Source organism: Lemur catta, chromosome 8 (assembly GCF_020740605.2).
Source record: "Lemur catta isolate mLemCat1 chromosome 8, mLemCat1.pri, whole genome shotgun sequence".
NCBI classification, from domain to species: domain Eukaryota; kingdom Metazoa; phylum Chordata; class Mammalia; order Primates; family Lemuridae; genus Lemur; species Lemur catta.
In genome coordinates this window covers 19,228,093-19,372,271 of record NC_059135.1, presented here as the reverse complement: position 1 = coordinate 19,372,271, position 144,179 = coordinate 19,228,093, and the positions used below count along the sequence as shown (strand labels likewise).

At 42.2% G+C, this 144,179-nt stretch overlaps 2 protein-coding genes and 2 pseudogenes across 2 annotated transcripts; 1 reads left to right on the top strand and 3 right to left on the bottom strand.

Annotated features, from left to right (window-relative positions):
- Positions 1 to 43,067: 43,067 nt before the first annotated feature.
- MREG (melanoregulin) lies at positions 43,068 to 95,756 on the bottom strand. The gene is made up of 5 exons (XM_045559265.1): positions 95,360 to 95,756; positions 77,746 to 77,905; positions 45,927 to 46,017; positions 44,496 to 44,659; positions 43,068 to 43,743 (listed from the first exon to the last, which is right to left on the bottom strand). The coding sequence occupies exons 1-5, from the start codon at positions 95,452 to 95,454 to the stop codon at positions 43,609 to 43,611; spliced, it is 645 nt and encodes a 214-aa protein (XP_045415221.1). The 5' UTR covers positions 95,455 to 95,756; the 3' UTR covers positions 43,068 to 43,608.
- A 14,494-nt stretch (positions 95,757 to 110,250) lies between these two features.
- Positions 110,251 to 110,360, top strand: LOC123644288 (annotated as a pseudogene).
- A 5,019-nt stretch (positions 110,361 to 115,379) lies between these two features.
- PECR (peroxisomal trans-2-enoyl-CoA reductase) lies at positions 115,380 to 143,877 on the bottom strand. The gene is made up of 8 exons (XM_045559226.1): positions 143,695 to 143,877; positions 138,078 to 138,211; positions 137,000 to 137,165; positions 132,594 to 132,675; positions 126,472 to 126,568; positions 124,490 to 124,600; positions 119,191 to 119,302; positions 115,380 to 115,925 (listed from the first exon to the last, which is right to left on the bottom strand). Exons 1-8 carry the CDS (start codon positions 143,816 to 143,818, stop codon positions 115,840 to 115,842), a joined length of 912 nt encoding a protein of 303 aa, XP_045415182.1. The 5' UTR covers positions 143,819 to 143,877; the 3' UTR covers positions 115,380 to 115,839.
- LOC123643623 lies at positions 134,348 to 135,666 on the bottom strand (annotated as a pseudogene).
- Positions 143,878 to 144,179: the final 302 nt, after the last annotated feature.

Below are 144,179 nucleotides of genomic sequence, written 5' to 3'. Positions count from 1 at the left end.
TGATTGGGAATTACAATATTATCTTGTTTTGATAAGATGATTGGCTTGCTTTGTGATACTGCAGTATCAACATTAAAGAAATTCAATGTTCATCAGCAGTATAATACTCATAAGGACCACAGATATTTTAAATTAGAGAGAGAGGCATAAAAGGTTGTATTACAAAAATTAAAAGATCAAAAGCAAAAGCAAAGACAATTCCTTCAAGAGCAATAAGACCTGGAAATGATGCCAATGAAGCAACTTATAAAGTAGTTTATACACTCGGGGGAAAAGGGAAGCCATTCAGTGATGTAGAAATTGTGAAAGAATGCATTGTCAAAGTTTTAAGAAGCTTAGACCCCGATAACATTTCAAAGTACAAACTGTCTCTTTCAAGGAAAACCATAACTGATTGCCAGCATGAATTAGCCTTCAACTTAACAGAACAACTTCATGCAATACTTCAAAAGGAAAATATATATTATTCAACAGCTTTGGATGAATCAACTGATACTATTGACTTGGCACAGGTTTTATACTTCAGTCAGTCATGATAGATTTTCTTTTCTACAAAGAGTTACTCACTTTGAACACTCTGTGAACAGAACACAGGGAATAGATATCTTCAACAACTTTAAAGATAAATGTTGTAAAGTTGAACTGAATTTGGTAAATTTAGTGGGTGCATGTGTAAATGGTGCACCTTCCATGACAGGAAAACATGAAGGGTTTATTGCACAGATTTAAAAAAAGTATTAACAGATTTCGGTGTTCTCATTTCTTTTCATTGTACCTTGTATCACCAAAATCTCTGTGCTAAAGCTACTATTTTAAGTGACACTTTGCAATAAGTTGTAAGTATTGTTAACTATATTCATGCAAATGCAACATGGCATCCTCAGTTTCGTAACGGGCTAAAGTTGAAGGATGAAGTATTCAGTTTGGATTTGCCATATCATTCTAAATTGTGTTGGCTATTGCAGGGACAGGTGTTAGGCAAAATTTTATCTCAGGGAGAACAGATAGTTAAATTTTATGAAGAAGAGAATCAGCAATGTGAATCATTGAAAGAAGATTTCTATAGAGATTCAGGATTTCTGTGCGATATCATGCCAATTCAAAACAATTTGAATAGTTCTTTGCAAGGTAAAACTTGCAACTATATATAGTCACAAAACTTGCAAACTATATATGATGTATGGCAAAAAATGCAATCATATTGGGAAAAAGGCTATCTTTTTTCGAAACACGTCTTCAAAAGCAAATTTCAGATGAACATTTTCCCCAGTTAGCAAAAGTCATTATGAGCAGGATGATATATGCAAATCATTTGAAGAATAAGCAGCTGTTATAGACCTATTAATTGAAGAATACAATGGAAGCTCCGCCAACTTTGAGAATCATGACATCACACACAAATCAGCATTTCAGCCTCATCTAGTTGATATCACCAAGGCACCTAAAGAGCAACAGATGCAATTGACTGAGCTCTCAGTAGATGACATTTTAAAGTCATTGTTTGATGCTAAGAAAGATCTACTTGAAATATGGAAAAATGCAGTAGAAAACTCATGCCTTTGGCAACATTCCTCAAAAATGCCTTCTTTCTTTTCAACCACTTATTGCTGCAAATCTACATTCTCCTACCTAACCCAAATCAAGACTCCCTTAAGGTCACAAATGACTGATACCCATCTAGAGGATCAACTGAAACTGAAGACCTCCATGTTGCAACCAAATATTCAAATACTTTCCCACAAAAAGCAGATACAACAAAGTCATTAAAAGGTTAGTTAACTTTAAAATTAATGAATTGTTTTCATTTTTTGAAATTATTAAGTACATAGTAGTTAGATATTTATAAAATAATGTACATTTTTAAGTATATCTAATTGAAGTTTCTGGAATGTGGCCTTATTTGAGTATAGTTAAATTAATGTGGCCTTCCAACACGAAAAGTTTCCCCACCCCTGCTGTAGAGAGTATTTAAGCATCTAGGACAGGATACATTCCTGTTCCCCACTAGGTGTGGAAAGAGTATATCTCACTCAGCATAGTGGGAAAGAGCCTGGAGCTGGATTTAAGTTTCCTTGACCAGCTGTGTGACTTCAGACTGTGCACCTAACCTTTCTAATCATGTTCTTCATGTTTAAACTGAGAACCACGATAATATCTACTAGTGTGCTGTGAAGATCAAATGAAGTACCGTGTCTTAAGCCTCTATAATAAAATACCATAGACTAGGTGGTTTATAAACTATAGAAATTTATTTCTTGCAGTTCTGGAGGCTCGGTGGTCCAAGATCAAGGCACTGACAGCTCTGGTGTCTGGTAAGGGCCCACTTCCTCACAGACAGCCTCTTCTCACTTTAACCTCACATGGTGGGAGGGGTGAGGGGTCCCCTTTTAGGAGGCTGCTAATCCCATTCACAAAGGCCTCATGGGGTGAGCATTTCAACATATGACTTTAGGGGGACATAAACATTCAAACCTCAGCATACCATATGTTTAAAAAAAAGCCTTTGAAATATGCTGAACAAAAATTGAGCATAAATTGTTATAATTATTTATTTGCCGAGCAGCATTCAGTCCTGTAACCACTGCTGAGCACCTACTGCATGCAGACACCTTGCAGAGAGGCACTTGGCTAATACCGTTCAAATAGATCAACATCATAGTTACATGACTATGATTGGCAAGGAGGGGTCCTCTCTTTACAAGAGGTCTTTGAAAGGGGGATTGAAGAGAATTCAGCAGGGAGAGAGACAACTAAATATTATTTGTTCTGTGTCTCCCATGGGGAGGATGGTCAATACAGGATCATTGGTCCTCTGAAATCACTTACTTTAGGACACTGAGAATTCGTGGGACATTCTGGGTCAAGGTCTCTACTTGTACAGACTTGTAGGGACCCAGCTCTTAAATCAGCAAGCAGCTAGAAGGAGAGACCATGGAGTGCATTTCCCTCTCTGATTCAGCAATTTAAGAGAAATCAACCACTCCTCATCAGTTCTCAACTGGCAGATTTTGCTTGGCTTTTCAAAAAATGATTGAGATGTATTTCTGTTTATCAGACCCAATCAGTGTCAGTGATGCGACTGTCCCCTTGCTCTCTCCATCAGTAAATGAATGTAAGTCACCTGGAGGACTCAGAGATGCCGGCAAGTTCTGCTGCAGTGCCTGTGTCTCCCCAGGACCCCACATTCCAAGTCTCTCCTAGCAGAGGGAACACTGATAAATCACTAACATAACTTTGATTTTAGATTAATGTGTTACCCCTCATAGTGCTGTGTGCAACTTAAAAGAGGAAACCAAAAGAGTGTATTCCTAATGCTGGTGTTTCAGGAGGGAATTTCTAGAGGCTGGAGAGAGATGATTTGGGGTCTCCTAATCACATCTGTGAGCAACTGTGCTCCTAAGTCCACACTGTCCCCCCGTGTTGCCCATCTCTGTCCCTGGCCACGCTTTGTGCTCAGTCACCCTGAATTGCCACACAGCCATGTGTGGCTGTCATTGTTGGGGTCCCGAGTAACAGCTGTGGTCATTTCTTTCTTTGGGAAGAGCCCAAACTCAGCATCGTCCTTGAGTGCCCCTCACCTCCACACACCAGTCTTTTCCTAATGAAGAACTACTTTTGGTTTCCTAAAATTATTAAGAATGTCATAATAGATTGGGCCTGGCATGGAGGAAGGAAGCACTGAGAATATAAGTCCTTGTCTGGAGACACTGGCCAAAGTCTCTCTCCCCTGGGAATTTCCTCAATTCCCCCACTTCATTCAAAACTTGCTCCAACCTCACCTTCTCAGGGTCTACCCTGAACAACCCTACTGAAAACCACACCTGCTCCTCACCTCTTGCCTACACTTTTAATCTCCCTTTTCTTCTTGCTATAACATTTATCACCATTTAAGACATTATAAAATCTACTTACTTATTTTACCTATTGTTCATGTGTTTTTTTCTCCTACTGGTTGTAAGTTTCATGGGGACAGGAATATTTATTTTGTTCACCAATATATGCCAGTGCCTAGAAGTGTGCCTGGCATATAGCCGGCACTCCATCAATGGTTGTTGAATGAATATATGGCTAATCAGTGTATTCAAAAAGTCCAGTTGTTAACTGAAGGAGAAGTAAAGGGGAAAGGGGGACCCATCCTCTCTGCTGGGTGTCGCATGGGCCTTCATATTTATAATGCCGCCCATTCCTCAGAGTTTGTAGAACAGGGACTTTAACCAACAAGTCCCAACCTGACAGTAGGTTCTAAAGCCCAGCCTGGGTGGAATCCAACAGGAGAGCTAGAGCATACTTCCTTCGCAAGACTCCTGGAAATTCCTACAGGAGAAAAGAAATATTTCCTGATTGGGGACTTACATGCCAAGTGTTTCCCACCACTTCATCCCAGTTCATTACAATACTCTGAAGGGTTTTCAGAAACTAAAAGTAGCTCTCCATCAGAAAGCAACTAGACAGCTGCTGAGCCCTTGCCTAGGACTTTGCAGCAGACCCCAGATGCAGCTCAAGAGTCTATCACCACCTGTGTCTGGGCTATTAAAACTGCATTACAAACAATGCATATGTGAGCAAATGTAGCCCACGAGACAGGAGCCTGGTTGCTGGAAAAATCATTGGCTCAGAACAAGGGACTGGGTTTGGCCCCCACGTCTCACCAAGCCTTAATCAGCCCCAATGGCTCAAATCCTACTTGTCTCCTAAAATCTGAAACAGTAGCATCAGCACTTTCCGTGCTCCTGTCTTCCGAGATGGAAGGTGAGCCTCCCAGGGAAAAAATTCTGGAAGGGCACGCACCAACCCGTTAACAGCAGTCACCTCTGCGGGAGGCAGGGGCAGAGCAGGAGACGCTTTTAAATACGTGTCCTTTTGAATTTTATAACTTTATCAACACAAGCATGTGTTACTTTTGTAATTTAAAAAATCAACAATGAGTCTTTTGTTAAGAATTCTATGGAGGATCAAAGCAGGTTTCTCAGACAGATGACTAAATGGAAATTCTCAGTGACAGGCTGTTCCAAGCGGAAAGCTTGGAAAAACAGGTATCTCATGCAGCTGGCAGACACCAGTGCTGGGTCTCCTCAGGAAGCAGAGTTTTGCCTCTCACATGGGGCTTGACACCTAGGATCCTCTGTGTTCCTTTAGCCTCCATGGAGCAAGCGTTCAGTGCATTAATGTTCTGTTCTGGAACGTGGTCTGCAGTGTCCCCTGCAAGTTTGTCTGCCCACGACCAGGACTACTCCCAGATGATCTGAAATGATCCCTTGTTTGCAGGATGCCCAGAGTCCTGCTGAGCAAACTGGTTTAAACCCTCCAGCCCTGTTCCAATGGGGTATAGCAAAGGGATTTATGAGAAGTCGTGTCTGGGGACAGGAGGAAAATATTGTGTCATCAGAGCAGTGTCTTCCAGAGGCTGGCTGTGGTAACTAGCATCCGCTCTGAGGCCAGGCAGGGAACTGGGTCATGTTACCTGGACTCGACAGAACCACAGTGGGCCCCATTCACAAAACCACACGCTACGGCCCAGAGCTGGGAGGGGCTCCATGCCGAGGGCACCTTTTCCAAAATGTGGCAACACAGATGTGTAATCAGCAAGCGTCTCCCTTGCCCTGCGGTGTCAGTGTCTGCTACTGGAAATGAGGCAAGGCTGGCATTGCACAATGACCTTCAGAGCTGGAAGGGACAGGGACGAAGGCTAAATTCAGAGGGTGATTTCAAACCGGGCTTCCAAGAGCCTCAGGGGTCAGAGTCACCATCTCAGGAGACAAAGTTGAAGCCAGTCGGGTCTCTGGGCTGCCCGTTCTGGATTAATCAAGAATGGTTTACTATTTATCTATTTTATATTTGGTTTCTTCCCTGTGAATGCCAGATAGTTTTGCAGTCCAATCTCTGGGTGGAGTCACATTCAGAGAAACAGCTGTCCATCAAAAAAATATAATCAAAAGCAATTTAAATCTAAACTCAGTCTCTAAAGAAAAAGCCCAAGGGGTGGAGTATACATTAAATGCACACCACGATATCTTTAAAATCCATTACTCCCAATCTCTGCCGTTCTCAATATCCTTCACACAGACGGCAGCTGCTTCCTGAAATCTTGCTCTCCTTCCTACTCTCCCAGCCAGACCAAAAACTTTCCATGACATGCAACCTGTGGGCTCATCCTCCTCTCTCCTCCCTTCTCTGGCTCTCAGTGCTCCACTATGTAGCTCAACTTAGCATTTTTGGCTTCATGAGCTGGGTTTTTCTTTTTTTCCTTGTTTGCTCCAAATGTGCCCCACACGGCAAAGGCCAGGCACCGGTGGAACCAATATGAATCCTTGGCAGGCAGGGAGAACGGAGGAAGCTGTGAACCCTAACACGGTGCTCATTGCTTCCTTGTCCCATGGAGATCCCACAAGAATATTTGTTTTTAAAAGGATGCCCCTGATCTACTCCATCCTGAATGGAGTCTCTGAGAAAATCCTAACTGGTAATCATTCTGTCTGCACATGTCCAGTGACAAGGAGTTCATTACCTTACAAAGCAATATGCATACATTCTGGCCAGGTTTCATTTGTGAGTGTTCTTCCTCAGCCAAATTTGTCCTAGGATTTGAGGTCTGGCCAAGTCCTTCGGCTTAAAAATATTTCTTTCCATCAACCAGCAGAAACATCTCCATGTCTGAAATTCCCACATTGTGTTCCCAAGGACTGGTTAAATATAAATGTGTTTTCTAAAACAGGTAAACCCTTCAGTCATTAACACCAACTTTTTCTTTGAGTTTATTTCCCACATTAGCTGGCCAGGCAACCAGTGATACCTTGAGACATTGGGTTAGGAGTGAAGAAGGAAAAAATTCCAAAGTAGGAGGTGACCAGGAGGCAAGGCTCAGAGAGAACACACAGTGGAGGAGGGGCTGGAGCCACAGGAAAGGACAGATCCAAACACATGCAGCACTGGAGACCCCAGCCCAGCCCACACCCAGAGTAACACACCTTGAACCACTAGACACGGCCATCCCGGAAGCCTCGAGCTGTCACCATCAGTGGATACTGGGGTTCCAGGTGCGTGCTGCATATCTCCCAAGGACATGTCCTCAGCAAATGCTCTCAACACAGCAAACTCAATAACTCTTCTCTCTTCTTTTCTAACAACCCCACCTGGGACTCATCACCTGGTTCCAAATTCCCCACCTATTTTATTACCCTGCCGTCTCCTGCTCCAAACCTCACCCTCTCCGAGCCTCCCCCACTGCTGGCCTCTCATCTCCCAGTGGGAGCGGGGCCTGTTTCCTGCCCCAGCCCAGCCTGCTTCCACGACCTAACAAGCTCTGGCCCTCCAAAGCCTCTCCCCTCAATGAGCCCTCGCCTTCTCCCACTTGCCTCTAATTGTTCATCATCACCTACACCTGGTGTCCCCAGCCTCTGAAGAGCTTAACAGTTTTACCCAGGGACACCATTCCTGCCTGACATCACAGAACCACGCTGCCAAATCCCTTCATTGTCAAGGCTCTGTAAATACTGGTAAATGAGTGAGTGAGTGGACAAATGAATGAATGAATAACCGGAAGCTTTTTATCATCTGTTGTGAGAATTTACAAAATGGAGGTTCCCTTGAGTGCTATGTGTTCAACTGCAACAGCAGCAGCAGTAGCGACAACAAATATATTGTGAGGTTAATGAGCAGCAGGTGTCTGTCCTGGAGCCCTACCTGACCCAGGAGTGGGCATTACTTGTTTTTGTCCAATTCGTACCCACTCTCTTTCTTCTGATTTTCCTCCTGGGATTTTCAATGAAGACACATGGCTCTCTCCTGGCCCGCAGATGTGCTCATGGCCCAAACGGGCCATTCAGGCCTTTCTCCCCCGGAAATTTGCATCTTGAGCTGAGAGACCCAAAAATGGAAATAACTGGAGCAAATTCCCCCAGAAGGCTGTGCCCCACAGAGACTGGCCAGTTGTGTAAGAGGCAGCGCACGGCACCAGTTGGGTACTAGAGACAGCTTGCCCAGGATTGAACATGGCCTTACCATTTCTTATGCATGTGACCATGGATTACTTCACCTACAGTCACTTCTCTCTGCCTCAGGTTTTTTTTTTCTTGCATAAAAGCAATATGCAATGTCCATCGGGGGTCTTCTTAGGTTTCAATAAATACTAAGACTCAGAAGACAGCAATAAGCTCGGCATTTGGCACCAGTTTATAGCACATCAGATGTTCTTCTTTAGCACAGGAGCCCTGCAGTAGTCCACACAGTGGGACTTAAGCATAAGAAGCCAAGACCTACATCAGGTGGGAATTGCTCTGGCTTAAAAACCTCATGACCTCTTCCCCCCACCCCATCCCCTAATGGCTAAGTTCCTACAACAATTCCATAGGCATAGCTTTTAGGTCCCCCATAAAAAGATGTCAGTTGCAAAAGTCAGAGAAGCTCAAAACCATAGCTTCCTAACAGGTATTTGTAGTTCTCTCAGCCTAGGAGCAATTTGCCAGTTGGGTCATTTTTACCATAAGCAATGTTGCTAGAGCATCATGGTTGACAGACACATCATCATACCTGGTTTCCAGAGTAACAGTTAGGCAGTTAACCAGATGTCAAATTGTCATGCTGCAGGGGAATGAGGTTTTGTAAACTCTTCCACCCACAGGATAATAAGGGTTCCCAATTTACAGCACTGTTTCGAGGAGCAGATGAGTTAGTGGATGTCCCAAGCTCAGAACAACGGCTAGAACATAGTAAGTGCTCAGTAAGTGCTAGTTACTGTTATTGTGGACTTCTGGATTGCCTGTATTTTCTCTGCCTTCCAAGACATGATGATTCAGCTATTTCTCTAGTTCTTTTAGCTACCACCAATCCTTCCAGTAAATTGATCCTTTCTTCTGCAACCCTGATCACCCTGGACTAGCCAGAGGAGAAAATTTATCTGAACCAGATAGTCTAATCTGACCTGACTCTCGGGACTTCTCCTAGAGCTCAGATTTCTAAAACTACCACATGAGAACCTGAAACTTCCAGTGTCCTCCTGGCCCAGAAGGACAAAGGACATGGAGCTGATGTGGCTTCCAGCCCAGAGCCTCTGGTGACTGTCGTGAAGGAAGAAGCCATGTTACTCCCGTTACCTTGCTCTGTGATTTTAGCTTGCTGTGTTTTTTGGGGACTTGAGGAAAGAATGTTGTCTGTGTACACAGGTTTAAGTAAAGAGCAGTCTCAGAGAAGTAGCTAATTAGGGAACAGGGCATAAAACCCAGGTAAACAAGGCCAGGATGCTTTTATCCCTGTGTGATCCTTGGCCAGAGCAAAGACCTCAGTCCAGGGAGGAGCAGGTTACAGCAAATCTGTCCCCACAGGAGAATCAGTACAAATGACACATTCATTTCTTTCTTCAGCCACCGGGTGAACAGGAATGATGGTATCAGCAAATTCTGTTCCTCTCCACTTCACTGAGGTAACTGTCTGGTGTCTAAAGACGGTGACTCACTCTAAGGCATTCCTCCTCCGCTCTCCTTTTTATGGTCATGGTGTCTGGGTTTCTGAATGGATCCTTCCTCCTCCTGACCCAGCTCCCCCAAGTCCCTCGCCTCCAGCACCCCGGGTCAGGTCTGGCTTCTACCTTCCTGCTTCCTGCTTCTGACACTCCGATGGCAACGGGCAGAGCGAGAAACCGAGGCTTCTTGCTTGTCCTGGGGTCTCGGGGGCCATTGTGACTGTATTCCCTGCTAAGGTGAGTTTTCATGCCAATGCTCTGGATGTAAGGAACATCGCCTGTGAAGGTGACTTCTTTACAAATGGTGAGAGGATAAAGGGGTACAAAAAACAAACGTCTTGATGCAGGCTGATGACTCTGACTACCAACTCTCAGAAGGAAGGCAGCAGAGTGCAGCGCCTGTCACCTGGGCCTCCCATGGGCTCAGACCTCTCTGTGCCGCTGTCCTGCCTGCTGCAGGCTGGCGCTTCCCCGGAGCCAGTCATTGTCTTCACACGTGACCACCACATATGCCATCACTCACCCATTTTACTTCAAAACTACTCCCATCCCATCCCCCCATTTTTTTTTTTTACCATAAATGCCTATTTTGCCCTCTTTAAATTCAAAATATCCACACAATCATAAGTTTGATGTGCTATTTTTATTATTCCCTTAATAAACACTTAAAGAATTCCTGCACTGTACCAGACCCCACACTAAGTGCTTTATAAATATAACTCATTGAATCCTCACAGCAACCCCTGAAAATAGGGTTGCTATAATACCGTCCTCATTTTACAGATTAGGAAATTGAAGCTTAGATTAATGAGGAAATAATCACATAGTAAGTGGTAGAATTGGAATTGAAATCCAGGTGCTTGAGTTTAACCTGAGTTAACCTCGATGTTATTTTTTCTGTCCCCTTTTAAAATTAAATTAAAATATAAACCTAAATATTAAAATGTTTCCATTTTCATTCATAGACCACCTAAAATCCTCTCCTACCACATGTTGACAAACACCGGCTGTGTAGAAAGAGCTCTAGACTTCGAAAATCTGAAGATGTCATTTTAGTTTATTTTCCACTGTTCACTGGCTGCGTGGCCTTCAGCAAATTTTTTGAGCAGTCTAAGCCTCAGTTTCCCCACATGTTGACTACAGACAATACTCTCTACTGCTCCCACAAGTAGTGAGAGAGACTAATGAAGTCATACCACGGAAAGTGCCTTGGGAAACATTATTGCCACAAGTCAACATCATCCCTTCTGATGATGAATAAGTGCTTACATTCAGGAAGCACTGCCCCTACTTTTTCGTTACAAGCAGCCCTTGCTGGTTGGAAAGTCAAATAAAAAGTAGATCCTTATGTTCCTTTGTGTGAGAGGCTGTTGCTGCTGCCACCAATCCAAAATAAATTACTCCATGAAGTAAGGTCTGTTTATATTATTCCACTACCTGATGACTTCCTGTGTGTAACATTCAAATGTGAGCATCTCAGCCAAAGGCACGTAAAGCCATTTCCCCCACACTTTACACTTAGCTGTGAGAAACATCTGCTTTTCTTGGCCATCTGAGTTGATGAGTTTCACTCTGTACCACGGTGAGGTCCAGGTGTCAAGCGAGGACCCAGACAGTTTCTTCCCTCCATGCCTCAAGAGAGGTCTGGGTTTATAGTCCCATTTCCCCCTGCAAGAGCTGGTGGTGAGCAAACCACTGCAGCTGGGCTTCATTACACTCAATCAATGGCCATGACATCTTTTTTTTTTTTTAAGGTAGCAGGCAGGGCCGAAGGTTGCATTCTCAAATTTGCAGCCAGGTTGAAGCTGTGGCCATCTGGAAAGATGGATATAAATACAAACCTCAATGAGGGATCTTTGCTTTTTCCTTTTTGGGGAGCTTCTGCAACTTGAAAATTCCTTGAGTCCTCACCTGGGGAGTAACATGTTCTCTTGACTGAGCATGTGAGCAGGAGCGAAGACTCTAATCTCAGCTCATTTCTGTTCCTCTTTATTATCAATGTGAAATGAGAATAAATAAAGTAATGCTTATACGGTGTCTTGATATCCTTGCAAGAACAATGATCTATAATTAATTAGTGAAACCCTTCCAACACAAATGCCTTTTGGGGGGCTCCTACCTAATTCCAACACCATTCAGTACCAAATGATTTCTTTGGGGCCCTATACCAATTTGCACCTTGGAGAAGGCATCTTATACAAGAGATAACTTCACCTGACAACTGGCCATTGTAAGAGAAGAGGCAAGGTAAATAAAGGATGGAAACACCTCCTGATACAGAGGAAGCATCTTCTAAATCCCACATGGCTTATCTCTGCACCTCTATGGGCCAAACCCAGGTCTCCTACCATGGAAAGAAAGCAACTCTCTTCCTGAAACAATTCAGGTTGTATTTTGGAGACCAGATCTTAGTAAGGAAATGATTCAAAGCCTGTTGCAGCTGCACCAATGCACTGATATCCCAGGTGCTGCCCCTCACAGCTTGTGTTTAATAACTTGGAGCCTTCCTGCTGCAGTAACACCTCAGAGGATAGTAGTTCAAATGGAAAACGGACCAAAAGCACAAGTTTACATTCTTTTCTGAAAGGGGATTTGCACACGGGGTAGTGTTTGTCTGACGTGTCTCCCTGCTTATGGTTGGGCCTGCTAGAAGTTTCCCTAAGCCTCCTCCACTGCCTATCAAACAAGCACAGATCGCTTTTTAAAACATGGCCCTGGTTGACTATAAATTACCATAGTCATTTAGCTGCTTGAGATTTTCCTTCCCTTCAATCATCCCTTTAATGCAGGGACATATTTAAAAACTGTATTTTAAAGATTGGCTTAAAATTTTGTTTGTTCCTTCCCACGTCTCCCAACACCAGTCACGTTGGATACTGTGTTCTGTTCCCAAGCTTGTGAGACCAGACATCTTCCTGTGTCTCAAACCTTCAGCCTTTAGATTAAGATCTACCACTATTTACTAGAGATGACTGTTCCAGGCCCTGTGTTAGACACTTTCGCATGCATACCCCATTCAATTGCAAAAGCTGTACCAGAACCAGAATACCTCCACTTTATAAACAGGAAAACCTAGATGCATAGAGGTCACAAGCCTAGTGGTGGTCGATCCAGAGGTTTACACCTGGCTCTTCTCCAAGTGCTGTACTGTCTCTGCTAAATGAACTCCTTCAACTCCTCTTTCCTCTGCTCCAAGTGGTCTTGACCAGCATCAGTAATTACCCACCCCTTCTTCTCAGCAGTGTCCTCCCTCCTTTCCACCCCTCCCTGGAAGCCCAGCCTGTCTGGGATCCGTCACAACCTTTTCCCCTGCGTCTTGTGTCTTCTCCTTTCCATCAACTCCCTTGTTCTCCTTTCTTATCACAACCAAACTCCTAAAAAGCCAGCTACACTCTTATTGCTCAATTATAAACTGCTCCTCACTCCCTTGAAATCACCCACCAGAAGGACAGCTTCAATTTACTACTGGTCTGTTCCTTTATTTTTACCATCTTCTGCTTCCATGCAGACCTCAGGCAAACAAGCACATGCTGATGTTCACACAATTGTGTATGCTAAGAAGGGATACATATCCAGATACATGTTTTTATCCACAAATATTTCAAAGCACCTTACTAAAAATGTTTCCAGGCCTTTTTTTTTTTTTTTTTTTTTTAATTGTTAAAACAATTTGAGCTACCTAGAAGGAAAAACTATGTTGTCTTGTTTTCAGTGGTGGGACTTAGGACACTCATACAGTCAAATTAGAATCAAATACGAGATTGAATTCAAGTCCTTCCTACCACATGGAACCAACTGCATTCATTCTCTGAATATTGAAGCTCCCATATCTTCAGGGAACAGGAGCTGTAGGCAAGAAGAGTCACATTATCTAAGCAGCAACAACAACTTCTTTTTTGAAAGTTGGCGAATATTACATAATAGCCTCACTTTTCATAGGTGAAAGAGAGACAGAAAGAAGAAATTGTTAGTGCTGTGAAAAACCTGAGCTAACCATGTTAGCAGGAGTGTAAGGGAAAAATCACTCTTATGCATTGCTGGTATGAGTGTGAAGAATAATGCGACCCCAAAACATGGCATGTTAGCATATGGATTGTTTTGAGCTACAGGTAGTAGAGAACCAGCAGACACAGGAAAAGCTCTTTGCCTCCCTCAAACTGCCTAAAAATAGAGTGTAAATTTCCCCTTGAGTAAAGGAAATTTCTATTTGTAAAGATGGCTCCTTACTAGGGAGAGAGCTACTCCAGAAACAACTTTTACCACCTAAGAGACTCTTATCTCCACGAAACAACACTTATTTACCATAAATCTCCTCCTCTCCTTGTCCCATAATTTGCTGTCCTGCCCAAAAGCCCCAGACCCTTTTTCCTTTGTTTAACCTATGTGGCATATAAGCCACTTCCTTGAGCCACATTTTTCTTTGTGAACTCTCATGCATACATATGTAATTAAAACTTTTTTCTCTTGTTAATCCATCTTTTATTGGTTTGATTCATGGATCCTAGCCATAGAAGCTAGGTGGGGGTAGAGAGAAAACAATTTTTTCCTCCCCAACAAGTGTCAGCTGGTAAGACTTCTTTGGAGGAAATTTTGCCAATATAAATCAAAATTAAAGGTAATATATTCTGACCCAGCAATTCTACTCTTTTGGAACAGATCTCACAGATTTATTTATATGTATGCACAAAGAAATTTGTATTTAAATATTTGTTGTGGCATTAAAAATGAGGCTGTTAAATAATTGAAATGATATGCAAGATATGTAAAAAAGCAAAATGCAGAACAGTATTTATAATGTGCTAATACCTCTTGTATTTTCCTGGACAGAGCTGGAACCCATTCTACTAAGTGAGGTATCCCAAGAATGGAAAAATAAACACCACATGTACTCACCATCAAATTGGTTTCACTGATCATCACCTAAGAGCACATGTAGGAATAACATTAATCAGGTGTCGAGCAGATGTGAGAGCGGGAGGGGATGGGTGTATACATACATAATGAGTGTGATGCACAGTGTCTAGGGGATGGACATGCTTGAAGCTCTGATTTGAGGGGGGCCAAGGGCAATATACGTATAATATGCTAATAGTTTTGAAAGTGAGAAAACACACACATATACACATACTTACATATGTGTGTGTATCAAAAAGGTGATAGACCCATCCACATACACACACATATACATTTGGATTTGAAAAGACTAACTCTGATAGCTTATACCAGAAAATACTCCCAGCTATTGTTACTGAAAGTTCAGCACTTGTCCCTGAGGCCACATCAGAAGAACAAGGACAAGTGGTTTGAGGATAAGGAAAGAGAAGTTTATTGATTTACCAGCAAATGAGGAAGTTGGCAGACTCCCATCCTAAAGTACCAAATTCTTTAAAGTACCTGCCTCTGAGCAGGAATATAGAGCTTTTAATGGGGACGTTTTCAGCTTCAGGCTATCATTGTCCAATTACAGTTGATGGTTCTGATTCATCCCATTGTGGACTAAGACAATCTCATGACCTCCACCCGGACAATTCCCTTAAGCCATCTCATGTGGCACAAAGAACAAAGGACACTCCGCTGCCCCTTCCGACCACTGGCCTGAGGCAGGGATGCAGGTTTTCATTCTCAAAAAGAGTAGGGGAGGTTTTAGAGACAGAAAACATTTTTACCCTTTTTCAGGCCATTCCCCCTGTTACACTATTGTCTTTGGGGAGAAGAATTAGGGATTGGTGTGGAAAGGAAACTTACTTTCCCTCTACATTTTTATGTCCTAACTTAAAAGTTTTGCCCTGTGCAAGTATAAGGGAAGAAAAATAATTTTCTTTCTACCCTCCCTAGTTCTTAGCTGAGACTTCCTGTAATGAAAGACAGATTAACAATAGAAAAGTTGAATAACATATAGTCTCCTGTATACATTGCTGATACCCAGGGAAACCTCAAAGAGTAAAACTCAAGACTAGATTTCAAAGAATTGTCTTAGACTTCAGGTTTGAAAACCATTGTCCCCCAAATTAAAGAAAGAATGGTGTGGGGTAAGACCTGATTACTAGAAGATGGTCAGGAAAAGTACAGTAAATAAAAGCAAGGTTTGTTGTGTAGATTTAAGTCAATGCTTTCTTCACTGATACGGAGAAAGCATCATCCCTAGTGATTTAGTGAGCCCTCTCTTCCTGGTACAGAGAGGGAGACATACTTACACATGAAGGTTTCCTTTGTAGATGTAAATTTCTCTTACAAAAGGGTAACTTAGGTTTTCAAAGTGTTTCCTATGTCTGAAGTTTCTTAAAATAACTGGCTCAAAATAATCCTTATGCCAAAAAGGCATATTTGGGGATGGCATATTCTGTTCTCCTATAGTCATATTTTGGTATGGTATGTCCTAAACCCCATCAAAGTATTTTTTAAAATAATTTTTAAAAGATTGAGTTAATTTGAATACCTTTTTCCCCAGCCCAAAGAGTTGCTGTAAGATTTGAGAGGTATGAGTGGGCCAACTCCTAATTGAGATGTTTTAGCCATGATTTAGGGTAAAATAGTGTTTTCTCTTGCCTCTCACTGGTTTTGAGTTTCACTTCTTTCAGAACTTTAAATGAAATGTTACCATAAAGAAGGTATGAATTACTTAACCCACACATAAAAGGCAGTCTCATTAGTTCACATTCACACCTCTTAGGTCATATCATGCTCATCAATTATACTTAAGCAATATTGCAAGGGACAATCTCATTGCTCTGTGGAATGTTTTTCTGTCTTACAGGATCTTGGTCTCAGAATATAAGCAATGACCTTCACCAACAACAGCCCAGTCCATTCTTTTAGGTGGTTAGAAGGAGACATCTTAAGGTTGGTAACACTAAGTCAATATTATTCAATCATTTCGACTATCCTGTCAACCTCTCTGTTCCCAACACTTCATTTCAAGTTTACAGCACCACCACAAGTCCAGCCTTTCCATTTCCCACTCAGAATATCTTTGTTATCCCCCCTCAGGAGCACTTCTGACCTGGCATCCTCTCAATAGTCAACCTCACACCCCAGGCAAGAAGGGTAAAATTCCAAGACCGACGTCACCCGGCCATCTAGGAAGCACCCAGAAGACAGCCATTAGCTGACACTTTGGACTTCAGGCAGTTCTGCTCCTTGTAACAACTGTCATTGGAGAGGTGGTTTTACAGCAGCCGCTGTTGTCAAGTGGATATAAATTTTTAGTAATAAGAATAACAGCAGTGGACGGATACTTTGGCTCTCCTGGAACAGCCATCCAGGGATATTCCAGCCTTATGGTTCTATCAGTTCAAGAAAAAGTTGATGTTTCCACCTCACTAGGGAGCACTTTAGCCCTTAATCTCTTTTACAAGCAACAGAGGACTTAAGGACCAAATGATCGCCGAGGACCTGGCCATTGCCAGGGAGCCTGTGAATGAGTGACCACCGAGGAATTGAGGCCCTTCTCTGTGTCTCTGTTTTTCTCACTTGTCTTTCTTTCCAACTTTCCTATAGGTGCAGTAAATCCGAATGCATAATTCTCAGAAACCGTTAACTCACACTTTCTCTAGGTGCCAAACAATCTTAGAACGCTAAGATGCTTTCAATAATCCACTCTCTTCTCATCTTCAGCCTCTGGCATTGATCAAGAGAAGCAGAGACTATTTTGTCTGCCCTCCTCAACATTGTTCGTGCGTTATGAAGACTCACCTGTGAGAGGAGAGATTTTTCCAAGCACAGAATGTAAATTTCTATCTTTATACACCTAATATACTGATTATTCCTGAATCCACATGCAATTTGAAAGAGAACACAATGCAAGCGAAAGCTGAATTAATTTTAGCCTGATTTTTTCCATGAAATAGGGACTTATAAATCACTCCATGTGTCAAACTCTGCCCCATTTCCCGTGATTCCATAATCACTCTCTTAGTGACTTGGGAGATCTAAACTAGACACTTGTATCTACCATAGGCCCTGTCTGGGTTACTTATTTAATTCAATTGAGAATTTAGGGTAGTATATTCTCTTAATTCACCAATGACCTATTTTAAATTAATGTTTCAGAGCCAACTTCTTCTTAAGATATTGAACTTGATATAAATACAATGCAGTAAGAAATAATTCTTCATTCTGGCTTAACATTATTGTGCTAACTATTCCTGTAAGAAAAAAAATTCTCAAATGATTGCAAGCTTCACAGACATTATCTGTACGTTTACTTCAAAAGATGATCAAGTCTATAGTTTCATTTTCATAGTTTAAATTAACAGCAAAAAGAAATTCCTAGGCCAATCCAAAAACCCCAGCTAAAAATTTTGAATTAAAGCTTAAATCATGAAAATCAGTTATAATTACAACTTACGTCTGACTTTCAAACCATCTCTAATGCACAGATGTAATGTAGCAATAAATTGTGCATCTCAAAAGATCACTACCTTGCCTCTAAGCAGAAAAACAGGGCTTTTTAAAGGGGTGGGGGGGTTGGCAGTTGGGCAGGTCTATGTGACCAGTGTCACATATCATGGGTTCAGGCTATTGTTGTTTAACTATAGTTGGTTTCAGTAGACCTTATCTCCAGTGATGATGATCTTGTGACCCTTGTCTGGACAATTCTGTTGAGTCATCTCCTGTGGTTTAAGGTACTAGAAAACAAACAGCAAAGAACATTTTTCTGCCCCTTCCATTACTGGTCTCAGGAAGGAATGCAGGTTTTAATTCCCAAGAAAGGTAGGGGGTTTTAAAGAGACAACTTGTAAAACATTTTGCTGCCATTTTTTCAGAACTTCTCTGTCACAATTGTTAAAAAGAGCCTGGCACTACCCCCCTCTTGTTTCCTCTCTCAGCATGTGATCTCTGCACACACCAGCTCCCCTTTACCTTCTGCCACGAGTGGAAGCAGCCTGAGGCTTTCACCAGATGCCTCCGGCATCTTCCAGCCAGCAGAATTATAAACCAAGTAAATTTACTTTCTTTATAAATTACCCAGCCTCAGGCACTCCTTTACAGCAACACTAAATGGACTAAGACACAACCTGCCAATGTTTGATCCTGGCTTGTCGAAGTTGTTTGGAGAGGAGGTTACAGATCGGTTTTGTTTTTCTTTCCCCCTGAAAGTACGGTGTGTTGACTGAAAAAAAGTATTACTACTTGACAATCAAACATATACAGATATAGGAAAAAATTGTAAAAGACTTTGAAATGGACCAACAATATTACAAGTTGTCTTCAATGGAGAACAAAGCATTGTCTAATATATCCTTTCCACGTATTTGATTGTACCACGCCTCTCTGCTTTTCATTGACTTTTTGCTGTCTTACAACTCCAGTAGTTATAGATAACTAATAGTAATGCAAACAATTCTTGTCTATAGACATGCAAATAAATTTTTTTCTCTGAACATATACAATTGCTTTTCCTCCCCAACTGTGAAATGAGCCAGCTTTGCAGCTATTTGTAAATTCATTGCAGCATTACTTGCTGGTTCTTTGAATTCTCCTTTGAACCAGTAGTAACATCTTGCTGGTTCCCTCACTAATTGATGACTTAAATAAAATCTCTAACATGTTCATTTTATATCTGAGAATCATCATTATATTCTATTTTTAAAATTATCCTTTAATGCAAGGAATCCAGAAGCCAGTACAAAACTGTTTTTTTCTTTCCTCCTTGAGGACTCCATGGAGTCCACCTCAGGTGGGCATCAAAGAGCCCCCAGCTCTTGTTTCTGTCCATATTCACTGCCCACCCTCACCCCTAAAGTCTCCTCAGTCCTTTCAGCCATTAATCCTTACTATAGATTCTCATACAGCCAGATTCACCTGAAGGAAGGAGAGAACATTCTAATTCTTCAGTTCCTTCTTCATAGAACAGCACAAGAAAAATAAATCTTTCTGTTGCTAGCATTGATGACCCATCAGACTGAAATCCCAGTGTGTTATACTAACTCCAATAGTCAAAAAAATCCTCCAAGAAAGGTGGAGTGGGTGCTACAACTCTATTCTGCCACTCTGTTTTGCCTTTCTCCTCTTACTAAAGTGGTGTGTTGCTAATTTGTCTTTCCATTGATGAGGATGGTTTCTATCGATCCATTCTGTTCTTTCATTTCATCTCTTTCATGGCTTGAAACGAGTTCAGTTCATTAAATGAGCATTTACTATAATGGAGGCATTGTTTTATTTGCTGGGAATTCATAGAGCTCAAAGAGCTCACAGTTTTGAGTGGGTCACCTTCACATAAATGGATATTTATAATACAATGTAGTCATGAAACACTTAATAAACCTGTACATTTTCTGTCATGAAGGATATGTCCAGCCTGTGGCTAGTTAATATAAGTAAAAGCTCAATAAAGCACTCAAGCCTAGGGTCCTTGACTTCCTTGTCATTAAGTCTGAATAAACTCAATCATCTTCAGACCAGAGCCTATCTGAATACAGAATAGGAGACTGGATATCTCGGGTGGCTAGTTCTCAAGTTACTTCCCACAACACAAAAAATGTCAATGCTCACTTTGGCTTTCAAGTTCACAATTCATGAAATATAGAGTCAAGAAGGCTATCTTGATGAGCATGCAAGCGATTGGGGCACTCTGCATTCAGCTTTGACTTTGGGGAGCTGCTTTGTTTGGGGGTGCCTTTCTGGAGTAAAATAGACAATTCACTTCCCTGACCTCTAAGAGGCATCCAGAATTTGTTGTGTTTTGTAAGTAAGTTTTAAAGTGCATGCTAGACCTCCTTCCCTTTTCAACTGCACAGGCTTCACTAAGCTTTTAAACTTTCTATTTCATTACAGTACAAACAACTCTACAAGCAGGCCTCCTGCCTCTCCCCTCAGGCTATGCAGAATTATTCATACTCAAGGTCTAAAGAGGAACATCAGCATGAAGGAAAAACAGAGTAAGGAGTGAAAACAAATTAGCAATCCAAACAGCCCTCTCCCTGCCTGTCACTGGAAGGCCTTTGGTGTCTCCTTCCAGAGTCAAGGGGTTTTCTGAGTAGAAGATTAAAGGATACATTTTCAGGGCTCAGAGAACAGACACTCTGTGAAATGTATATTCACCCAAGGCAACCAGGACAAGCTATGCATATGAAGAACCAGAGTGTGCCTTATGTCCACTGGAGTTTCCAAAGCCATATCAGCCTGGTTTGGGTGTTTTGGTATTTTGCACCCACTGGGCACAAGTCTTTCATATTTTCCTTCATGCTTGAGTAGTAAAAAAAGGAGAAAAAGAAAGAAAAGAAGGATAAGCCACTAAGCTATCTTTGGGAACGTTGTAAGCCTTACCTTAAAAGCAGTTATTCTCAACCAAGGTGATTTCACCCCCCAAAAAAAGCATTTGACAATGTCTGAAGATATGTTTGATTGTCACAGCTGGGGGTGGGAGGTGCTACCAGCCTCTAGAGGAGGAGGATGCTGAACATCCTACAGCGCCCCCCCAACAAAGAATTATCTGTTCTAAAATGTCAATAGTACTAAGGTTGAGAAACCCTACCTTAAAGAAATTAAGCAGTAAAAATAGATTTTTAAGAAAGCTCTTCTCTCTCTCTCACTCTCTCTTTCTGTATGTATATGTCTCTGTCTCTGTCTCTCTCACCACACACACACACACACACACACACACACACACGCGCGCGCGCATGTACAGCTGGCTTCCTGGGCATGAAACCTGCACAGATAGATGCACAGGGCCCCACACTCAGAACTTGATAGAATCATCTGCTGTCACTATCTTGAAATTCTCAATCATTTTGAATAAGAGTCCCCATATTTTTATTTTGCCCTGGGACTCAAAAGCTCTGTAGCTGGTCCTGTATGCACATGCACGTGCACAACATAGACTCAGCCATTCAGTGGAGCAGAACCATATGTTCTCCATTGCACTCCCTTTTAGCCCCAAATATTCTGCTTCCTCATAGTAGTGCATGTTCTTGCTCTGTTTTTGAAATCCCTTTTTGGGTTATGGCAGAGCTGAAGCTGGAAAGTATACCCATGTCATGGATTGCAAAGTGCCTGGATAGTTTCTTCTTGCCCATCAAACTGTCTAGAAATCCCTACAGGGCACCAAGTGGCAGTCAGTGCTGCATAAACAAACATTTTCTCAAAGACCCTGGAAAGAAGCTGCAGAGGGATTTCTTTCCTGCAAGGGCAACAAGGCTCTGTTCTGATAACCCTTACAGAGATAACAAAAATAATCCAGGACAAGGCTCTTTATGTCTGCAATCAAAATCCACTGTCACATCTATCCTCTTCTTGCAAATCTTTTTCATACAATACTCTGGATTAACAAACCCATGAATATGCTTAAAATCTCCTATTAAAAATCCAGGGAGGTAGGAACCCTCCCGTTGCTTCTTGTGAATCACTTTTAATCTACTACCGTAAGTCCATCAGTAACAATTCATGGAGCAGTTGTGAAGGGGTGTGAGACCCCATCCACAAAGAATCTTGTTCTCTTTTCCGAATGGATCCCTGAAAGTGTCCTGTTCATTGAGAAACACAGACCTCTGGATGCACCAGAAGTGGCACCTAAGTGGATTATCTGTGATGCATATGTGAAAAAAACAAGAACAACAACAAATTCGGTTTTTGAATACTCTACAAGTATGAGAAAACCGTGCCTGAAAGATCCAGGGCCCCGAGACGGGGAACTGTGTGCACATGTCTCTGCTGCCATCTTCTGATGGGCCACCAGCACACACGTCCATCAGCATCCGCCACTTGGGAGTCCCCTGAGCACTTTAGAATTGCACTTACAGAGTAAATGGGCTTTTAAAAAATATATTAAAGCACAAATCATAGTCACTGCCATACTAGTAAACAGTTGAGAACATCAATAATAATTTCCAAGTTTGCAGGCAATCCAACTTAAAAGGGTACACACAGCGCAGAATTCATCCCCACGGTCTGTGAGCCGGTGGCCTTGACTGAGCAGTGGGACTCTCCGGAGACCCGGGCAAGGGCTGTGGGGAAGTCCAAGGGGGAAAGTCAACAGGCTCTGATCCTAACAGCCTGCGTTCTTTAGAAGTTTTTGTTTGTCTGTTTCTATGAGGAAAAAAAGGCCAAATCTCTAAGCCTGCTTTTACAAGAGAAGTAGAAATACCTTTAATGTCCCTTAGGCGTCACCTGAGACACGTCCAGTTCTCCTTTCTCTTTTATTCATGACAACACAGACCAGATTTGCAATAATGACGATGATGGTGATGATGTCGATTCCACAAGGGCAAAGACTTTATTCTACTCACTGCTGTGTTCCCATGACTAGAGCAGTGGTTCACAGCAGGTGCTCAAGAGATGCATGTTTAACAAAGGAACGGTCATAGCTATCATCTATTGATGATATAGTTTATGCCAAATCATTTACAATTCTTATCTCATTTAGTCTTTATAATAACCTGAGAGGTATTTTTTATTATCCATGTGTTACAGATGGAGTGACAGTCTGCAGACTTGGCAAATGGCCAGACCAACCAGAGAGAAAATTCCTGTTGAGTTGAATGACCTATAGTCCAAGGGGAGGTGGCTACAAAATAATATTAATAATAAATATCAGTTCTTGAGAAATTACTATATGCCAGGACACAGCATGATCTTATTCACTCCTCACAAAAGCTCAGTAAGATAAACCTTACTGAGTATTGCCATTTTACAAATGAAGGCCCAAATTTGCCCAAGTTAGGAAGTGGAGAGCTAGGATTTCCAGGACTGCCTCACAGACCCAACATCTCCTATGCTCATATCTGCCTTGCATGATACATGCTGGGCTGTCCTTCTTCCTCTCATGTTGTTACCCATGAGAATAACAACAGTGTGCATTATCTCCCATGTGGAATGCCCACCAATGGACTAAGTGTGAGGCATTTCCTCCCCAAATATTCAGCCGACTGGATACAGAATGGAGAGAGACTTGAGGTGGAGACCTGAAAGATCAGTTTGGATAGTTTACAGGAATGAAATCCCCTAAACACCATGACAAAGGTCTGTAAGAAGAAGGCATGGAACCATAGTCACAAACCTGCCTCTTCCACTTGTCCTGTAAATACTGCAAATGCCCCCATAGTCAAACAAAACTCTTGGATATCCACACAAAAAATTTGTATACAAATGTTCACAGCAGCATTATTCATAATAGCCAAAAAGTGGAAACAACCTTGCTATGAAATGAATGTTTGTGACCTTCCAAAATCCACATGTTGAAGTCCTAATAATCCCCAGTGTGATGATATTTGAAGGTGGGGCCTTTGGGGAGTAATTAGATCAGGAGGGTAGAGCTCTTATGAATGGGATTAGTGCCCTTACAAGAAGAGACAGGAGAAGGATGATCTCTCTCCGCCATGTGAGGATACAGCATGAAGATGGCCCTCTGCAAGAACTTCCTCACCAGGAAGTGAGTCAGTCAGCACCTTGATCTCGGACTTCCAGCCTCCAGACTATGAGAAATAAATGTCTGTTATTTGAGCCACTCAGGCCACAGCATTTGTTATGGCAGCCTAAGCAGACTAAGACAAACGCAAATGCCCATCCACTGATGAATGGACGAATGAAATGTGATGTATCCACACAATGAAATATTACTCCACTATACAAAGGAATGAAATAATGATACATGAACCTGGAAGACATACACTAAGTTGTATGATTCCTATCTACAAATATCCACAAACACAAATCTAGAGAGATAGAAGCTGCATCCGTAGCCACCCAGAATTTGGGGTGTGGAGGGGGACACATGTAAAGAATGAGGGGGGAATGGACTGCTAAAGGGTACAGGGTTTCTTTTCAGGTGACGAAATATTCTAAAATTGATTGTGATGAGAGTTGCGCAATTCTGTGGACATACTGAAAACCATTGAATTATATACTTCAAATAGGTGAATGGCATAGTATATCAATTATACCTCAATAAAGCTGTTATCAGATAAACAACATTCTATACTTGCTTAGAAAGAAAATGAATTGTTTAATTATTGGGGAGGAAACCCATGGTATTTCTTCAAAACTGACCCAGCCTCCTCCCCAGTCATCCTCCTCCCAGCAAATGGCACTACACTCTTCCAAAGCAGGAAAACGGCAAGTCATCCTTGATTTCTCCTCTTCTTGCACCATCCCCCAACCTTCAAATCCATCAGCAACTCTCGTCCATTACATCTCCAAGGCACCGCTGAGACTTTACCTACTTATCTCATCCTCACTGCCCCCACCCTGGTCCAAACCACCACCCTCTCTTACTCCTGAGCGTGCTCCTATTCTTGGCAAACTCCGATCCAGTCCCAATAAATCACAAGAGCTGTTGTCAGCTGGTGGCTCTCCCTGGCACACACGCCTTCCCTGGTTGCCCACTCCAGGGACGAAAGGCCCACCCTCCCCTGTGGCCTCAGGCCCACTGCTGTGACCCTTATAGCTCCCCAGGCACACCATTCTCCCTTATGCCCTCAGTTATGTCAATGCCTTTGTCACCTCCAGGCCTTTGCCCTTGCTGTTCCCTCTGACTGGGCTGCTCTTCCTTCAAATGTTGCATGACCAGCTGTCACTCATCCTTTAGGTCTCAGCTCAGACCTCCCTTCTCAAAGAGGATGCCCCTGACCACCGTACAGAGAGGGGCCCAGCCACTTCCACCATATCTCAGCCATTGCTTATTGTCATAGCACTTACTGTAGATTGTAGTGACCTTGTTTATTTATCTGCTCTGATCTTACCTGTCTTATCCATTAGGAACTAGTTTTTTTATTGTATTGTATATTTTAGAGACAGGGCCTTGCTCTGTCGCCCAGACTGGAGTGCACTGGCGCAACCATAGCTCCCTGCAACCTCAAATTCTTGGGCTTAAGCCATCTTTCTGCCTCAGCCTCCCAAGTAGCTGGGACTACAGGTGCATGCCACCATGCCCAGCCAATTTTTTAAAATTTTTTGTAGGAATAGGGTCTCACTATATTGCCCAGGCTGGTCTCAAACTCCTGGCCTCAAGCAATCCTCCCACTGTGGCCTCCCAAAGCACTGGGATTATAGCAGGATTCTACCTAAGGAACTAGTTTTAATGTTTTCTTTTTTATTCAAACACTTACTATAAACATTCTTGTGAATGAAAGAGTGAATGAAAGTCTATAGAAACTCCTACATTTTGAGATTGCTTAGAGAAGAATCCAGCAAAGGAGATTGAAAAGGAGACATTACTGAACTAAAACAATAACAATAGCATACAAAGGTAATATTTGTAATTTTTTATACATTGTAATATCATAATATTGGATATAGTACAGTTAATTTCTCTAATTTTTATCCTATTTTGAATTCAACATGTTGGGATCTCCCTCACATATCACTCTAAAGAGACGTTTATAAATTTGTTCTGCTTTGCATGCAGATGATATGAATTAATGAGGCAGTTTTCTTCTGGGCATGATTCTCCGTCCAAAAGCTGGATGGTTTTCTAAAATTAAATGTCTCAGAGTCCTTGAGTCACCTTTCCCAAGTCATGACTCAAAGAGGCTAGCGATTCATGTCCATTCTTCTAAAATTTTTACATTTGCAGAAAAAGAATACAGAGTATTGTAGAATCAATTCTTTCCGGATTTCAGTGAGAAAGATTACCCACACTTCAATTAAATGAGGTGCAGGGAGTGAAGGATGGGGGAAATGAAGTCGCTGGGCAGATGTTCTGAGGATTCAGCTCTATAATGGCCCGAGTTCTTGTTTTTCATTCCTCTACCAGGCTGAACTGTGTTGCCTCTAGAGTCTCACTCAGCAGGACTGGAGATCTGTAGGTTTGCAACTCCAAAGGCATCTGACATGAAGTCAGGGTTGAAAAACACCATTGTAGACCGGGTACTATGAAAAGATAGGGTCACGGGGATACAAAGATGACCAGGATTTGGTGCCCCCCTGGAGGAAGTCTTCTCTGGGGGGCAGGGACACAGTAATGTAAACATGTATTTCAATGCAATAGCAGAAACGCTCTGAGCACTTTCCTGTGGGAGCACAGAGATAGTGCTGCCTCCAAGCCTGAGTCGTATTTGTTCTGGAAGTATTAGGGAATTTTGAGGACTAAAATGGAGTAAAATATCTCCAATTTTATTTGCAATTTTCTACATTTCCAAATAACATTTAGTGACCTGCCTTTTGAGAGAGACATCCCCTCTACCACTCCTTACCAGATCACTGAGAGTCTGAAACTGGTCCTAACTGGCCCATGTTCCTTTAGTGCTGGGTTTGCTGAAATGATAATAATGAAAGCAAGCTGAAAGGACCTGAGAAGTTTTATAAAATGACATCCCATACTACATCTTATGAGAAGGAAGACCAACCTCTCGTGCTTTCTGTGGCTCGAGCTGTGGGGTTGCCTGGAGCCACTGCACAAGGGATCAGGGACTTTAATAAAAATGAGGAGCGGTAGATAATGTTGAAGATAGAAGGTGACTAATTATGGAGAACAAGAGTTAGTGCAGCTTTGGTTTTAAAATATTCAGGTTCTGAGAATGTAGTGAGGTGTCCAGGGAAATTCCTAAAGGGGTATTTCCAGGTTGGAAATGCAAGCTGGAGAGGACCTTGTACTGTCTTTGCATTTACAACATCCAATCGTGTGCCAGTTTATAGCTTCTAAGGGATCTCAAATATATTCTGGTAGTTTTTGAGTTCCTTTGTATTAAATAGAATAAAATGCCTAAATAGGCACACATTTACAATATGCACAGCTATTATAAATCTAGCAGTAGCTAAATCTAGCAATAAATTGTTCTTTCTTTAGAAGACCCCCTGCAAATATATTGCAAAAGCTCTTGAAAATGTATATGTAGGCCCAGTCTTCAAAAGAGAATATAGCTTTCAGATATGCACAGCTCTACTAGAAACCTGCCTAAGAGATAGATTAAATGGAAGATTATGTAAACTTCAGTTGTTTTTAAAACCATGGGTATACAGAGCACACTTCACTACTAATTTTTCCACTTTTGTGTTAAAAATTTGCCAAAATGAACTTCTTTTTTAAAGTAAAAAAACCAGTAATGACACTAACAACCTAGAACACAGTAAAGACAGTCATCAAGCATATCTCAAATTATGATTCTCAAATAAATATCTAAGACAAAACCAGTTTGGTATGCCACAGAACTAGAGAAACCAGTCAGTCTGAGACGAACTTGAATTTTTCCTTGGGCAGACACTCAGAGGTCCAAAAAAACGATCTTATTTGCAAACCTCTAGCCTGAGTTAACCTTTCTTCTTTACGAAACATCCACACCTATTCATCTTTCCATTTTCTGCCAATTGTCAAATGTTTTCCAGAAAAAGACAACCCCTGAAATTCATCAAAAAATATTTTAAAACCCTCGAAATCAATTATTAAATACGAGAAAAATAAACAGACCTTTGTATATTAGCTCAGGCTTTTGAAAACTCTCTTGATGGAGACTAGGTGGAAAGCGTGAAGCTGAGACAACAGAGTGGGACAACAGCGGCATCTAGTGTTCAACCAGAATCCCGCAAAGCCCGTGGATGGAGACAAGTGCAGCTGTTTGTTATTGTAAGGTGCAAATCAGTTACATTTACGAACAGACTGAGATCATTGAGCCGCACCCACTTTAGCGATTATAGTGCTGCTTCTCCAAATGTTTACGGGAAAAGGACGCAGGTTGTCCTGCTTCCAGAGAGACCGAACATCAATTGGCGTTGGAGCCCATCTGCGCCCCACCCTCAGCCTCCCCTCCACCCAAGCTCAAAGAGAGCATTATGTGCCTCAGGTGTGTCTGGAGGACACACGTCCGCCCAAGTAAACGAAATAGGTGTTGTTAATCTGGGGAAATTAATCCTGGTTTTGCTTAAACTTTTTCCTAGATGTTCTGAACTCTTCAGTGAATAGTGAATTCGGGGCGGGTGTGGGGTGCTATTTAATCTACTACAATCTATAAATGAGGGGTGATTTGGGATCTCTGTAAGCCAGTGATTTTCACCATTTTTTCCCCAGCAATGGACTCCTTTAGGGGAAAAACATGAAATATTATTTGAACTGACAATGTTACAACGAATAGCTAAATATGGATTAAGATATAGCTGCTTTCTTTAAAGGAGGGCTGGAGTCAAAAAACTAGATTCCCAGCCACTTACCTTGCGGAGCCCTACCCTTCTCTGGCCCCTCCTCACCTGACCTCCCTGCCACTCATGCCCATCACCTGAGCCCCGAGCCCCACCTGCAGCTCCTGAGGCGTCCCTGTAGAGCCCTAGGTCCTAACACAAGCCTTTCAAACTTGGATCTGTTTTCTTTAGGTGAAAACTGACAGATAGTCAGCTGCAAACCTGGGCAAAGGATGTAGGCCCTTTAATATGAAGATGTAACTTAGCTAACATAGAAAGCTACAAAAAGCAGGTTTGGCCGCACTTTTCCAATTGAAAAGTGATGAGCCACACTTGTTTTCTATAATCAGATGGTGCCCTGCCCTTATCCTCACCCCTTTGCAGATGGCACCACATCATTGGATGAGGATGCCATCAGATCCTTTGGGAAACTCTCTTTGATGTTCTTTTGGGAGATTTTATACCCTCCTGGTCCTTCCCGAGGGCTACCCACCTGTCTGCCCATAGGTGCAAGTAACTTGGTGACAATGCCAGCAAAATTCTGAGGTTTGCTGAAAGGGCGTCAATGGTCAGTATCTCAAGGCCAATTTTCCAGGTGCCACATCCCCCTAACAGTCCCATCCTTCAGGCCTGCCTGTGACGTTCTCCTAACACTTTGTACCTTGGAGTTTTCTTCGTAATTATTCATTCATTCACTTCTTCATCCACTAGGAGAGCATAACTGAGCATCTTCCAAACTATTCAAACCCAAAGACCAGCTTTTTATGGTTGGAAACGACTTGTTTCCCTAGATTATAAAAATAACAGCATCTTCTAAATAAAAAAATGGGAAGCTACCCTTTATGGCTAAAAGGTCATTTGCGTGGTTTATCAGACAGTAAAATGAAGAAGATTCCCCTTAGTCTCCTTCGCTTGGTAAACTATGTGACAGAGGTATGATCATTCTCACTCAAAGCTTATTAATGATAGTTAACGCTGAGCAACTGCTGCAAGACAGACTTTCTTCCCAATACTTCATCTTAGGATCTCAACCTCAGCACTGTTGGCATTTTGGGCCAGATAATTCTTTGTTGAGGGGGGCCTGTCCTATGTGTTGCAGGAAGTTTAGCAGCATTGCTGGCCTCTACCCACTAGATACCAATTGCTTCCCCCCAACCCCCAAGCTGTGACAACTAAAAATGTCTCCAGACACAGCCACATGTTCCCTGGGGGGCAAATTGCTCCTATTTCCTGTTGAGAATCACTGCTTTATATAAATTAATTATAAAATTCTTGCAAAAATCCCTATGAATTAGATATTATCATTTCTCCTATTTTACAGTAGAGGAAACCAAAGCACAACAGGTTGTGTAAATTTCCCAGCTTCTTAACTCATTTTAGACCCCAGCAGTCCCACTCCAGACTCTATGTCCTCAACCACTCTCCTACATCCTCCTTAAAATTCCTAGCCCCAGTTTATTAAATGGGATCAACAGAACTCCCAGAAGAGCTGGTCATTTTCCTGGTACTGCCACTGTCTGCTGAGGACTTCCTGCCTCTTTCCAAGGCCTCTACAGTAAACAGAAAAACAAGAGTCAAATTAGATCCCTTTCAACTTTGCCCTTGTGTGTGAAACTGTATGTCTCAGGACATTTCAGCTTGGAGGTTACTATAAAGTTTTAAAAGCAATCACGAAACAAAATTTCTCTAGCTTCATATCCACTCTCTATGGAATTCCACCTCTCCACCTTTAAATTCCTTCCAAAATCTTTGGGTTTCTTATTTACTCAGGAACCATAGCCAGAGCCACTACAAGTGAGATTTTAGTGATTGCTGTCTGCATTGATCACTTTCCATATATTAGTTCATTTGAAGCTCATAACAAGTATTTTACCCATTTAACTATAGAAGAACCCGAGGATTAATGTGGTTAAGTAACTTGCCCAAGGTCACTCACATCCTTAGTGAGAGTTCTCCAGAAAGAGAGAGAGAGGGAGAGGGAGAGAGAGAGAGACTCTGAAGAATTAGTTTATGTGATTGTGGGATGGCAAACCCAAACTCCATAGGGCAAGTCAGCAGGCTGAAGACTTAGGTAAGAACTGATGTTAGGTTCTTGAGTCCAGATTCTGCAGGACAGCAGGCTAGAAATGTAGGCAGGATTGCTATGCTGCAGTCTTGAGGAGAATCCCTTCTTCTTTGGGAAACCTCAATCTTTGCTCATCAGGCCTTCAACTGATTGGATGAGGCCCACCCACATTACGGAGGGTGGTCTGCTTTGCTCAGAAACTACCGATTTAAACAGGAATTACACCTACAAAATATCTTCACAGCAAACGTCTAGACTGGTGTTTGCCCAAACAACTGGACACCAGAGCTTAGCTAAATTGACACATAAAATTAACATTACAGCCACCTTGTTAGCAACAAGGCTGAAATCTGAATGGCAAAGCCTGTGCTTTTAACCACTAAGGTAAACTTTCCCCTTGGCCACCCATGATGTCACCAATCTTTGCAGCAACCAACACGCTAATATCATGGCCCTTGCTGTAGAGGACACCAACAATTCACAGAGGACCCATCCTTCTGCACTATAAAAGCCACTGGTGCCAAGACAGCAGGCATCTTCAGTGTCTGACAGGACACAGGAAATTGCTTGGTTAGTCATTCCCTGTTCTTTTTGTGTGTCCTTACTTTTGGAGTCAAATGTGAGCCCATAGTGGCAAAGGTGAAGGAAAACATCAGTGACAAACCAGTGCCAGGCTCAGAACATCTCCCCTCCATCATTGATCCTTTGTTCTTGAATCAAATTCTGCCTCTTGATTCTCTCTTCCCTCAGGACACGAGCTTTCCCATTCATTCATTCCCCCAGCCAGTATTTACTCAGTATCTTCCATATACCAGCCGCTCCACTGGGCACTGGGAATAACAGAATAATGAGCAAAAATAGACGCAGTGCCTGCCTGCTTCATGGAGCTTGCGGTTTATGGAGCAGATGGCCATTAATCTAACAATCATACGCACAGATGCAAGACGGTGGCTGTGTCGAGAACCATAGAGGAAAACCGGATAATGCTGTAAGATTATGCGTATTATGGGAACAGAGGTGCTGAGCTAATCTGGAGAGCTGGGGAGAAGCTTTGAGGAACTTACGTTGAACTGAAATGTAAAGAGCTAAAGGATGAATAGCAGATAGGAGCAGTAACCTGCTAAGAGGGAGATGGGAGTGCAGGTAGTTGGAGAATGTTCCAAAGAAAGAACAACAGGTGTCCAGGCCATGATGTGTGAAGAAGGAGCAAGGCCTATCAACACAGCTAAGGGAAGGTCATGGTAGCTCGCTGCAGAGTGAGTCTGAGGAGACAAGCAAGGTCCAAATGTTGTAGAAACTCATGGGCATGTTTAGGATTTTGGTCTTTTTATTAAGAGATTGCTTTAAGCAGGAGGGGACATGACCCTATTTGCATTTTTAGAAGATCACTTTTTCTATGAAAAAAAATAGACAGAAAGGATGAAGAGAGGGTATGAAACCCTTGATAAAATATACATACACAGTCAGTGGCAGCACCACTGACACATGCTGCTGGTTGCCTACCCAGTAGCCATTTCCCCCTTGTTTACTTACAGGATTCTGTTTTTGTTCAAGGTAGTTATGTAACCAGTTAAAATTATTCACCTTCCCAGCCTCTGATTTGGTCACCGTCATGGCTGGCCTAGTGACCCAGTTCTAGCCAATCATATTTTACAAGTGGAATTCTTTTTTAAAGTGACAGGCACAATTAGTATGACCTTAGATCCTTTGCTCTTACACCTTTGCCTTCCCTGGATATAGATGCTATGTCTGGAGGTGTAGAAGCCCTTTTGGAGACATGAGGATTTAGGTCACTAGTTGAGGATGAGGAGCAGGAAGTTAGATATTTCCCAGATTACACAGTTGACCCACGGACTTCCTGTTGTATAAAACAAATAAGCCCCCTGTGTGTACGGTCTCTATTACTCACAGTTGAACCCGATCCTTACTTCACCCACGAATCCCTCAGACATCTTCAGACATTCCTGGATCCTCAAGTGGACACAACATCCAGTCTGTCTCCAGATGTGCTCCAGAGATCACCTGCATCAAAACATCCTGGAGCGGGGGATGTGAAAGCTGTGTAGTCTCTCAGCCAGGTTATCAAGGTCAATGTCATCATACTAAGTCATGTTGATAACATGCACCCTTGATATGACGTCATGGAAATGACACTTTACCTCTGTGGTCTTCCGCCCAGCCTAATCACAAGAAAAATATCAGACAAATCCCAATTTACATTTTACAAAATATCTGACCAGTACTCCTCAAAAGCATGGATAGTCCAAGACATATCATGCCCAAGAAGAGCCTAAGGACACATGACAACCAAATGCCATGTGGCATTCTGATGGGATCCTGGAACAGAGAAGGGGTATTAAGAAAAAATTAAGAAAATATGAATAAAGTATGAACTTTAATTAATAATAATGTATCGATATTGGTTCCCTAGATGTGGCAAACACCATACGCATGTGAGACGTTATTAATATGGGAAATTGAGTGTGAGATATATGAAAACTTTCTGTGCCAATTTATCTATAAGTCTAAAACTATTTTAAAATAGGAAGTCTATTAAAATACATATTTTCAGGCTTTATGCTAGTCCTACAGAATCAGATTATCTTGAGTGGGCCCCAGGCACCTGCATCTCTAGCAAGACTCCCCAGGTTTGAAAGTTACTAGTTTAGGCTTAACTGCAACTCCTGTTATCCTTGAAAGGCAAGACCTTCCAGCCACCTGCTCAGCTGCCAAAAAGGAAGGTGCAGAACCTTCAACAGAGAGAGAGGTTCAGGATACCTAAAGTGGATATTCAGCTTCTAGAACAAAGCTGCCAGTTCCTTTGCCATGTGTATTTTATTGAAACAAAATGTCTTTGGATAGAAATCACCAGTTCAATGGTTTACTCCAAAATTGGATTTGAACCTCTTCTAGTCATGATACCAATAAAGTTACCTCTAATATCTGGACTGCATGTTTGTACTTCTGTCATTAACAACATGATATATTTGATGATTTGATTTTTCTTACATCTTGGCTCCTACTATTACCACCTTACCTCCTGGAGTAAAAGAGTGACCAATATTTATAAAAGTTTCCATGGCTCTATAGAAATTTTTCATCAGGCTTGAAAGACCTAAGTAACTATTTTTCTGTAACGGATTTCTGATATGAATATACAGAAATGCTGCCATTCATTACTTGAATTAAGATCTGTCAAGATCAAATTGTATTGCAAAATGTAGCAACAACATGCAGCACCAGAGGAAGAGAACATAGGGAAGTGGAAAGAAAATTGAACTAGAGATCAGAGTCATAAGTGGTAGATCATGTTGAAGTTATTTACTAGCTATGTGACTTTAGAGAAGTAACCTGAATCCAATGTCCACATTAGCAAAATGAGTAGTGTAGAATAGATGACTTTTAAGACCCACTTGGAATTTTGCTCTGGCATTTTGATTATGGAATCTCAAAGTCCCAAGTTAGTCTTGCACCCAATATCACAGTGTTAAGACTTATATTTGTAAACTCTAAAGAATTCATAATGAATATAATTCAGTAACTAATCATAAAATGTAAATGCAAAATTTGAGAAGTCTTAATCCTTGAGAATTATAATCCCACAACGTGAATTAAAGAGACTCAGCCAGTATCAAAGGCTATTTAAAGATGCCTTTCAGTCCATTTGGCCTCTGTTACAGATGCTGCCATGTGAGACAGTGAGGGACCCACGGATAAAAGCTGACAGCTAGTAGAGAAAAGAAAAGCCCCATAAAACAGATGTTTTAAACATGAAGCAGGTGTTGATGTTTATTTATACCTGGCTGCTGCATAGATTAACATTGTTAAAATTTCAAGGTAGGAGTTTTCCCCATAGACAAGGGACAATGAAAACAAACAGACAAGTCACAAAAGAAATAAAAGTGGTAAACAAGCATATGGAATAATGTTCAACCTAACTAATAGATATGCAAATTAAATCAACAAGAAGGTAGCATTTTTTTCTTTGTCAATTTCAATGTTGACAAAGATAGAGTGAAACTATATTCTCATACATCATTGCTAAGTGACAGCATAAATTAGTACAGGCCTTTTGGAAAATATGTAATGATGTGCATAAAGAATGATTTAAATATTCATGGATTTTGAATCTGTAGTTCCACTCAAAACGCAGGACAAAGCAATATGCATAAAGATGTTCACTGTAGAGTAAAATTGGAAGCAACCTCTAAATATCCAAAAACAGATGAAAGATTGTAAAGTTTGTTTCATCTACTTGATTAAATATTATGCAGCTTTGTAAAAATTATATTCTCAGAGGCTACTTAGTAAAACAAAATGTTTATGACCTGTGAAATGTGGTAAACTATCAGTTCATGTACATATCTTTGGCTTTTAATTTAGTAATCAAAATTTTAAAATTGAGAACATTTACATAAAAAATCATATTTGGCTCTACTCAAAAAATCAGAATAACTGGCAAAACTGAGCCCTTTTGCATCACAGCAATTATTTGCAGCTGAGTAATAACTATTCCCTGTAGGACAAGGAACATATAAGCTCCTTTGATCCACAGTCCCAGCCTAGTGGCCCTTGGAGGCATTTGCATTCATAACCCCTGACCTAAATTTAAAAATTAGTACATAAAATTGTACATATAAATTTCCAATATGCACATGAAAAAGACTGAAATCTCCCCACCTGCTATGAATGGTTGTATTAGAGTTCTAGTGGTATAGTTGGGTTTTCTTTTTCCTGTTTTAAAATTTTTTGCTTTACCTTTTTATTTTGAAAATGGGTTAGAAATTGACAAAGCCAATGTGACCTTGCAGCAAATATCTGATCTTTGAGTAAATACCAGTAATCTCCAGCAACAAGAAGAGGAAGGTGAAGGCCATATATTTTCTCCCCCATAATCTTGCGACCAGGTGGTATGTTGCAATGCAAGCAAGGCTTAGCCCAAACTCTTCTAAACATACAACCGTTATGAGCCAGAAATTCTACATTCGCTTCCTGCAATCCCAGATAACTCCCTGCTTTCTGTTCTCAGAAACACAATACTGAAATAAAAGTCTAAATGAAACTTGAGTGAAAGTTTCATTCCTAGGCAGACACAATATTCTGATAACAAGATCAGACAACATATTCACAGGTCCGTGAAGTAGGACATATCGGGTAAAGAACAAACGGGGCTCTAGGCCTCAAGCACTGCTGTGTCTAACAGACTTTTAGCACTTTCTTCCTGAGAAGATGATGGAGACCAGTTTTTCTAGTTAGCCTCTTATCTTGCCTACTACTCATTTCATAAATGGAAAAATATTCTTAACATCTTTTGTGCAACTTAATGAACTTTCTGGTGTAAATTTTGATGAAGATAATTGAATCTGGAAAGTAGATTCCTGATTAGGATACTTCAAATGCTAATGCTAACTACACATCTCTAGAATATATGATAAAGTTGAGTTACACATATACATATTGCACATGACTAATGCTGAAAAATTTTTAAAGTAAATTGCTACCTAAAAACTACAGCCATTGGTTTTTTTTTTTTTTTTAAAGTATGGTCTATAGGTCTATGCTTTCTCTATCTATTATAAATGTCATAATTTTATTTTTGGATTTCTAATTCTGTTTTCCCCAAATTTATTACCCCTGAATACTTAGACTATAGATGAGAGGTGATAACAAATAAATCCCATTTGGCTAACAAGTGATCCACAGGCAAGACCCAAGCTAAAACCTGATTCCCTGACCTAATTCTTCACAACCCCTTGTCTTCTAAACCCATACATTAAGTGACTTGAAAGTTGGGAACCCAAGTGTCCATCTGTAGTGTGTCAAAACAGAAGATGGAAAAATATTCTTCAAGCTAATAACACCTGTTGAAACATTGTAAATAGAAAGTTCAGAGTGCTACCAGCCTCTGAGTCTTACCCCCTGCAGTCCCCATTGATAGGTCCAGCTGTCATTCCCACAGGGTACTGGAGAAGTCAGGCAGCATTTAAGGTGTCCACAAAAGCTTGTGCCTGAGTCCAAATGTGCATTTTTTCTTCTGGGGTGCAACAATGGGAGGGAATTACATTAATATCTCTCCATGTGAGATCAAAGGAAAGAGGTCAGCTCTAAAATTTTTGATTAAACTTTTCAGGATCTTCAAAAAACTGGCCAAGGCTTGCCCAGCACTGTTTAAGATCTGGCACAGGACAAGGAACATATATTCTGGTGGTGGCCCCTTGGCCCATGGTCGCCTCCCGCCAGCTCCCTAGGCTGGTGTCACCCAACATCTGGCAACTGCTTGAATCTGCAGGGCCTGAGTGACCCTCTACCGCCCCAGTTAGGGGTAGCCGCAGTCAGCCACACGGAGGGAGGTTACGCACCTGGAGCTCACCGAGAAACTGCAGAAGCGGCAAGAAACAAGAATGTGCTTTCCCCGAAGTGTGACACAGCCAAGTCAAGGCTTATGCGCAGTGTCCTGCCCTGGTCGCCATAGAGATGTCAGCAGCCTCGGAGTGGAGGTTTTTTAGGTCCTTGGTGATCATTAGAAGAAAAGAATTTTAGGACACACCACACATAATCCAAAAGCAAGAAGATTTTATTGAAAGCAAAAGTGAAAATACATTCTCAAGAGAAGAGGGCAGGCTCGAAAAGAGTAGCTGCCCCCAAAAGAAGGGGTCTTTGGCTTTTTGATGTCTCACTAATTGAGGGGAGGAATATTCAAGGCTAAGTATTATTTTGACTGAGATTTTGGGTAGTGATTTCTAGAATTGGGTTTGCTCCCATTTTTATACTTTGTATAATTGTTTTGGAACTGTCATGGCGATGTTAAGGGAGGAGGACTTTTAAAACCACAATGTATACTGTAATTGGCCAATTGTAATTGTAATTACAATTGTAATCTGCCAGCCCCTGTATCCAGCTCCACTGGCTTTTTATGGCCAGTTCTAGGAGAGTCATCTCCAGGACATTTCTTTTCCCAAGGAAAATTACATGAAGAAGGTGAATAGGACAACCTACAGCCCCACTGTCACAGCTGGTCTCCAGGCAACGCTAATACTCATCACCTCTCTCTTCTAGATTCCTGTCTCGACTCAAAACTATAACGGTCACCGAAAGCAAGAAAAGCCTGAGAAACTATCAGAGCCAAGAGGAGCTCAAAGGAACATGATGACTAAATGCAGTATGGTGTTCTGGATGGGATCCTGGAACAAAAACAACAACAAAAAGATGTTAGGTATAAAGTAAGGATATCGGGATAAACTACAAACTTCAGGCAGCTGCATGGATGAGCCTGGAGGACATTATGTTAAGTGAGATAAGTCAGGCACAGAAAGCTAAATACCGCATGTTCTCACTCACAAGTAGGAGCTAAACAAAAAAGTACATTTGAGCCCATGGAAGTAGAGAGTAGAATTGTGGGTATTAGAGGCTGGGAAGGGTAGGGGAGAGAGGAGGTTGGGGAGAGGTTGGTTAACAGATACAAAATTATAGCGAAATAGGAATGAGTTCTGGTGGTCTGCAGCAAGGTGGGGTGAATATGGTTAACTATAATTTATTGTATATTTTCAAAAAGTTAGAAGAGGGAATTTTGAATGTTAACACAAAGAAATGATAAATGTTTGAAACACTGGATATGTTAATTACCCTGATTTGATCATTATACTTTGTATGCACATATCAAAATATCACTTTGTATCCCATAAATACATACAATTATTATGTGTCAACTAAAAATAAAAGAGGAAAAAATAAACAGCCATATAACCACTTAAAAAAAGACTATGGACTTTAGTTAATAACGTATCAATGTGAGTTCATTAGATGTGATGAATGTACAATGATACCAAGGTAAGATGTTAATAATAGGGGAAACTTGGTGTAAGGTATATGGGAACTCTCTGTGCTATATTTGCAATTTTTCTATAAAACTATTCTGAAATTAAAAGTTAGTTTTTTTAAAAAAAAATAACGGGAAAAGTGCTGTTGCTGTTTAACCTTATGACTTGGTGTGTCTGACAAAATAGAATTCATGATGAGCAGATTTTGCCATGTGATTATTTGATCTTCCATGGTCAGATGCTCCATCTCTACTACAGCCCAGTAGCAACATACATCCTTTACCAAGACCTCCAATGCACTTGCCACTGTACTCATCCAATCTAAAGTCATTGATATGGAGAACCAATATGATATTGTGAAGAATGTCCTGATGGTCCAAGCCCCTTTGGGCTATAACAGAGGGTGGGAGAGTTTACATAGCTCTAGAGCAATGTAAATATATGTATATTTATACTCATCATATGTACTCCTGTCCATCCCAACTGAATAGTTTCTCATTTACTTTTCTGATGGGTATGGAAAGAACACAACACATTTGCCAGATCAATGGCCACATACCATGTAGCTGAGACTGGCTTAATCTATCCTAGCCAAGATCCCACATCTGGTACAGCAGCTGCAATCAGGGTTACTACTTGGTTGAGTTTTCAGTAGTCTACTTTCACCCTCCAGTGTCTGGTTTTTGTAGGGGTCAGAGTGAATTAAGTGGAATCATGATAAGATCAACATCCCTGTGTCCTTCGAGTCTTTAAGGGTAGCACTAATCTCTGCATTCCTCAGGGGTGGAATATTGATTTTGGGTTACTATCTTGGCCAGGGTTTGGGGCAGTTTCAGAGGCTTCCAGTTGGCTTTCTCAGTAAGATAGTTTTTAACACACAGACCAAGAAACAAATAGTACTTCTGCCAACTCCCAAGTATGTTCAGCCCAATTATTTATTCTGAAAGTGGGAAGATGATCATTGAATAGACCCATAAATTCAACAGACCTACTATGAGAAAGACCTGGGGAAGAACTCCGTAAGTATCTGAATCCCATATGCCCTACTCTAAAGATGGCCTATAATGATACTCTCGCCCTGAGTTTCAATGTCAACTTGGACCTTGTGTTCCATGGTCCTCAGAGTGTCTGTGTATTCCCTTCCCCAGTGTCCAGTTATCCAAGTCAGTAACCACAGGGGCATCATTGCCATCTATAGCTGCAGTGGTGTTTCAAAGACCTTGGGGATCCAGCCTTTCCTCCAGTCAGCAGTTTCTGGGTTTGAAAAAGAGCAAAGGTCTGGAAACTTGGCAAAAGATCAGAACCTTTTATTATGGTAGCTATGCCCTCTCTCCCAGTCATCCATCCTTAAGATCTTTTGATGGTATAGCTTGAACAATAACTCACTGTCTGCCTATTTATTTTGCCTCCAGGGATGCCATGTCCTATTAGCCATCCCCAAAGCTCTCTGCAGGTATCCTTCAGAGCCGGCCACTCATGATAATCGAGTCCACTTTGCTCCTGATGGTGAAGCGCTGCCACTGGGTCCGTCTGTTCCTCCGTGCCCATGGTCATCAGGGGGCCGTCTTCGGCAGCAGCACCCGGCCCACAGAGCTACCACTGAGCCTCTCGGTGAAGCTGGTGCCCCTCCCCCATGCATTCCTTATCACTTTGGTCAATGCGTCCTTCCTCGTGCCCCCCTCTCACCTGAAGGAAACACAATTGCTTTATTGTTCTGTGCAAAAATATCTGTGAAATATGAAACCAGGTGTTTGACCTGCTAGTTACAGGGTTTTCCCCCTGGTGCACATTAAAATAAGTAACTATTAAGAACTTCCATCCATCGACCACCTCAAAGCAGCCTGTACACACAGATGAACCTTTGAGAAGCGTTAAAGTAGTCAACGGGGAGATAATCAAAAAGTAGGAAAACCCTCTAGCCTCCTATGCATGTGAGGCCCCTGATCCTGCTGCGCACACTGTGACTTCTGAAGTGGCCACGTCAGTCACCGTGAGCCGCCCTCTCACACACTGTAGCATCCACTGACTGGACTTGAGCACACAGCTCACTCCTGACTGGCTTTAGGATGACGGGAGGTCCTTAACTCCATCGTGCCTCAGCTTCTCTGTCCTTTAAAGGATTATGGAAAAAATATCTATTCCTTCTTGTCAGAAATATTGGTCATTAAATATGAAATGTCCGGTTTCAAATAAAAAGTTTAATTTATATCTCAAACAAGAAGCAGTACAATTAATCAAAGTATGTGCCTAAACTATCCACACAGTTTTGCTGTCTCAGTGGTAGTTTGTTTATGCCAGCAGCAAAGAAGCCTGGAGAGCAAGTGACAATGAAATCATGAAAGCTGTTTTCCACAGCTTGGTGAGAACTGAATATTTTTCCTTACAAGAAGTGTTCCAAAGCCTGGAAGAAGTGGTAGTCAGTTGGTGTAAGGTCTAGTGAATACAGTGGATGACAGAGAGTTTCCAAGTCCAGCTGCTGTAGTTTGAGCAGTGTTGTTTGTGTGACATGTGGTCGAGACAGGCAAGAGGATTGGCCTGTCTCTCTTGACCAGTCTCGGCTACTTAATCGCAAGCATCCTCATCATTTTGTCCAATTGGTTGCAGTAGACATTGGCTGTAATTGACCAGGCTTCATGAAGCTGTAGTGGATAATATCAGTGCTGGACCACCAAACAGACACCATTAGCTTTTTTTGATGAACATTCGGTTTTGGACTATGTCTTGGCACTTCATCTTTATCCAACCATTGTGCCAAATGCTTGTGATGGATTGCTTCCACTATAGCCTTCAGCTCATCATTATCCACCTTGGTCTCAGGTTGCCCACATAGATCATTTTCAAGATTAAAATCACCAGAACAGAACCTTCTCAAACCATCAACATACTGTGAGTTCATTAGCCACATCCTTCCCAAACACTTTGCTGATACTTCAAGCTGTCTGTGCTGCATTGGTTCCACGATGGAGCTCATATTTGAAAATAACACGAATTTTCGACTTATCTATGGTTTCACAAAAATTGCTCTAAAATAATTTGACAGATAATCACAAGCCAAACTGTGCATTTGAAAGAATGAGGATGTACATTCACAATAAAAATAAAACAAAAAGTGTCAAAGTGAAAAGAGATATCAACTGTTAAACTTAAGGAAATAGGACATTTCATACTTAATAACCTAAACCTAACACATGCCAGGCACAGTGGTTCATGCCTATAAGCCTAGCACTTTGGGAGGCCGAGGCAGAAGGATCATCTGAGACCAGGAGTTCAAGACCAGCCTGGGCAACGTGGCAAGACCAGGTATGGTGGTGCACACCTGCTTTCCTAGCTACCTGGGAGGTGAGGCTGGAGGACTACTTGAGCCTAGGAGTTTGAGGTTGCAGTGAGCTATGATGACACCACTGCATGCTAGCCCAGGCAGCAGAGTGAGAGTGAGACCCTGTAAGAAAGAAAGAAAAGAAAGAAAACAAAGAGAGAAAGAAAAATACACACATCCAACTGAAAAGTAAGCACAGAAACCTTTTAATTCCTTCTAAGGAATTCCTGGATAATTCCATGTGTTTTAAGAATCATAGAGACAATCTTATCCTTACTCATTCATTACCAAAAATAAATACTATGGTAACAATTTATATTTCATTGATGCAAACAATTTCATTTATTTTGACATCAAAAAAAGGCAGAAAGACAAAACACAAACTCTGAGGACAAAGATTAAAATAATACAACATTCTAAGATTTTTAATTTTATTGTTTGTTTCACTGTTGTATGTTTATCTTCTAAGAGCCTACAGAGGTGAAGGAAAATATCTGCAGGCTAATTTTAAACAACCTGAGAAAGGGATTAAGCATTAAATATAAAAAATAAAACTTTTAGCTTACTTATTAAACTAGGAAGAATTTTCCTGAAATGTGTCAGTTAAATTGGTCTGTAATGCATTAATAAATGGACAACATGGATCTCTTCTAAGAAATATTTTAAACACTGCATACACTGCCAAAAAATCTAATCAGAACATGAAAATTTTAAAATCACAGTCCCCTGGACAGACTAAATACAAGTTAGTTTTTAACCTGAAGTCAGAAGTGCAAAGTCTATAAAAATAAAAATATTGCCATTGTTCTCAGCAATCTCCTGATAAATCCTATAAATCCTTAAAGCCTTTCCAATAAATAAACCAAAGTCTCTTGACAAGCTCCTTGCTTAGGTGGCAAGTAACTTTTGAAGCTGGACTTCTCAATCCGTGGACAGCAGCAAGCTGCATGGGCATCATTGCTCCACTTTGAAAATCATCTTCAGAGCGGAAGAAAATCCAGCAATGACCTTCTTCGATGCAACACTGCCCACATAGCTGCAAGTCTGCACAAAAGGTCCCCAGGCAGGTGCAACTCTCAGCCAATAAGTCAGAAACAGATTAAAGAAAGGGAAATAGATGTCAAATATTTCAGTTTACAGATGCTATCCCAGATAAAATGTCAAGGGCTTTTGGAATAAAAACGGACAATATGCAAAAATGAGGTAACCAGATATCAATAATGTTAGGAATTTAAGATGCACGTACCGTAAGTGAAAACAGAACTTTTTACGTGTAGCCGCAGGAAGTTCTGCTTGGGCTCATTCTATTTGGAACTGATTTCCGAGCGGCACTCCTAGTTATTTCTGGTATCTTCTGTGTCTACACTTTTGAATAATCATAACTGATGCTTAAAATGATGCCTTGTCACCCTCCAAGGTTCTGCAGGTCTTTCCAAATCAAAGAGAGGCCACATAATGCCTAGTATTATTTGGGGGTTAGCCTATACTTTATAATAATTATTTTTAAATGGGTAATCCATCTTTGGGCTCAATGATAGCTCTTTCTATAAATAGTATTTTTGATTCACTAGAAAATTCCACTCTCTCAATAGAATTAATGTTCAGAGCTTATTGTACAACCAAAACTAAACCTGGGGCAATGGGCTCTTGGAATGTAATCACCATGAAGAACCATCCCACTGACCAACTCTTCAACTTTCTTTCTAGATGTAGGATCACCAGAGTGTTTTGATGCAACCTGAACATTTCAGAGGAGGGTCCTCATGAAGACCTTATATTTTTGTGGGATTCAGAATCATTTTTCACTTGGCAAACCTCCTGTTTGCTCACTCTCTTCTACGTGCAATTGTTCAACTTTGGTTGGCTGTTGAGCCCTGGTGGAAGAATTCCCATCCTGCCGCAGAGCCTCCTTTTAGGGACTTGGAAATGGAAGGTAGCGCAGTTCCTTCCGGCCATCTGCCGGGCATGGGATGCCAGGCTGCTTGGGGTAAGTTCGACTGGCAATTTTAAAGAACTCTTCTGCAGCGTCGAGTGCAATGAGACGGTCCTGCCAAAAAAAATAGAACAAAACAAATAAGTGTTGCCAAGATGGGAATGCAGACATGTCAACGGGAAAATCAGTCTAACAACAACAAAACTCACCTTGGAAATCATTAGGAGCAAGTAAAACATTTATTAACTTTTTCTCAGCAAATTCACAGACACACCTTAATCCTTTATTTACATTATCCAAGAAACACTGCACCTCTCTTAGAGTCCATTCAAATTATTTTTCAGTCTTAGATTATATAAACAATACTTCTCACATCTCTTGGACCTACAAATGGTTCAAAAAGCAGACTATGCAGCAGAATCAGCTGAAAAATACAGTCTCGAGCCAGAACTCAAGCCTCAGTGGGTCTAGGTGCAATCGAGAAATCTGAATCTTTAAAGCTCTTCAGATGGTTCTGATGCACCGGAAACCAGTGCATATAACGCCAGCATCACCTGCCCCCTCATACTGCAGCACTGCTGTTAGTATTGGAACAGGGAGTATAGTAAGTCCTCACTTAGTATCACTGAGAGGTTCTTGGAAACTACAGCTTTAAGCCAAATGACATATAACAAAACCAATTATTTTTTTCCTCATTAATGTTATAACAAAACATTATTCAAGGACCTGCTGTATATTGCTTCACTTAAAGTGGCAGTCTCCAAGAACCTATCGATGACGTTGAGTGAGGACTTACTGTATGTGGACTAATAGAAAAGGCAAATGTAAAGCAAAATTAGGGCAGATGACAAAAGGGATCCACTTACCATAACAAAGAGATATCTCTCTGAGAGCTCCCAACTTGGTGGAAAAATATTGGTCTCTTCAGCCAGTTTTAGCAACATCTCTCGAGCTTTCCTTGTGTTTTTGGAATCACTGATGGTGCTGAGTTTAGTCACTGCCAACAAAGAGTCTGCTTCCTTTTGGAAACCTAAGGTAGAAAAATTTGTCCCTCGTGTAAAGTAGTCCCAAGGTAACGACTGTCCTGCAATATGTCCCTGCAGGAGATTAAGGAGGGACCCCAATGTGGATTCTGTACAAACATCAGAAAACTGAAGCCAGAGGCACTACTCTGTGTACTGCTGCCCAGCTCAATGTGACTCGTGGGGTCTTTAAATTCTGTTGATGCTTTTTCTTATCTAACTTTCTCTGTTACTTTTTCACCTGGAGCCTCAGATACTCATCCACTGGCTGCTTCCTGCCTTTACCTTGGTTTGAAGCCCTCTTTCCAGTCCTCCCTACTCTTCACTTTCTCCCCTGTCCCCAGAACTCCCACCTGCCTCCAACCTGCAAAGTGGTACCCTTCAGGCCCTACTTCTCCAGGCCCAGATTTCCTTGCTCAGGGCAATATGGCCAGCTGCTGAAATTTACTCACCCAAAGGCGTAAAAAACTCAAAGACTTAAACCTGCTTAGAGTAACTTACATTATAAGGAGACTATTAGCTCACAACAGTATTGGGTGAGCAAGGAGGGCAGAGGTCCCATCCCGTCCCATTGCATCCCAACTAAGGCAACAGGGGCTAGCAATGTGGCACCCCACGTTTGAAAAGTTATGATGCCAGGGTGTCATGTTCTCTTTCCAAGCAGAATGATTAAGGACTTCAAAGTAGACCAATTCATTTTCTAAACATTAAAACAAGCTCATTTTATGGCGTGGGAGCCATGTTCACTGCATCACAATCCTGGTAGAATTAGGAAAAACCATTACCATTAACCACTAACCATTAGTGTAGATATCTACTTTAATGCCATATGTATTTTCCCAACTTTGAAGCTTTTCTTCCTTTTACATCTTCTGAAATCTACACTGAGTTTTCCTGTTTATTTCTCCAAACCTGCCTCATCCTATAAAGCTATTACTAATTGGCCAATCACCCTCATCTAATCCAATCAATGTGCAGTGCCAGAAAAGTCAATGGTGATGCCCACATGACTGCACTGCCCTGCGCTGCCCTATACGGGGGACAGATGGAGTAACACATGGCAGAGTGTGTCCCCAAGACATGGGCTGGTGACAACATAAGTATCAGATGTTTATCCCTGAGGATATAAGGGCAAGATTGGGAAAATAATTAGTCCACAGTAGCCTTAATTAGTAAATTACTGACACTCCTTTTCTAAAAACCATGGTGGAGCAAGTGAAGAGTAATGATCACAACTACTTATTTTTACCATTTTACAATTTCTTCCAGACTCACCTAAATCTTCTAAAATGCGTTTCCATCTGTTTCTCACTTCCCTTCGAATCTGCCGCAGGGTATAGATATCATAGTTGAGTTTCTGCCACTCCTGTAGGAAAATAAAAATTTGCTTTTATACCTTCTGGCCTAAACCTCTATCTCATTCCTAAACTTCATGTTGCTTAAACATGTGGTTCCTCTTTCATTAATCTTCAAAGCATGCCTAAAAGAAAAGGAGCTGGATTCGATAAAGTTGATAGGAATACTATTAGCTGCCATTTCTGGAGAATCTTCTGGACCAAGTGATATGGCACTTCACATGAATCATCCTATTGAAACTCTTCACGCTATATATCCTCTCAACTTCGGTGATCTCACCGGTAAAGTGGGGTTAAAAATGGTAAATATTCCATTTAAGACTATTATAAAGATTGAAGGGGCCAGGCACGGTGGTTCACGCCTGTAATCCTAGCACTCTGGGAGGCCGGTGGATCATTTGAGCTCAGGAGTTCAAGACCAGCCTGAGCAAGAGCAAGACCCTGTCTCTACTAAAAATAGAAAGAAATTAGCTAAACAACTAAAAATCTATATAGAAAAAATTAGCCAGGCATGGTGGTGCATGCCTCTAGTCCCAGTTACTTGGGAGGCTGAGGCAGAAGGATTGCTGGAGCCCAGGAGTTTGAAGTTGCTGTGAGCTGGGCTGATGCCACGGCACTCTAGCCTGGGTAACAGAATGAGACTCTGTCTCAAAAAAAAAAAAAAAAAAATGACTGAAGGTATGCAAAAGCACAACACCTGCACACAGTGGGCACTAATACAATCCATGTATTATTAAATCCATCTTATAGATGAAGAAACTGAGACCCAAAGAGTTTCATTGACTAATCCAGTATCACCCATCTAACAGGTATCAGAATTGGCATTTGAACCCAAATCTGGCTCCAAAGTTCATGAGGAAACTGACACACAAAGAATCTCTGCTTTTTTTGTTGTCAGAATAAAGGAGACCTGGGAATCCCAAGGCAGTTGAAACCTAGCCAGTGTTTCCATCACCATATCTCAGCACTGATCTTTTTTATTTATATTCCTTTGATAGGATGAATCTGTCAAGAATTCAGCAAAACTACTAAAAGGTTATCATTCTGGAAAATTCCTTATCAGCCTTATGTGTTTCATGCTGCCCCCAGTAAAGAACTTAAATCTTTTAGGAGCATTAGAATCTTCATGGAGATAAGTGTTCCTTTAAAATGTCATGAAAATTTATTTTTAAGGAGCCTTGTCGATATAAAACAGTCATTTTATAGAGCATACCTTTCGTCTTTCTTAGCAAAGACATTAGCCACACAGCTACCCTAATGCACAGCTTAAAAGAACATCATTCTAAATGCCCAATTTAAGACCCAAATTATATGATACTTTGACTCCTATAACTGAAAATATTTCAGTGATACCATTATTTCCCTACTAAGTTCCTTTCAAGGCTCGCCTTGCTCATGGCTGGTTAAGAAAAATCAGTTTGGCTGCCATTCACAAATGTTCACAGACACCATTTTGAAAAAGAAAAGCTAGCAAAACAAAGTGTGTTTTGTTACGATTGCATTTTAGATCTTGTATCTGAGGATATGCCATCAACAGGGCATGGACTTTCAGCTGTTTTCTAGAAGTCAGGAAGTGGTGAGTTTGAGTACTCTTTCCTAGTCCTCTTTTTCTGACCAAAGCATGTATGCACACGCATGTGCACAAGTGTGTGGTGACTGGAGTCAGGGACAGAAACATGCAACTCTGGCCTCATCTTTAGCATCATGTTAAAGCATCCTTATCTCATCCCCCACAGACTGTATAAGTTGTGGAGGAAAAAACTCAAGTATTGCTGTTTTCACTGGATGAGCATTATTGTACTTAACTGGCATTCAAGATAGCAGATTGGGTCCGGGTTTGGATCCCAGCTCCATTGTTTATTAACAGCCTGACTTTGGGGATGTTCTTAACCTCACTGTGTCTCAACTGCCTCATCTCCAATATGGGGATAATAAAACTACCTCACCTCATTGGTTTATTGTGAGGTTCAAATGAGTTAATACAAGTCCTCAGAATGGAGGTTGCTGAACATTCTTCTCCAAATCAGTGCAGGCACAAGTAAGAAGCAATCCTCCAAGACTCAGAATTATTTCTTCTATGAGGATGGAAGACATGATACACTACATTATGTAGTATCCCATTTGTGAGCAACCTCTAGAAAACAAATTTTTCTACTCTTAGCACTAGATGTGATTTTACTTTTCCTAAAAATTGCTTCATCTTTCTGAATTTTGTGAATTTTGTAAGTCATCAGTTTCCACTCTTAGGTGGAAAACATCCTTTCATGGAAAATATACAGGATTGGGCAATTATTTTTTAATTCCTACAATTTCTGGCTACATTTTATGTCTTTATTCATATATTTTTTTCTCTTTATTCCTCACTTTCTTCTAGTTTGTGCTATCCTACTATACTTTCACTTAAGTTATCTTAACTCCTTTTAGATAAAAAGACGACAGCATAAACACAATATTAGACAGAGCCACACCATGCTTATCCTCAATGAAAATGACCCTGCTTTCTGGACTTAATGAAAAGTGACCAGACTCAGTCACTCTTGATTAGAAACCCACACAATCTGCTTCCTATGTTCACACAACCTTAATTTACTAAACACACCACTAGGTGGCTTCATTAACTTGCAATTAAAGGTCTCTAATAATTTTTCTTTTAGCTCCTAAGGCCGATGCCTCAGACCCTCTTCTCTCCAAGTGCATCCAAATCTCTATTTTTCAGAGACCCATCCATCATTGGATCATCCAGGCTTTGGACTTTTTCTAAACCTTTCCCTTCCTGCTGTCCATCTGTCAGTCATTTTGCTATTCCTAAGTATCAACACTGAATGTTACACAAATTCATTCAGTGTCTGCTACTCTAATAAAACACTTGATGGGGAAGCAACATATAGCTAATAATCGACATGAGATTTAAAGATCTGCTAAGGATGGATTCATAGCTGGCCCATCTTTGGATCCCACCTTCTCCTACTGTGGCTTGTGGACAACTTTCATATGATAGGTGCTTTTTAAAATTAGTAGAATGAAACTGTAGATTTCATACATACGTAGTATAACTGTCTTCTTTTGACAGAACAATCATGGATGGTCATATATAAAAGGATCTGGAAGTTTTGTGCAAAATTTAAAGCTCTAAAACCAGTAGAAGCTTGGGTAGGGTTTTAACTAAGAATTGGTATTTGATAAAATAAGTGGTTAAGAAAAGAATGTGAATTCCTCTTAAACATATGACCCTAAAGAATAGAATCTAAATGTGACAAATGAGAAGTGGTGATGTGCAAACTCCACAACTAAAAAAACTAACTCCCCTACTCCCTGGTATTAGAGAAGAGCAAATCTTCTGATGTCCTCCTACAATTTTTAAGTTGTAATAATTTACTTTTTAAGCTTGAGACAAATAATTTGAAAACAACAAAGATCACCAAATATTCTTTACAAGTGACTTCAATTCTAATAGATGTCAGAAGATAAAGTCTTATTTTCTAAAAGAATATTTTATTTCCCTATAATTTCTGAAATAATATATTGTGGTCAATGTGAAGCTGTGGCTCTGAACTTTAACAATGGGTAAATTAGAAAAGGTGTAGCAAAAGAAATAATACAGATCTAGTTTCATAAGATACCTGGGAACCAAGTCAAATTGAAAAACATATGATTGAAAATGAATTCCTGAAAACATTGATAGCTGAATTCTTGAGGTTGTTCTCTTCAGCTGTTGGCCAAATCAGATTAGAACCACTAGATATGAAGGTTGAGGCAACAACATGAAAGGCAGAAAAAGCTCAATGTCCTGCCACTATCAACAGCCACTTCTCCTCCAGCTTTTGATTCCCCATGAGCCAGCCTTGACCTTGAGTCCTGATTTAAGCTCCTCAGATCACTTTTTCATGCACAAAATTAAGAGCATTTGATTCTTTAACCAACAGTTCCCCACTACCCCCACCCCCTGGCAATCACCATTCTACTCTCTGTATGAGTTTGACTATTTTAGATTCCACATATAAGTGAGATCAAGTCATATTTGTCTTTCTATATCTGGCTTATTTCACTCAGCACAGTAACCTCTAGGTTCATCCATGTTGTCACAAATGGCAGGAATGGATATGATCTACAAAGGATGTCATGTTAATGGCTCTGCCTGGACCCCAATCTTTCTGTCCCAAGAGCATCTAGGCAATGGCACAGATATACCAGCAGCCCCTGTCCGTATGCAGGGCTCACTCTATGGTGCCTCCCCTGAATTCTGTCTAGCAGAGCAGAGTCTCTCACTCTCACAACACTGTTGTTATAACAGGGGAAAGAGGTGGCTTATATCCAGTTGGCTTATACCCAATTGCCTTAACCATTCAATGCCCTTATGAAGACATGTTGAATCCTTCTGGCTGGATCTAATGATCAGTTCAAAGTTAACTTTCGATTCATAATAACTTTGAGCCAAAATCTATTCGCCATCTGAAGCCCAAGCATTAAGATGACCTTGTCTTTTGTCTTTCTTGGATGGTTAAAAACCATGTTCAGAGGAAGATGTTCATACCGAGGCTGAAAGGGTCCTTATTACAGTTGATGAGCACAGAAGAACCAACCAGAGGGGTCTTTCTCAAATGTTATAGAGGACACTTTGGTGAATTTATGTAACTTGCCCCATGCCCAACTGCCAGTGGCAGTTAAACCAGAATTCAAACCTAAGAGCATGTAATTCCAAAATGTATATACCATTTTAAAAAAAGAAAGAGGAAAGAATGAGTACTTATTCTTGCTTCCCCAAACTCAGCTTCTTTTTTCTTATAGATTTATTGTTTGTTTAAGTTAGGTAATACATTCATATGATTCACAATTTGAAGAGTACTAAAGGCTCTGTGCTCTAGCCATGGATGTCCTCTCTATAGGTAACTAATGTAACTGATTTTTTTCTATATCCTTCCACTTTTTTCCCCCAAAATGGTAGTATACTATACCCTGCACTTCTCACTTAATACATTTTAGCAATCATTTTGTATTAGAATATAAGATTTTGGATCCTTCTTTAATTTGACTTTTTGACCATCTGGTATAGATAAAAACAGAATATACATTTGTTTTATAGAAAATAGGTCCCCTCTAAAATTATAATATTTTCCTCAATGTGCCTTAAAACTAGACTATTCCTTATGGCTTTTTCCTTCCTAGTCATTCTTTACAATATCACCTCAAAAAGTATTAAGCACCCAAGGGTATCGTGCACTATATGCAACCGTTTGGGAATTTCCACTTGAACTGAAACCACAGTAACATGAAAGGAAGACTCCATACAACCGGGATGATAACAAAACTGCATTACAAAAATTAAACACATCAGAGAGCTATAAATTGCACAGTAAATACTTTTATTTGAAAGTACTGGCTTCTTAGTAAAATGAATTCTTTGAACATAGTAACTCATCTCTTTCCTTTCAGTTTTCACCAATTCACATCATCTTATGGCGCTTTCTACTTAAAACAAAGAGGGATTCTCTAAAAGAGAAATCGTATTGACTGCTTCTACAGTTTAGTCTTCTCCCATTTTGAAGGTAGTGGGAAATATCAGATAAGAAGGAGAAAGACACGTAGTACAAGGTGGGAGTCTGGATTGTAACATGCATCTAAGAAATCCTCTCACGTGTGCCTTTCACAGAGGAATTCGAGACGGATAAAGCAGACCAGGGCAGTTCTGCAGCTACTGCAGTGTCCTCAGAGCTGTGGATGTCAGTGTGGAGAAAGGTCTCCAGCACTGCCCCACGGACGGGGGCTCAGTTTCAGGGCATATCATCATTTTTACCAGGGACATGGTGAAGTCAAAGATCATAAAAGTAGGAAGAATTACTAATACATGGAATGAGCATCATGATCGGAAACATATAACAAGCCCTATGAAGTATAAAACCTGAAGGTCAAAATTTATTTGGAATAAATTAAAATACCCTATTTTTAGGCTGAAAAAAATCAACACAGCCAAAGCACCAGATGCAGGGACCTGCCTACACAGCAGGTCATGTGAAAGAGAGGCCCAGGGTTTGGATAAACCAAAAGTGTCAAATCCACTCAACATATGGCATTCAGTCTGCATTCATTGGGCACCTAGCCGGTGCCAAGCACAGCACTGGGCTTACAGAGAATGAATAGCACAAGGATCTTAAAAAGGAATGAAAATGTATCCCCCCCAAAATCACATAATATTATACTGCATTCATAGAAGCATTGCCCGAAAGGAAGCAGCAATCAGTGTTCTCTTCACAGAACACCTGGGGAAACTGCCTTTCAAGAGATTTTGTCAAACAGCCGGCAGCCAGGAAGGAAGCAACTAAGATGGCGCAGTGCTTGGAAACCATACCATGGTGACCCAGCTGGCAGATCTGGGAATCAGAGGACTTTGAAGGACATGACAAACATCCTTCAAACTTAAGCAGTGCTATATGGAAGAAGGATTCCTTTTTTCTTTTTCTAAATTGCAGAGCTCCAAAATGCAGGACTAAGACTAACAGGTGGAAGTCACGAGAGAGAAGATCAATGTGAGGAGGAACTTTCTAGTAGGAATGAAGCTCTGTAAGATAATGACTGGAATGGTAAAGTATGATTTCTATATTTCAGACAGAAATATACTATATCATTTTTAATTTCTAGAAATGTAGCTTCTATAATTTCTACAGGCTCTTTCATATATTTTTCTATCACCTGACAAAATCCAAAAAGGAATTAAAGGCATTTGCAAAAAATAGATAGATAATAGATAAACAAACGATGATAGGTAGAGAGGTAATATTCCTAGAGCATTTACTACTTCCCAGGCACTGCTCGCTAAGCTCCTTACATATATGTACTCCACTAATCCTCATACTGTGATGTGTTACCCTATGAAATGGATACTATCATAATCCATCTTAAGAATGAGGAAACTGAGGCTCGAAGAGGTTAGGTAACTTGCCCCGGTACACACAGCAGTAGGTGAGGAGCTGGAGTTCCAAACTAGGTGAGGAGCTGGGGTTACAAACCTAGGCAGCCCATCTGTACCACCAACACGCCGCTGGCCCTGAGAGCAGGAAGGGAGAGGGTGGGCAGGGCAGGAAGGGAGGAAAAGAAGCAGAGGCAGAGAGAGCAGCTGATCACAGACGAGGCCAACCTGAAGCTGCAGCAGCTGCACCTGAGGAGAAACCAGGACGACACAACTGAAGTCTGGGGAGAAATCAGAACTTTTCTAGAGGCCAAGTATTCCCAGTGTCCAGGCAAGAATGCTGCCAAACACAAGAACATTCTTCTTCTAAAGCAGCGATTCCCTGGGACATAGTGCTCTGGGTCTTCTCTGGAGACTTCAGTTCTGCTCTTCCTCCTCAAAGACGGTGAAGGGCAAACCCAACGCCCCACCTTGGCCATCCCTTCCTCCTCCGCCCCTCGCCACCTGCCTCCACTTCCGCCCTGGGCCAGTCAGACAAGGCAAACCATTCCCTCCAGGAAGCAGGGGTGGGGAGGGTGGTGGAACCTGCAGAGGTCTAGATTCTAAGGACGGAGGAGAAAAGGCGAACACTGTGGACTGAGCTGTGCTTGTCGCCGCAGGGAGGGCAGTGAGTGAGGCTCCCCCATACTCTTCTGCAGCTGGGCTTCCGGACTGAGAGACCCCTGGGGAGGACTCCCCAAGGGACCCCCTCTGCTCTCTCCCTGGAGGCCCCACCTCTCATGTGAAGAGGAAGCCTTTCCCTGGAAGACTCCCCGGAGAGCTTGCACCCTTCTCCCGTGCTTGCGAGATCACAGGGTTACGAGAACGCCCGGTTCAGAGCCCAGCAGAGCCTCCCACAGAGCAGCAAACCACAGCCTCACTCGCTCACATGACGGGCTTCCTCCTCCCCGACTTAATCAGCCGGCACATTTGAACAGACACCCAAATGCTTGACCTCATATGCCAAACCCAAGAGAAAGAGGATTTTGTAAGGAACTAGCTCGCTTTTCTCACCGTGACAGACAGCTTCACTGATGCAGGCGCCCCCACACCCTTCCCTTAACCCCTTCACCTCCTCAAGCTGCAGCCATTTTCCATCCTTCCCTTCACCTGCCAAGTGGCTTAAAGGGGGAGTCCCCACCGCCGAGCTCTCCTCCTCTCATTCGCTTGTCACCAGCCCCTGGCCCTCTGCCTTCCTCAGGAGTAAGGTACTCTCCCCACCCTCCCATCCCACTAGCGAACCTAGGTGGGCTTCACAGTCCTTTCCCAAGACCCTCACCTTCCTAAAGCATTTAATCATGGTAGCTGTTCTCGTCCCAACATGCCTTTCCAGGTTTCTATGGCAAAGGGAAAAAGGAATGAGCATTTATCGTGCCCAGGCAGTACCACAGGGAGTGAGTCCTCCGCCCTCCGGTGAGATGGGCATTATTTCCCCTGTATTGCAGAGGAGAGGTTCAGGATCTTGCCCAGAGTCAAGTCAGCAGCAGGCCTGAGATTTGGGATCTGCTTCCCCTAAAGTGCATCCTCCAGCCGATCCTCCTCACTTGCTCCTCTTCCTTGCTGCTTCTCCCTCCTTTGTCTCTTCCTCCTCGTAATTCTTTCCCCAGGTTCTATCTTAGGCCCTCTTCTCATCCCTGCCCTGCTAGATAATTTTCCCTAACGTCTCAACTCCTGTTGTCACTACTTCCCTGTTGGTGACTTCCAAGCCTCCTTCTTTGGTCCTGTCCCTAAACCTCATCTCCAGGTCTCAGTGTCCATCTTTCTGCTGGATGTCTCCAGTGGGCAGGCCGCTGACACGTGGACGAGCCCCACCAGGCTGCTCCTCCACCCTCCACCAAGCCAGCTCCATCCCACTCATGTCCCCTTCACCCCACCTTCAAATCAGGCACCTCGTCCTGCTGACTGTCCCTCTGCACAAGATTCCTCCTCTGTTCTATTCCCACCGCCTGTGCCTTTAATCGTCCTGAATGGCTGCGAAAAGCTAAATTCCCCAATCTTCTCCCAGCCTCCTGACTTCCTAAAAATGAGATTAGGTCACTTCCCTTCCCCAAATTTCTGTGGTTCCCACTTTACTCTCAATCCCGAACAGCCTACCCATGATCTGACCTTTCTGGTCTTGTTGCCAATGACAGCCCTCCACGCACAACACGCCCCTGACACTTGGGACCCCCACTCCATCCTCTGAACCTGCGTGCCTTTGCCCATGTGCACTCATGTCCCCATCCTCTTTGACTTACATCCTACTCACCCTTGGAGGCTCAGCTCAAATGCATTCACCTCTAAGCAGCCTCCACCTTTCTTACCACCTTTCTTAACTGCTTTTTCCTTTGAACTTCAAGCCCTTTATGAAAACTGATGTAGAATTATTTACTACACAGATATTGTTATACTATAGTTATTTGTAATGTCTCCTTCACTGCTAGAGTGTAGGCTACTTGGACAGAAGAACCTGGATTCATCCATGTCCTGCCCAGTCCTTTGCACACTGCAGGTCCTCCGACGGGTTTGCCGAACTCAACTGCACAAGATGATGCATATAAAAGCCATGTTCTGCCAGTAGTTGAGCGCCTATTTTCAATGTAAAAAGCAGCACTAAATCTTACTCTAAAAAGCCACTTGGGCTACAATCCATGCTGATTCTGAATGAGGCTGGTTTATATAATAAAGATATTTTGATTCCAATATTTTTGGAAAACGGAATAATTCAAGAAAGGTGATATAAAAACAAAATGATCCATCCACCTCTTCCACCCCATGCCTGATCAAGTGTTAGATATTTGAAAAGTACTTTTTGGATATGTCTCTTTAAATCATAACTATTGAGGGTGCATTGTGTGGCAGGCATGGTCCCAGGCACCCCACGTGTCATCTATGGATCCCTTTCTGGAGAGGTGTTACATGAAGCTCTGGGTCTGGGAGGTTCAATGTCTCAGCCGAGATCTCACAGCTGCTAAGTGGGGAGCCTAAAATTTAAACTCAAGTCTGTCTGACCCCAAAGCCCATGCTCTTCTTACTACTCTAAGCTGCCACTCGATTAGGCCCACAATTTGCCCACTATATTGTCTTTCCCAGCCACAGTGGGGAAACCAGGACACAAAGACAGAAATGCAACATAACATACAGGAACTTTCTTTCCAAAAGTGGCCTCTGGAGTGCTGGGTCCATTCTCCAGCTGCCCTCACCAGCACCCTCCACACTGCCCCGCAGCAGGAGGAAGGTCAATGCCACGAGATTCCTGTGCAAGGTGCAGGCTGAGAGACTTGGTAGGAAAGGGGGCGGACAGTTGATTATGCAGAGGAAGCTCAGAGCTTCCTTTAAACATACCTGGGCCTGGACAGTGTCAGGCCACCTGCCCGGGAGGGCATCGTCTTTCAGCACTATCAAAGCCCGTTTTCTCCTTCCCCCAGGCATGGTGTGCACGTGGGAAAGATAGGATTGTATTTCACAGTTCCTAGACAGCTGGTGCACTCATTATCTGTCTGCCCCCACATCAGCCCAAATGGCAAAGGATCAAATGACAGAGCAGAGAAACTCAGTGTATTAGAGGATAAGCATCAGACTAGATGAACGCTGGGGTGGCAGGGAGTGAGGCCAGGAGGGGCTTGTGCCCAGGGAGGCACTTAGGTCCGAGGGAGCTCCAGGACTTGGAGGGGCCCTCAGCAGCTCCCAGCGTGGGTTGGCTTTATTGCTTCAGCCCGGACATCTCATCACCATGGAGCACTCGCTCTAAGAAAGGTAACCAGAGCCAATGGAAATGAGCATTTTAACCTGGGTAGGTCAAACTCTGATGTGGTATCTCTCTCCAGGCTTTATCGGATATACCTATCCAGTGAGGTGAGAACCAGCTTCTGGTGACAGATCTGCATCTGGGTCTCTTCCTTCCTGACCTTCCAGAGCTATCAAATTGTCCTTTTTCTCTGAATCCCAGAGGAATACGGGTCTTAGAGGAGTTCATGATGCCTCCATGCCTAGGACCAACCTGCTGCCCTGAGGCCCCCTCCCAGATGCTCTGATACTTAAAAGATTAATCTAGTGAAATTTCAGTGTAGTTCATCTCTACACACCATGCAGAGCCTCAGACCCCAAATATTAATCTCATCCTGGAGTTACTGCTTGGAGCACCTTGGAACAGCCCATGTACACCCTGGACGCTAATGCAGTTCCACTGCCTTTTGCCATATTCCTCTGTTTTGATCCCGATCAGAGCTAGAGTTTTGACCTGAAACCAGTCAAACGCGAAGGCTGACTAGTGCTTGTCCAACTCTCGCAGTTTATTTTTATTCCACAGCTCTGCTTGAGTTCTGGAAACGGAATTCTTTGCAGCCAGAGGCCCCTGACCTAATTCTTTATCTGGTTTTAACCAGATTAAGCCAAGGGATAGCTCCCTAGCTCCTGCTGCCGAAGAAGTGTGCCAGCAAAGCCACAGAAAGGGGCTAACCAATGAGACTCCAGCTAGTATCCTCTAATTTGAGGGGCTCCAGCCCATGCACAGCTTTAGGGTTGGAAAGGCCAGACCGAGGCTGTGATTTTGCTGATGCTGACTGCCAGTGGGAAGAACTGGGGCTTGGAGTCTTCCATGTGACATTGTTATTCCGAAGCAACTAGTTGGAACCAACGCAGGGTTCCGGGGCTCCAGACGCCGCAGGGAAGAGGGACAATGAGTTGCTGTCACCAAAGGCAAAAGATAATATGACTAAATTCCTGCTCATGAGAGGAAAGAAGGACTTAAATTTCTAACGAGGCAAAAACAGCGAGTTCATTCAATTAAAGTATGTACCATTGAGGAAGGAAGGCAGCTTCTTCAAAGTGGTGACCAAAGTTTAGATTTAACAATGGATTGTCTGCACCCAGGGTCTAGAAGTCATCTTAAAGATCAGGCCCCTAGACCTGCACCGGCCGACACGGCAGCCGCTAGCCACACGTGGCCACTAAGCACCTGAAGTGTGGCTATCCAAACTGAGATGTGCTGTATGTGTAAAACACGTATCAAATTTCTGAATACTTAAAAAAAAAGAATGTAAAATCTCTCATTAAGAGTTTTTATATTGGTGAGCACGGTGGCTCATGCCTGTAATCCTAGCACTCTGGGAAGCCAAGGAGGGAGGATCACTTGAGCTCAGGAGTTCGAGACGAGCCTGAGCAAGAGCGAGACCCCAACTCCACTAAAAATAGGAAAAATTAGCTAGGTGTTGTGGTGGGCGCCTGCAGTGCCAGCTACTCGGGAGGCTGAGGCAGGAGGATTGCTTGAGCCCAGGAGTCTGAGGTTGCTGTGAGCTAGGCTGACGCCACGGCACTCACTCTAGCCCGGGCAACAGAGAGAGACTCTGTCTCAAAAAAAAAAAAAATTTTTTATATTGATTACATGTTGAAATGATAATTTTAGATACAGTTGGTGAAATAAAACATTAAATTTAATTTCACCTATTTATTTTTACTTTTTTAAATGTGACTACTAGAAAATTTAAAATTACTTATGTGGCTAGCATGGTATTTTTATTGGACAGTGCTGTTCTCGACAACATAATACTCAATTAATTTCAAAGTGTGGCCACATCTGCAAAGCAACACCTCTTCAGCCCAGTACCACCAGCAAACACTCTCGTGTGGGCCCTTCAGAATTGCAGGTTCTCTCCAGGTGACAGTGCAGGTGATGATTCCCCCCTCTTCTACGCTCTTTTTATTTGAAGAGTGTCTTTCAGTATATAAAAATCCATAATCTCATTTAACTGATAGCTACACTTAGACAAATGTCTTATTACTTTTAAAAGACTTTTAAAAGACTTCCAAGACAACAGAAAAGATAAATTTGACTAACAAAATTTTGAAACTTTTATATATTTAGGATATATATAAAGATAAAATATAATAAATATATATTAAGATAAAAATATATATATTTACCTTAAAATATACCAGAAGAAAAATTCAATAAAATAGTATAATAGTGTTTATCTCGGGGTAGGATTATGTAGGAGTGATTTATTTCTTCTCCTATATTTTCCAAATTTTCCACAATGCTCATGTCCTTTTATAATCAGAACAGAAACTTTAAAATCCCGAAGAAAGATTATTTTTACAGCTTCTTTTGTTAACCTAATCTAGTGTCCAGTGACCTCAAAAATGGGAAAGTCTAGGTATAGGTACTATTGTAATTTGAATTTATTTAGAAAAGTATTTACTATGTTCTGGATGGCAACGCACAAAGCTTAGCTCATCTGATTTCAATGAATTCTGTTATGCCCAAAGTCCTGTTGATAAACTTGCAAGTTCCCGTGCACGTGTCAGTATTTAGCTGAAAGCACTGTTGCTTCTGTGGGGCATTTACTCTCTGTTCCAGGATCTCTGCCAGCTTCAGAGAGGAGGTCGCCGACAGGGAGCAGGAAGACAGAGCGAGAACAAGGTGATGACGAGGACAGGGATCCCAGCAGAGCTGAGGCCACCTGAAGAGGCTGGGGGGAAGGCATTGGTCGGAGATGGGCAGGGGACATGCAGGCAGGGATGGAGGAAGGGAAAAAGGAAATTAGGAAGTTATCGTGTGCTTTTTTTTTTTTTAATCAACAACCCCAGAAATCTGACCGTTTTTCGTTCTTTCACCCAAAAACCTCTTATTGTGGTGGGTAACCCTTTTTGTAATTACTCTTCCAGGATACCTTATCACTACTGACTCTACTTATAATTGCTTTTCTTTACTTGAAAGCTGTCAAGCTGATTATGTCTGCTTGGCACTGAATCATTCCTTTTCATGGTCACTTCCTAGGAGGAAGGAGTTTAAGCAACAGGTCTGTGATTCATTCATTTACCTAAAGGGAATGTGGGGCGGGGGCGGGGGATGGATACCCCCAGGAAAAAGAAAAGAAGGTAGGTGACCCTAATTTCCTCATCAACTGAACCTCCAGATAATGAGACTAATGATCTTCACTAGGAGGAAGAAACCTCATCTACAGACTGCCCTTAGCACGATGTCTCTGGCCAAAGGATTTCTTAGAATCATGACATACCAAATCTTCGAGGCATGGCTCCCTGAAGCATGTCATGTGTACTACAAAATAATGAGGGGTATAAAATGGAGCTTTTGTGTAACTGAAATGCTTTGCACCGTGTACCTTGCTTAGACCTATCTAGCATTCCGAGTCCAGAGAAAAAAAGGGGGTTCTAGGGAGATATCTTCAACGGCCCAGACCTCGCTGCTTCATCTGAGCCCCTCAATTGCATGCATCTTTGAAATTATTAGTAAAGCTCGATACTGGATAAGGTTTGTGATCCATGTGAATCTGACTTGACGATGTGCTTTTTTGCTCACCCCACCCCTACCATTTGATGTCCACTTTTTAATTCTTCCATATTTTCACTGTCTATCGTAGACCTTCTCTAAATTACCTATATCCTTTTTTAAGACATGGAGCCACAAACTAACCCGTTTCCCTAATCATGACAAGCACATCGAGAGCACAGTGTCCCCATGAACAAACCCAGTCACACGGACCCTTTCATAAGAGGGACAGGATGCTCGCTCTGTTGCCTGTCAATGGCAAGAGGGCTCCTTTAACAGCTGGGAGTTATTATTTAAATTCAATCCTTGCAAAATATTTTCCTTTACAATCCAGTATCTCATTGGCTGTCCATTTTCACTCTCCCAGACTCTTCGACTCAGCTGCAGACACTGCACCGGATTTTTCTCTCACAAAGCCTAAAGCATGATCTGATGGCACAAGCCTCAAGGCAAAATAATCACTTAAGCCCAGGCAGGCCTGGAATTGCCTGGAAACTCACTGGTTAATACATTTGGTTATAATTATAGTCGTTCCTGGCTATTATAGACACGGGAATGACTCCTTGCCAAGCCAATTAGGAAGCTGCCTAATGAGTCCTGAATTCAGCAGCCATTTGCAGTTCTCAAGACCTTTGCCCCATCAGTCATCTGCCTGCCTCTGTATCAACATGGTAGCCTCTAATGAGTCCAAATAAAGCCCTTAACACAATTCCTGTAGATTTAAAATCCCAGAATGCAGAGGGAAAACAGTGGTATGGCACTATTCCAAGACAGGGTACATTTTAACATATTTGAAAATATCAGTGCATTTTTTAATAGGTCACTGTATAGTCATTTTTCAAAAGAAAAAGGAATCATCAGTAAATAAAAAATGCTTTACACCCATAAATGAAATAGCTAGAAGATTCTCTCAGTTTCTAAACAGGATCTCTCCTACCAAAGTATCATAAATCAGTGGGCACAGAAAGCCCGCCTCAAAGGGGTTGCTTATGTTTCCTTTTTTATAAAAAATTAAATGCACACAATCATTTGGGCCAAATCTACTAAGCACCAAACAAAAGGCAAAGCTTGGGTGGCCTCAAGTAGAGACCAGCAAACTTTTTATGTAAAGAGCCAGACAGTAAGTATTGTAGGTCCCTGTTACAACTACTCAACTCTGTCATTGTAGCACAAAAGCATCCACAGACAATATAAAACCAAATAGGGCCAAGCACAGTGGCTCACCCTGTAATCCCAGCACTTTGGGAGGCTGAGGCAGGAGGATTGCTTGAGCCCAGGAGTTCAAGACCAGCCTGGGCAATAGCGAGACCTAGTCTCTATAAAAAAAAATAGAAAAATCAGCAGGGCATGGTGGTGTGCACCTGTAGTCTCAGCCACTCAGGAGGCTGACGTAGGAGGGTCACTTGAGCCCAAGGGCTCAAGGCTGCAATGAGCTAGGATCCAACTCTGATCCCCTGGGCAACAGAGCAAGACCCTGTCTCCAAACAAAAAAAAAAAAAAGGGCATGACTGTGTTCTAATAAAAATATGTGGCAAACTAGATTTGGTGTCGGGGTCATAGTTCGTCCTGAATGTGAAGGGAAAGATAGCATGGAAGAATTAAATCCACCTCTTTTACTCTGACAAATGCTCCCAACTTCTACTCTAGGTCCAGTACATACATCCTGCTCAAAAGGCATGAATGAGGTCTGGCTTCTTAAAAAGGCAAACACATAGAAATACAATATTTAATATTTCTTGGGTTAAAAGCCACATCCCTGCTCCACAGTTCATAGGCTTTTAAATATGGGAACGTCTGAGATCATGTCCTCCATACCTCCCTTCTGTCAGATGAGAGAACAGGCCCAGAGAGGTTGAGGCGTCAGCCAAAGGTCACACAGCAAATTAGCAATAGAGTCAAAAAACAATAAATGTGTACAAATATTATGTACCCACAAAAATTAAAAAATTTTTTAAACAAAATAAAATATAAAGGGTAAATCTTAAAAAATATATTATAGCGGAGTTGGGCCTGAACCCCAAGAATCCTTTTCTGATGAGCCACCTTCCTCCTTGTGCTCGAGGAAATAAGCACCTGTTTTACTTTTTAACACCCATTCCCAGAGCCCCAGGTAAGAGAGTGAAAAAGATGAGCTTTCAACCTTGCTTCACCAGGAGAGTAATTTTTTTCAAATGCTGTCTCACACAGAGCACCAACGTAAAACACACATGAAAGAAGGTGCCTCTCTCCCCCTGCCTGGCCCCAAGCAAGGCTAACGGGGCACCTTGACTGCATCCTAATGACCAAGGAAACCAAGTAGTTCAAAACTGATTTTATTTACCATCTACTATCCTCTCAGTACTACCCTCTAGCATTCCCCCCTCTACTTCCCAGCCCCGCCTGAATGCCCCCTGCGGCAGTGCCCCCTCTCCCAACCTTCCCCTCCACAAACTACAGTCAAAACTTATTTAAAACTGGATCCCAGTCCTTCGACAAACTAATTTGTGCTGACCTATTAATAACTAGTAAATTAATTTCTCTGCTACAACATAAATAATCTATCTCTGATCAGAGTTTAATATTTTATTCTTCCCAGACACCAGATTTGAGTTTTAAAGGGGCCTTCAGTAGCTCAACACAGTGTTTTTGAAACCATGTTGGGCCGCTTCTCCACAGATGCTTGAGGAGCTGCCTAAGACGGGGAGATCTAGGCTCCTACCTCTATGGCATTCAGAGAAGCTTTCATTTTATTGGTTTCCTACTAGATTTCACTGGGTGGGGAGAGAGTTCCAGAGATAACGGAAAAAAACTTAAAAACCACACACATAAGCCCAAGCACTGACCCATGATCAAGATCTCAGTCACCACAATGCCAGTACAGAAGCTGTTTAAGGGTGTCAAGAATTGCGAAGCATCTGAGATTTTACCCCCCTTACAAGCTAACAAGTCCTCCTGCCAATTTCATGGGTGCTGGCAAAAGTCACAAGACTCCCCAATCAGCCTCTTTTATGCCATTTCTGTGAGCCCCAGCTGCCACACAGAAAGGTGAAGAGGAACAAAGGCTGCACACGCAGTAGGCTGCGTGACAGAAGAGAAGCTCTGACTTAGGAAACCCGTATCTTTCATAAAGGGCCATAAACCTGCCTGCCTGTTGCGCCACAGGGAGATGCTACATCCACCTCCCAGGGCTGTGCGTGCTAGAAACATCCCTGGAGAAACATTCCAGAACAAAGGACAGACAGTGCCTCTGCTCACGACATGTGCAAAGACGGTCAGGTCCATGAAGAACTGTCTCCCAGTGGTGGGGAGCGGGGGTTGTAGAAGGGACCCGGTTTAAGGCCAGGCCTGCTCAGGACTCCCAAGGAATGAATGTAAGCTTCTTAGACTGGGAGTAACAGGGGCTGGAGGGAAAGGAAAAAATCTTGCAAAGGGACAAATAAGTGTTTTCTACTTGTGCAGTTTGAAAGCGCACGCTCCCCATCTGTCTTAAGACAAAGTTAAAAATTCTCAGTCTGGCCTGCAGGCCCTTCATGACCCAGTCCCTGCAGTCTCTCCAGTGTCTGTCGGCACCGCTCCTTCCCCTGCTGGCTCTGTGCAGCCACACTGGCCTTCCTGCTGTTCCTGGCACGCACCACACTCTTTGCTGCCTCAGAGCCTTTGCATCTGCTGTTCCCTCCGCCTGGAATGCCCTTCACAAGGCTCTCTCCCTCACCTCATTCAGGACTCCCCAGTCCAGAGTTACTTTCTTACCACTTGTGATGTCTCATTTTTCTTCAAAGTGCTTATTACTACCTGACATTACATTATATTTATTTGCTTATTTGTTGTCTCCCCTCAGTAGAATGCAAGCTCCCTGAGGGTAAGTCCTTTATGTGCTGCTATACTAAAGAAATAACTATTTTTGATCTTATCAAGGGCATGCCTACCATTATGGGTCGAACTGAGTCCCCCCAAAATTCCTATGTTGTTGCCTTGTAGCCCCTAGTAACTCCAAATGTGACCTTATTTGGAGATAGTATCTTTACAGAAGGAATCGAGTTAATATGAGGTTATTAGGGTGGGTCCTCATCCAATGAGACTGGTGTCCTTATAAGAAGGGGCATTAGGACACAGACATGCACAGGGAGAAGACGGCCATCTCCAAGCCAAGGATGAGGCCTGGAGCCCTCAGAGGGAATTGACCCTTAACCTCAGACTTCCAGCCTCTAGAACCTGAGACAACAGGTTTCAGTTGTATAAGCCACCCAGTTCATGGTACTTTGGTACGTCAGCCCTAGCAAACTAATACACCCACAAGATGAATGTATTTTTTATTTTGAACTCACAAAATGAAACAAATAAATCCATCTGTGAACTAGGAGTTTTTCCACTTTGAGACTTCTCAATGAAAGGACGATGACCCCAGCCTATTCCAACAAAAGTTTCTTAATGCCCTGTACAGCCAACAGAGTGGGACAGCAGTGTGGAGAGGGCATGGGCTCTGGGTCTGAGTCCCTGTTCCACCCCCGACTAACAAGTCATTCAGCCTCAGTGACCTCAGTTTCACCAACTGTAAAATGGGGGACAGTCGCCCTGCCAGTGCCACAGGCTTGTGAAGCGGGAATGTTATGTGTGAAGGGTCTGTAAAGACAGGCACTGTGCAAATATTAATTACTAGGATATGACAAGCACAGCGTCACCTGCCACAATGGGTTAAAAACCAATAGTGTCAACTGCTATCCACGCTTGGAGGATAGAAAACCAGCATTCTGAAACATTTCAGTAAGTGCTCTCTCTAGTTTCTATATACCCACAGGTGCTTTTTATTCCCCAAACCTCACTTCAAAACACATAAAAAAGATAAACACCGTGTCATGGATTAAAGTATTAAGGTGAGGACTGAGGAGTCAATGAAATGCTAGTTCCTCTCGATCTGCAGCCCCCGACCCTGGGGCCTCAGACGGGTGTCTGTCCGTGGCCTGTTAGGAACCGGGCCACACAGCAGGAAGTGAGTGGCGATCAAGCAAATTAGATTCTCACAGGAAGAGTGAACCCTACTGTAAACTGCGCATATGAGGAGCGATCTAGGTTGTGCTTTCCTTATGATAATCTAATGCCTGATGATCTGAGTTTCACAATAAATGTAATGTGCTTGAATCATCTTGAAAACTTCCCCCCAACCCACAATCCATGGAAAAATTGTCTTGCGTGAAACTGGTCCTTGGTGCCAAAAAGGCTGGGGACTGCTGCTCTAAATGGCCAGCCCTTACCCTGTGTCAGGTGAGAGGTTCACATAAAGCCAGGCACAGACGGGTGGAGGTGAATGTGTCCTGCAAGGATGGCTCACAGGAGCAGAGGCTCAGCTTGCTGCCCTTCCTGGCAGTTTTACACAGCCCTGCTCTGAACTTTCTGTAGCTGGAACAAGAGTCCAAAGGAACTAGAAGCAGCAGAAACGAGAGAACAAGAAGACCTTTGGAAACTAGGGCAGAGGAACAGGTGGCGTGTATGACGACAGTCAGTGTTTCAACATCAGCCAAGGATCTGCCAGCGAGGAGGGCGATGGTTTCTCAAACACCCTGCCTCACCTGACCCGTCGGAGGGGAAAGACATCTGGGCACCGGCAGTTAGGTGCCCACATTCTCCTATCACACAACTCAAAGGTGTGTCAGACACTGACCGCCCACTCGCGCCAGGGTCCCCCCACCCCCCCGAACATTTCAGTCCTTGGGCCCCACAAGATCGCTGGGGAAAAGGATCCAGCTGACTCCCCCAGTGCCACGACCTCTACCTTCAGGACCCAGTCTCCTTCCTGGGAATCCTGGATCCCAGGCCTCTGGCACTGTTTCCAAGGTGATGAGGCTGCTCCAAACCCAATTCAGGAAAAACTGCAGCAACATTATCCACGGATGTATCTGGAAGTCTGGCAAGAAAGCGCTGGGCTGAATTGGCCTCTTTGTTCAGAAAACTTCTCCTCTCCCTCACATTTCAACAATTACAATGACTTTGGGTTCACACATTCCTCTTTCAAAATTGTAAAGCAGGTTAAATTCATCAGCCTCTCACACCCCACACTGAATTCGTCTGGTTTTCTCCTAATATCTGCTTTTTAAAACTCTCAGTTAAGCTAAGCCTACAAAGAGTAAATGGACATTTAACTGGGTGAAAGAAATGGGAGAAAAAATTTGAGGGTGGGGGTATGTAGAGGGAGAGTTAGACTTGGTAAGGAGCCCACTGAGGGGGCATAGCCAGAAGGCAGCATGACAAGGACCCTGGAGGCTGGATGATGTCAGGAGAGGGGCCCTCCAGGAGCGAAGAGGGGAGCCCAGGACGGCAGGCACAATGGTTCTGCACACAAAGGCTGCCCGCCTTACTGGTCACAAATACCTCTTTGCGGAGCTTCGTCCTACTCCGAAGCCCATGCCTTCCGAACTTCTGCCTGGAGAAGCAAACAGATAATGGCTCACGAGCATGTACTGCAGTCACTCCCATTAGAAGAAATAGCGACATTTTGCCGACTGTAGACAGATAACGGCACATGCGCCTTAAGACTACAAAGAGTATTTTTTGAATGTATTTTCACAGACTGCCAAGGTTGGATTCAAAGACTAGACACTGTGTCCCTTCTCACAAGCTGTTGCCATTCCCACTCCTAGCTCTCCTCAGAGTCCCCAAAATTTTAGGTGATTGCTGGGAAACAGACCGGAGCAAATGGATAAAAGGCCACGTCCCTGAGGCGTGTCCTGGGCTTATCAACACATCTGACTGCTGTGGATTTTATCTCCATTACTTGGATCTGTTTTTGAAACTTTCTGGCAAACTCACAAAGACTGGCCAAAAAAACTAGAACAGATTAAAGGACATCATACTGTTGTATAATGGAACAAAAAATGTTTTGGTTGTGCTGCGAAAGGCTGAGTCCCACTGCACCCCTCTCTGATGACCTGCCCAATACCTGAGCCTGGTTTATGGGCAAGGGCACCTGGACCTTCTGGTTCTTCATTGAAAAATGTGATTCCACAGCCAAGACTGGCAACCCGGGGTTCCAACACACATTTCCCGCATGCTTGTGGCCCCCTGCCGTAAAACATGTTATTTATAGAAGAAGGAACTAGGCTAATGTGGACTCAGGTCCACTGAAAATTGCCCCAACTTAATTGCTTTAATAACAACAATGACCACAGCAAATTGGTAAAAGAGCTTGGGTGTGACTTCACCTCACCTAATTTGTTGCTAAACTTGGCCATTATTTCCAGAGGGTGTGACCAGCTGGCATTCGTTAGCTGTGTGGCTTGCCCCTTAGATTGCAAAACTATAAAGTGACACGGCTCCTGAGCTGTAAATAGCATGATCACGTGTAAGGATTATGTAATAACAGGTATCCAGGGACCTGGCACCCAAATGGAAGGGTTGTTTCAGGATAAGAAAAACACAATCTCCTTCCAGAACCCTGGGGATGTAAGTCTGAGAAGCAGCAGGTCTGGCCCCGTCAGAACAGAGCAGGGGCTCCCGTCTCCCCACGTGTCCAATCAAAGCCAGAAAGAAGCCAGCGGTTCTTACCAGGGAGGACTCCTCAGAATCCTCCGCCAGCCCCCAGCCGAGCTGCACGCATGTCAGGAAGTCTCCGTGCCGTGCGTCAGTATCGAGGGCTCCCTGTGCAATTAAAAGCCATTTTCGTTCATTCTAAGTGGAGTCACAGCAACCAAAGGAAGGGGCAGGGGCAAGGGTGGAGGTGAGGGTGGAGGGTGAAAAGGCCAGCAGCAAGGTCTGCTGATTAGCACGTGAACTCTCAGGCTGTGGGCGGGGAAGAGGGTTCCAGCCTGGTGTATAGGAAGAATCTTGCAACGCTGAAGAGCTGTTAATGCATGCTGACTGATGGCTTCGTGCACTTTCCATCCACTTGGCAGGATTCCTCAAAGCCTGCTCCAGCTCCTCCTAAACACACACACACACACACACACACACACACACACACACACACACACACACACACACACATACACACACACTCCATCTCTCTCTCTCTCTCTCTCTCCCCCCACCTCCCCCTGTCTCCAGCACACCCACAGTAAAACAAAGCAAAACAGTTTAGAAAAACCTGGGGAAACAGTCACCACAAAAATGTGTGGTGAAATAGCAGGGAGAAAACTTATTTTATATGAAGTAAATGTATATGCAATAATACATCTGAATGGTGTTCAAACAGCACAGAGAACTATAAAGTTAAAGCAAAGCCTCCTTCCCTCCACCTGCTTCTAACAAGTTCCTCAGTACATTTCCACAGATCATATGACTACACATTAGCACACACATGCTTCTCCACAAATGGGATGATACCACACATACCCACCTAGCAACAGAGCACAACCGTCTTTCCGAGTCAGTACCTATAAAGCCTATCTCATTATTTTTCCAGCTATATAGCATTCATTAGTATAGCTATTTATGATATATTTAACTGGCACTTCCAGTGGATAGTTTTATTTCCAGGTTTTTACTTTTGAAAACAATACTGCAAAGCGCCTATATCTTTAACAGTGTGAGAATATATATTGATAGGGCAGATTGATAACAGCAAAACTGCTGGGTGAGTCGATTTAATTGAGTCTCGATATTTAACCTCAAGAAGAACCTCAGTCCGGTGACTACGGCCTAAGTGACTGGTGCAGAAGCAAAGGAGCTGTTCTGATCCCAAGGAATACCACTCTGGGGCAACCACTGCCCATGGGCCCAGCCAAGGGAAAAGGTAAATCTTGACTGAGAGCTGCCACAGTCCATTCAGGCAGAGATTCCTGAAAGCTTAGTAAGTTCGTAGGTTTCTATGCCCTCGGTCAGCTTTCTATATTAAATAATGAATCAAGAAAAGGAATGAGCCTTCAGTTGGAAAAGTGTATCTCTATGGGCTACAGAGATGACATCGTTATTTGATTGGGAAGATAGTTATGAAGTCTCATGGAGAAAAAAATGGGGGCAGTAGGACCCTGTGTCCTTGCTGAGCCTTGATAGTGCATTAAGTTCTATTTGCAACAACCTGTGTGTTTCACTCGGATTACAATTTCCAGAGATCCCTACTCTCCATCCCATCCCATGCCTCTTGCCTTCCCCTCCTAGTCTGTTGGTCGTTTGGGTATCTGCCTCGCCTTCTCAAGTTGAGCCTTTATTTGAAATACATCCCTTGCTCTCAGCCCAGATTCATCCAACATTACATTATTCTAGATTTCCCTTGATTCCAGATTCTGCTGTCTGCCCTCCCAAATGCCTGCCTGTCTCCAGTGCCTGCGGCTACTGTTCGTCTGGAGATGATGTTCAGAAATCTCCATCTACTACCACCAAGAGACAGGAGGTCCTAACCAAATGACGTGAATAACCTTATACTAGAGATGAAAGCACCATGTTATCACATCTTGAGGACAATGGTAGTCGGTATAGTATACATAAAGTACTTAAAGCAGCATTTGGAATACGGTAGGTGCTCCATAAAGGTCAGTTGCCATTGTTCTTATTGTCTGATTCCTTTTGACCAAGCCACTTTCTTGTATGGTCACTGGCTTCCCTTACAGATTTTATTACAAGGGGGAGACTGTACTGACCAGTCAAGTTAATGGCCCACCAGAGGATTATATGCATTTGGGTTTATACAGCAGTTTCCTGAGAATTTGATCATCGTTAGCAAAACCCTCTGTGATGGTTAATTTTACGTGTCAACTTGGCTGTGCCATGGTGCCCAGATAATCAGTCCAATATCACTCTAATATTTCCATGAAGGTGTTTTTGGATGAGATTAACATTTAAATCCGAGGACTTTAAGTAAAGCAGATTACCCTCCATGATGTGGGAGGGGGTGGGGGCCTCAGGCCTCATGCAATCAGTTGAAGGCCTTAACAGAACGAAGACTGACCTCCCACAAGAAGGACTTTTGCCAGCAGACTGCCTTTTGACTTGAATTGCAGCTCTTCCCTGGGTCTCCAGCCTGCCGACCTCCCCCACCAGATTTTGAACTTGCCAAGCCTCCACATCATGTGAGCCAATTCCTCAAAATAAATCCCTGTCTGCATAATCTGTCTGTCTATCTTTCTATCTATCTACACACCCTATTGGTTCTGTTTCTCTGGAGAAACCTGACTAATACACTCACTAAGTACGTTCAAATAGCTTTAGCCCTAAAAAATCAAGTTCAGAGATCTGCACAGCTGATCACCAGATCTTGAGCAGAAACACGACCCACGGTATTGCAAGCCTGTGAGCTTTGCATGAGCAGTCAGTCAACCAGCCTCTCTCACTGACTTGTCTCTCATGTTTCCCTAAGAATAGCTGCAACACTGGAAATGGGCCTATACTATGATGAAAGGAGAAACTCTAATATATGGTAATATCTACCAGCTCGTTCTCATGCTGAGTTGGGAGATGGGGGATTTAAGAAAAATGGAAAAGAATTTCCTACATTGTTAACACAAAATTAACATCAGGACTAAAAAATATTAGCTTTCAGGTGTATGAAGAACTGACAACATTCTAATTTCAAACTGAATCTGCTTGATTTAACATAATATGCACAATTTTTAATAAAATTAACTGGTTAATGGACACATCAGGCAGAATTTGAGCTTTTGTTAAAATATGTCCTGTGTATGAGAACAGCCTAGATACAACTGAAATTAATAATCACACATTGCAGTTTTCTTAAGAGGGAAATAAATTGAACAATGTCTTACATTTTTTCTAAAAATTTCTAAAGTACTGAAGGCAGGGACTCAAACAGATATTTGTACCCTTACGTTTGTAGCAGCATCACTCACAAAAGCCAAAAGGTAGAAGCAACCAAGTGCCCATCAACTGATGAATGGATAAACAAAATGTTGTATATACACACAATGGAATATTATTCAGTTTTAAAAAGGAAGAAAATTCGGACAGTTGCTACAGTGTGAGTGAACCTTGAAGGCATTATGTTAAGTAAAGTGAGTTAGTTACAAAAGGACAAATATTGTATGATTCCACTTACATAAGGTACCTAAAGTAGTCAAATTCCCAGAGACGGAAAGTAGAAAGGTGGTTGCTAGGAGCTGGAGGGAGAAGGGAATGGGACTTATTGTTTAATGGGTATAGAGTTTTAGTTTTGGGAAAATGCAAAAGTTCTGAAGATGGATGGTGATAATAGTTGCCCAACAATATGAATGTATTTAATGCCACTGAATTGTACCACTTAACTTAAAATGATTAAAATGGTAAATTTTATTATGTATACCTTATAATAAAAAATAAAGGTGATCATACATCCCAGCTTGTCTGGGGTAGTCCCAATGGAAACTTTTGGCCTGGCATACTTAATATTAATATTAGTGCCCCCCTCTCAGGTAAGACCTTAAGTGATTGTGTCCCTAAGTGGACAAGAAACAGTATAATCACTCTAAAGTTAAATAACTATTCAGTGTCATGTAGCTAGAATACAGCAAAGATATAACTCTTATCCACAAAGCTGCCTGATTCCAAAGCCCACATTCTTCGCCACTACACACTTAACTGAATTTCTGACGATGTTCCCCCACCTGTATATCAAGTTTGCCAGTATCTATTGTCTCAACTCTGCGGGCTCTCATGGAGCACCGACCTGCTACCTATTTAGTAAGAAACATTGATTCTCTTACTGCTAATCTCCAAAAATGCTTGTATATTTTTTAAGGGGGAGGGTAAGCAAAGAATAGAAAGAAACATCACAGACAGATAAACAGAAGGTCTTCTGGTATAATCCAATGGATTTTAGTATCCAGAATGGTGCAATAGCCTCAAGGACATGTTATAGGCAGTGTTGATACAAACACCAAAATGGGTCGCTCAGTGATTCAGCAATGATGAGCAAACACACAGACCTCGAAGCAGGAAACCAACATCCAGTTGGTAACTTTGTCTTTGACCAAAAAGGTTCTACTGAAGTTTTTTCTAAACTTACTAGAGAAACTGGCGTAGTGTTTCAAGTCACACAGGTTCCTGGCTCATACAGACCTGAGCTGGGATTCCAATCCTCCCAGTCATTTCCTCCAACACCTGTACCTCGATGACTAAAAGTCTCTAATCGTATGAGTCAAAATGCTTCCTTCATAGGGTTACTGTAAGAATTCAGTATTTGTCTGGAGAGCATGTAGCACGCTGCTTAGCACACAGCATAATACTCAATAACTATTATTACCTAGAAAACAGAAGGCAAGAACCCTTGATTCTCGGATCCTATAAGCTTTCATATACTCTCCAAATTCTCTAAACCCAAATAGTCACTAGCAAAGTAAAATAAAGAATAAATACATTCAATAATGCAGATGATCCAGACCCGAAAGAAAGAGGCATTGAAGGAACCCAGTATTATCTACAGAATTGCCTCAATTTTCCACTGTTATTTCGCTCCTCCATGGTTGGTGTGAAACTTGCAGTCCTATTTCCAATTGTAGCAAATGTTCACCCACTTGCTGAGAAATCAGACAGACCTGAAACAGAGGGCCTTGTCCACTCCACGGGGACCTGCTGAGACAGTAACGCAGAGCCGACCCGGAATATCCGCTTCTCCGAGTGTTTAGAATTCCAGGGCTGGTCCATGCTCAGTTCAACTCCTGTTCCCCACCCTCACGCTCTCCCACCGGAGACTCCAGTCAACTCTGCTGTGTAGCCTCTTTCTGTATTCAAGACATGATAGGCTAAGTGTGTAATCCAGCCCCTGGGAAGGCCTGTTGTTATTTTAAACATTTTATAGAAACTGTTTACAATACCTAGCAGTACTCTGGCAGCAGGTGGTCTTGATGTACAGAAAGAACAAACATATTGTAAATTTATGTTTTTGCCTCTGTAGTTTTATTGTTTTTCCTTTTGTTTTTAGTTGACATGTAATAACTGTGTGAAATATTGCCTCTGTAGTTTTCAAAAATAATATTTAGCTGTTCCCCAGGGTCCTGCAGAGGGTGGCTTTCACGGGATCACTCCGGCCACACAGGCATCTGGTCATCATGTGGTCCCTGCTGATGAGAAAATCCTGCCTCTCCCAGTGACCAGTGGGCAGGCACTGGTCTCGAGAACTGCATGCACTTTGGAGTGTGCAGTTACTCGATAGCTATAAAAAGAAGCACAGAGTTTCTATCACTCATTATGCCAAATAAACATGACCTATTTTTGCACCAAAACAATACTTGAAAGTGTCTATGAGAATGATCTGATATTTAGCATATATTTTCTTAATCAAAAGTGTAAAAGCTTTTCTTTTTTTTTTTTTTTAGCAGAGTGAAAACATGGAAGGTATGTACCAACTCATAAAGGAATCGTGGCCAAACCATCGGAAGGGGCACCAAATAACACAGGTCAGAGAACACTGAACAAAGGGAAGAAGGGATGGAATAAAGCAGAATAAAACATTTTGGAGCTATTGGGGAATAAGTCTTACCCAGCCGGGAAATGTGTGTTGTGCCTGGGAACACTTCCTGAAATGTGGTCACTATCCTCACGCCAAATACTGCTCTCATCCCACTGACATGAAAATGCCTTTCATATGCATCGTATCAACACATCACAGAGACAAGCTCTGGGCAGATTTTGCTTATGCATTTTGAAATTTAAATTTCAACACACACAGTATCTGTTCCTCTCTCACGATTTCCATCATGATACTCATTACATTATATGTCTCTGCATTCACAAAGCCCAGATTCAAATCCTGCCTCCAAATTCCACAGCTGTATGGCCTTGGATAAGCTGATTAAGATGGAAATAATAATGGTACCTACTTCACTGAGTTTTTAAGAGGACATGGTTAATATATGCAAAGTGGTTAAAACAGTGCTTGGCACTGTTTTCATTATTATAAATATTTTGGAAGATAAGATCACTCAATACAATTACAATTATTACTAAATAAACAAATAAGCTACATCCATATATCATTAACAATTAAGCTTTTTAGAACAGAGTGTGTTATATAAAGTACAACTAGCTTAATGAGAATGAACATAAGGGTAATGATTTAGTTACATGATTTTGAGGTTGTTTACTATTTCTTAGTCAAACATAAAATATTTTATGGCATCAATCAAAGATAAAGCAATAATTTTTCCACAAATTGGAGGTCTGCAAATGTATCATTCTTCCACTAAAAAGTCTTTTTTCCATCAGCTTTTTTTTTTTTTTTTTTTTTAGAGACAGGGTCTCACTCTGTTGCCGAGACTAGAGTACAGTGGCATGATCGTAGTTTACTGCAGCCTCAAATTCCTGGGCTCAAGAGATTCTCCTGCCTTAACCTCCCAATTAGCTAGGACCACAGGTACATGCCACCACACTGGCTAATTTTTTTTTTATTTTTCATAGTGATATGGTCACACTATTGTTACTCAGGCTGGTCTCGAACTCTTGATCTCAAGCAATCCTCCCACCTTGGCCGCCCAAAGTGCTGGGATTATTTATAGGCATGAGCCTCCATCAGCTCTTGAAGGTCTGTGTAAATGAAAGTGGATTCTGTCTATAAAATTTAAATAACGTTACTTTTTATATTTTTTTGATACTGCAAGCTACTTTATGCCTTTGTTTCATTATTTGCTCTCCTATATCTTCTCTTTTCTGACTTGTTTTCAGTTTGGAACACCATAAATTTAGCCTTAACAAACCAGCTGCAGATTCATATGGGAAAGTAGGGAGTACACTCACTGTTCTGAAGTTATTTTTCATTACTCAGAGAATTCCAAATATGGACATTCCTGAGTCTTCTGTACTGTAGCTACTCAAGGAAAACCATTATGTTCAGTTTTCCTTAATACCTTGCTTAGCTTCTAAACTGTATCACACAAAAATATCTAGGGTTCCTTGTTCCTTAGTATGTAGAATTTAATTTTCTTTCAAAACCAAAATCCTTTGTTTTATTAAAATCTACACCAATCTTATCCTGTGTGGAAAAGAAAACAAGCAATAGTAATAGATACAGAACTTGTTAAACTTAAAACAGCCTCCTACTAGCTTCCCAGCTTTACCTTCTAAACCATTTTTCAATCATACTGGCAAAACAACAGTAAGAAGTAGCAGTTGGCCTCATGATAAATGTCCTTATGTAACAGTAGCCCATTAACATATCGTAGCTGACACATTTTTAAATGTGAGTTATCATTTTAAAATCTGGACATTTGATATAAAAATTTGGATTTTCTGTTTCTTTTTAAAAATCACAAGTTCCCTTGTTTGTAGGACCACATTCTCAACATGGCAAACAGCTATCTGGAGCTGAACAGCTGCTCCCCTTAAAGGCAGTGTGAGTTTCCGACGCCACTCAGTATGGGAGGAAGGGGTGATCATCGCCCCCATTGATGTTACCGCCTAATCCCTGGAGGGATCTGAGACTGCAACCTCTGTTCTCCACCCTGAAGTGCTTTTCCTAGTTTCCTCCAAGGATGAGGTGCCATCATGATTCCAGCATTTTAAGTCCACATACTTTGATCCAACAGTTCTACTCCTGAAGAAGCTATGGAAGAGCAGACACACACATATGGGTGTCCACTGTAGCATTGCTTCTCACAGCAAATCAGCCTATCAGTAGGGACTGGCTGAAGAAATAAGTGATGGCCAATCCCTGCAAAACGCTAGAGAGTTCCCAAAATCAACAGGGTACATCTAAGCATGTTGAAATGGGAATACGTCCAAAATATATTAAGTGGAAAAAAGCAAAGCAGAGAAAAGTATGTAATCTATGATCTGATCTATGGGAAAAATGACTGGATATATTAATATATGCATGCAGTTCAAAACTTTAGAAGAAAATAGAAGCAACCTTTTTAACCACATTACTTTTATATTTAAAAGGAAGCACTATCAACAGGGATATGTCAAATCATTTCATAATAATCATCATTACATCTTCATGTTATTTATTTGGTTACCTGTCCTGGTAACAGAGTTCCTCCACAGTCAAGCCTGACTCCGTGTCTTGGGCAAGGAGAAGAAAAAAGCTTCTGGATGGCCCCTCACACCAGGCCCAAGGGCCAGCCCAGAAAAGACACAAAGGGCCACTGTGGAAGCTGTGCTCACTGAGAGAGCTTTGGAGCTCATGTTGCCTCCCCTTTCTTTTGAAAAGCAGAGAGAAGCAGGGCAGAAAGGCAGGCACTCCTCCAGGGAGAGCTCCCAGGCCCAGCTCCAAGTGCCTTTTCAAGCCCCTTTCACATTTTCACGGGGCCCTGGTGTCAGAAATAGTGAAAGAGAGAGAGAGAGAGAAAGATGCTATACATTATTTCCCTAATGCTGCTACTGCTTTGGGCAGGATTGGGAAAAAAGAGGAAAAGAAAAGAACTAGTTCCATTTACAACAGCAGAAACTTTAATTGGTCAACACAATACAGGACTGTAAGAATTTGCTCTTCCCATTAAAGGAAAAACAAGGCCACGGATTCCATGGGCTCAGGAAGGATAGCCAGGGAGTGCTATTCTCGGCAGAGCCTTGGTCGCCTGAGGGATACTACACATCAACAGCCACCAAGGGACTCTCCAGCCCACGCTGCCCTCAGCCTCAAGGACCAAGGGCAACCATCAGCCCTTCCCCCACCCTGTGATTTCCCACCTCTATCCCTTCAAAAGCATCCAAGTCGCACCAGAATAAAAGAACCAGGACGCATAGCACTTCTAGAAATTATCACCTCTTACTAAAATATGTTTTGGGGAAAACAGTTCGCAATTACTTAGCAAAAATAAAGAAACTTAGATAGGGAATAGAGGAGCCCCACAGGGCCATCCTTCCTGGTACTTTTTCCAGAGCCAGAGCCTGGGGTTCTGTCTCCCTGCTCTTCTCCGTTACTATCAAGCACAAAGAAGCATGTAGTGTGTATCCAGCACAGGCGTCCACTCGGAGCTAACTGATCAACACAGAAGCCAGAAAACCTAGGCAGCATGATTTGGAAAATGATTCCTGTATTCTACATAGTATTCTAATACCACCTCCAAAAGAAAGGAAAAAAAACACCATCCTCTTTGCTGTTTTCTCTTAACGTATACAGTTCTCTCCTTTTTATATTCTAGAGTTCTCATACCCAGAACTTCAGATTTAGAGTCATTACGAGGGTTCAAGCCTTATGACAAGAATGATCTTAAATATGGTGGGTCCACTGCTGTCTGACCAATATGCACAATTTAAGAAGCTTTAAACAGGAAAAAAAGAAACCCTAACTCAGGCCTCACAAATTCAGAATTAGAGATTACACAAAGCACTCTCCACACTTCAGTTTGAATCTTCTAACTGCAGCTTGCTAAGCAACTGGAAGGATTAGAGATGGACTGTTTAAGCCACTTAAGTTGTTAAACTATCTTCACACTCTTCAACAGCATTGCCTTGCCTGTGATTTGAACCATTCAGGTAATAATTAGAAATGAGTCCTATGTGTGTATGAAGCAGGTCAATCAAGACTAGCTATAATTAGCAACTGGTGATAATAGATGCTGCTAAAATAGCTGCCCTTCATTTCAAGTATCTCGTCTTTCATTCTTTTTGTTATTTCACGCTGGTCTTCTCCGGAATTGCTGTTTTTCCGTATACGGCGCCATCGGCACACGGCGAGATGTCGAAGGTGCTTACCTCTGAGTCTTTGGACTGCTGATTACGAATGACTATCAGATTGTACAGGATTCTGTCGTCATCTGCTTCTGTGTGAGACACATCATGGGGGATACTCCATAAATTCTTTTCATCGTCTCTTGCCAGAGTTGCTCCGAATGAGGAATACGGATTGCCATCACTAGGGCATGAAAAAAGGAAGGATGAGGGTTTTTTGTTATAAAATGTTATATAACATAGGTATGCAACACACAATATAAATAAAAATATGTAATGTAATCTATAAATATATATTTATATCAAAAAGATCTGAATTGTCTTTAATAATTAAGCACACCACAATAGAAGAGTGAAAATAAACCAAAAACAAATAAGTCACTTTAAAAAGAGCAGAGAACACAGGTACCTAGGCCCCTGGGCAGAGGTAATCACTACAGTTAAACATAAAATTCAGCACTGAGTTCCCCAGCAGCTAAGACAAAACAAGAAATCCAATGGGGAACAGAATTCTTATGTGATTAAAAGAAGAAAACAACAGGAAGAAAAGAACTTTTTACTGGCTCCGAGTTCAAGGAAGCACAGCAAACTTAGAGGACAATGATATATAATATCTATCAAATTTCCTACACCAAGAAAATTAAGTAAAAATATGCATATCCAAATGCTTTCAATAAACAATGCAAGATGCTGAGTACGAATTTCAGTGGTCCCGTTTTGTCTATTTTATGTTTTATCCTTCATAAGGTAGTACCTGTGATTGGGCTCAAGGACGGGGTCAATGACAGGGAGGCACATCTGGGACATGCCCGCACACAGCCCCAGACAACTTCCGTGGGAAGGGCAGGTAGGGCCATGCTGGGGCTGTTTACTTCTAATAATATGTATGAAGCACTGACTACACGGTAATCACAGGGCTCAATAAAACTGTGAGCAAAACAGACGCGATTCGTGTCCTTGGACCTCACTGGAGTCTCATGTGGGAAACATATTAATGACTGATCAGTGACTACGTAATAAAAACTGAGATAAGCGCCATAAAGGGGGAGCTCGGGGAGCTGTGAGAGCACATGCAAGACGCTAACAGAAAGTCCTAGAGCAGGTGGGCATCAGAGAGGTGCTGCGACGAGGAGGTGCTTCAGCTTTAAGTTGAAAGACAGGAACAGAGTTGCAGGCAAAGGAAACGGCGTGTTTAAAGGCCAGGGAGGGATGAAACGGGGCGTGTTTAAAGGCCAGGGAGGGATGAAACGGGGTGTGCGCCACTGGGCATTGGCCAGAGCACGGAAGGGAAGCTGGGCCGGTAGCTTGGGGCTAGACACACACGGCTTTGCGGGTCGTGTTTTCTAACATTCTTCTACTGTGGTCTACGTTCCTAAACACATGGTGAGAGTGGAAAGGGTCTTAAGCAGGACTGAGAGGTGACACGAACAGTATTACATCTGCCAAAGGCTTACATCTGGCTGAAGTGTGGAGAATCCTTCACAGGCTGCAAGAGTAGATTTGGGAGGTTCATTAAGAAGCAGTTGAGGCAACCGGGGTGAGAAAGGACAGCATGAGCATGAGAAGGATGGTGTGGCGCTGAAGAAAAGTGCACTATTCAGGACTGTGGAAGGCAGAGTCCTGGGGATTTGGGGGTGAACTCAGCGGGGAAGGGGAGGACCACAAGGACAGCGGTGGGAGAAATGAATGACCACTCCACGCACTCTGGCTTATTTGCCCGTGTGATGACAGATGTCATGCTCAGAGGTGGAGCTGTGATGACTCATGGCCACGGGCTGGTGAACTCACCTGCAGGTGTGGCATGAGGGCACAGAGGACAGGCAGAAGACACCCGGAGAAGCAGACTGCACCGGGAAGGAGGGTAAGAGGTGACAGCTGGGCTGACGGAAATGTTAAAACGTCAATGAACACCAGATTCTCAGAAGTTGGCACCAAGGAAATCTCGCAACAGGAAGCAAAGCGCCAGTCACCGGGTTGGGGTCCAGCAACAGGAACCTGCCCATCAGGGGACAGGCTCCAGTGCGAGTGATGGGGGGCAGGTCAGGCTGCCAATCACGGCCTCGGACTTGCGAAGACAACCAGGGCCCACTTGTAAAACTTGGGGTGAATACTGGGTACTGGGCTGGGTGCTTTGGGGATGTGAAGATAAATAGGACGTCCTCCCTGCCTCTAACATGACTATGATGCAATGACATAAGTACAACTTTTTTGTCAGTAAAAGGACACACAGAATGTTGGAGGAGCAGAGAGGAAGAAATGATAAATCTCGTGGGATGAGAAGGAAGTTCAGGAAGGTTTTCATGGAGAGACAACATCTAGCCCGACCTGGGGACTGCACAGGCTTGCACCGGGAAGAGAAGTCACGGGTCAGCTCGAGCAGGAGCAGCGTGCGGCAGCTCCGACGGCCCACAGGCTGGGGACCCCAAGTATTCCTGCCTGACGACAGCACGTGGCGCACAGAGCAAGGGAAATGGAGGGACATGAAGAAGAAAAGGTAATCTGGAGACAGCAAAGATAGCGCTGGAGTCCAGGCTTCATTCTATGAACTGTGACGAGCTATCAAAGGGATTTTGAGCCTTCTCAGGTCTGGGCTTTACAGAAACAACGCTGGCTGAAGAAGGTGCAGGAGATGGTTTAGGAGGCTGTTACAGTCAACTGTCAAACGAAAGCAGGTGTGGTTTTCACACCATGCTCCTTGAGGTCCCAGTGTCAGGGGCCTCAGGACCATGGCAGGACAGGAGTAGAGGAGATGGACTGTCCTGGCTGGAGAAAGAAAGAAGCCCACAAACTAACCACAGCCAGAGCAGCTGCTCTGCCACCATCTTCTCTGTTAGAGCTGCAGGGAAGATTCTCCCAGGCATAGGAGAGGTGGGATCTACTGCTAAACAAATAGATACATAATTGTAAATGTTTCAGAATAGAGTGATTAGGATGAAAGAAGGCAAGACTGAGAGCCAAGGAAACAGCAGTGAGAGTGGAAGTGTGAGGTCCAATTCCAGCAGGACCTATTCCTGGGGGCAGCACAGAGGTGCCAGAGAGAGGGCTCAAAGACCATCTGTGAGGGTGACGCCTTTAGCTGGGACACGTGGGGCAGAAGCCAAGGCTGACCTTTCAGCTTGCAGGATGTTCAGGGAGATGCCACGGATCTGGCTCAGGGGCGAGGACGGGGCAGAGATCTAGACGTGGAGAAATGGACATGCATTTCATGGCACCCCGAGAGCACATCAGAGGATCAGAGGCACAGACTGAGACCCGGGAGTGCGGAAAGACCTTAGGGGAATAGGAGAGTGGAAAGAACAGGTGAGTCAAGTGGACAGGAGGTGGACACCAGAAGGATGTCAATAACATGAAGGGCACGGACTTCAATTTCTTTTTGTGGCCAATGATAAACCACCACTGTATCATACAATACATTCAGCGCCAAGGGTGCTGCATCCCCTCCCTGGTGTTATACAACCACCCGAGGCGAGAAGGGTGGGTGGCATTAGCCCACCTTGCAGACAGGGACAAGGTGCTTGGCTTCTCCCGGGCCAGGCAGCCAGCTGACAGTCCTCCCAGCACGAGGTCCCTGATGGTGAGTCTCGGAGCAGCCACGTGTCATTCCACTTGATACCCAAATGCCTTGCCTGGGATGCACCAGTCAGCTGGGATAACGACCATGTGTGTGGATGCTCCCTGTGCAAACCAGCAGATGCCCCATGACTTCTCGCAGGGACAGCACCCTCCTCCAGGTCCCCCGACTGGGGACACAGCTTCCACCAGCAGCTGTGACCACAGCTGCTGACATCGCAGATGCACCTTTGGGGCAATGAAACCCTAGTACATTCCTGATGCTGGGCTTCCATCTTACCCCACATTTGTTTCATTTTTATAAGTCTTGTCTCCTCAACAGGTTGGGAAGTTCCTGGAAGGCAAGGATCATACCCAGCATTTCTCCCACTCCCAGATCACTATGCAGGGGCTGGCACCGAGCAGTTGTTTTAAAAGTACTTGCTGAGTGGAACAAACTGAGCTGCGATCCTAATCTGCCAAAGGAAGCCCAGACATAACTCACTGTCACTACTTTTAAAAATTTCTCTAAAGCAGGAGGTTTAGAAATGAGCCAGTATAGGCCGGGCGCGGTGGCTCACGCCTGTAATCCTAGCACTCTGGGAGGCCGAGGCGGGTGGATCGCTCGAGGTCAGGAGTTCGAGACCAGCCTGAGCAGGAGTGAGACCCCGTCTCTACCAAAAATAGAAAGAAATGATTTGGACAGCTAAAAATCTATATAGAAAAAATTAGCTGGGCATGGTGGCGCATGCCTGTAGTCCCAGCTACTTGGGAGGCTGAGGCAATAGGATCGCTTGAGCCCAGGAGTTTGAGGTTGCTGTGAGCTAGGCTGACGCCACGGCACTCACTCTAGCCCAGGCAACAAAGCGAGACTCTGTCTCAAAAAAAAAAAAAAAAAAATAGAAATGAGCCAGTATCTACGTGAATAATCAGTAAAAGTAAGATTTGACCATGAACAATCTAGCCACTTTTTGCTTTACTAAACCACAATTTCTTTTCCTGTTTTTAGAAGGTTATCATATTTGAGAAGATATTCCTGTTTTGAGAAGCTGTCTCCCTGGCCAGTCCCCCAACCCCTCACAACCTCTCTCTCTTTCTCTGTCTCTACCTCTACCTCTCTCTCCTCTCTCCATCTGTCTTTGTCTCTATCTCTCTTTGCTCTCCCTTGCTCTCCTATTTATTTCTCCTCTCTCTAGCTGTCTCCTCTCTCTAGCTGTCTCTCCCTCTCCCTCTCTCTCTTTCTCTGTCTCTGTCTATCTCTCCTCTAGCTGTCTCTGTATCTCTCTGTCTCTCTCTACTCTCTCTCTCCCTCTCCCTGCTCCCCAAGATACACCCACCCCCACACACACACACACACAAATGCCTCCAGCCAATGTAAAGCACCAGCCACTCGATGTACAAACTGGAGTGAAGCTCTACAGGAAGGCCGCTCCCCGGCCTGTTTAGAAACGCTCGTGTCTCTAGACATGTAAGTGCCCCCAGAGTTCTCCCCAGATCCAGCCTGCCCTAATTAGCAGTGGTGTTCCGCTCGTGTCCTCTGACGAGCCTCCAACTCTGCCTCTGATGAGCCTCATTGATACTCGGGGGACCGTAAAACAGGGACGAGAACCAACTGCTCCAGCCTGAATGAGCAGTGCCTCCCAGCAGCAGGGTTTGCTACGAGCTCGGGGGCCTCCCCGCACGGTCTGACCCACTCCTCACTAAGGGCAGCCTCCTGCCTGCAGCCTCCCTCCTCCCAGACCTCGCTCCCACCAGGGTCTTCTCACCCAGTACTCACAAGTCAGGTTTCATCGGGGCACAGGAAAGGTGGAGTTCTACCATTAAAGTAAAAAACTAAGAATTTTTTCAAAATATTGGTCAAGGTGAAAATGCAGGAGGGTCGTGAGCTCACTCAGCAGCATTGGTGGTACCCGTGACAGCAGCCAGGCCCTGCGACCCGGGTCCTGCACAGCCCCTGCCCCAGCCTGCTCTCTCTCACCCCTGCTCTGCCACCCAGCTGGCGCACCAGCCACTTTGGTTTAAAACTTCGGACCCTTCGGGCGGAGAGACCAGAACAGAGAAAAGCCTGTAGCAAGCAGCCTGAGGAGAGGCAGCTTGGGCACCTCCAGAGAATTCAATGCAAAGGCCCTGAGGTCTGGGCCAGAGAAGCCCTGGGAGGAAGGAGGGAGGAAGAGGCTGCAAGTCCAGAGCTTCTCTTTCTCTCCCTCCCCTGCATAATGAGTCCTAAAAGGTTCTAAAGAAAGCGAGTGTGGCTGTTTTGCCCCCGGCCACCATCTGCTACTGATGAATATTTTATGAACTTCAGGCATTTGAGAAGTCGCTCTGATGTTACATGCTAAGCAGAAGCTGCTTTTATTCTCCAACAGTAAGGTGAGAAAAGTCTCAGATTTCGCCACTAATCCCACCCAGGAGCACAAGACCCAGTGGATCTGGAGTCTTTAATTTCAGGGTGATCTATAGCAAAAAGGAGACTCAAGGTTTGGAAAGGCTAACCTCTATGCCCGGGACGTGGTTGCAAAGCACTAGCTGGCATCACAGCTATTCACCAAGAGGTCCCCAGGATTCCTCACTGACAACAAGGGCTGCGTGTGAAAGATTGCGGGAGGCCCCACTAAATGCTGTGCACACAGCCTGGCTGCTGGCACTCGCAGTTCCTGGGGCTTTACTGCTGTCCCACAGGCCGTGTGTCAGCTTAAGACAGAAGCTCTGAAATATCTCCAGTAAACAGTAACCCAAGGTCTAGGAAAACAGACCTCAAGAGGCTGTTCCAGTCCCTTGACTGACTGCTCAAGCCCTCTTTGTCTGACTCCCCACTAGGGACTGGCGGGCCTGTCAGCCCCCTGGCTTCTAGACCTTCTTCTTCCTCCTTCAGTGGAAATGTCCCTGGGGAGCAGGTGAAACGAAGACCTTTTCCCTCTCCATCCTTGCCTTCCTTCCCTCCTTCCTGCCCACCTGCCTTCTGTCCTTCTCCCTCCTCCCTCCCTCCCTCTCCTCCTTTCTTCTTTGTTTCTTTCCCTCTCTCTTCCTTCCCCCCTCCTTCTCTCTTCTGTCTTCCTTTCTTCCTCTCCCCTTTTTCTCTCTCTCTCCTCTCCCTTTCCTTTTCTCTGTCTCTCTCTCCCCTTCCTTTCTTCTTTCATTCATTCTCTCTTTACTGTTTCCAGGACAGACATTCTGGCTACTGTCTCTTACCTGGTTGATCCAATGTTTAAACATGTCTTATCCCCAAGTTTCAACAGTGTGCTGTCCATTCTGGAGCCTTTCTCAGCCCTTAACCCCATAGGCTCATGACTCCTTCAGCATCAGAGATACGCCTACCTTGACATGAAGGACGAAGAGCACAGCGCAGCCCTCTCTGGCTCACACCCCTCTCTGATGTGCTCCTACCCTTCCGGCTTCCCACCCTCAGGGCTGAGGCAGAGCTCCGTGAGTCCTGTGCCGTCATCGGCACTCTGCTCCCAAGGCTTGAAGAGGGTCCTGACAGGCGCCCTGTGAGGCAGGTGGGGCAGCCATGGCTTTTATCTTGTCCAGCTGAGAAAACGCTGGGCTCAGGAAGATGAGACTCGGTCCTTGGTCTCTTCCCTGCTTACACTCACTCCTGGTCATTTCATCCAGTCTAGTGTCTTTAAATATCTACATGAGGAAGATTCCCAAACCCATACCTGTCTCCCCAGCTCGGACTTCTCTCCCAAATTTCAGACTTTCCATCTCCACTTGAATGTGTAACAGACCACACGAGCTCCAGGTGGTCCCAACCGAGCACCTGATCTTCCCACTAACCCCGGCCACCAGCAGGCTCCCTGCTCAGATGACAGCCACGCCACCCCTCCTATCACTCAGGCTAAGACCCTGGAAGTCATCCCCAACTCCCTCCCCCCTGCACCCCATCCACCAGAAAATCCTATCGGCTCTACGTTCTAAACATATCTACCTCTACCACCACACCCGGAGCCAAAGTTTCTCATGTCTTGCACAAGAATTCCTGAAATTTTTTTTTCACTCATCTATTCTTTCTCCGGTTGCCTCCCACCAACTCTATTCTTAACACAACAGCCAAAGTGGTTCTTTTAATGTGTAAATCGGATCATGTCATCCCTCAGCTCAAAACCCCCCAGTGGCTCCCATTTGACCTTGAGTACAAGCCAAAGGCCCGCATTGGTCCATAGGGCAGCCATGACACCCTGACCTCTCTGCTGTTCCCTGAGCCCCCCAGTCCACCCTGATCTCAGAGTGTGACCCCTGCACCGGCTGACCCATCTGCCTATAATGCTTTCCTCCGGATACCTATTTGCCTCACTCCTTCCTCTCCTTCAGATCTTTCTTTAAACACCACCTCCTCACCAAGGCCTGCCCTGACCAATCTACTTAAAATTGCAAACATGGCCCCTTCCTTGCTCTGCCTTTTCTGTTTCCTATGCAGTCATTTATCTCCTGGTTTACTGTTTCTTGTGCCCCCCAGTCCACCACTAGAATAGAAGCCCCACGAGGACAGGCATCTACATCTATTGTGCTCAGTGATGTATCTCAAGGGCTTAGAGCAGCGCCTGGCACATAGTGGATGATCAGTAAATATTTGCGGAACGAATGAACTCTTGCTTCCCAAGTTCACAGGGCTCTGAACTGCAGAGATGAGGCTGGAATCTGTGTCTCTGGGCTCCTAGACGAGCTCTTAACATTTTCAGCTGTTTAAATGTGTGAAGGTCGGGCGTGCAGTCTTGTGGGGGGAAGCAGATGATGAGCACGTCTGCTCGTGTCAGATGACAATAAGACTATGAAGAAATGCACAGTGAATAAGGGAGGGGGTCAGGGAAGGACTCTCTGCTACAATGGCTTCGAGCAGAGATCTGAATAAAGTGAGGGAGCTACCCGTGCAGGTAACTAGAGGAAGAATATTCTAGGCAGGGAGGACAGGAAGCACAGAGGCCCTGAGACAGGGCTGTGTTTGGTACATCTCAGGGACCAGGAGGAGGCCAGGATGGCTGAAGGATGACCATTAATTACTCCTCCTGTGCTGACTTTGAAGTCTACACCACGCCAAATAGCTTCCAGCTGGAAACCACCCAACAGTCCGCCAACAGTAGGACAGATGAACGAAATGAAATATACCATAAAGCAATAAAAGAACTAAGCTACACACAGCAACGTGGACGAATCTCACCACGTGGGGCAAACAAAGTGAGTCATACGAGAACACACAGTCTGATCCCATTTCTGTGAAGTTCAAAGCAGGCAAAACTAAAGTACATCTTTAAGGTGCACACACAGGTCATAAAGCTGGAGGGAAAAACAAGGAAATGACTATCACGAAGGTCTGCATGTGATCAGGAAGCAGACAAGGGGCTGGCAATCGCTATCTCTTGCCCTGGGAGGTGGTTACCCGAGTGTTCCCTTTATACTTGTTCTTCCCACAGTAAATACTTTGGTATGTTTGTTGTCTGTGATATCACACATACAAACACAAGTTTTCAAAAGTTTTTTTTTTTTTTTTTTTTTAAGGCTAAGTAAGAAGTAATTCAAGACACTGTCAAACAGTTCAAGGGCTCTTTAAAATATACACACTGTCTCACCAAAATTATTTTCTAAAAAGGCACAAAAGCATAGAGTACATGGTATATACTGGGCACAAACAAACATTTATTAACCAGACTAAAAAGGACTTCATTCATTAACAGAATATACTATTTTACCCAACACTTAGGCAGAATTTACTTTTTAAACAAAGGTGTAGTGATACAGTCACTTCAAGATATCTAGAGACTAAAAAGTTTCAGGAAACCTAGATCACATGATGCGTAAGAGAAAGAAATTTCATCTTCTAGGGAACTCCCAATGACACTAAGACTGACTAATGCCAGTCACAAAGAGAGAACAGGGATGCTGTGGGCTGCCTGAGAAGAAAACCTTTAAAAGTCATCCTTGTGACTTTTGAGCAGTTGACTTCCTATAAAGCACTCAGCTCCTACTGTTGGGCCCGAGGCCCTGTTCTAGGAACAGCACCCATGGCCCTCTGACCCTCCCCATCTCTCCTCTGTCTTTCAAGAGGGAAAAAGTGCCAAGCTTGGAAGGGGATTCTTGCAGCCAGGGGCACCTTCCTACAGTAAAAGCCCTTGTGCCCCTGTGTCTGGCCCCGGGGCTACCAGCTTTGCAAACTGCAGGTTTCTGCAGGGATGAGGTGTGCCAGCTCCTCCCAATCTGCTCAGAGACCTGGCTCCGGGAAACCCAACAGCATGTTGTGGGGGAAAAGCCAGGCCATCTGGGCCCCGGTCTGAGAGATGTCACTGACACGAACACATTCACCAACATTTTTTAAGAGCCCTTCCAAGGATAGAAGATGATTTGATCAGCTCAAAGGTCATGTGAGCCCACAAGGAAATGAAAAACTCCACAAATGTAAAAGATTATTGTACCTCTAGAGCTGGTGGTGATCCCCTTTTAAATGCTACAAGCCCTCCCTTACCCTCATCCTTCTTTCCCGCTGGCACCTGGTTTCGCCAGCCTCAATGCAGGAAAATGTGTCTCTTCAGAAAGTCTCATACTTCAAACACAATTTCTAGCCCACGCCACATAAGCAGCTAGTTACACACGTCTCTGTGTACTAGAAGGGCTCTGTGCTTTCCACGGCTTCGAAATATAACAGGATGTGAATCCCAGCTCAGCCTTGTGTGCCTTTGAGCAAGTTACTGAAGTTCTCTGTGCCTCAGTTTCTTCAACTACCCAGTGGGGATTACAGGCCTAATTACAGTCAACCCTCATTATTTGCAGATTCTGCACTTGCGAATTCTCCCATGCACTAAGATTTACTTGTAACCCCAAAATCAATACTAGTGATGTTTTCGAGGTCATTCGTGAATATGCACAGAGTGGCAAAAAATTTAGAGCTGCCTCAGGTGCACACGCTCAGCCAAGGTCAAACAGGCAACGCTCCGCCTTCCTGGTTCAGCTCTCAGACTGGAAACAGGTGTCCCTTTTATGGCCTATTTGGTGTCACTTTTTTTTGCTTTTTTGTACTTTTTGTTGGTGATCTCACTCTTTAGAATGTCCCCCAAGCATGGTGCTGAAGCACTAAAATACATGTTAAATAGACAGGCTTCGTTCAGACGTGAGATACAGTGCTGTTGGCTGTGAGGTCAAGGTTAATGAATCAACAATATACTATATTAAATAAGGGGTCTTTAAGCAGAAACACATAAAACAAGGTTATATATTGATCAGTTGTCAGAAATCTAATCCTGCAATCAGCTTGCAGGAGCCTAACCCTGCATGTCCTCTAGGAACAATGGTTCAGTATTCACTGATTAAGTGTTCAAGGTGACTTTATAGAACATAACTGCCACAAACAAGTATCGGCTGTACCTGATAGGGTTAGGGTGAGGATCTCACTAGCAGATATAAAGCACTTACAACAGTGTCTCACACACCGTAAGTATTAAGTTCAACCTGCCAAGGATCAGGACAACAATTGTCAGAGACATTCTGCTCCTCAGTCTCAGTCTCTCCCCTATCCAGTGCGACCCAGACGAAACCATTTCCTTACAGCCTATGGGCCACGGAGGGAAATTCAATTCTGTTTTGAATCTGGCCCATAGCCACAGGCCTAGATCAACTCCTCTTTAGAACAACCCCTTGTGTGGGCACAAAACAATCATTTAGAGCAAACTGAGATTTTATTTCACTTTTCCCTAATACCAGTTCAGACACTAGAAAATTGAAACACTGACGTCTATTCTCCATTCATCGCCCGCAGATAAGGGCATCAATTCTGCTATGAACGGCAGCTGCGAGTGGGCATTGAGACGAACAGGGCAAAACAGATTTGGAAACTCACGATACGGTCCGCTTGTGTGGCTTAAGAGAGTGCCACGAATAAAAACCCAGCATGGTTGCTCATTCTTTCCATTTCTTCTTTTGCTTCTGAACAACCAGACAGTCATGATGATGATGCTTATCAATAATTAACAGCCCGTAAAAATTACAGATTATTAACAACTATACATCCCTGAGAAAGTTCAAAGTAATTCTTGTGAAAGATGCTTTGGCGCATGACGCACACAGAGCAGCTGGCTCCTTTGCATTCGGATTTGTGGCGGCAGCTCCGGGAAACTGACAACACATGCCCTAAATGTTTCTTTTAATGAATAACATGAAACCTTCGACCACAAAATCACTCACTAGTTTACAGACGAATGATCAATGATCTGGCCATTCCAAAACAATCCATGGCACTATCATCCTCTTCTCAATGCATCCTGGCTTCTTATTGTTGTTCTGATCGCTATTTACCCTACTTGAGAAATGTGCAGGGGAGAGTGGCATACAGAACCCCAAACCTTACAGAGATGGTTGATAAGGTGACTCTTACATGACTCAGCCCTAAAATGAGGATAAAGGAGAGAAAACACTGAGTATACAACTGAAAGGCTGAACAAGACCTTTGGCTTTCTTTGGGAGGCCTGCGTTAGGGTCAGGCCTATGTGCTTTCTCCAGGCCCAGACTTGTTCTGAAGCTTGCCTGCATAAAAAGTGCCCACACAACTCTTTGCTGGTCAGGCAGCCCTGGGCAGCTGAAGAGTTGAACAAAAGTTCAGGATTCACTTGTCCTGAGTCTTCAGGCTCCTTCCCGGTACTGCAGACAGCACCGTCGTGCCTGCGTTCCATGGCAGGGCAAACAGAATGTCAGCTGACACAGTCCACAGGAAGAGGATGAGGGAGCCTGGAATGGCCCTCGAAGATCACAGTTAAAGTCGGATCTCCCCATTTTACAGAAGAACAAACTAAAGTCCAAGGAAGTTAAGAGACAATCCCAGAGTCTCACAGCTGGATAACAGTTGAGGCTGGGACTCGGGTCTCCTAACTCCCACCGGACTCGGCTTACAGAGCCAGGTTGCTTCCATATTTAGATGGAAGAACTAATAATAAGGAAAGACATGGAAAAAGGGAAGGAGAAAGGGGTTAGAATGGGCAGGGCTAAGGCTAGTGATATCCAGTGATTTCTAGCATGTAAATATATGTTACTTTTGGAAAATATTTGGTATTTTTCTGAATTTTCTGCAATGCAACTCATGGACTTTGAAGTCAGACAGACACTAATTCAAATTCTGATTCTCCTACTTTTAGCTGTGGCTTTGAATTATTTAAATTCTATTTTTTATTTATTTTTTTTTTTTTTTGAGACAGGGTCTCTCACTCTGTTGCCCAGGCTGGAGTGCTGTGGCACAATCATAGCTCACTGCAATCTTGAACTCCTGGGCTCAACCAATCCTCCTGCCTCAGCCTCTCCAGTATTTGAAACAATAGGCATGTGCCACCACACCTAGCTTTTTTTTTTTTTAATTTTTTATAGAGACAAGGTCTCACTTTGTTGCACAGGCTGGTCTTGAACTCCTAGTCTCAAGCAATTCTCTCACCTTGGCCTCCCAAAATGCTAAGATTGTAGGCGTGAGCCACCCCAGCCAGCCTGAATTACTTAAATTCTTTAAGCCCTGAGTTCCTCCTCTATAAATGGAGATAACTAACAACTATCTCACTTGGTCCTAGTGACTATTAAATGACAATGCATGTACAGAAATCTCACTTATGCAAGACCCAATTTGCAGTATGCACCATGTTTAAGAATGCTGAATAGATTCACTACAGAGGTCACCTCTGGTGCTGGGAACAGGATGCAGCTATGGAGGGCTATGTCGGGGCTCCACTCTATCGTGAATATTTTCCTTCTTAAGGTGGGTGCTGGGTATACTGCTTTTGCTTTATTATTCTTCATAATGTTTTGTCTACATATATGTTTAAAAATGTACACATAGGAAGCAATTAATAAATTAACAGTTGTTATGATTATTATTAATCAAAAAGTAGTTCTTATTCCATGCAAAGCACTGTGCTGGGCACCACAGGGAGAACTAAAGTGAGTAAGATTTCACCCCCTGCAATCCAGACTAGAACCTCTGGTCTCGCTGGGATCACAGCACCCATCTTCTCACTGTAATGCCGGGCAGGATGCAGTAAGTGACCAGAGGGGTAAAAAGAAAGAAAAGAGACACCCTAACTTCTTAGACTTTCTAAGTCTTCATCAGAAAGGTGGCGACTGAAACTGAGCAGAGTCTTTAAAGTGTAAGAAGTAAACAGAAAGGTGTCTCCACTAACAATTATGGCACCAGAGGAGAGACCAGCATGATTAGGTTGAATGCAAAATCTGAGAACAGGGGAGGAGGAAATGGAAAAGAAAGGACAAATGGCCTGCACAGAGGTACTCCATGTCCACAGAGAAAAGAACATCCAATTTCTTTCTCTTGTAACTCTCAGGAGAGCAATTTTCATGTAATTATACAAGGGGGCAAAAACCACATTTCAGTGCCTAGCAAACAGTAAGAGCCTAATAACTACTCTCTTAATAAACGGATATTACCTAAATGGGCTCGCCCCCAGAAAGAGATCAGTAATCTTTCAATACCATCTCAAATGTAAGCTTTCAAAGCTGTGCTTCTCAAAGGGTGTCCCCAGACCAACTGCCTCAAAACCTCCTGGCTTAGGGAGAGGCCCCTCCCCAGATCCAGTGAGTCACAGTATTTGGGAAGGGGTCTCCAGAGCAGCATTTTAAGCAAGTCCAACAGGTGATTCTAGGGCAAAAATACGATGGTGAAGAAGGAGGTGGGGGTACAGTTGACTATTCGTTAAGATGTTTGTTCGTGACACAAAGGACAGCAGAGAACAGCAGCTGAAGGGCATGGCAATATCAAGATGAATTTTTAGTCAGGGGATTTACTCAGCAGATTTCTAGAGAAAGAATAAAGAAAGAAAAAAAAAACTAGCGGGACAGAGAGAAAATACAGATACAAATCAGAAAAGGCACAGGCATTCCCCTTCAGGCACGAGGTTCCTGGGAAAAGCAGAAGGACCAAGGTCAAAGACATAAGCAGCATTCTCAGACTAGCAAACAAGCTGAGACCAAGAGCTGTTTTTCCTGAACTAACAAGAGTCCCTGGTGCGTTTTGGAAAAGGATTGGAGATGATCATGCACACAGAGGACAAATGTCATCTCCCCTGACCCTATCTCGTCCAGGCACTGTTGCCTTGGGGAGTAAAATAAAACTGGAAAACCATTCTTGTGCACAGTAAAGAATTTGGCTTGGGAAAAAGAGATGTATGAACAAAACTTTTTTGTTGATTAAAAACAACAACATAAAGGATGATAAATAAAGATAATAATTCAGTCCATCTGCCCATATGATTTCACCACATCAAGATTTCAAACCAGTCACTTTGGGAAACATTATGGCAGTTTCTCAAAAAAATTAAATATACAGTTACCATATGACCCAGCAATTCCACTCCTAGGTATTTACCCAAGGAAACTGAAAACAGACATCTATACAGAAACCTATGTGTACGTGAATGATCAAATCGGCACTATTCATAATAGCCAAAAAGTGGAAACAACCCAAATGTCCACCAACTGCTGAATGGATAAACAAAATGTGATGTATTCATCCAATGGAATATTTATTACTCAGCCATAAAAATGAATGAAGTGTTGATACATGCTAAAACACAACGAACCTTGACAACATCATGCTAAGTGAAAGAAGACAGACACAAAAAGCCACATATTGTTGATTCCATTTATATGAAATGTCCAGAATAGAGCCAGAAAGTAGATTAGAGGTTGCCTGAGCAGGAGGTGGGGGAGTGGGAGAGTGACTGCTAATGGGTATGTTGTTTCTTTCCCAGGTGATGAAAAATTAGACAGTGGTGATGGCTGCACAGCTTTGTGAAGATACTAAAAACTACTGAATTGCACACTTCTGAAAAAATTAAAAATAAATTTTAGAAAAAGTTTCACACTTGACCTTAGGATGACTTGGGTAGGAAATATCATGCAGGTACCTATACACACACACACACCACTGTTCCACATGTCCATTAATAAGCTGCTCTTCCCAAATATTGTTATATTGAAATGGTGCCAGAATGACACTAAACTACATAAGCCCAGTCCACTCATATTCACATGCTCAGAATAATAACAATGATAATTAATAACTAAAATTTATTGAGTGTTTACTATGTGTCAGACACTATACTAAGCACTTTATATGTATTATCTCCTTTCATCTTTCACTGTAACCCTTTGAGGTATGTACTATTATCCCCATTTTACAGGTGAGGAAATTGAGGCACAGATAATTTTAATAACCGTGCCAGGTCACCTAGTTGGATGAACTGACTCATCCCGGCAATCTGATTCATGGGCACTGTGCTATTCTGCTGCAACTGGCCCTGTCTTCCTAAAATCACTTGCAAAATTCACTGACTTACAACATTCACTGGAAATAAGCCAAGACAGGAGAGGATCTACATTTTAAAACAACAAAACTATCAACTGAAATATCAGTCCTGGACAGAAAATTGGAAACACCCAGGGCTCTGAGGATGAGACTAAGCTGAAGGCTGTAATTCTTGTTACTAAGAGCATTGACAAGTTGACAGTATAACTCAAGCATAAAATTCTAGATTGTTACCCACTACCTTTTAGATGAGGGATAATTGGGTTTCTCCCTGCCTATAATAATCTACAAATCTAAGTGGGACTCCCATCAGCAAATGCAATCAAAAACGTTGTGTATGTATGTATGACTGTTTATATACATATAATACAAATGACATACATGTTTATGCTCGTGTGCTCACTAAACAGTGAGGAGCAGATGGTAAATTCTAAGTCTTTTTAAAATCACAGGAGAGGCTAAGTGACGTATCTCAGGAATGGAAAGCCAAACACTGTACGTTCTCACTAATAAGTGGAGTTAAAAGATGGGTGCACATGGGCACGAAGTGATATAAAAGACATAAGAAACCAAGGATGAGGGAAGGCAAGAGGGAGGGGTGTGGGATAAAAACTAGCCTATTAGGTACCATGAACACTATTCTGGTGATGGGCACACCAAAAGCCCTGACTTCAGCATTATACAAGATATTCATGTAACAAAAACACTTGTACCCCTACCCCTTTAATTAATATTTTGAGATAAAAAAATATAGGAGAGGATGATGAGTAAGGGCAAAGTAATCAAAGAAAACTGCCTGAGAAGCCTTGAGAAACAGCACTGAGGAAGGGGCACTAAGGATAAAGGTCACCACTCGAGGCTACTTGCAGGAAACAAGAGTGGATTGTTCCTGCAGCAGCAAGGAGTGTGCAGAGTGGAATGTGCTGGAAAATAAGAGTGGACAGGCAGGAAGGGGTTACGTAAGATCTCCAAAGTCAAGGGAAGTGTTTGGACTTGATAGAGTAAGAAAAGGTAAATCATTCTTTAGAAAAAGTTGCAAACGTTCATAAGAAAGAAACCCTGGCTTCAGTATTTGCTTACCCAACCCTGGAATTCCGCCTTAAATACTGTTTCCCAATCTCATTTTAAATATTCTGCTTCTGTCATACCTACCCCTGAGGCATAACCTAGTCAAACCTTAATTTCAGTAAACTCGAGATATAAAATCATTGCTTAAAATCACAGCCCTCAACAAACCTGTATTTTATGGTCTCTTCACAAAGCTTCCTAGCATATTGCTTAATGAGCATTCAATTTCCTCACACTTCGTGGCTTAACCTAAACGGAATCAACATAGCCTCGTGGATAGGCTGTCCCCTGATAAAATAGGCATTTATCGTGTGAACAAGATTTCCTTGTGCTCAGTCACCGAAACAGGCTTCTTTGGGTCATAAAATTGAATGAGAAGCATCCAACTTTTCTGCCGAGTGAAACCGAAATCCTCAGTCGCCTATTCCCCGGTAATGCACTTGACCCCAGTAATACACTAGACTTCTCTCCCGAACTCCCCGCCCAGGCGCTGCACCTGAGTTCTTGGCACTGTCCTCAGGCATCCAGCTGGGTCTCAGGTGCCTCTGAGGATCTGTGCTTTGAAGCAAAAGTCTTACCCAAGGAACAAACCCACGATATCTTGTACGTAAGGCACCAAGGGGCTGAGCTGGCGCCTCAGTGTGCCCACACAGCAAGTCCCCTCCCCAACTCAGGCACAGGTACCCTCCCTCCGCGACGCTCGGCCACCAGGGGTCCCCGGATCCCGCCCCGCTGCGCGCCCACCTGACCAGGGGCTCCTTCTCGGGCAGGGCGGGCTCCTCCAGGCACTTGCAGGGGCAGCAGCAGCACACGATCCTCAGCCAGTCCCTCAGCCCCATGGAGAGCGAGGGCCCCACCGGCGCCGGGAGCCTCGGAACAAGCCGCCGCAGCGAGCGATCGCGGCTGGGGCGCGGCCACCGGGCCGGCGTCCAGGTGCGGGGACAGTGGCGGCCCGGGCGTCGCCGGCCGGTCCGTGCGCATCCCGCTGTGGCCGGGGACGCGAGCGAGGGCTGCGGGCCGCGCGCCTTTCGCTTGCGTTTTGTTTGGGGCTTGGGTTTTCCTGGGGCTTTTTCCCCCCTCTTTTAATTCCCGGAGCGCAAATTGGGGCGCATGCGTCTCCGAGGCGCCCCGCTGCTGCCCTCTAAGGAGGAGGCGGGGACTCCAGCCAGACCGCCAAATCCCAGGGCACCCGCGGCCGGCGAGCGGGCTGGGGGCGGGCAGGGAGGGGAAAGCCCGCGGGCCGCAGAGCGCGAGGTCGAGCTGAATCTACTCATGCCTTTTACGAGATTCCCTGCGCAAGGAAATAAAAGGTCCTCCCTCACCTCCACACGCCTTCAAAGCAGGGTTTAAGACATAGTTTTGACTTGTCAGCTTCACACAGAGTAAAAGCAGAAGAATATGGATTAAGGCGTTATAGAGGTGGGGTTATTTTTAAGTAATATATTCACAATGATTTGAAAAATCGTTTTCAAACCTCCCAGTCCTTGACTAGCCCCCTCTAAAAAGGTAACCACTTGTGAATTTCCGGATCTATTTATGTGCTTATTTATCTTGTCAACGGAAAAAAGCCAAACTCTGTAAAACAATTTTAAAGAGATTTATTCTGAGCCAAATTTGAGGACCATGACCTGGAGCCGAGCCCAAGAGGCCTTGAGCAAGTGAACTGGCTGTGGCTGGGTTACAGTTTGGCTTTATACATTTCAGGGAGACAGGGGTTACAGGTAAAGTCATAAATCAATACGTGGGACTCATACATTGGTTTGGCCTGAAAAGGTGGACCATCTCGAAGCGGGGGCTTACAGGTTTTAGATGAGTTTAAATATTCTTTGGCTTGTGATTAGTTAAAGACATGAAGCTTTGTCTAAAGGTTTGGAATGTTTTAACATAGTTGCTGTTTATCAGAGACAAGCCACCGGACATAGATTTGTTATGTAAATTGAGGACTTGTAGGTTTGTCTTGCATACCCCTAGCCTTGTTAATGGGTTACAAAGGATGTTTCCAAGAAGGAAGGGGGGCATGATGAGGTATGTCTGACCTCCCTCCTCATGGCAGGCAATTTAGTTTTAGGATATTCCTTTGGCCAGGACGGGGTACATTCAGTCAGCCAGTGGGGGGGGGGTGAGCCTTAAAATTTTATTTTAGTTCACAATATGTTTGTTTATATAGAGATGTATTTATTTGTGCTTATACAAACTTGTAAATATATGTACATATCTTCCTCCTCTTTTACCCAAACAATGTCATACCCCACACATTCTGCACCTGGAATGTTTGGCTTGGTATATCACGGAGGCTGTACCACATCAGTACCAGGGTATCTTCCTCTCCTTTTTCAGCAGTTGCATGCTACAGCCTTGGGGATGCCCGCATGTTATTTAATGAGACCCCTACTGATGGACATTTAGGTTGGCTCCAGCCTTTTGTTATTAAGATTGATGCTGCCATGAATATCCTTGAACCAATCAATGTATCTGGACACTTCTGCAAGAGACATTGAATAAATGCTTGGCAGTTGAATGCTGGTCATAGCATTCAATTTTGATGGATCTTGCCAAATTACTCTCCAAAGAGATAATCCCAATTTATACTCTGACCCGCAATGTACGAAAATATCAATTTCCCTATACCCTCACCAATACAAGGTGCAATCTAATTTTTTGTCTTTGCCAATCTGGTTGATTCACCAAATATTTATTAGGCATTTGTTTTGTAGCAGGCCTGTTCTGAGAGCTAGGGATACAGCAGTGAACAAAACACAAATCCTTATTCTCGTGAGGCAAACATTCTAGTGGAAGAATTAGACAAAAAAAAAAGAAAGAAACAAAAACCTGAGTTCATTATTTAGTATGTGAGAAGATGCTATGTACTATGGAGAAAAATAAGGCAGGGGAGGGGATAAGAAGTGTCAGGAAGAGGTGGGGGGTGGGGAGAATGGTGCTTGTACTTTTAAGTGGTGTGGTCCGGGGATGGCCTCCCTAAGACCGTGACATTTAAGCAAAGATTTAAAAGAGATGAGCAAGCTAGCCAGGATACCGGGGAAGGGTGTTTCAGGTAGAGTGAAGATTATATGGAAAACCACAGAAGAGAGAGAATAAACTATAGGGTGCCTGAGAAAGAGTATGGACTCCAAGGGCCCTAGAGGGAAGGGGCCTGGGAAAGAGTTGTAGGAGATGGTGGAATACAGGCCCTTATAGGACATTGCAAGGACTCGGGGTTTTGCCTCAAGTGAGCTGAGCAAACCTTTGGAAGTTTTTGAGTAGAGGGAGTGATACAGTCTGACCCAGATGGCAATAGGATCCATTGGCTGCTGTCTGGACAAGAAACTGGGTGCCAAAGGCTGTTTTAGGGTGATGCATATGGAGGCCACTCTGATGATTCAGGAGAGACGTGACAATGGTTTATACCAGGGTGGTGGCAGTCAAAATGGTAATAAATGGCTGGACTCTGGATGGAATTTGATTGAAGGTAGAGCCAACAAGATTCGACAAAGCATCCTGAGTAGGATGTGAAAGGAAGAAGGGAGTGACTTGAAGGTTTTGGGTTTACAAGCTGTGAAGGTTGAACCGCCACTGACTGAGGTGGAGGGGTGTGGGAGGAGCAGATTTGGAGGGGTGAGGAGGAAGAGAGAAAGTCTATTTTCAGAAGTGTTGATTCTCATGGGCGGTGTATTATTTTTAAAAGTGTGTCACTTCGCATAGATACGTCCTGCTCTGGCTACAGTACGAGGCTGAGGGGACCCATCAAGTGCGTGTTCACTGGGAGGCTACTGAGGGGTAAGGGAAAATAACAGAAGGTCCCTGTGGCCTCTGACTTAGCTGAGGAGACAGGATATGGATCCATCATGAAACATTAGCAGGACGTGACAGAGCACCAGCTGTCACCAGACAGCACCGTGTCGTTTATCACTTGCAACTGGTGCCAGCATGGAGGCTGAGTGTTATTGTACTCAGAGCCAGAGCAAACTTCCTACTGGCTGTAAAATTTCCTTGGGTACAAATGACTATGTTCTGAAATCGGATTTTGGATTTTGAGTCAATCCACCTAGCTTCAAGTAGAAAGTGGATAAAGAGGGCTGCCAAAATGTGAACTCAACGAGCAACAAGATGAAATCTAGGGTCTGACAGCTGCTATTAACTATTGGAGTTGGATTTGTTGAGAATGGAGAAACTAGATAAAGTATTCAGCTCCTGAAAAGTATAGGTGCTCTGCTCCATTACTAACTTGGATTTTCAGACAAGTCACTTAATTTTCCTGAACCTCAATTTTTATAACCTGTGAAATGATGATGACAAGTTTTGCCCTATTAGGCACAGTTGTGAGACTCAAGTGAGACAGTTTAAAAATGATAAAGTCCTGTAGAAATATCAGAATTCAACACTACTGATCAGAAATCCAAATAATACAGGCCTGTTGGAAAAAATGTCTGCTCCAAAACTACTCAGCTTGCATGTGATTATATTTCTTTTTACATTTGTACCTCTGCAATGTGTGGGCATCTTTATGTGGTCTGTTTCAGACAGAATATTTATAGAAAGCCACAGAATCGTGTCCATTTAACAAACTTGCCCTACCTTACTAAGGATCATGTCTAGTTTTACTAACAGTTATTAATATTTTTCTTTTTAAATTAATTTTAAGTTTTAAAAACTTCTAAATAAGATGTTCCCCTAAAAAATTGAAGTATTACAGTCCAAGTTCCCTCTGATGACTATCCACAATCCTAATGCCCTTTCTACTCTCCCCAGGGTAACTTTTATTATCGGTATGGTACAAACCTTTTTCTGGACACATATACACATACATGTCCCCGTGATGTAGTATCATTGTATGTGTTGTTATTGTGGCTAATAAGTTTTGTTTTATTTTCATCTTAAAGGTATACATGCACCTGTCTACAAGCTCTTTCCATGTATTGTCTTGGAGATCTATCCTTGTAAGTATGCATAGTACTATCTCATTCTTGTTAACTGATGTGAATATTCTTTTCATTCATTTTCTAGGGATTATATCAGCATTTTTCATAGTATTGAATACCTTCATATTTCCCTGTTGATAAATTGGACCTTTGATAGGAATAGCAACATGACCAAACCCTCCAGTTTCACATTCAAATGCGGTAGCTGAGCCCACGTTTTGGCAATCCCATTTCCTATTTCTGACATCATTCGCAGGAAAGCAGCAAGCTTCCCTTTTTTTTAGAGTAGTGCTAGATGGTTTCTACTGCCTGAGTTGACACCAACACCACCAACCACACAGCAGCATCTGACATTTCCCAGGAGCCCCTGGGCACCTGATGTCGGGGGAGTAGGCAGTCCCCTGGGGCAACCAGTGACTCATGACCCGTCAGCTGCTTGTTTTCAAGGCTGATCTGCTGGCTCCTATTTTCAGATCTCTCCATGGTAGAGAAAACCCTAGAGTACGATTTGAAAACAACTAGTGTAGTTTGGAGTCCCCTCTCTTTAAGAATTTGTTGACACCTTCGGAGAGCTGAAGGAAAAGCATATACAGGCAGGAAAAATTATAAAATCAAAATACTTAAGCTCTAATGCCAAATCATTAACACATTCCACTGAAAAAGCTATGCTTGGAACAACATAGCATGAGCTGGGGTCATTCAACTATTAATTCCATAAGTATTTGTTGAGCCCAAGTACTGGGGATACAATGGTGAACTAGAATGTAGGTTCCATTCATGAAGGCAGGGACTTTGTTTTGTTCTTTGCAATATCTCCAACACCTAGAACAGTGTAGACTCATAGTAGATACTCAATAAATAGAATAATATCCTGTACCATAACATCTAGAACAGTTCAGGACATAGTGGACACTTAATAAATGTACTGAATAAATGTAAGAAGACAGAAAAAGAGCAACTTAATGTTTGCATGAAAGTTACATTTAATTTCTGAAAGATCTATTTATGATCTGCCCAAATCCAGTAGAGAAAAGCTAAAGACCACTGTCTTCCATAGAGAAAACAGAGATCTTCTGAAAACCACACCAACTTCAGCATCATCACTCACTCCAAGCAACCCAAGATAGAAAACCAACATGTCTCACATCTCCAGAGAATTCACACCAGGTAGTGGCATGACCAGTGTCACCAGAGTGAAAGCCAGCCAAGGGTTGCTGTGGGGTCTCTTATTTCTGCCTCTGCAGTATCCCTCACACTGCCTTTTGGTAACAGTACTTTATTTTCTTTTCAGGAACAACCCCCCAACCCGCCAATTCCTTGGGTTGGTCATAACAATGAAGTTATGCCCGCATCCCTTGCTCTCTAACCTACAACAAGGGATGGGCATAGTGACCGAGATGAGCCAATCGAACACTCTTTACGCAGTTTTCATCTTAAGGACAAGGACTCAAAGATGGAAAATGGCTGGAGTTGAAACATGAATTACTTTAGGGACAGGATCTTGAAGAGCAGGCCCAACCGCAATCGCTGTATAGATGCAACATCTAGAGCTTCCCTGCTCCTACATGACCCAAGGTCTAGTTGTTCTAGCTGCTTAGTTTTCCATCAGTCTGTTACTCCATAACTATCTATCAATACTATTTTCTTTTTTTCCCTTTTTTGCTTAAGTTAACCAGGGTCAGATTCTGTTGCTTTCAGAATTAACCCCATACGGTCCAACTGAAGTGGGTTAAGAGGCAGGACAAGGGTAACTGTCACAAGAGAGCTAATTTGAAAGAACATGAAAGAACACAACCTCTTTTAGGTGGGGTACAACACACCAAAGTTTGCTTAAGTCAGATGAGATTTTTATTTCTGTTTCTTTCCCTGGCTTCTCCTCCCTGAGGAGAAATAGACAATATCTGCTATCAGAGAGCCCTTCAGTCCTATCACTCTGTGGTTTTTTCATAATGCAAACTACTTTCTAAATATTGAAACTGTTTTTATTTGGTATAGTCTGCTGGTCAATTTCACTTCCCTCCCTCCCCCTGAATATATTACTCTGGGAAAACCTTAGTAATCGTAGCCTTTGCTTATTCTTCAGTTTCAAGCCAAATATCTTAGCTCTCCTCAAAATTCGGTAGATTCTTTCCTAGACAACTGCATACTTAGGAATAATTCTGCTCTTTTAAAAGGAGAAAATAATTTCTTCCTGGGAGAAAATAAAACACACGAGGTGGGCTAGAAGAGGTACCTCACATCCCAAGATGTTCTTCCAGAAAGCTTGATTCTTTCAGCCTTTCCATGAAGGTGCTCTAGCCCTGCTGTATGTCAGCTCCATCTAACACCTTTTTGTCTAGGTATTTGTGACAGTCATCCTCTGAATATTAATTAGTTCCTAATTAATAATGAGAAAAACATCACTGAAACTGGTTTAAGTATAAGAGAAAACTTATTGCCTCGAGTAACTGAAAAATTCAGAGGTAATGCTAGGTTTAGACATAACTTGATCCAGGCACTCAAAAGATAAAATAAACGTTGATTTCTTTTCATCTCTGGGCTCTGAGTTACGGCATTCGCAGGCCGCATGGATTACACCCTCTTTTCTGCTAGTAGTCCCAGCACAAAGAGAACAGCTTCTTCCAAGTCAGGTGATCAGCAGGCCCAGGCCTGACTCTCATTGGCCTGAAACGGAACCAGTTGCTCTGTTCAGAGGGAGGGAATACATCTGCCTAGCAGGCTCTCGTCTCATGCACACACTTGCAGAGCTCAAGTGAAGAGGAATTAGGGAAACAGGAAAGGTAAGCCACTTGGACTAAGAATGGAAGTGGACTAGTGTCCTAAGGAAAACCAACTGGAAGCACAAAAAGGGGAATGGACACGGGCAAGGCAAAAACAATACACATCCAGTACGCTTAGACATGGTAGCTGCTGACACACCGGTTCAAACATGGTGTGCATGTCCAAGGAGCTCCGCCATCTGGAGTGGACAGAAAGGATCCCGCAAGGAATAGCCAGTCCACAGTTCTGTCAGGCCAAAAGTCCAGCGTCACACACTGCAGGAGCTCACTACGCTAGTAACTTCAGAATCCCACTGCATCCCCTAAAAATTCAGATAGTGAATGGATGAGTTCAGCAATATCTACTCCCCAAACCAAACAGAAAGAGAGAAATTATTTCATTGAAAGTAAAGGAATTCCCATATCAGACTTTTGGCAGGAGCAGAGTTTCTTAAAGAGTGATGATCCTTAACACCCACAGTGGAATCCCTGGGGAAGCTTACTGAAACTCCACACTCCCAGACCCTACTTGAGATCTTTTGAACTGTAATTTCTGGGGTGGAAGACCCAGAATCTGCAATTTTAAAAGGCTCCCCAGCAGGGCAGGAATGAGGGTGAGACATATGAGGGGTCTGGGGTGCACCACGCAAGAAGGCACTTACTCTTGGGGCCGTCCCTGCAATTGCACAGCCCTGAAAGTGAGTGCCTCCTTACATGGCGTACCCCATGCCCTTCCCTCCCCTCACCCTGGTCGGCCCTGCTGCTCAGGCTGGGAAATTCTGAGGCATGCCAAGTTTGAGAACCACTGGCAGGGCAGTTCTGGGCCTTGGCATAATGGTGCCTCCATGTGTCTGCAGTCAGGATCGGGTGAAATAATCCACATAAAGCACTGAGTACAGTTTCATGGGAAATGGGAAGCACTGCACAAATGTTAGCTGCAATTGTTGTTAATAAAGTATATGTATCTGAGTCAGATCGACCCCATCGCCTTCCATAGCCAGCTGTGACTCCTTGAAATTATTCAACCGCACAAATACTTATTGAGTGTCAATAAGTATGGCACTGTGCTCAGCCCTTTGTGGAATACAAAGATGAAGAATAAACAGTACTCATCTTCAGAGTACTACCCAGAGCAAATCTACCCAGAGCCCAAACTAGAAAATTATGAAACTCAAATGTTCTGTGTTCATCTGTGCCTCAAGGAACCCACCCCTTTTGGTTCTGACATTGTGTTCTTCCTTAACTCACCCTCATCCTCCCTGTGATTAACTATACCACCATAGCTGACTATACTCCCATAGCTAACTATATTCCCATAACTAACTATACTGCCGTAGCTGACTATACTGCCCTATCTAGCTGTATGCCCATAGCTAACTATACTGCTGTATCTAACAGTATATAGCAGTATATTCTATATAGCTGACTATACTGCCCTATCTAGCTATATTCTCATAGCAAACTATAGTGCTATATCTAACAATAATCCCAATTCTAATTATGTCCCCATATCTAAGTATACTCCTATATCTAACTCTACTGTCACAGCTAACTATCCTGCCATCACAGACACTTCTCAGATGCCCAGAACAGTCTCAATTCTCAGGTCTAGAGATGAGATATGGAATCTGACTTCTTTTCACCTCTGGAAGATCAGCCTCCCTACAATCCCAAGTATTTTATGTTCTCCAAAGTCTCTCCATAGTATACCTAACTAAAATTAAACATAAGCCTGGACCCACCTGTCATGCCATACCTCCTCCTAGTGCAGTTAAACTCTAACTTCCCACAAAGGTTATATTAAATAGTACAAACTTTCCTATAATTCTCTGTGCTGCCACCTCCTGGCCTTCAATTGTAAATGAACCGCAATTTCTTGGAACATGGAGTTAAGGATCTGAAATGAGTTAGAAAGTGGGTCTGTAGCTACACCAAAGGCTGGGGCAGAAGGATCACTTGAGCTCAGGAGTTCAAGACGAGCCTGGGCAACATAGCGAGACCCCCATCTTTACGTTTTAAAAAAGAGAGATTTCCTTCACTCAACATATAGAAAGTTGCTACAGCTATAATACTTATGTGGGCTTAGAGGTTAAAGGGCCATAGTAATATTTCAGTGGGAAATTTAAACTAGCAGTAGGCCCCTTCAGGGCACTGCTAAACTGAGCAATAAGACCTCTCTCCTCTTGGCTACCATGTGCTAAATATCACTGAATATTGTATTACTATTTCATTTAGTCATATTAAGTGCTGGTATTTGATTTATTAGCCTAAAAACCATGGAAAAGTATATGGGCCACTACACACATTTCTTAAATAATATAAAGGAATTAATTTAAATAAATGATTAAAATTGTTTTGGTTTTGTTTTAAAATTTTATTATTTATTTATTTTTCCTTTTATCTATTTAAATAAATCTCTCTTGGAAACAGCTTGACAATATAGAATAAAAGGTGGAAGTCCAGATACTTCCCAGAGAAAGAACTGTCTCTTGTTTGGTGAAATGCATTGCTGGACCATTCTGGCTATGTGAAAATTCCCTCGGATACATGTGCTGGGAGGGAGAGAAAGAGAAATGCATCACTCTGCGTGGTAATGGAAGGAAAGTACGAGGAGTGCTCCTGCTCGGTGTGAGGAGCAGGGAATGGGGAGATGCTGGAACAGAGATGGTGAAGGGGGAAGGGGAGAGGCCGGTCCCCGAAGAGCACTGACAGTGAGCCTTTGCTAGAGGAAGGTGGCAGTCGGTCCCCATGACAGCACAACACTACATGCCAGTACTGAGACCTGGGGACAGGTCGAACTCCCAAACTGATAAATGCTTAATGTTTTGCTTAACCCAAGTGGAGGCCTCTTTGAAGTGTATGCTATGTGTGCCCCTTTCAACAGCCTTCTGAGGTTTTAAGATTCGTCTGGAAGCTCCACTCTCCCTCCCCAGGCTGAGCCTCCCAGGGTCTTCTCTCTATGAGCTCTCGTTCTGAGTTGTTTTCAGTTTAGAAAGGCCTTGTCACTTCAGGTAGGGAAGGTAAACTGAGCCACCCCTCCTTATCTCTTACATCTTTCCTCTATGCCCCCCAAGAAGGCTAGGCACCCTATATTTTGTCCCTAGGCTCCTTTGACTAATCATGAGTGTTCCTTAGTCCAGGCGAGAGCTGTCCCTGCACAGTTGATGTTAAACAAATACGGTTTCTTGCTTATAGAAAATGGATTATGAAGATGAATTGGTACACCAATTTGATCCAAAATGTGAGTATATCCCTTTCATGGTTCCTGGCACCGTGATGTCCTTGAAAATATAAGAGAATGTGTGAAAATGCACATCTTGGCCAGACAGGAGAATGGTTCTTGTAGGAATGTAAAGCTTACAAATAAAGGCAAAATCCTTAATTGCCACCCCACCAATACCCAGAAGAGGTTGATTTAAAGACATTAAAAAATTGTAAAACTAGGAGAGAAGACCTCTGGTACCCACAGACAGCCTCCAGGAGCAAAAGAGCAAAGCTTCTCAACTTAGAGGAGGTGCAGACCTTTGTTCCTTCTCTGGAGCACCTCATGTAACCACGTAAAACATCTGGTATTGTAGATTGGGTTCTCAGGGAAGCCGACTCTGAGATGGAGGTGCAGGAGATTTATTTAGGTCATGCTCATGGAATCAACACCTGTGGAAAAGAAGGGAAGAAAAGGAAGCAGGATTGGGCCTTGGTCAATGACAATAAAAATTCAGAGCTGTTCTGAGTTGGTGCATGAGAACTGGCCCTTAATAACCCCACCACGATAGTCAGTCTCTGAGTGAGGGCCACCTGAGAAAGGAACATGGCCTTGGTTGAGGCAGCTCTCTTCAGCTGAGGTTGCCCGGGAAGGGGGTGACAGCTGCAGACTGTCTGCTGGCAGCACTCCTGGCAGCTTGCCTAATAACCCTTCCTTCCTGAGGGAGGGTCTGCACGGTGCATCGCAGCAGCCCCTGCCTGGCAACCCCGCACCTAACTCCATCCCAGTGGGGAGTGACACAGGCATAGGATTTCCTCCCTCTGGAAATGCCAGCAATTCTTTTCTCAGATTCTCAGATTTCTTCAACATAAGATTAAGTCCTCCAGGCAATACCATTTAAGCCTTCTGCTCTTCAGAAAGAACATTCTAGAAATAAGGTTCAGGAAACTTTCTACAAATAGAGGCAGTCTCATCCACATTAAAATGATTAAAAACTCCTCCCTAGAAGTACTGATAGTGTAGATGAACTTCAAAAACATCATGGTAAGTGAAAAAAGCGAGACACAAAAGGTCACATATTATATCGTTCAACTTACATAAGATATCCATAGAGACATCATGCCAACTGGTGGCTGCTAGGGCTGGGGGGACTGGGAAATGGAGGAGCAACTGCTTAATGTATATGGGGTTTCCTTCTGGAGTGCTGGAAATATGTTGGAACTAGACAGAGATAGTGATTGCATGGCTTTGTGAATGGACTAAACACCACTGGATCATTCATTTAAAAATGGTTAATTTACATTATGTCAATTTCACCTCAAATAAAATGCGGTTAGAAAACACAAAAAAAAACAAACACAAAAAACTCTTCTCTGGGACAGTTAACCTTTTACTGTAGGGGCCTTAATTTTTGAGTAAAGAGAAATTATTAAAATGTTGTTACTCTGTCCTCAGAGTAAACTTAGATTTTACAAGGCCAGTCAGGTAGAACTATTTCGTATTTAAAATCAAGCTTCCAGCCAGATATGGTAGCTTCATGCCTGTAATCCCAGAACTTCGGGAGACTGAGAAAGGAATATTACTTGAAGCCAGGAGTTTGAAACTAGCCTCAGCAACATAGTGAGAGCCTGTCTCTACAAAAAAATTTTAAAAATCAGCTGAATGTGGTGGTTCATGCCTGTAGTCCCAGCTACTCAGAAGACTGAGCTAGGAGGGTCGCTTAAGCCTAGGAGTTTGAGGCTGCACTGAGCTATGATCATGACACTGCACTCCAGCTCCAGCCTGGGCAACAAAGCGACACCCTGTCTAAAAAAAAAAAAAAAAAAAAAATCAGGCTTCTTATTCAAGTAGTAGATACCAAATAGATAACCAAATTATGCAAAACTATAATTTAAATAAAGGAGATAATTTCTGCTTACAAGAATATTTTCCTCTAAAAGGAGTTTGAAGTGTTGTGATTCATACACCCTTAAAAGTTTATTGAAATGATGTGAGATTTCATGGACTCCAAAAGAATTACCTGTTTGAAAAAGCACACTCTGGGCCAGGTATGGTGGCTCACCCCTGTATTACTAGCACTTGGGGAGGCCGAGGCAGGAGGATTGCTTAAGGTCAGGAGTTTGAGACCAGCCTGAGCAACAGCAAGACCCCATCTCTATAAAAATAAAAAAATTAGCTGGGCTTAGTGGTGCACCTGTAGTCCCAGCTACTTGAGAGGCTGAGGCAGGAGGATTGCTCGAGCCCAGGAGTTTGCAGTGAGCCATGGTGATGACACCGCACTCTAGCCCAGGTGACAAAGCAAGACTCTGTCTAAAAAAAAAAAAAAAAAAAAACCACACTCCAATCAATTAAAAAATACTTGGTGAAAATTATTCATCTCTTGTTGGTAAAATTTGGACAATTGCATATGAATATTTTGCTTTAATGTGTTTGGTGTTTGATGACAGAAAAACAAAATAATAGTGTGAACACATTTGTTGGAAGCTAAAAATTATGTGAATTAAACTATATTTAAACAAATAATGGTCTGCCAGCACCATTCCACCACTAGTACCCAGCAGTTTCCATTTTATCTTTCTAGAAATATCTGACATTTTTCCAGTAACTGTGTATCTAATTCTATTTTCTCTTAATATACTCTAGATATTTTCTCAAACATACTTGGATTTTGGGAATTTGAATTTGGATAGCATTGAGGTAATGCATATTTGAATTTTTCTTGCTATTTGAGAAACTGGAATTCTACCTTAGGGTTGTCTATAATTACAATAAGGATCATACGCTTAAAAATGGTTAAAATGGCAGATCTTATGTTATATTAATTATACCACAATTTAAACAATGAAAAAAAATGTAGATCTATCTTTCTATCTATCAGAGACAGAAAAAGAGAGAGACACACAGTTCTGATATTTTTCCCCCACTGGAATATAGAACTAAGTGCAGACCAATCAACCTATGCAAATTTGTGATCAGAGCGCTTACAAATAGCAATTTCAATATAAATACCAGTACAATCAAAAAGACGTTATTAATACATTCCTAATAAATAATTTCTCTTTAAAATAAAAGGATGAAAGCAGCACGATGGACGGGGATGTAAAGAAGCATTGAGGCTGCTGAGTTAGGGCAGCAAAGGCAAATTGATAAAGACCAGGTGGGAGATGCAACAAACTCTCACTGCCTCCAGACTGGCCTGAGGGCTTGTAGACTGGAAACTGAAACTTGCTATCCCTCTCTCTACAGTTCTCAAAATTCAGGGATGCTAAGTCATGCTCACAAACTCCCCAGAAACTGCCACACACGCTCTAGACTTACACAAAGCTCCCAGGCTACCTGAAAATGCTTATAGGCCAGGCCAGCCCAGGATTTTCCTTCAGGCAAAGCTGCCCTACAAATCAATATTTTAGATTTCTTTTTGACATGCATTCAGAGGAAAGGGAGATGGTTTAATGAATTCACCTCTGAGAGTCTGATGCATCCTTCTAAAAAGAGGGATGTACATGCCAAGCAAACCAAACGTTTTTAGGGGGTGGATGGGGCGTGTCTCTTGTGGCCGTGGTAGGTGCGCATGCTAATGGTGGCCACGTGGGCTTTTGTCTGCTACCGTGGTGACTCAGTCTCCCACAGACAGCCACATTTTTGCGTTCACATTAATATTTTCAATCAGATTAAAATTACTACTTGCTATGCAATGACAGGTTAAAAGGTTAAGGAAGGTTAAAATTTTGGAATTTGCTCTGAAATACAAATCAAGTGGGAGAACTAGACAAACAAATTTGGAAAAATATGAATACTTCTCAAAGCTGGGTGATGGGAACTATTATTATACTATTCTCTTTACTCCAGTGTGCATTTGAAAAGTTCTATTAAAATTTTTTTTTTAAGTACCCGGTACCTGGGTACTTGTCTGTCTCTCTCACTATATTGCAGTGGTCACAGGCTCTGAAGTGAATCCTTTTGTTCCAATCCACTTCTGCCATCTGTGATCTTCAACAAGTTATCTGACCTGTTTGTGCCAGTTTCCTCAATTAGAGAATGCTGGTAATATTGGAACCTACCCTACAAGGTTTTTATAAGATTCAAATGAGATAATACATGCAAAGGGCTTAGCAGTGTCTGGCATATAGTAATCACTTAATAAATGCAAGCTATTGTTATCCATCATGTTTTGATTCTGTAATTTGACTTTGTGGGCAATTTATTTCTGCTTTCCAATTTGAACACACAAGCCCACCATGAGGCCCATTCTCTCTCTCTCTCTCTCTCTCTTTCTCACACGCACTCTTACTTTGCCTGTTCATCAAAATGTCTGCTTTGTATCTCACTGAAATCTCTGTCTTTAGTTTCATTCTTCCAAGTAAAACGGTAACAACTAATTAGAAAGAACTGGGTAAAAGCATCCACTTTCCCCAGTTCATATCCATACCAATCTCCCTGCCCTCCACAATCAATCCTATTATTCCCAAACCCAGATTCGATGCTAGGTTAGTCTTCTTCCAGAAAGTCTCATCTGCCGTAGAGACACCTATTGTAAGATCTTTGCCCTTCTCCTCAGCTTTTACTATAAACTCAAATTGAACTTCTTTATTTCTTTGTATTTTGGAATTTTTAAAACCACCAAGGATTGTTAAACGGCTTCAGTAAAACCAGAAATAGGCTGTTCCACTCTTTTTAGTTCCTCTGAAAACAGGAAGCCAAAGAAATCTAACAAAATAACCTACAGTATACAGCTTTTTTTCCAAAAGGTTAAAATTAATCTCTTCTCAGCCTTTTGGCTAAGATTAAGTGTAGTATCTGTTCTTATCAGTTTAATATCTATCTATGTCCTCTACCCAGAAGGTTAAAACTACAGCGTAAGAAATTCTGACTTACATCTACTCTGAATCACTTATAGAAAAGGCTCTTTTTTTTAATCTTTGCTATTTAAGTCCATGATAATTATTCACATTTGAAAAAGCTGACTCTGTTGAGTCATACTTAGAACTACAAACTCTGACTAAACTTGTGACTCAGTCTAGGCAAATGAAAATAGAAGCCGAATGGTCCAAAATATTCAAGAGAAACAAAGAATACTTTTTTTAATTTGCTGATTTGTTTGAGTTTTTCCCAAATTTACCAACTAAATATAATTTCCCTAGTCAAAGCATAAGAACTGAGGTACATCAACACAACCAAATAACTGGACTCTGTTGACTCAGCTGTCCAACTGGTAATGCTGACTAACCCAGCCTGGGACACTGACCAGCCAGGGGCACATGGAGTCTCTCCAGGTCAAGGGGCAATAGTTTTGCACCACCAAATCCATATTCCATTTGGGACCTGGTCTTCTATACCCTCTGTCACACTCATGAATCCCCATAAACTACTACAGGCTCATGCACACTCCCTCCTGTTTCACCCCAATAACCATTACATGTATATAAAGCTATATAAATACCAACTAACTCTTCCCTATGTTATCCCCAACCAAGTAATTAACGAGTCCATTTTTATTTTATACTTTTTATTTGAGGAAATTCTAAACTTACCCAAAGGTAGAGAGAATAATAGAATTAACCATATAATATGTTATCTATCACCAGCTTAAACAATTACTACCATGCTGCCGATCTCCCTTCACCTACCCCAGCCCCTCCTCTGTTTGTTTTAAGCTGCAATATTTTAGAGTAAACCCCAGACATCAACATTTCTTCTCTAATGGGTAAGGACGTCAAAATAATAATAATAATAATAATAAATGCCACGCCATTATCACACCTAAGAAAACGACCGACCAGTAATTCTGAATTCAAATTCCTCAGCTGTTTCAAAGCCCTCACAGAGCAAGTCAGTGGTAGAAGCTGGAATCCGAACCTGGGCAATTGGACTCCAGTGGACTCTAGAATCCGTTACTCGTGGAAAGACAGAGTCCAACAAGAGCTCTGCAGGAATGGACAGAAAAGGCCAAAAAAGCAGATAGGACACAAGGAAGCCATAAGCAGAAAGGTTAGTAACCTCCGCAAAGGGTGGCCCTCAGTCAAGAAGGGGGTTTCAAGATTCTTCCTTTTAGGGAACTGACAACCTCAAGGAAAGCAAGTTTGGAGGCTACCAACAAGGACAGGTGGCAGGCCCACCTAGACCAGAGGAGTGAGGAGGCCCCCAGGAAGACAGCGCAGATGCTGATGGCATCAGGACTTGGCAGGTCCTGACAATCCAACTCGCACCAGGCAGAGTGCAGGCGTGCGTCTCACCTGACCCAGCCACAGCTACTCAAAAGCTGGCACTAAGCAATAGAGGGCCTTGGTTACCATACAAATCAGTATGATCCACAGACGAGATTCAAAATATCTTGGAGATCTGGGCTGTCTGAAAACAAGGGCTAAATGATCGCTAGCTTTTGATCTAGTAAACCTTTCTTGAATATGATCTTAGAGTATTCCTGCTACGATAGTTGGTCTTATTTCAACAGATAGCTCCTTTGGTGAAATGACCCCCTGTAAACAGGGAGTGCAGAAGAAATACTAAGAGAAGAAATCAAAGCTCAAGTTGAAGCTTTGCACCCAGGCTTTGGAATTCCAAGGAGGCACTGCCTAGACAGGCTGATGTTCCACAATTAAGCAAAAAGTGACACTCCTTGGAGCCAAGTCCCTGGCTAGTGTTAAAAATAAACGGGGTCAGTGGTGAAGTTTTATACCTACAGGATGGCCAAGTGGAAGCCATGAAAATGCACCCCTTAGACCTCCTGCTATGGGGAGCATAACTGACTGGCTGCCGGGCCCAGCTGCTGCCCTCTGGACTTACCCAGGCCTTCCCCCTCCCAGCCAAGGAGGCCTGTTCTTGTAGGACAAGGGCTGCTTCAGTGGGTGACTTTGGCTTGAGAACTTACCATTAGCCTGGCCCAGACTTTCTCGGACTGTGCTGCAGTCTGAGATTTCTCCTATCCAATCCTGCTTCCTTCCCTCTCTCCTTCACAGCTGTCAGAACTTCATTAGAGCAGCATTCGGGGGCGGCCCCATAAGATAGAGCAGAAAATCTTTCTAGCGAACAGCCTGCAAACAGTGCAACTGCTGTCAACAGTGGAAAGAAAAGTAGCCTGAGGTGAGAATATATACAGATTCCTCAACAGTGGTTAATGGCCTGGTTGCTTGGCCGGGAAACTGGGTCTGGGGTGGAGGCCTACGGGTGGACTTAGGGGAGTGGGCACACAGTGTCATTTTTGTCTTACACCTTAATGCCCCCAGAAAGCATCGCTCATGGAAGAGGAGCAGGACACCCAAGCAGACAAGGGGACTCAGCTGATGATGTTGGCTGGCCTTCTTCGCTGGCCAGCCCAGAACTGGTGCGATAGGCACAGGGAGGGAGGGAAGCTGCCAACGGCACACTAAGCTCTGCCTCTCACTTACCCCGGGCCTCTGAGCATCCAGCCTGTCTGCAACACAGGCCAGTGCTGAGCCCTGCCGTGGCACTGCTCTTTAAGGAGACCAACGGGCCACAGGAGGGCAAGTCCGCAAGCAGGCGGGTCCTACATGTATTGCTTCTCAGCTCCGTGAAAATGGATCTGGGCCCTTTAAGCCGGTTTCCCTGGGCCAGCTGGCACTGAGGCTTCGTCAGTAGAGGGCGATGGAGCGACGTCGCAGGAGGAAGAGGTCTTTGCCTCCTGCAGGGTGCAGCGCTGGCCCCTCCCAAACTCCGGCCTGCAGCACCAGCTGCCCGGCCCTTCCCTCGCCTAGATTTACGGCAGGAGCCTCTGGTGAGACACCTCCCTATGCAGTTTTCCCAGCACTCTCGAGGGCAGATTTCTAGCAAGTTCCACCAACAGAGCACCACAGCGACTTCTCTGCCAACCAGTGAGCCACAGCCGTGGCTTCCCAACTAGGTCTGGGTGTCAGCCCCAGGGGCGCTGGGGAGGGCTCTTCCTTGGGCTAGTCCCGACATCTGCTATTCTCACATTCTTTAAAGTTCTCTTCACTTCCTCCTGGCCACACCCTCATCACTCCAATCCCCTGTAACAGTTAATAATTCTTTATATGAAATTTTCCCTGTTCAAATTGTTGCATGGTATCTGTGTTACTCCTCATAGCGACAGACAGCTATTTCAGATAAGATTTTGCCTTTTCTGCCTGCAGGGACTCAGACACCACCACTATCTGGGGGCTTATAGAAAGCCTGATCCACAGGCAGGAATGCCATGCGACATGGCATCCAGCCAGGGGACCCACTTCCCGGTGAAGGAGAGGCAAGGTGGGTCCCTGAGGGTGGAACCACTAATTCTATCACGCACCGCACCATCCACAGGCACAGCTGAGGGGCCGGGTTGGCGCACCATTTTTCAGGATGCGTGTCCCCAGTAGGTTTGGAAACACATCTGGGAACCAGTGGGTGAAATCAGGAGTAGCCCAACTTTCCATCACTCCCAATGATCCACTGTGGGATTCAAAGGTACAGCAGCACTGGAAATCTGGTCCCAAGGAGGGTGACTATTGCCACGGGACATGGTAAAGTCCCATAGCTACAAACTATGACTGATGCCAGGACACTTTGGACTCCACTTGTCTAGGCACCAGCAGAAGGACATAGGGCTACTTTTACACAGTGGGACAAGGAGGAACACAGGTGGAACCCAGCTGATCCACTCAGTGCCTCTGGGCACTCCCTTAGGCCACTTTAACTATAAATGCACACAGACAGCAACCCTGGCCTGCGAAGGCTCAGAAGCTTCCTGCCCAGTCCTCCCTCCCCTCTCTTTTACCCATGTCAGCCTTGCAGCACAGTCTGAAGGCCATCGGTGCCGTCCCAGGCTCCCTGCCTTCCCCTCCACAGGCATATTCCCCAGCGAGTCTCGTGCACATCTTCTGACATCTTGGCATCTGCTTCTCAGAGGACCTGAACTAACATTAGCCACGAACTGAAAGATCAGTGTGTGGGTGAGGAACAACATCCACAAGGGTCGTCTTATATTAACAGGCTCTTTTAACACGAACAATTATAGAATTGTTTTGTTTTCCTCCAGATGTCTTTTTCTTCCTGTTATTCACCTTGGGCACCATGGCCTTATCCTTTGTGGCACTTAGCACATTTGGGAATTTTAAATTTATGGGTGTGGTTTGATTCATGGTTGGCCCGCAAGCATGCGCATGCTCTCTCACTCTCTATTGTAAACTCAACGAGGGCAAGGTCCATGTGTATTTTTTTGTCACTATTGTATGTCTGACTCCTAGCATAATGATGAGCACATAGCAGGATGTCAAAATAATGAATTGCGTGAATTATTAAGCCTATTCAGGAATAGTCACTCAATAGCAAAATTTACTAAGTGTAGTAACACAAGAATATTATTGACAGGACACTGTTATGATGTGTACAAAAGTCCTGGAGCCTAGACATATGATTCTAGAATACAGATAATGATCACCGCCCAGTGATAGTTTAAGAAGTTCTAATAAGGAGTTGTAGCTAAGTCTAGTGCTTTGCAGGGCAGGCTCCATGTCTAAATCAGAAATAAACAGATGTCAACACTGTGGAGACTTAAGGTGAGTGTCATGATCAGGAAAGGGGAAATAGCTACTTCTCAGTCATTTGAAAGAGGTTCAGTTGATTAAGTCAAAGAATGAACACATGTAATTTGTTAATGGCATTTCATAAATAAGGGTCTAACTGCCAGACAGGATCAAATGAAGGCAGAATACTGAACCCCAATATATTTGCATAAAATGTAATTTTAATTTTGCTTTTGCATAAAAAAGGAGATACACGGAGAAAAAGGAATACTTTTGGATAGGAAATCAAGACACAAATCAAGCATTGCAAAAAATAAAAAAAAAAACCCACAACATATAGCTTTATTTTTCTTCGAATTAAGAGAGGTTATACACATTTTACTTCATGAACAAAATAAATTACACATCAACAATTACCATAAGGCTTTATTGATCCAAAAGTATTTGCCACCAAAGGGAAGTCACTGTATAATTCTAGTTGTAATAATCACAATTATGCCACAATTTAGATTTATTTTCTACCTTTACAATTAAATAACAAAACCTCCTGGGAGCTCATGATCCATTTAATTATTATTGATTTCAAATTATTTCATTTTTCACATACCTTTCTTAGAAATAAAAAGTAAAATCATATAAATATGTTAACTTCTGTTACTTAAATTTTTTTTTAATCATATGTTATAAAGACATTGAGACATAAAAGTGCATTATTTCAGGAATAATTTTTGCCTAGATATCATTGTAACATTTAAAAAAGCAGAAAATTTTTTTCCATACAAATTATAAGCTCTTAAAAAGTGCAGACCTGCATTCTCAAGAAGTTAAGGCCACTCAGGGACAAAGGACGCCTCCTGGTTTCCTCAGCCTAGGGCTTAGCTCTGTGCTTGAAAGACTCCTTCATCTTTTTGACAACAGTGAGGTCCCCTGCGCCCTCTGGCCAGTTGTCATGATCTGTAAAATAAGTGGAGATCCTGTGTCGCTTGCACATCTGTTAACCTCATTTTGTCCTCTTAGTTTCCATCAAACCCACTTGCCATTGTCCCTGGTTCACCCATTTTCTCAGCACACAAAAAAGAAAGTCTTTGGACGATTGTTTGAGAGAAGATCTGGATTTGAATCCCAGGTCGGCCATTCACTAGCTTCCCTGAATCTGGGGACATTACTCTTCCTGAGCCTCAGTTTTCTCCTCTATTAAAGGATCTGACAACATCTATCTACCTTTTAAAATTGTAAGGGTTAAAGTGACACCATAAGTACAGTGCTTGGCATACTATAGATACTCAATAGTGTCTCCTTAATAATAATTTTAAAATAAAGTGCTTACTTTGTACCAGGCACTGAAAGTTTCCTCCTCAGCATCCGGTCCCCCATCTCCTCCTTCCAACAGCCTCTGTCTCTATTTGAGGATCCACAAGTTTCTGGGGAACCCTGGCCCCAGGGCTTGGGCATGCAAGCTAAGCTAAGTCGGTCAGTGCACTATATTTCCCTGGCTGTGGTTATTAGTTGAGGATGGACATTGGCATAACCTGGTCTAAAACAGAGTGGATCTCAGAGTTTTGTTAGAATTTCTGGAACAAAGTCCTTCGTCTCTTTCTCTCCCTCTGTCTAGCTGGAACAAAGAAGTATGCGGCCCTAGGAGCAGCAGGTAGCCATCCTGCAACCTGGAGAGCCAGCCTTAAGATAAAGCCAACATTGTGGAAGTATGTTTTTGCAGAGGCAAGAGGGGAAAAATCACTGAGCTATGAGAAAATCTATTTTTCAGTTACCTGAGCCAGTAACGTTCCTTTACTGGTTAGGCCCGTTTGAGTTGGGACTAAAAGCATCCTATTTGACATAGGGCTTTAAATGTGCATTATCTAAGTTAATCCTCCCAACAGCTCTATGATATAAATACTACTGTATGTTCCCACATTATAGAAAAGGGAGCTTTATAGAAATTAACTTTCCCAAGATCATACAGCTAACAAGGGTAGAGCCAGGTTTCCATCCCGGGCAGTCTTGCTTTGGACCTGGCAATCTTAAAGAAAATACCACGCTGAAAGGCTGAATACTCCCACTCATTATTTGGGGGAGAGCATATTCTTAAAAGATAGATATAGTTGCTTTCCTCAAAAACTTAAAAACATATATTTTATACTGATTAAAAAAAAAACAGCATTAGAAGTACAAAAGAAAATCATTTCACTGGAAGCCTGGTGAAGCACAGGTTTGGAATTTGTTTCCCTTTCTAAAGAAAAACCAACACAACCCACCATAACAAATACTGATTCAACTCTACTAGTAAGGGAAGTGGAAAGCTTCTCCCCCCTCCACCCCCACTGCTTTGAATCCTTTCAGAAAACAATATTGCATAGCCATGTAGGTATTCCTACCTCTCCAACTGAGATCCTTAAAACTATAGTATCTTATGCACATCACCACATTGATGTTTTTAGTAAAGAACTATAGATGGGAGGGAAAAAGAATAAGTAAAATTAAAGTTCTACTGTGATATTGTAAAATATATATTTGGTCTTTGACCCTGTTTGGTGGCATACAACTCCTCAAATCCTTAGGCTCTCCAAAGTAATGTATTTTTATATGCTGACGATTGACTGATGGCTGGCAGCCCCTAAGTAGCTTTGCCATGGGGGCTGGTCACCAGAAAGACCAAGGTATGATTAGAGGGTTGGGACTTCATCCCCACCTACCTCCAGAAAGGGGAGAAAGGATGAAGGTTAAGTTGATTAACAATGGCCAATGGTTTATTTAATCAGTGGTGCCTATGTAATGAGGCCTCCATAAAAGCCAAGAGGACTGGGTTCTGAGAGCTTCCAGATAGCTAAACACATGGGGATTACTGGAGGGTGGTGAAGTGGGGAGGACATGGAAGCTCCGTGCCCCTTCTCACATGCCTTGCTCTATGCATCTCTTCATCTGTATCCTTTGTATATCCTTTATAATAAGCCGGTAAACCTAAGTGTTTCCCTGAGTTCTGTGATCTACTCTGGCAAATTAATCAAACCCAAAGAAGGAGTTGAAGCTGGCTGGTCAGAAATTCCAGAGGCCCGGACTTGTGACTGATGTCTGGCAGTGGGCGGGGGTGGGGGTGGGGGGGGGAGGCGGTGGACACTTCTTATGGAACAGATCCCTCACCTGCGGGATCTGATGCTATCTCCAGGTATTAGCAGATAGCGTCGGAGCTGAATTATAGGACACCTGGCTGGGGTCTGCTGCAGAACTGCTTGTTTGCTTGGTGTGTGGGGAAAAATCCCCGCACATTTGTTCACAGAAGTTTTCTGTGCTGATGGTTGTTGTGATAGGAGAGCAGACAGCAAACAGTTAGAGGTGTTTCCCCTTCTCATAGATACCAATCATTTATTAATGCAAAAAAAGGTCTTAAACCTGTAGGTTGAACCTTGGTCCCTGATAAGAAATTCAAATACACCGGGGTTACATAAATCTTACATCAATTCGCTAGTAGCCACTTAGTCAATTATCTTTAGCAAGAGAATTTTATATCCTTTTCTACATTCTTGGAGTGACTTAGAGTTTTTAGCTTGGACATACACTTTTACTTCTGTGGATTGTTTTGTCATTTATAAAATTAGGATATTGGACTATCTGATTTTTTAAGGACCCTTCCAACCCCAAAGTTCTATGGTCTAGTCATGAGATACATACACATGCACTCACACGCTGACATTTGTCTGTAATATCAGTATCTGTTGGAACTTACGAAACTACTGTTTTTTGTACATCAAAAATGATAAATACAGCAATTTCATGTGGTTTCTTTCAATATATATCCCAAAGAGAGTGCAAAATAGCACCATAACTCCCCTCCCTATCTAGCAGGTCTGATTCTTCTGCTCAGATACATAAGCCACTTTTTAGAGGAATAAAAATGAATGAAACCTTAAAAATATAGCAGCCTCTTACCTCGTTTCTATCTCCTTCTTGTACATATACACTCATACTGAGAATATTTTCCAGGGTTCATATTCTACCAACCTATGCATGCATAAAAACTTTTCAGCTATACAAAGCTAAGTTCTATAATAAAGATATTTAGATATTTTCTGTGATTAGGAACATTTCCTTTAAAAATTGTATCATGAATATAAAAGCATTTTGCACATTTTGATGTTCTATAAGAAAAACTACTTAAGAAAATTTGAACACTTGGACATGAAAAAGCATAAAGCCAGTGACCACTCATTCCTTTACTGCTCACCTGGTATCTCATATGAATGAGTGTAGAGAGACTGGCCCCCATCCACATCCACCAACTGTCCAGTGATAAAGGAAGCTGCAGGAGACAGCAGGAAGCACACCAAGGGGGAGATCTGGAAGCAGAAACCCACATGTGCATACATAAAAGCAAATCCTCCCCACTTCTAGCTGTTTCACATTCCCTAATAAATACATCTCAAAGCACAGGATTGTAACATGAATCCTACAGTGTGCGTGCAACATAATCTGACACAACATCCTTTCTCCACCTGAGCATCATTGATATCAGGTAAGTAAATAAATAGGGAAAAGGTGGAAAGACATGAAGGAGGCTTAGGTTGTGTCAGACAAGCTATACCATGTGAAGAAGCCAAAAGTGAGCTCAGCGCTTCATCTCTGCTTTCCCATTTCAAACAATTCAGTTCCTTCATCTTTCATTGTCCACCATAACCCCATTTTCCATCACTACCACATGCCTTTTATGAAATGGTCAGTGTGTCTGTGCAGCGACAAATTGGCATTCTGGCTTGTTCAGTCTCTGCTCCTGTCAGGCCAAAAGCCCAGCAACACACTCTATGAGAGGTCTCTACAACAAGAACTATTGCATCCCCTAAAAATTCAGATACTGAATTGATGAGTTCAGCAACATCTACTCCCAAAACCAAGCAGAAAGAAATTATTTCACTGACTGTAAAGGAACTCTTATCTGAGGCTGTTGGCAGAAGCAGAGTTTCCTAAAGGGTGATGATCCTAAACACCTGCATTAGAATCCCTAGGGAAGCTTACTGAAACTCCAGATTTCTAGATCCTTCTAGGATCATAGGAATTGTAAAATCTGGGGTGGAGCCCTAGAATCTGCAATTTTAAAAGGCCCCCAGGCAGAGCCAGGACTGGGGTGAGGCAAATGAGGTGCCTAGGGTACAAGATTTAAGGAGGTTTTCACTCTCAGGTTTGCAGAGTCACCCCTGAGAGTGAGCACGTCCTCAAATTTTGTGCCCACACCTTGCTAGCTTCATCCCAGTCCTGGCCCCACACAAACCGCTCACATTTGTGTTTATAAGACTATGGCTCTTTGAGACTCTGAGAGCCTGGAGGGCAGCCACAGCCTTCTCCCAAGCAGATTGCCGAGAACTGCACTAAAATGAGGCCGCTAGCCGTATGAGCCTACTAAAACACTTCCAGCGCGGCTGGTCCAAATTGAGATGTGCTGTAAGTGCACACACACTAGATTTGGAAGACTTAGTATGGAAAAAAGAATGTAAAATATCTTATTTATAATTTTCATGTTGATTACATGTTGAAGTGGTGATGTTTTGGAAATATTGGGTTAAGTCAAATATATTATTAAAATTAATTTCACCTCTTTTTACTTTTCTTAATGTGGCTCCTAGAAAGTTTAAAACTACATTAGTAGCTATTATTATATTTCTATTAGACAGACCTGGTATGGAACTAATAATTTAAAAGCTCCCACATTGCTGGGAAAAGGCAGATTGTACTGAGCCATGGTAAAAAGTAACCATCAAAGCTGGTTTAAACCTGTTTAATCAATCAGTAACAACTCACCCTGTGAGCATGATTTGTTAAAGTCAGCCAGGAAGAGACTCACTCCAATCAACTCATTTCTGAAACAGCAGCCCAACAACCACCATCTGACCCAGGTAACCATGACCTCCAATAGTCTGCAAATCCCAGTAAACCACATTCCCTCCCAGAAAACAAAAAAGATCAGTGGTCGGCTCTTTTTAGAGAGACTATGCCTGCATACCTCCTCTTTATTTAAATATGCAATAAATTCAGCTTTGTGCTGAATTTTGTTTCAAATATTGAGTAGTGTTTATGCTAACCACTGTCAAAAGACAGTGTTTGGCATAAAATAAGCACTTATTAAATGTTTACAGAATGAAGGAATCTTTATGTAGCCCTTCCCCCAAAATGAGATATTGCATCACCCAGCTCCTAATACAGTGTTTTACCCATAGATTAGGCACTCATTAAACAATACTCAATTGAGTTGAACCTTGAACCTAGGCAGTTCTTTTTGAAACTACAGCTACATTCTGATGCTCCTAACTCTCCCTCTAGGGGCTGTCACTTCAGAGAAGGCAACTCACTCCTAAGTAGGCAGCCAATGGCCTGGTGTGAAAGTTCTGCCCACCTATAGACTCTAAGACACATCAGGCAGGGGCCAAAACTCCCTGATTCTGATCTCACTGTAGCCACCGTTCTCTCTCCTGCCGTCACAACCAAACTCTGTGCAGGAACTGCTTATATCAGCAGGTGACAAAGCCTGGGAGGCCAAATGCTGGGTGTCCCCAGGATCTTTTCAGGGGATTTGCAAGGTCAAAAACACTAAGTTCTTATTTGTCTTTTTCACTGTGTTTGTGGACATTGGTACTGATGGTACTAGAGAAATGATGGGAAAAATTGCTGGAGCCTTGGCAGGAATCACAGCAGGAACACAAAACTGTATTAGTAGTCATTATGCTAGCAAGTCATCATATTCTTCCCTGGCAAGTACTCCCGAGGGGGGAAACAGCCAGTTTCACTTTAGAATGTCCTTGATGAAGTGGCAAAAAATATTAATTGTATTAAATCTCGACCATGGAGTTCACATCTTTTTACTATTTTGTGTGATGAAATGGGAAATCTACACATAAAGCTCTTCTGATGCATAGAGAAGTGTAATTGGTGTCTCAAAGAAAGCAATGTGCCACTGAAGGCAGAACTGAACTTTTTTCATGAATACCATGTTTTACTGGAAAGAATTACTGACAAACTACAGTTATTCATACTTAGGTATCTGGCACACCTTTTTTCAAAAACAAAGTGAGACTGCCACTTCAAAGGAAAACAACTAACAGTATTTGTTGTTTATGATAATATTTGAGCTTTGAAGTGAAAATTAGAATTTTGGAAAACTTGCACCTGTCACCATGAGACTCAATGACTTTTCTGAAGATATCGGTGGAGATATTAACAAATGTGATCTTTCAGTATTGTGTAATGAATTGTATGTCAACATTCAGAAGATCTGCATAACTCAGTGAACAAATAATTTCTAAAAGACCAACGCCTGATGTTACAAAATCACATATGGGTGAAAGATCCAGTTAAAGTGTGAGAAAGATTTTAATGTAACAGAGTACAGAATGTTCACTGCCATGGGATTCCACATTGCAGCCAATCTTTAAGAAACTGCCATTTGTTAAGTATCAAAGAAGAATATCCACAATTATCCAAAAACACTATGAAAATGCTCCTCCCTTTTCCAACTACATATTTGCACGAAGCCAGATTTACTTCATATGCTTTTGCCAAAACGACATTACAACAGACTAAATGCAGAGGCGGAAGTGAGAGTCCAGCTGTGTCCTATTAAGCCTATTAAAGAGATCTGTAAAAATGAAAAATAAATGTAAAACAATTGTGAAAGTGTAGCTATTTTTAATTAAAAATGTTATTTATGTTAGCAAATCATGCTTTTATTACTACTATTTTAAATGAATTAATAATTTTTTTGTTTTTAAATTTTTATTAATTTGATTTATTATTAAGTGACTTGATTGATACCACTAATTAATAATGATAAATGTAATAACGATGATACAAATACATGTAAATTTGCAGTGATGACAGAAGCCATGAGGAAAAAAGTAAGTGGTATTATAACAGTGTAAAATAGGAAGACTTAATTTGGCAGAGGTAAGGGAAGACTTCTTAGAGCTCAGGTATGAAGTGTGAAGAATTAAGTGGATGGAGAGTGTGGAAGGTTTGCAGTAGGTATGGGGGAGGGTGGTAAATGAAGTTGTCCTGATATCACAGCAGTTTTGCTGGAGAGTGTTAGAAGCCTATTTATTTTTTATTTTTCTATTTTTAATTATTATGGGTATATAATAGTTGTATATCTTCACAGGGTACATGTGGTGTTTTGATACAGGCATACAATGTGTATTAATCAAATCAAGGAAATTGAAGTATCCATCACCCAGGGATTTATCATTTCTTTGTGTTAGAAACATTCCAACTTCACTCTTTTAGTTATTTTAAAGTATATCCTAACTTTTTGTTGATTATAGTCACTTTGTTGTGCTATCAAATATTGTTCATTCTATCTAATTATCTAACTATATTTTTGTACCCGTTAAGCATCTCAACTTTATCCTCTCACCTCACTATCCTTTCCAGCCACTGGTAACCATCATTCTACTTTCTGTGGTTTGAATTTTGCATTTCCTTATGATTAGTAATGTTGAACATATTTTCATATGTTTCTTGGCCATTTGTCTATCTTCTTTTGAAAAAATAATGTGTTCATGTCTTTCACCCACTTTTTGATGGGGTTATTTGTTTTTTTTCTTGATTTGTTTGAGTTCATTATAGATTCTAGATATTAGTCCTTTGTCAGATGTACAGTTTGCAAATATTTTCTGCCATTCTGTAGGCTATTTACTCTATTGATTATTTTCTTTGCTGTGCAGAAACTTTTTAGTTTAATCAAGTCCCATTTATTTATTTTTGCTGTTCCTGTATTTGCTTTTTAGGTTTTAGTCATAAATTCTTTGCTTAGGCCAATGTCTAGAAGAGTTTTTCCTACATTTTCTTCTAGAATTTTTATGGAGTAAACCTGAATTTCAATAAAATTGATTCTTCCCATTGAGGAATATAATATGTTTCTATTTACACTGGTCTTTCTTCCATTCTTCACTAAAAAAGTTTTTTGGTTTTTTTTTGGTTTTTTTTTTTCATTTATGAAACTGATACACTGCCTGCCACACTAAGGAAGAAGGTGATTTCTTTTTTTATTTAGGGCTCAGTTTACTGCTGGGCATTTTAGTTTTCATTATTGTGGAAAAGATATGCTTTTTAAAAAAAATTACTTTTTAAGACTGATAGTGCTGGCATTTTGGAAAGGTATTGATTTTTATGGACTTCAATCTTCCTGAAATCTCCTTACTGAAATCTAAAATGGAACTTTCTTAATTGTCTGACTTGCTTAGGGTCCTAGGTACCAACAAATACCATATAATAAAATAATGTAGCTTAAAAGTACAATGAAACAACAAAACACGCTATTATTAATTCATACTACATTCACTCCTAATTAAAGATTGCTCTCAGTAGTCAAAGCACAACCAGGATGTTCCTGAGAGCCAGAAAGAACAGGAGAAATGGTTTGGTGGCAGTGAGAAAAATGATCTCTATCAGCCAGCTACACCACATGAAAAGGACACTGAATGTTACAAATTTCCAAAGTATAAGGTATAGTAATTCTAGTCAGTGCTAGAAACATACATTACCTCCTCAGGAACACCAATTCGTTTAGCTGGGATATGCTTAAAGTACCCTTCAAAAAGGTTTTGTCCAAAATCAGCGTAGTTGTTCATAGCAGTCTGGGAATAAATTATTCCCTATGTTTAAAAATAAAATGGAAACAAAAATAAACATAAAATTAAATTTTAATTATAAAGATATCAAGGCAGCCTATTGACCAATATCAAACATTAGTGACTTAAGTTAAACACAAAAGTCAACAGTTCTAACATTAGTTTTTCTCAATATGTCAAAGGAGTATAGTCAACCACTATCCACAACTGCATTATCTGAATGTTCATTTTGTGACCTCCTCTCCCTTAATAACCAGCCAAGCCCTAAATTTTTTCATAAAAGTCTTGCTTCCTGAAAAGCATAATAATATAAGTAGTAAATAAGAGAGGCACTTAAACAGACACAATGGGACAAGGGGACTCCATCTATTTTATCCCACTTAGGCTTCTCTGCTTTACAAGGAAGAAATGAACTATGGCTATGTGAGACTTAGACAATCCAATATTCTCTTGGCTTTTCACCTGGATTGAAATCACAAATAAAACATTTGAATCCAATATAAACAAACCAAAATTTTCATTGTGTAAGAATTCTTTTATTTATCTTTCATTGGCTCTCAGGGGCTTATAAAGTTAGGAACATTACTCAAGAACTGTATACCACAGGATGAAGCTATTTGTTATGGATTCTTAACTACAATAAAGTACTATAGGGAGGAGGGCAGGAAAGAGGAGGAGTGAAAGTAAAATGAGAAAATCTGGCTGTATTGATTATTCCAAATGATACTGGGACAATATATTGGTTTTCAATTAATAATTTGTAATCTTTTATTTAAAGAGGATGAAATCGTCCAGAAGTATTATATTAAAGTTCAGCCATTAAACCTAAAAAACCTCTGGAGGACAAACATGAATTAGCATTATGCTTATAATACTAACATACCACTAAAGGTTTTCAAGATATGCACTTTTGGAGGCCAGTATTGAAAGGTTTTAATTTATTTTATAAATATTTGAGTAAAATACGGGTAAGGTAATATCATCTGTGGAGGATTGAAGGAAAATATGAAGTTTCTAGATAGGAGCCTGCAATTTTGTTAAAAATGAGATTACTAACTTCAAGCATGAAATTAGTCATGCTTAGTTCCCACTGAGTTCTATGGATAGCAATATCTATAGATATTATATAGATAGATCCATAAATACTATCCAAAGATGTTTTAGAGTTTCAGATGGAGGGATGATTAGTATCTCTCAGCAACAACCAGGAAAGATCACAGAGGTAACATCTGAGCTGAGTTGTGCAGGATGAGTGAGCCATTTCATTTACTGTTTCTCATGGCCAGTATGTAATACCAAGAAAACTTAGGCTGTAGCTTATTTCACAAAAATGATAGTTTTTGAAGTTGGCTACATTGTGATTCCCACCCCCATCATTTACATTATGATTCAGAGAAATTTTCTCTTGACCTCTAGTTGCTCTTTAACTGAGAGTTCCTTGCTAGAACTCTGACTTTAAGTTTCTCTCTCCTAATAAAGGATTAATGATTTACCAAGAAATAATGAAAAAAATCTGGAAAAATTCAATCCTTAAAGCAGTGGTTCTTAACCTTTGCTGTGCATTTGAATTTTCTAGGCTGCTTTTAAAATAAATGCCTAGACTCCATGGTTTGGAGTAAAGCTCACACATCACTATTGTTTAAACATTTCATGGATAATTCTAATATATCTAAGCCAGGATTGAGGACCACTGGCTTAAGTTTACCTTCTTGACCATCTGACGGTAAATCAAAGAATACTTCTGTAATGCAAATTAGACTTTCTGATTTTATCTATGTTTTAAAGTCAATCTTTTGTACTATACTTGCATATTAACAAATATCTCTATCAATACCACCAATAGAATCAGAGGAGCACAATTTGTCAACAGGTTTCAATGTAGAATGTTTACCTACAGGGGCAACACAATTGATCCTTACTCCACTACTGGCCCATTCCACAGCTAAGGATTTGGAGAGGTTGTAAACACCTTCTCTTGCAGCTCCACTGTGCCTTTGAAAGACAAAACATAAATCATCATAATCAGCTTCTCTTGAACATTTCTTTTTGTTTAAATTTCAAAATATTAAGGGAGTACAAATGTTTTAGGTTACATGGATTGCTTTTGAAATGCTTGAGTCCCAGCTATAGGTGTGCCCATCTCCCAAATAGTGTTCACTCTACCCATTAGGTAGGTTTTTGACCCTCCCCTCCTCTCCCATTCCCCCTTTTTGATTCTCACTGAGTTTGAATTTCCTCTATGCACATGTGTGCTCATCAGTTCCAATTTAATAGTGAGTACATGTGGTGTTACATTTCTTCTCTTAAGCAGGCTGACAGGTCTAGACTTCTCTCCTCTCAGGTACTCTGCCCTGAAAATTCTAGCCACCTGGGCACCTCTGGTCTCCTCATCCTTTCCCTCAACTCAGGGAGACTGCCAGGCTCTGCCTCAGTTCCCCTGCCCTGAGTCATGATTCCAAAACTTTTCTCCAGGCAGTGAGTGGGGATAATCTCAGAGTTCATCTCAATTGTTTCCTGTTTTTCAGAGATCACTGTCCTTCAATGCCTGATGTCCCATGTCTTCAGTCCCACTTATTCACGCATTTTGTCCATTTTATAGCTGCTTCAGTAAGAGGTTAAATTCTGTCCTTGTTACTCCATCTTGGCCTGAAGTGGAATTCCTGATGAATTTTGGCTCAAAATTCATCCAAAATTTAATATTAAGTTAAAAAGCAAGTTGAAGAAGAGTATTCAAAATATGATTCCATTTGTGTTTTTTAAAAAGCATAGAAATATACTCATACACATGTATAATATCATTTCTTCAATTTGTCCATCTTACCTGAAATGTTTAATTTCAGGGAGCAAGATGGGATGGATTGGGCAAGGACATGAGACTTTTACATTTTGCATTTCTGCACTTCTTTTGTTGAAAACAAAACAAAATAAAAAACAAATAAAAACAACCACCAGACTAAAACTTCTTTAAGTAACTTCTTAGAGATTATCTCCAAGTGACACTGCAGAAAAATTTTAAGTTTTAATTTTTGTTTTTTTTTGTTTTTTTTTTTTGAGACAGAGTCTCACTCTGTTGCCCGGGCTAGAGTACCATGGCGTCAGCCTAGCTCACAGCAACCTCAGACTCCTGGGCTCAAGGGATCCTCCTGCCACAGCCTCCCGAGTAGCTGGGACTACAGGCACGTGCCACCATGCCCAGCTAATTTTTTCTATATATATTTTTAGTTGTCCATATAATTTCTTTCTATTTTTAGTAGAGACGGGGTCTCGCTCTTGCTCAGGCTGGTCTCGAACTCCTGAGCTCAAACAATCCACCCGCCTCAGCCTCCCAGAGTGCTAGGATTACAGGTGTAAGCCACCTCGCCCGGTCTTAAATTTTAAAAATAAGCAATACTGGGGCCAGGCGCAGTGGCTCATGCCTGTAATTCTAGCACTCTGGGAGGCAAAGGCAGGAGGATTGCTTGAACTCAGGAGTTCGAGACCAGCCTGAGCAAGAGCAAGACCCCCGTCTCTACTAAAAATAGAAAAATTAGCCGGGCATCATGGTGCATGCTTGTAGTCCCAGCTACTCGGGAGGCTAAAGCCGGAGGATCCCTTGAGCCCAGGAGTTTGAGGTTGCTGAGAGCTATAATGACACCACTGCACTCTACCCAGGGTGAGAGGGCAAGACTCTGTCTCAAAAACAATAACAACAACAACAAAAACCCCAGCATTTTCTACCTTCTCTCAAATGAATATTTTACAGATTGAGTATCCCTTATCCAAAATGATTCGGACCAGAGTGTTTTGGATTTTGAATTTTTTTCAGATTTTGGGATATTTGCATATACATAACCGCTTGAGTATCACTAATCTGAAAACCCCAAATCTGAAATGCTCCAATGAGCATTTCCTTTGAGTATCACGTTGGTGCTCAAAAAGTTTCAGATTTTGGAGCATTTCAGATTTCGAATTTTCAGATTAGGAATACTCAACCTACATTTACATAATTTTTTTTCACTGCCTGATATCTAAGTGAATAGGAAAAAAACCCTTCCCTAATTGCCTCTTAAAATGCAATCACTGGCTTCCTAAATGTGTTAGGAATCAGAATTTACAGAAAATACTTAAAAAAAGAGCAAATAATTTATATATTTTAAACCATATTTTTGAACTGCTAAACTTGTGGGTTTTTTTGGGTTTTTTTTTTTTTTTTGAGACAGAGTGTCACTTTTTTGCCCTGGATAGAGTGAGTGCCGTGGCATCAGCCTAGCTCACAGCAACCTCACACTCCTGGGCTTAAGCAATCCTACTGCCTCAGCCTTCCGAGTACCTGGGACTACAGGCATGCACCACCATGCCCGGCTAATTTTTTTTTTATATATATATTTTAGTTGGCCAGATAATTTCTTTCTATTTTTAGTAGAGATGGGGTCTCGCTCTTGCTCAGGCTGGTCTCGAACTCCTGACCTCGAGTGATCCACCCGCCTCGGCCTCCCAGAGTGCTAGGATTACAGGCGTGAGCCACCGCGCCAGGCCTAAACTTGTGGTTTTTAAGCAGCTTCCTGGCATACTGTTTTTCTCCTGTTCTATTTGGATGGTCTTTTAGACTCTTATGAAAGAATCAACTGAGCCAGTAGGCTAAATAAGCTTACTGACTTCCTTTCTAAAAAAATAAACATCCATTTCCAACATAAAAGTCTATCAAAATCAGAATAAGAGTCAAATATGTCAAATTCCATTATAGTGAACTTCAAGAGATATTCCAAATTCTTCAGTCACAGATTTTATATATTCGCCATTAGCTGAAAAATACATTTTCGTTATTCAAAGATATTTGATATTAAAAAAATTGTGACAGGACTAAACATGGTATATAAATGTCCCCCCTCCAAAGGGAGAACTAGGTAAGGCTCCCTAAACTATAACTCCCTTAATCCTCACCATTCTTGAATTGTCCTTTGTAATACATACTTAATATAAATATGTTTTCCTTCCCAACTGTTAAGAGTAAAATGGATCCTCCAGAGAAATGCGTTAGTTGTGACAATCCTGCAGCCTTGAGTGCCATCTGGATGCACAGCCCCAGGGTCACAGGCCCTCCTGTAGGAACCACAGATGAAGTTCAAACTCCTCTCCACAGTGTCTAAGGTCCTTTGGGACTCCAACTCCATTCCCAGCTCTTAATTTTGCTGCACCCCCCTCCATCACAAAGAAATAGGTGCAGTTCCACAGAGTGCCATGGTGTTTCAAATCTCTCTGCCTTTGCATGGGATGTTTCCTTTACTTGCCTTCCTTTCTCTCCCTCATATGTCTACCAAACTCCAAGTTAACCTTTGGGACATGTTGCCAGAATGTCACCCTCCTTGGTGCTCCCTGCTTGCACACTTGCAAATACCTTTACTGGAACACCCAACATGTTCGAGTCCATTGGACTGTTTCACGCTTTGCTCCCTCACTAATTGTGGGCTCCCTGAGAACGTGGATGGTTAGTGCTGGATTCATTTTTTATTTCCAGATGTACCTTGTACCTGTACCTGGGCCACACTCTACTTATATGAAATATTGGTCAAGTAAATGAGAGACAGCCAGCATTTCCCATGTGTCTCTTAAGAGAGCTAAAATTTAAAACAAAGGAGTGTTCAACCTCTGACACTCACTCCCCTTTTCTACTGTGGAGAATACCTAAACTTGTGTCTTTCAAACTGGAAATTACAACACAATACCAGTAGTGAAATAAATTTTGCAAGTAATAACCAACACTTACAAAAAACAAACAAAAAAAACCCAGATTAGAATATAATAAAATACAAAATATCATAGTACACCATATATAGTGAGAATAGCTTTGCTTCATGAATGTTTTGTTGTTTCAGTTACAGACACACACACACCACACACTCACACACACACCCCACACACTCACACAGGTGTTTACTAGATCAAGGTGTAAAATTTATTTCTTACTATGAGTCATGATAGAAAGTTTGAAAGCCACTGGAAGAGGAAACTACTCCTAAGAGAACAAAAGCAAGAAATATCTGAAACATTCCTTTTCCATAGCAGAGACAAGTTGGTTTTTCCTAGCCAACTGAATACCTGAAAAGCCACTGGCTTCCTCAAAAAATTTATTTTAAGCCAAGAAACTCATTATTTCTTATATATTACATAAAGGATCATAATAAGGGAACTATGACTTCTATGAGGGGTAGTTTGGCAAGATCTGTTAAAGTTACAAAGGCACATGATTTTTGACTCTGCAATTACACTTCTTGCAATTTAATGCACATGCTATATGACGCATATACAATTTTACTTATTACAGGTGTTTTGTTTTGTTAGTCAAAAGTTGGAAACAACCCAAATTTCATCAATTGGAAAATGGTTAAATAAATTATACTTTATGGTTTAGGAAGTGGTATTTTAGACAGCCATAGAAAATAAGGAGAAATCTCTTAAGATTCTTAAGAAAATATCTCCAGGATATACTGTTCATTTATGAGAACAGCAAGATATAGAATAGTGTTTATATTAATATAATTCTTGTAAAAAAGTGGGGAAAAATATGCCCCCAAACTAGTAATAGTAGTTTCCTGTGAGAATGCGAAATACACATAGAACCTACAATCTCAATTGACTTTATTTCTTCCAAAACACTAAGAAAGGTAACGTAAGAAAAGTAAAAAAAGGTAAGTAATGAATAATGAGCAGGAAAAGGAAATACAGCGGTATCACTTACCTGCCCTGCATTCTTTGCTCTGTTTTTGGTAACATCACCTTGATTTCCACTTAAGGAACCACTCTTGCCTGTTCTCAGTCTATGTCTAAGTGGTGTGGACCCCACTCCCTCTGCCTTGAGCTGACCGTGCACAGCGGAGCAACCTCATCCCACTGTATTTGGTTGATGGCTGTACCTGTGACCCAAGCAGGGTCAGTTCATGAATATCCTCTCTGGGACTTGCTGGCACTGGTATTTTTTTTTTTTCTTTTTCTGGTTCAATTCGAGAAACACTCTCGCATTGGAGTTTTACGAACAGCTAGAGTGTTGACCTCTAACTTCTGCTAGTGCTCTTTTTGCCTGCCTGGGAATGAAGGCAGACACAAAGAAAGCAAAACCAAAAGGAGAGGCAGTTTCCTGCCAACATCGTGGCTGAACCTAACATGCCCTTTGTGCGCTGGTTCTGCTGGTAACACAACGGCCCTGGAGGGCTTGCACAGTTTGCGGGGCCCTGAGCCCAGTTTCTGATGCAACAGATCTAGAGCACGGCTAGGGGATTTGCACTTCTCACAAGTTCCCAGTGATGCTGATGCTGCTGGTCCAGAAACCACACTTGAAGAACCACCGCCCTAGATTTTTACTCAAGCCAGTCTGAATTTTATTTCTGTCCCATACAACTGAGGGAGTTCTGAATAATGCAGGAATTGAGGAGGGTACTAGAATTTGCACAGAGGAAGCAAACTCTCTGCTGATAGAGTGGCTAATTAGAAGGACAAAACCTTATAAACTTTTGGGAAAAAATTCTGGGTTATCTGTTAGGAGTATCAATTTAGCAGTGCAGTCTAAAATCAAATGGGTATATTCATGGCATTCAAATCTAAATTTACATAGAAGAGTTTCATTTCCACACCTTAATAAATAAGCAGTCCTTAGACAGTGATGGCAAGTTTGGTAACATCTGGATTAGAGTTGCCCGATAAAACACAGGACATCCACTTAAATGTAAACATCAGATAGACAACAAATAATTTTTTGGCACAAGTATGCCCCTAATGCAATATTTGGGACATATTTATACTAAAAAATTATTGAATTGGGCATCCTGTTTTTTTCTTTTTTTGGTAAATTTGGCCATCCTAATCTGAATGGGAATGTTTTAGAAGTACATTTTTAAAGTTCAAATAAAGGGAAATGCTAAGTATTGAGGTCACAACTCATTAAAGGTATTAATGATCTTGATTTAAGAAATATTCCCTACCCCTTTTCCTCTCCATTCAGATAACAACCCAAAGACATAGGAGGAAAAAATATAAAAATGCTTACGCAGCTGACGGAAATCCATTTTTAGTAAGGACAATGATATTAACAATGGATCCTCCATGCTCTTTCATCCAGGAGTTGTAAACTGCAGGATACAGAAAAATGACAATCATATTAAATTATTAAATAGTGTCCTGACCCTCCTCTGATACCTTGTTCCAGCACGTTACCTGTTTGATATGTTTTACATTTTTACTTACTTTTTTTTATAAAAAGCCCTTTCATGTCAATAAGAACATATTTACACCAATATTTTAATGGCTACATAATTCTCTATCATAGAGATATATAAAATTTCACTCAACTAATACTTTACTCTAGAATATTTACATGGTTTTCAATTTTTCACTATTATTATTATGGCATAAAAAATGTAACTTGTAGAAACTAAAAACTAAAGGCCCTATTTTTTAAAAGTAAAAACAAACAAAAGAAAAACTGTAGGCCCTGTATTCCTTTTTTTTTTTTTTTGGTGCAAAAAAAATCATCACACTCTATTATTTCTTGTGAACAAAATATTTTGCAGAGGGCAACTTTATAACTATTACTATTGGAATCAGTGGAAACAATGAGTATAGATCAAATTTTTTAAAGTGATAATTTCTCAAACACGTCTTCAGGTCATTGAAGATTATCTATAAGTAAATGGTCTTGGGAAAACATAATTTTTGAAGAACTCTCTCACCTGGTAAGAGTGACATAATGTGAATGCACCAAATGTATTTCTCTAGTTTAATTGAAAATAGGTACATCTCTATTGCTGAATTCTAATAATCTTATTCATTCTTAAAAAAATTTACATATAGTTAATATTACCAGTGTTCTTTTGAACTTGCTACTTTCGAAAATTTACAAAGCTATGCCAATAACACTCTTAAAGTCTTAAGTATAATAACTTATAAAGCCTCTTCTTTCAAAATATCTCCTAAAGTCTACTTTTTCCTTCTTTTAAAATAGCCATCTTTGGACCATTTTACAATGCAGGGTTTTGTTAGTGTATGTTGCTTGTTTCGAGCCTCTTCACATAACATTGGTTCTGTGATCTGTGTGGGCAAGACTGGTAAGACAGTGCAAGTATGTTTGCCAGTCGAGTGGAAACTCAGGCCCTTTAAGCGTGCAAGAGGGAACCGGGAAGTATCCATTCTTCAAGCTGGGTAAAAGCTCAACAAACATACATTACACAGAAATGAACAACAACAAAATCACAACAGCTTTGCTGACCACAATGGTGTTTAATTAGCTCTATTTTAAGAGTTTTCTATACTTAGCCCTCTCTCTCTAAATCACTTCCTTGTTAATGATGCATATGTGGACCTTATATTGGCTGTTTCTATATTACAATCAAGGCCAGTGCCAACACACTGGCACAGGCTGGCTCTCCACCCTCCCTGTCGTCCCATTAACTGCTAAAGAACTTGGATCACCAATGGTAGTAACCAGATTCATGGGTTGTCTTTATATGTTGCTTTTGAAGTCTTTTCTATAGTCTAATGTTTTTCTGTCTGGAACCTAGAAGACATTGATCTAATAAAATGTTAGCTGATAATTTTTCAAGAATTATTTCAATAGATTTAAACATTTTTTTTCTTCAACATGGTTGAGTCAAAGTCACTTACACTACACAAAAAAAGGATGCTTCCATCACCACTTCGTCTGAGGACAGTAAAAGCCCTTCCACTTCCATATCCATAGGAAGTACCCACCCCAAGATCCTGGCACATATGAGAGGGAAAAATCTGTCCAGGAACTCTCTGACATCAGTGGTCAACATGGAATGGGTATTCGGGGTGATCACACCACAGGAGCATTTCCACCAAGCGGACATTTTTATAATATTTAATGCGTCAGTGTCCTTCATTTCTTCTTCAGTGAGAGAAAAATCAAAGGTCTGAAAGTTTTCTTTGATCTTTTCAGGATTAAAGCTTTTAGGAATAATAACCACCCCTCACTGGATGTTGAAATTCGAAACAACTTGACCTGACGTCTCATTGCACTTTTCCCTCAATGAGTTTAGAAGTTCGCCCTTTAACAAAGGTGAAGAAGACCTATTTGCCCAGGTTGGATTCCTAGAGGTCCCCAAAGAGCTACATGCAATAATGACAATGTCACGTTGTCGGCAAAATTTCAAGAGATTTGGCTGGGTGAAATACGGGTGGCATTCAACCTGGTTGCTGACTGGCTCATGTTTGAGTCCTGGCTTGTTCAGGGTTAGCTTCAGCTGCCTGCAGTTACAATTTGCAAAATTAGGCCGGGCGCGGTGGCTCACGCCTGTAATCCTAGCACTCTGGGAGGCCAAGGCGGGCGGATCGTTTGAGCTCAGGAGTTCGAGACCAGCCTGAGCAAGAGCGAGACCCTGTCTCTACTAAACATAGAAAGAAATTATACGGACAACTAAAAATATATATAGAAAAATTAGCCGGGCATGGTGGCACATGCCTGTAGTCCCAGCTACTTGGGAAGGCTGAGGCAGGAGGATCGCTTGAGCCCAGGAGTTTGAGGTTGCTCACAGCAACTGGTTGCTGTGAGCAAGGCTGACGCCACGGCACTCTAGCCCGGGCAACAAAGTGAGACTCTGTCTCAAAAAAAAAAAAAAAAAATTAAAATCCCCAAGGGATTTCACTAAGCCAACAACTTTGCAAGTTCCAAAGTGGCAAACAGATTTGAACTGTGATGTAACCATTTGTCATTCTCATCTCTAGGATAGAGTTCATCTCCTGGCTTAAGGGCCACGGGTATTTTAATCTATCTGGAGAACCTTTAGCATCCTCTCCAGGGTTGGGTGGATCATCATTGGGTCATGATTTGTAGCCCACGGCTTTTCACACTAGAAGATATCCTCCCTCCTCACCTTTCCTTCCACTATCTTCTCCCTGATGGCCTCCCCAACTTTGTGCTTGTTTTGGTAGATGTAAGCCCTATGAATGTGCCAGTACCCAGTGTCAATGGCAACCTTCACCAATGTTGCACAGGCCCCCTCAGGGGTCAACTTAGGCTCTGAGTAGGTACCAAGTCCGATGATGGGAATTCTGTTTCCATCATTTAGAGGTATGCAGTGATTTGTGGCACTGAGGTACATCTTAGAGAGAGAATCTGAGGTTTCAACTTTCCAGGAATGATTCCTATATTCTTTAACTCAGTTCTGGCTAATAAAAATCATGGCAGAATCTAGACTCTTCAGACTTTTAATTAACAGTTACTGGCCAGGAACCTTGGATTGGTAAGATTGATGACTTGCATGTGAGAAGGAGTGAAAGCACTGAGTTGTAAAGCTTGGGTTAGAGACTACTAGTTGTCTCCCAATACTCATTCTCACCTTCTTACATAGAAATAGAATCTGCATTAAGCACGTAGCCGCCCACCTAAAGACTCATCCCTCCCTTACAGCTAGGTGTGATCATTTAACTGAATTCTAGCTGATGAATGGGAGCAAATGTAATAGTGCAACTTCCAGATGGTGCCCCTAAAAGGAATGGGTGAGCACTACACTTTTCCCCATTCCTGCTGTCTGGAATACAGATATGATGGCAGGAACTGAAGCAGTCATCCTGAACCATGAGATTGGAACAACAGGTCAAGAATAGTAGAGCAATATAAGAAGGATTCCCAGTCCCTAATGATTATGAAACTACCATACTATCCATAGACTACCTACCTGGACTTTTTAATGTGAGAGAAATAAACAGTCTTATTCAAGCCCCTGTTGTTTCTGGTTCTCTCCACTGGAGCATCCAATCCTGAATCACAACACACACAGTGCTTGATACTGCTAGTAGCTGAAGGTGAAGTCTGGGGATATCTGCAAAACCTCTGACTTGCAGATATTATAGGATGCAAAGCCTAGCCCATGTTGGAGTGAAGACCCTTTGGGCCAGAGTTATACTCGTTCTACATTTCTCATCATAAGAATATCTTGAGTAGTTTTTAAGGAAATCTTTGAGCTACTCAACTTAAGGGAGTTTAATACTAACCATTTATGAAACATAACTTTTAATCGAAAGACAATGCATGCATGCCAGGTAGTTGTTAGAAAGCTTGTGGACTCTCTCTGCTATTCTGAATTTATGAATTGGTTCTTCTTACAGATTTAACAAATCCATTTCTTAAAAACGAAGTAAGTGTGAGAGTTTTCTCTATTTCTATGAACAACTTTACAGCTAAATCTTTGTATAGATCATTAACAACTTTCTCATGATAAATTCCTAGAAATAAAATTATAAGATCAAAGGATATCCACATTTTATAATATTTCCAAATTACTATCCAGAAATGTACTAATTTACATTCCTATGTTGTATGTGAGAAAATCGGGGCAGTAAATGTTAACAACCTGGGGCTTGTGAGTCTCTAATAGGATTCTCTATGATCTCTAAGAAAAGACCCATTGATTTGTGACTATCGATAGCACTTGCCTGTTTTGCACATGTAGAAGGTGCCCGTCAGGTTGGTCTCAATCACAGCATGCCATCCCTTTGAAGTGATGTGTTCAGCGGGGGAAAGGAACTGGCCTCCTCCATTGTTTACCAAGAAATTGATCTTACCATAAATATCTAAGGTAGATTTGACCAGATTATTCACCTACAGAAGAACATTGAAAGTAAAAATACTAAAAGTTTAATAACCTAACTTGCCACTTGGACTGATTGCTTGCTCTAGAAGTATAACAAAGCTCGCATTCTCTCACAGTGAACAGTAGCTCCATATACTGCAATAAGTACACATGAAGTCGGCAATGAATAAACCTAAAAATCCTACACCAATGAGTAATTTACCAGTATGCAATATCCACAGATCATAAAGCTAAAATTGTAATTTTGATGACAAGATATGTGCAAGGGCCTGGATCACCCCTAAGTAGGGTAGGCCTCAGTCATATATTAATTTGTAAGCTACCAACCAAGAATAAGAAGATAGCAATAAAATCAGGTTTAAATGAACATCAAGAAATAACTTTGGCTGGGCACAGTGGCTCATGCCTATAATCCTAGCACTTCAGGTCAGGAGTTTGAGACCAGCCTAAGCAAGAGTGAGACCCCATCTCTACTAAAAATAGAAAAAATTAGCTGGGCGTGGTGGCATGCGCCTATAGTCCCAGCTATTTGGGAGGCTGAGGCAGGAGGATCACTTGTGCCCGGGAGTTTGAAGTTGCTGTGAGCTACACTAACGCCACGGCACTCTAATCCAGGCAACAGAGCAAGACTCTGTCTCAAAAAAAAAAATGAAATGACTTAAAGGTCAAAGCATAAGCCAATGCCCAAAAAAAGAAACGAGTGAAAGGGCAAAAGGCAGTCTCTAGCTGAGATCACTTCTTGTTTCCCTCCCTCTCTGGCTCAGTAAAGCATTAACGCAAGAATCTCCTTCGCAAGCTTTGCTTCTAGTGAACCTCACCTAAGACAGCTACCATAGGAGAATCTGAAGCACAGCTAGGTTTAGGAACCACTATTGCAAATTAAAATGCGGAAATAAATTATACAGATACATTTGCATTACCTCCTCTTCATTCCGGATGTTGCATTGTATGGGAGTGACTCGAGCCTGGCTGGTGGGAGGTAGGTCATCCTGCAGTTCTCTTGCAGCAGATTTCAACCTATCAAACTTACGGGATGCAATGACCACATTACTCCCTGAGGAGAAACAAGCCAGAGAACAAGTAAATATGCTTCCAAGCATTGTTCAAGTTCCAATAATAATAATGTTGAGAAATTATTTCATGTGGTCCTATTTAAAAAAAAAAAAAGATGAATTAGGACTTCTGCTTCTGGGCAAGATGGAGTAATAGGAACTGAATTTACCCTCCAGCTCAAAACTAAAAAACCAGATGAAATACATGAAACAATGGTTGTCAGGCATTGGACATCAAGTAGTACTGGACAGCTATCTCTGGGAGAGTGAAAACAAACAAGGTGAGCCCTCTGCTTGCCCCAGCTTACTGCCTGGAGAGAGCTTCCAGACTGCAGCACAGAAGGAGGAACTCATTCAGAACCCAGAAGTTTCCCTGGATGGAAAGGATGAAGTTGGGAGTGCAGGGAGGCCAAGGCAGCTAGACTGCACAGGCATAGGGAGAAGAGAGCTACACAGAGACAAGGCTTCAGAGATCAGAGCCCGCGTTAAGTCTCCAGCTGAGTACTGATCAGTGCACAGGAGTAAATCAAAGTGGAAAAGAATCATCCAAAATGAGCAGGAAGAACAAGCCCTGGCACTCACACAGCACTGAGAATAGTGTGCTCACAAGGAGAAACCCTTGACTGGGCACTGAGTGAAGTACTCAGAAGAGGACGGCCTCAGCAAAATTTGCCATAGACTTAAAGGCTGCTCAGATCAACACAATTTCAAAGCAAGCCTCTTTTAAAGCATAAAACTGTTTCTAAGCAATTTAACTGCATCCCAGAACAAAGCTTAAGAATATTTGTAAGAAGAGAAGAATAGCCAGAACCCAAAAAGGTAAAGTTTAAATATCTAGCATCCAACAAAAAACTACCAGGCATGCAAAGGAGCAGGAAAAGAACAACCCATATTATTAACTGAGAAAAGTCAATTAATAAAAACATACCCAGAAATGACATTGATTTATATAATTAAATAGAGCAGTGATGACAAGAAAAATCTCAAAAGCAGCTAGTGTACTTAATATACATATTAATAACAAAAAATATGACTGCTTTCAGAGACAATGCAAGCCACCAGACAGTGGAACAACATCTTTACAGTACTCAAAAAAGTAAAAAAGATTAAGAACGTAGAAATCTTGACCTAGTGAAAACATCTTTCAAAAACGATGGCAAAATACTTTTTCATACATATGAAAGCTAGAAGAATCCATCAAAGTGGCCGACACTACAAAAAAAGATTAAAGCAATTACTTCAAGCAGAAGGAAATGATACCAAATGGAAATCTAAATCTACACAAGAAAAAAGAGAAGCAGAACCTGTAATTATGTGAGTAAATATAAAGACTTTTCTTCTTTGTATTGAGATCTCTTCAAAAGGTAGTGATAGTTTAAAGCAAAATAACTGTGTATTCTGGGATTTATAACATATGTAGAAATAAAATGCTTCTGTCCCTCTCCTTGAGAATAACAGCACAATGGCCAGGAAGGGTGAAATGCAAGTACAGGCAGTCTTTGCTTTGCTCAGCTCTCACATGCACTAATTTCAGTTACTTTAGCTTAGTTCAATGACACCAGTCCTCCAACAATATGGTTCAAATTTCAGTTACCACAGTATATTAACGGTGAGTAACTGCATAAAATACAAACTTCACTGCTAGCTCTCCAAACCTCAGATCACTATGTAAACAACAGAGGCACATCACGATCACTGAATAATCATGTCATTTCCTTCAAAGCCTGTCATTGATCAGTCACTGTTCATCATCTCTTCAGTTCATGCAGACAGCAAAAAATGTAATTGTGTCATTTCCTTGTCTCCCAACAATAAAATCCATGTGACATTTTGCAAAAATAGATGATCAAAAGAGGGACTGGCAAACAAAGATGAAAGCGAGACAAAGAAATGAAAATTGGTAACACTGAAAGTGAAATTAGAACTGACCATCAGGGAAGTGGTAAGAAGAATAGCTGACCACAGGAATACTCCCACTGCTGTCATTCTAGAGACCACTGATGTGCAGCCAGAAGACCTGAGTGTAGGCAAACTTAACATCAATGAAGAAGTGGGGATTTAGGAAAAGGGCAGAATGGGAATGGCTCATTTTTTCTTTTATATACTTCTATACTATTTGAATTTATTACAAACCTCTTATGCCACCTCATAATAAACTAGAAAACTGTTAGATATACTCCTTCTCTTCACTGTTACGCTAAATGATTTGGACAGACTTTGTTTTTGTTTATACGAATAGCTAGAGAGATTCAGGAAGCTTGACGGACCTGGTTAGAATGAAGTACAGAAATAGCTATGGATAAGGAGTTATTTCCACATCAGGGGCTTGCAGCCCAGTGTGTTGCACTCCTGTTTGGGCTGATGCTGATTCCTTTCAATCCTCAACTCAGAATACTACATTTACTAAGCACCTTCTAGGTCCCTGGTGTTGGTTACAGACTAGTCACTAGAGCAAGAAAAAATGCTGTCTTGTCTCACAATTTCCACTTGCATTTTATCTACCGTACGTTCTCCTGTAGTAACAGAAAGCGAATGATTAGACAAAGAAGACAAAGAAAAGGATCTGACATGAATTCAATTTGAATGGTCTTTGGTATTCCTTGATGAAATCAAGACTCCCTGTGCCTAAAGGCAGCTGTCAAATGTACAAAGGGGATCCAATTCTGCCTGCTACATTCTACTCTCGGGAGCTAGGGTTTTTTGTGGCCTCTCAGCAAAAGGAAAAGTCAAAATCATTTGGATGTGAAAAACAACACAGTAATCACCATTTTAAAAACCATGCCTCAAAATTCAAGTTGTATTTCACACTAAAAAAACAGTGGCCTTCTCACTGGACAAAGAATTGGCTACTATTACTATTATTTTATTTGCCCAATAAGTAACATATAACAATTTTCAGGAAATAGCCATTAATTCTGGCATAAAAAAATAAAGATGAGAATGTCATAGTAAAAATTATTTCATATTCTTTCACCGGAGGAAATCCATTTCCAGTACAACAAAAAAAAATTATGTATATAGTTTTTTTAAGTATATAGCATCTTTTTCTAGGGAGAGGCTCCATTGCTTTCATTAGAATATCAGAAGGATCCATGGCTTCCGAAAGATTACAAGATCACTGCCTTTGTTTCAGTCTCTGATAATAAAAATAAAGTCTGCCACCTTACTCCAGGTGATATGCAATGTTTGGCCAATTCGAACTTAACAAACGGAGAAAGTTGAAATGTTTGAAAACCCATTAAAGGTCCTACAAGGTAAACTAGGATCCTAACAAATCTGCTGGGAAGCCTAGTACCTGACCTTGGCATTAAATGATAAACAATTCTGATTTTATTATGGATTTTCCTAAGAGGGGATAGAGTTTGGTGTTGGAAGTGGAGTGGTTATTAATGGTGATGAGCTATACCACAGTTCAGTTAGCTAATGTTAATTTCCCATTTTTTTAATAAAAATATATAGGATTTCTTTTTTTTCTAATATAACACTTTTTTTAGTTCCTACTATGCCAGGTCTTGGAAACACAACGGTACCAAAGGCAATTTACATGTTCATTTTAAAATTGAAAAATGAAGACAATTTTAACCACTGTTGGGGAAAAAGGAAAACTTCCCCTTTGCCCTCGGAAGGTTCACTGAAAGATCAACTCACAATAAGGAAGACTAATGAGAGAAAGGGATGACATATTTATGTACCTTGTGTACAGGGAGAATCACATAGTGATTGCCCAATATCCCAGTGAGGTCCAGAAGCTTATATACCCTCATTTAGAGGGAAGGGGGGAGATGAGAAATATAGGTAATTCTGTTGAGGGGCAATTAATCATTACTAGGGAGGATGAATAGAATCTTGGGAGAACGAATGGATGAGGGAAGCAGATTGACTTGTAAATGCTACTTTTGGGAAATTAAATTAACCTCAGAGACAGGCATTATTTTTAAAATGGGTTGGGCCAGGTCTGGTTGCTTTCTTGATCTTCTTTGCAGCAATAGAAATTGAGATAACTGGAAGGAGACTGGAAAGAGAATTGTTCTTCTGGATGGGTCCCTCCAGTCTTTATGGAGACAGAGGGAAAGCCCCTGTCAACACCAGCTGATCTGTAAGGGCCTTTAATTCAAAATACTCTTTATACCAAGGAGTCTTATTGTGAGGTGAAGTTCTCTGAGCTCCTTCACCACTCATAATTAAAACTGTTTTCAGAAAAAAAATATTGCTAACAATGTTGTAAACGTCCATTCTTTTTCTGCATATATATTTTTCATTAACAAATTGGAATGCTATTTTGCTTAGAATCCTGCTTTTTCCAATTATATGTGGTATGTATTTCTCCATATAAAGTCTTCAATAGCAGCATATTTAAACAGTAGCATAATATTTCATTGTTATTGATTTATCTGTTTTCCTTATAATGGATAGATTATTTCTAGTTTTCACTACGCAAATATCACTACATCCTGGTATACAAATCTTTGCTTGTCTCTGCTTACTTCCTTAAAGTAATTCCCTAAGAAAGGAATTACCAAGTAATAGAGCATGAACATTGTAAAGGTTTTTGGATCTTATTTTCCAAATTGCCCTCCAGAAAGGTTGTAATAATTTACATTCTTGCCTGCCTTCTCACTCTCTTAGCAACATTTTCATTTTTCCAAGTGTTTCAAAATTTTGTTAGAAAACTAAAGGCATCTTATTGTTTTATTTTGCATTTTATTATCATCTAAGTTGATTATTTTCTCATGTATTTCTTGCATGTTTGGAGTTCTTTTGGAAGGTTTAGTCCATATCATTAGCCTATTTTTCTATTAGTAAGTTGGGTCTTTATTCATTTGTAAGAATTCTCTATATTATAAGACTATTTGTCTTCTGTTGTAAATATTTTTCTTCATATGCCTTCAAACTTATATTGTTTTTTAATTCAATGAGGACTTACATCTTCATATAGATAAATTTATCTATTTTCCCCTTTGTGGTTTCTTCCCTCCATTATGTGTTTTTCTAAACACAAGGGCCCTCCTTCACCGAAGTCAAGGCAAATAGTCACTATATTTTCTTGCTGTGGTTATGATTAAGAGATGTGAGAACAGTATGATGAGAGTTTTTCAATATGTTTACCTTTTCCAGTTCGAGTCTTCTCATGTTTTCTAATCACTCAGATTAGGCAATACATAGAATGGATTAATTTCAAATATGAACATAAAATTGAACGTAAAATTAATTTCAGCGCGAGTTTTCACAGATCTAGTTATTGCCTGCCTTGGGTCCAGGATCTTTGGCTCTAAGTGTTCCCTTTAGTTTATAAACCAGTGGCTCCACAATGTTTTAGGAAGACCCGCTCTCTTCTCGGCCTCTCGTGGTCGTATTTCACTCTCGCCCACATCTACGCCCCCTATGCTCTGCAACTCCACGCTCGGCTCCCGACCCCAGGTGACCCCAGCCGTGTTTCTACGGACCCTTAGCTCTTGACACCTTGGCCAGGGGACTGCTCACGTACCCAACTGCAGGAGCTCCTTCGCGATGGCCTTTCCTATACCCGTGGCCCCGCCGGTGACGATGGCCACTCGGTTCTGCAGTAACGCGGCCGCCAGACAACTTCTGCCCTTGTTCCAGGAGGCCATGGCTGCCGCGGAGAGACGAGTGTCCCCAGCCTTGGCCAGTGTAAGTCACTGGGCGCCCGGAGGTGGGCAGGGCTCAGCGCGCCTGTGCCAACGTGACCCCCAGGCCCCGCCCCGGCCCCGCCCGCGCGCCGCGGCTGCTCCGCATCCTCCCGGGGCAGGACCGCTCCCCGGCGGCCGCCGCCCGAGCGTCCGCATCCTCCGCCTGCATCCATCCCCGGGCACGTGTGGGTGAGCCTCCTCGTTCTCCTTTTTCTTTATTTCGATGCCATTGACAGGGGGGAAGGGAAGTGCAAAAGAAAAAAAAAACAGAGGGGGGTGTGCTCTATTTTGAAAATTCAATCCTCAGTGCTATCGCCCTCAC

Excerpts from the sequence above, each read along its gene's own strand:
- MREG (XM_045559265.1), bottom strand. The coding sequence starts at position 95,454 with ATGGGGCTGAGGGACTGGCTGAGGATCGTGTGCTGCTGCTGCCCCTGC. Across the intron at positions 77,906-95,359 it reads GAGAAGGAGCCCCTGGTCAG|TGATGGCAATCCGTATTCCT; the intron begins GTGGGCGCGCAG and ends TTCATGCCCTAG. Across the intron at positions 46,018-77,745 it reads AGCAGTCCAAAGACTCAGAG|GAGTGGCAGAAACTCAACTA; the intron begins GTAAGCACCTTC and ends ATTTTCCTACAG.
- PECR (XM_045559226.1), bottom strand. The coding sequence starts at position 143,818 with ATGGCCTCCTGGAACAAGGGCAGAAGTTGTCTGGCGGCCGCGTTACTG. Across the intron at positions 126,569-132,593 it reads AATGGATTTCCGTCAGCTGC|GCACAGTGGAGCTGCAAGAG; the intron begins GTAAGCATTTTT and ends TGTCTTTCAAAG. Across the intron at positions 119,303-124,489 it reads GAATTGGTGTTCCTGAGGAG|ATCTCCCCCTTGGTGTGCTT; the intron begins GTAATGTATGTT and ends TTCTGCTTCCAG.